Source organism: Notolabrus celidotus, chromosome 22, assembly GCF_009762535.1.
Source record: "Notolabrus celidotus isolate fNotCel1 chromosome 22, fNotCel1.pri, whole genome shotgun sequence".
Taxonomy (NCBI): Eukaryota; Metazoa; Chordata; class Actinopteri; order Labriformes; family Labridae; genus Notolabrus; species Notolabrus celidotus.
The window spans coordinates 18,010,153-18,154,331 of NC_048293.1; the positions used below are offsets into that span (position 1 = coordinate 18,010,153).

The following is a 144,179-nucleotide window of genomic DNA, read 5'->3' on the forward strand; positions in this document are numbered from 1 at the left end:
ATTTTTGAAATGAAATGAAATGTAAGAAAAAGGGTTGAAAATCATCCCACAGAGCATGCAGTCAGGTTGTTTTGAACTTCAGCGGCCTCAGTTCAAATTACTTATAATTATAATTATGACATTGACCTTCTGGATTCAGGCTATCTACTGCTGACGAGGCTGAATAAACTATCTAGTAATGTTTTTAGGGTTTAACTAGTAAGCCAATGTAACATTCTAAAAAAAAAAAAGAAGGGCCTTATATTTGTTTAACACTTAACAATCAAGCAGTAAATGTTTTTTGTAAACTTTTTATTTTACTGTTAGCATTCTGTTTTGTAGTCTAACGTGAACACAATTTATCGAAATTACCACCGCTTATGAATGCACATTTAATCAAAACAATAAGCATTTTATTTAAGTGACACTGAAAGCAAATAAACTAAATTTATTTACTTTGAGAACAATGTCAATGTAAGGTGACAGTGTATACAGATGATCCTTACTGCAAACAGCTTGGTTGTTGCTGTAAGAATTAAAAAAAGACTACAGATCCATTTTGTGCACAACCAGCTATAAGCATTTGATGACACTCACTATCAGATATAAACCGATCTGTTTGGTCCTGAGGGATGTGATTTGATTAACATTGCTTTTCCCTTTTTTTTTCTAAATTGAAAGAAACCTTGTGCTTCAGAACTCACAACCTTGTAAAATCAATCAGTATACATGATTAAAATTCAGCAAACAGATTCAGTAAATTATAATTTTATTGAAAAACAGGCAGTGAATTTATTAATGCTATTTTTTTTAATAAATATGATTCGTAACTGCACTGAGTGTGCAAACCAGTCAACTTTAGCATCAGAAATGAATACATACTCTCTACAGAAGGTGTGGAATAGATACATAATCTATCCCACAGTGAATATGAGTACAAATGATCATTGGACTCACTTAATGCCAACAGTTGATCAAGGCATCTGTCGGTGTTGTATTGTAAACTTAAATTCTAGCGGCTCATAACAGCAATAATCATTAGTCCTGCCTCGTAATGATCAAGACTCTTTTTTTTTCATTTCAGCAAGATAAAAACAAATAATGAGGCGACAGGCAGTCCTCTCTCCAGAGTACTAGTGCATGCATTTATGAAATAAATGGACAAAAAGGAAAGCAGCCAAATGACTGTTCTCATCAACTGTTCATAAAATAAAGTGCAGGCAAAGAATTTAGTCAAAAGCTCATGAGAACATCTCGTTCCTGCATGCTGGTGAAGAATGGCTTCCCAAAAACAAAGGAGTGCAGTCCTGCCCTCAGCTTCTCAGCGAAGGCCATGACAATGTTTAGATCTCCTTCCACGGTCAGATCCAGGTCCGTCTTTAAATTGCGCAGAGATCGAAATGGCTTCTTCCCTTTTTGCCTGTAACATGAGAAGGGGAGACATTGTAGTGCCAATGTTCACAGCCTAGAAAACTTAGGGTCTGAGGGCTTTGAATTAACATCGAGTTGGTTTGCAGCTGTGAGCAGAAACGCCACGCCACAATGAATTATGTATGCTGCTACAGGATGGCAACTGAGCATAAACAATCTTGTCGAGGCACCTGTAAAATAGTATGCCCTTAGACCTCAGGCAGTTAGCACCACCATAAACAAGCCCGCTTTTATGCTTCCACATGAGAACACAAATAATGCTTTTGCTGGTGTAGTTAGTGTTGATTCTGGAGTAAGATAGATTTGCAGTCATTAACTATGTATGAGAACAAATTGTAGTCAGCATTCTGGAAACAGATTAAATGTTTTGGAACATGTTAACATGTCAACATTCTCCTTAATATTTAATATATTATACCCATGTGTAAGAGGAAATCCTTGCACACTTTGGAGCTCCACTTTTACCTCTACCTGAGGAGTGTGATAAAAGCAAATCTGACAAATCCCAGCACACTTTGTTTTTTCTAACACAACAAGTCAGAGTTACTTACAACTGCATGATAAGTACTAGGACTTCCCAGTTTTAGTATCTGTCTTCTAATAGCTGCATTACCAGAAGCATAACAAAGAGACTGGATGACAACTAGAACAAGGAATAAAACAATCCACAATGATCTGTGGGAGCTGGGACATCCTATTTTTTTTAAGTAAGCATCCTTTATTCCTTTAAGTTAATAATGTGAATATTTTTTCACATCATCAACTGAATGCATGTGGAGACTGATCTGATATATATATTCATAGAGTTTGTGCATCTGCAACTGCATAGACATGTTTGGCTTTACTGATGTAACTGTGAAGATCAACAAGTTTGCGTATATATTTTCTATACTTTGAATATGTCTGTCATTAAGAAAGTGTAATTATTACAAAAAGATGATCCAGTTTTCTGTTGATAGAAATCAGAATTCTGACAATAACCTCCTCTTGAGCTGTTCAGGTATGTAGCACGTTAGCTGGGGATCCAGCCAGATCAAAAGAGAGCCAGCTTTGTGGCTTTTGTTGAAAACTCTGGACTCCCATTGATCTTGCTTTGTAGTTCACACCACCTACCTATTACTTAGAGGGACTCCAGTTACTAGATTAGTGCTGTGCAGTTAGTGCAATGAGGATTTCTGTATGTTTTTCACTGAAATAAGCTGGAAAGATCCCAGAACGGGAGCTAATCTATGTTTATCATCAATTAAACTAAATCACAAGTCTGAAATTGATCAATCATAACATCAAACTGCATTCGCTTTAGTCCACAGATGTATTCTATGCGCAAGACAAAAGCTTTATTATAAACAGAAAAAAGGGAGTGACTAGAGTCCAGAAAGAAGTGGGAAGGTCAGTGGGAGTGGAAGGCCAGTCTGTTGGGAATCACAGAAGGAGATGAGTCAAGCCCAGATGGAGCAATGACCAGGTCACCACATGGACTGTGCATGAAAAAAAGAAATTGGGAACGCTTGACACGTGTTGAGTTTAAGTCACAGATTAGTTGACGGAGCTGAAGAATGTGGTTCTGAATCTAAGGCAGAGGGTGGGGCCAATAACACAGACAGGAATCTATTCTCCGTTGATTGAACTCTATTGATGTAGCAGGGTTAAGTCATATCAACAGTTCTTTAACTTCATTTCTATTTTTCCTTTTTTGATAGTTTAACACGAGAGGCTTAAATGCAAAGACTGTTGTGAGGTTATGAAAAGTTTCAATTCATACAGCCTCAAACTAAAATGAATTAAAATGATCCTCTGCATTCACATTTTGCAAAAGAGACATCTATTAATCAGAGTATGCTTTGTCCTAAAGTTAAAACATTCACTTAAAGGCAATCCAGAGTTCCCTTTGCAGAATCCATCAGAGCCATAGAGAACAGTTCTTAAAGAAATGCTCACCCATTTGTTTTGTTTGCTCTTCAGTTTATCTGCATACGTTTCGTAGAACTTAGCAATAAGTGGCTGCTATGATGTAAACTACTCTTCACCTCGGTTTAGGTGCCCTAAAAACCAAAAGACCAGGGATAGCCAAAATGAAATCCCTGGTCTCACACACAGAGTTAGAAATGCTGGTTCATGCTTTTATTTCCTCACGGCTCGACTATTGCAACTCTCTCTTCACCAGCCTCAATAAATCTTCTCTTAACCGACTACAATTAATTCAAAACGTTGCCGCTAGACTGTTAACCAGGTCCAGTAAAACAACCCACATCACCCCCATCCTATTCTCCTTACATTGGCTGCCAATCAAATTCATAATACAGTTTAAGATCCTCATATTAACACATAAAGCTCTCCATGATCAAGCACCCTCATATATGTCCGACCTGCTCCATCCTTACATCCCCAGTAGACCCCTCAGATCCTCAGATCAGGGTCTGCTTGCAAAAACTAGAGGTGACCGTGCCTTTGAGCATGTGGCGCCAACTCTTTGGAACAATCGTCCTCCCCATGTGTGCTGTGCTATTTCCATCGAGACTTTTAAAAAGCATCTTAAGATACACTTGTTTGTCATTGCTTTTGACCATCTTATGTAATTTGTTGTTATTCTGTCTGCTTTCATTATCGTCTTATTTATTGCACATTGTATTTGTCATGTCGATATTGAAACTCTGTGAAGCACTTTGTGACTATGCTCTAAATAAAGTTTACTTACTTACTTACAAAAAGAAATGTTGTGGTTTAGAACTCAAAATGTGTGGGCTGTCTCTGCACTTGTATGATCTTACCCTGCTGCCCCATCGTCTTTCCACCCCATGTTGTTTTGGTTTCCTCTGAGCCACAGCCTCACCCAGTTCTGACAGATATTTCTCAACTGGAGATTTTGTAATCCCTTGTGAGCATGCAGCACTTTCAAACCCATACAAAACTCTAGGGAGGATATCAAACTAGAGTGATTCTGGCTGAGAGCCCTATGCCAGCCAATGTAGGCTGTATACATAAAGTGACCACATGATGATCGGCAGTGATGTCACCATCAGAGCAACAACAGTGGCTGCATAACAAGTGAATCATAAGCCCTGTTATTAACATATCTTGGAGTTATTCTGTGGAAGAAGGCGTGTGAGTGCTGCCAAACAATAATCTTTTCTGTTGTTTGGATTAAAGTCGTATTAGTCACAGCTCTTACGTTTCGTCCTCAATGTACTTGAGCAGTGTGAGGGCCTTCCTGTGGAGCAGCAGCAGGAACTGGGCCAGATAGGTGCTCCGCAGGGACAGGCCTGGCTTCAGCATGAACACCTGGGTACAACACAGGATGTCAATTAGTAGTCCGGGCTACGGCTGTGCCACAAAAGATTGGGATATAACACAACCCCTCCTTAGTGCTGACCTTGAGAAAGAAACATATTGCTTTTGTCATGAGAGAAACTTGTAACCCCAACTATGGGAGCACTTCTAGCGCAAAAAATAATTGTTTGTGTCCCCTAACAATAATAATATTAAAATAACTAACACAGTTTTTGGGGTGCCTTTATTGAGACTCAAATATGACAGGAAGTGTTGCTTGTTGCTTACCTCATCTATAAATGACTTCACCAAAGTGTCTTTATGCATGACGTCTTGAAATATATTCCTAAAGAAGAATGCAAAGGGATCATAGAGGCATTTTTGTATGGAGGAAGACTTTGTGAAATCACATCTTTAAAAAGTAATAATATGCAGCACTATGTAAATGAATACAACGTGTGTCTATGACTTACAGGTCAGGTGTAAAGGTCTCATCGGTGTGGATGACCGTGTCGGGGGCTATGTCGTCCTCACTGTCCGTCTTCCAAAGTGCACTGAGCTCAGACCGCATGTAGCGTCGCTGGTTGTACGAGTGCTCATGGCACGGTGGCATCTGCTTGACCGTGTTGATGTCAACATCGATGTGAGTGGTCGGGTACGGTGAGTAGAGGACTTGGCGGAACGGCAGGACGAAGCTGCCTGTGGAGTCCTGGGGATTACATTTTTTATGTTAGAGCATGTTTGTATTTTTCTCTTTGCCACATTCAGTCCTAATTTAAAGAGCAGACAGGAGAGATCATACTATGTTTCTATAAGAAGAAGCATAATAGGGGGAAGTTCCTTGTTAGCAGAAAGTAAAAATACTTATTAGAATTTCAGATGCTTCAGATATAAGGTCACTAAAATACAACATAAGAACAAAGAATGTTAGCAGAGCTCTACCAATCTTGCTTTTTGTTGTTTCTCCTAAGGCCAGTTTCCTTTCCACTCTATACATTTTATGTTGATATCTAAAAGTAACTCCTGCAGGACTTCCACAACATAGCAATGTTTTTATGATCAAGGTAATAAGCTTTGCTGGGGTTCTGCTGCTTTTGTTGACATACAGTATTATCTGCCTATTTGGCATTAAATCCTCTTGCACTGAAAAACCCAGCTGTAAACAGTCCATCATCTGCTCTTAAAGCTATAACTTAATCATCCCCAAATCATGTACAGTGTACAGATAGCAATATCTTGTAGCAACACATTTCAGGTCAGAGAAAGAGATAAGCTCAGAACAACACATAAGGAAAAAAACAAACAAGCAGGACCATACAGAACAATAACCACTGCCAATGCTCTGATTCTAAATGTATTGTACTTTATAGTAAACCGGTACCTTAAGCAAACCCTGTACAAACAGGCCGGTGTCATATTTAAAGGAGGAGTCAGCCTTGCAGAGGCGAGAGCACTTCCTCTCAGCTGGGGTGAGGAAGAGACAGAGGGTCCGCACGATCTGCAGAACGAAGGTCACATTTCAACACTTTGACAGAACAAGCCTTCAAAAAGGGGAACAGGTTTTGACATATTTTGACAGAAAAAGCAACAATGCTGCTTAAATGCAATTTATGCAACAGAAAAACATGTGCAAATGTATTCCATCAGATTCCCATTAAGAGCGGAATTGGAAACAAGATGGATTTTGATTTTGCGAGTGGTTAGATTAAAGGAGAGTGGATTCCTGCACAGTGTCAGCTAAAAAAAGCTCTCCAAAAAGTGACATTTCAGCACAAAAAGTACAAAATAAGGCCTGTGTTGCTCTAAAGGCCAGCGTCAGTCTGAAGGCTACATGTTGTAACAAATAAAAGTCTAGATTTAATTGGTGCTTAGCTCAGGCCTGAAGCCAATACAATTCTTAATATAGGCTGTTTACCTCTTTGATATGTACCATGCAAAATATTGTTAGTAGATTTATGTTGGATATTTTATGGAATCCATGATTTCCTCCTTCTCATTGTGAGTCCACCTTTCTTATTAATGCAAAACATGTAAGTTGTAAAATGAAATAGTACCTAAGGGGCTCATTAAACTCTAAAACACAGCACAACAGACTTCAAACATTTTAAATTATGTAGATGAATTACAAATGTAACTGAGTGCAGCCACTAATATTGTAAAATTACCTTATTAACTTTCTCTGGGTTGCTTCCAACCACAATTGAACAGCCGCAAGTCTGCAGATGAGAGCTGATGGCCCTGAACCACAGAGACAGAGGCATGCAAATTAGAGGCAATTAGCTTCATTAACATTGCTACAATTATTAATCACAGTTTTGAGGAATAGTGATGAGGCCAAAAGAAGTGGGACCAACAAACAGTTATGAAGCTTTAAACACAGAAGGAATAAAGGTGGATTTAACTGGCAATGGTCTGGAGTAGAGCTACAGTGCCTCAGAGCCTAAAATGTACTTTGTATTCAAGCAGTTTAGTTCATATTCTGTCCGTCTGAGTATATCATTGGACATTTAATAATCCTTTTCACATCTCAGGTTGGTCTTTCATTAGCAGAGCATAACTTGTGAGCAACAGTACAATAATTCTTTGGATAAAAAGTCTCCTTTAGCTACAATCATCCTTAAATTAATAAACTCCTGTTAACAGGTGCTTCTTAGTGTCCACAGGATGCTGGACTAATCTCCTACACCTCCGAGCAATTGGAAGCTTCATCGCCGGAATGGACTTTGCAGACTCTCAACACTAACAGTGATTTAACTTTCGACCCTTCTCTGGAGGATACTTCGCCTAAGTGGACAGCCATTACTCATCATTGGAAGGTTGATGGGTGTTAAATGGGCATTGTTCATCATCTGTCTCCATTCGCCATGTACCGGAGTGCTTACTTGTGGAGGAAATCCTCGTGGCAGCTGTCCCCGATGTCATCATCATTTAGCACCGAGTCTTTTATCTACATGGTGGGAGAGCCAAACAAATTAGTCACTTTCCAAACTTCTCCAAACAAAGAGAAGAGTGCTGATGGGCATTTTTTCTAACACTGCTGTGATAAAAACAAGATGCAGAAAAACGAGCGTGTTATGGTGGAGGAAAAAGGAATAAGAAGTCGAGGGGCCTTCTTTGTGCTGCTTTTTGTTTTTGGTTACATTTGCATATTAAAAGGAGGAAATGTATTGGATCACACTGGGCGATTATCAACACAAGACCCTGAAAAATATAAACCTTTATAAAATAATAGATAACCGAAATGTGTTCCATTCCAAGAGTGAAATCTGATTGTGTTACAATAAAGAAATAAACTTATTTCAGTCAGTCACTATCCTTGATGTGGAGTTCAGCGATTAATGCTGCCATTACAAGAAATATATTCACGTCTTCAATTTCATCTTGATATTCCAGTTAAAAACATGTAGTAAGGTTTCTAGCTCTTCTTTTTGTTACTCTTCAGTTTTGAACTCTAAAAGTCACGTGTGTTCGTGTGTGTGTGTGTGTGTGTGTGCCACTTACATCTATTTCTTCAGGCACGCTGTGTGTCTTCATGGAGGCCAACAGCTCCATGATCGGAACAATCTCCAAGCTCAGAACCGAGATGATGTTGTAGCCCTAATGTTGAAAGAAAGAGGGAACAGTTGATTCAAAGACTATGGAATGCTGGAGTCATTTTAATAGGCACACAAGTCATAGGAGGAGGTGGTGTTATAAGCTGTTGTCTCAAAGAAACAAGCCAAGAAAGCTCAATCTTGACTAAAAACAAGTAAACAAATAACCATTTATTAACTCCCTGAGAGTTTCTACATGGCAGTATAAAGGGGACAGGAAAACTGAGACCCATTAAGACTGGACAGATTGGACACAATTTTAAGGGCTCATGCCAAAAACGCTTGCTTATGTGAAGTGCACTTCTGGAAGAGGCTACAACCTATTGTTTTACTTGATTTATGACGGACTATAAAATGCATTATGAGAAAGAACTCAAAGTGGATTAGTTAATCTGATCCAAACCACTTTATTTTAAGTTAAATTTAAAGTTTACTAAAGTGCTGCACAATGGAATAATAGATATTAGAACACACAGAACATAAAACACTGTAAAAAATAAAATAAAAAAAATAATAAAAATAATTGAAACACACTAAAAAACATACTTTGGATAATAATTAAAAACATAAAAACACTATAAAAATAAAATAAAAGCAAAAAAAAGAACAGACAAAGACACAGATCACAACTTTCTTACTGGATTAAAAGCCAAGAAGTAAACATTAGTTTTAAGACGTGATTTAAAAGTTGGTAATGTTGGGGACAATCTAACATGAATGGGTAGCTCCTTCCAAAGAATTAAAACATTTGATCCCTTGTGAATAGAACGACTATTTTTTGTCCAATATCTCACTTTTGGAAGCATTGACTTGTTTTTCTTTGAAATGTTTTTTTTTGTCTTTGAACATATTAAGTCAATTTTATCAAATTTCTAAAAAACCTAAATTGTTGGTGTGAGGGTTCCGCATTTCTAAGCACATTGGTAAATACACAAATAGATGTATCTGTTCCAAAAAAATCTTAGGTTTGCTAATTGTCCCTGAAGCCATCACACAGCCATCACACAGTACATCACACATCTTTTAAAAGTTTTTTTTTTTTTTTTTAAACAAGGGCTGTGATTTTTATAAAAGATTTCAAAGATAAGAACACCTCCATTGAAAAGGTAAAACCAAGAGATATAAAAAGTCAAAATGTTCAAAACATATACAATTTTTACAATTAATTCTACTTAACAAACTGACATTCAGCTAAACACAACCTCTTCCACAGCAGTCTCCACATTATTAATGTATTTTTCAGCAGATTCTTATAGTGTTGACTGTCCTATTATTTAGTCCGCCCCTGTTATTACCTGCTCGCTGGCTTTCTCTGTGGGAGTACTCAGACCTAATTAGCTAACTTACTCCTTTGTGTTGGGAGACTGCAACTTTATTATTCTGCCAATGTTGCTACAATCCCAAATGGGTAAAGCAGAGGTGATGGATTACTTAATACCCTTTAAAGATCAAGAACTAAAGCTGAATGAGGTTTTTAAGTGCATTTAATGAGTATAAAGGGTAATAATTTGCCTGTTCTTGTGTGAATAATAAGTGCATATCTAAAAGTCAGAAGTCAAGAGATCAGCAAGAAAAGGAAAATACCTTCTGCATCCAAATGCGTCCCCTGCGGATAACATGCTTTAGCCTCTCCACGCAGATCATGTGCAGAGGCAGGTAGAAGGCCAGCTCTGTTTGAGGCAGGATAATAGACAAGGCACACGTGTTCTTGTCCCCCTTCAGCTCACCGTCAAAGATAAGAGACACGATGATGACACCCTTTTCTGCCAAGACAAAGAACTTCACATCCACAGCGCCGCACTCGGCACTGCGCAGGATCTCTCCATTAAGTGTATGATTGGCCAGAAATGTGACCTCTCCATCACTGAGGAACATCAGTTGGTCACCCTTAGGTGTCCAGATGTGGCGCACTCGGGGACCCAGGATGTTGTCCCAGTAGGCAAAGGTGGCGGCTAGGAGAGGGCATTCTCCCTCTATGGCAACCTCGGACTTAGCCACGGCAGGCGACTGGGGTGGACAGCCAGAGGACATGGGAGAGACTTGGCAATGTTGATGTCTTCCAAAGAATAAGATGCTAAACCTAGAAAGAAGAAGAAAAAATATATATTCTTGTATATTTCAGGTCTCGTTTATCTAGAAGCCAAAGATCTTTGGTTGTGCAGTTAAGATCTGGTATTCTTCCTCTGGCCATTGAGGTCGGTCGATTTAAAAGTATCCCTAAAGAAAACAGACTCTGTGAGATGTGAGATGTGTGATTTCAATGAAGTGGAAACAGGGTCCCATTTTCTTTTGTACTGTACAAATTATGATGACCTCAGAGACAGATTGTTTCAAGAAATTGCCTGTAAAAAGCCTGAAATATTGTGGTGGACTGATGTGCAAAAACTAAATTGGTTGATTAATTTTTACATGTTCAAACTAGCTAAATCTCTATCAAAAGCCTGGACAAGAAGACAAATAGTCTTTTTAAGTAGTGTGCTTTTTTATTTGTATTATTTTCTTTTTATTCTGTTACAATTTTCTCCCTCAGTTTCCTTACAATGAATGATCGTGCTGTGCGCTCTGACCCTGGACTGCACAAATTGATGGTGTCTTGTAACCCCACTTGGGCTGGGCATATGATTGTATGCATGACACAATAATAAAATAAAAACTTCAAACTTCTTCTTAATAAATGATCCAAACTATTCAAACTGCAAATACCACTAAAGCTCCCTCCGGATTTGCTTCTCATTACAGCGGGTACAAAGAGTCTTTATGAGGCTTTATGTCTGAATGAGAATAATTTGTTGCATGTTGTTTGGGTCAGCTGATTCTTATTACTACAGCCACCAAACAGCAGCTCCTTTTTCTCTGAAAAATTGATGAAAATCACTGAAATGATAATGTTTTCATACATTCTTTGGTATTTTCTAAAATATTAAAAAATGAATCGCTTAGTCTTATGCATATCAATTGATACCACCACCACTTGATTGTTATATATATGCATAATTAACCAGTAAGCTTTGTAAAGGCTAGTTTCAGACCTGGAGCAGTATATTTAGGAAAAACAATCACTGCTGCATTGACAATTTTCTCAAGTCTACTTTGGGGTTACCTTAGTTCACATTATTTCAGGCTTAATGCAACATTACCGTGAGTATTGAGGAGTTAAATACGAAAACAGACAGGGTTTCTCATCACGTAATAATCTGCAGCAAGGAAAAAATACTAAATATTTTGCAACTCTTGAAACGGATATGTCATAGCATTAGCAAAACTAACACAAGCAAATGGTGACACCGCAGTCACTTACTTGGTCTCTCTTTTTCGGACTGAATCGCCACAAGCAGTGTTTCTAAAGGAAGAGTTTAAGGTACTGTTCACATGTCATTATTTCTTATTTTCAAAAGCCACAGCATTCAACATCTGAACGTCAACAGCCTCCTGCTAGTCAGCTGCGATTTGTCTTCAAGATACTTCCTAATACGTCAGAGCTGCGTCAGCCAGTAACAGAGCTGCACGGCGTCCTCTAGTGAGCAAGGCAGGGAAATAAGACAGGGAGTGAATGATGTCATCACTTTTTCAAGAAGCCACCTGCAGAAAATGGGTTTATTAAATTCATAATAATAATAATACATTTATTTATTCATGCCAATTACCTTTCAAAACACAGTTACAAAGTGCTTCACACCCAAGGGTAAAAATACACTGGGAGATTAAAATAGCATGAAAAGCAAGGAAAAACATCAGGGGGGGAAATACAGTGAGGTTGTGCTGAAATTACAGTGAATAAAACAATTGAGCCACTAAAACAGTAAAACTGGATACAGAATAAAACAAATTAAAAACAAAACAAAAATGAAAATCAGCTAATTTATTCTAAAAATGCCTTTCTATAAAAGTACGTTTTTAAGAGTGATTTAAAAGCAGGTGCTGTTTGAGCCGACCTCACTTCCTCAGCTGGTGGAACTGAAATAAAGTCTGGTCGTTTAAATCAAACAGTCACAACCGTTTTTTAAAATTACATTTTGATTTTGAATGTTGCACACTTCTTTACTTGATAACTATGCTGTTATTTCCCTTTTATTCCAATGCAGCTTGCTTTCAAAAACTCCCAAGAGTTTGTGGAGATAACGTCAAAATTAGAAGGGGTAAAGTGTCTGGGCCCACAAAGAAATTATCCATTGAGCACCTCCCATCAAAAGAATTTGACTGAAATTACATAGAACCCCAATTAGCCTACATGAACATTAACTAACCGATTCTTCGTCCTTTATTCACTTCAGCTCACACATTACTCACAATATTTACAGTTATTCAGGAGAGCTGCAGGAGAGCCTGGGTTTCTAGTGAGCTTGTCTCTTTAAATGTTTTTAATAGCAGACAGAAGGCTTTTGAGGAAGATGCATCAGCTTGTAGATGCTTTGACTGATGATTTTTGTTCTGAAATTCATGATATGTTGTCATCTTTTAGAATTCTGTGTTGTTTGTCTGTAACTTTGTTGGAATGTGCTGCTACCAATCTTGGCAAGGTCACACTTGTAAAATAGACTCTTAGTCTCAATGTGGTTTTCCTGGTTAAATAAAATAAAATAAAAATTCAGATGCACAATCGATGCAACACAATCACACAGAGATTAGATAAACTGTAAACCTAGTTTTGCATCTTTTAGGGTGGCTGGGGGTGTTGTCTGTTTTATGTTATTTTACATATAATGAGTATAGCTTGACAGCCTCACAACAAATACACTACATGTAGAGGGTCTCATTTGCTGGCCTGGAATGTTCTCTGGCCTGTGGTTTTTTAGCCACAAAAGCACAAATTTCCATTTTTATCTATACTTAAGTCTATGCACAAATAAATTAAAAGAGATGCAGTATAATATTTTGTGAGCTCTGGTGATAGTGAAAGACACATTTTGTTACCTTCAGTTCATAGCCTGAATAAAGGAAGACATAACCTTGTGGTTTCAAAAGTGAAGCCAATGTTAAATGGATTAAATTCACAATTGTCCTATTACTGAAAGAAGTCTGACTGTGATGAACCAAGTGAGTACCTGCTTTTCAGTTAATGTTAACCTTGTTGAAATTTTTTTTGAATTAGCTAATCATCTCAGCCCTTATGCTGAGGTCAGACTACACGTTATGAGCATGATTATAGCCCCATCCAGCAGGCGTAGAGTTTCAGTACCCATCAGCCTGAAAATCAATAATCTTGTCCTGTGTAATGTGTCACACTGAAAAACAATCAAGCCTCAAGACCTTCTGACAGAAAGTGAAGCATGTTTGATTTTTCTTTCTACCAACTATGATGTGTTCCATTGTGTAAGTGACACCAGTGAGAGCAGTGAGCGCTCTGCATGTGCAAAAGTCACAAGCGTGAACAAACAAAATGATGAAGTGAAAGAAGAATGAAGAAGTTGGTGCTTCTGGATGGAACTATGTGACGGAGGAAAACCGTGACAGACTAAAAAGAAGAGAAATACTGGCAAGAAACAGCAGACGCACTTCAGCAACTTGGTAACTGCCATTGGCGTTATCAGAAAGGTAGCATATCATTCATAACCACATTTGGATAGCCTTTTAAAAAACACTCAGTTGGCAGTTTATTAAGTACACCTAGCTAAAACAAATGCTGTTTCCTGCATCAGTCTCATAAATCCGGCCTTCGTGATTGTTATAATTAGTTTATGTTGAAACAGTGGGGAGGTGGGGATTCAACTGCATAATCGTTTTGGAGGTTTTAATATGTGGTGCTGTTAAAGATGAATTGATTGCTGTTAAGGACAGACTGAAATGGTGTGAAATGAGGTGGTCAGGATGATAGAAACACTTGTCAGTACTTTGTTGTTTACAGTCTTCATTCCAGGTGTTGTCTTGCCCAGCCTCTCTTCCCTCCAATATCTGTCGGTCAAATCATGAAACGGATGGCTCTGTGATCGCCTATTTTAGCACAGTGAAAAACTATCATTTAGTCCGACCTCAGCTTTAGTCTTAAGTCTCCCTTAGTGCAGCGTTGGATTCATTTCGGTAATTAAAGTCCATTTTATAGTACTTAATGATGACGCAGGCTATGCTTCACGGAGTGGCTAAGATTGATAAGTTCCTGCTAGGGTCCCGGTGGACATCCCGCCCTCTTTCAAGGTTATGTTTGACTCCAAAAATCAAGATGGCAACAACTTCAAGGCTTAGGGTAGTTCACAAAAACAGTCTTCATGAGACTGCAGCAAGGTCAACTTTTGTAATGCAGTCTATGCTTTGGTCAAAGTCAGGTTGGCTGTTTCCCACCATTTCTCTTGTTTTTGTTGGCCACCCTTATGGTAAACAGACATGATGGTGGTTTGGGTGGTGTCATACAACTCTCTGAATGTGCATGTCTTGAAAATGTTAATGTATTTGATCAATAAAATTAGGAGTCAATTCAGATTGGTGGAGTATTAACATGTTTTTATATACAACACATCTGTTTTTAAGCTGCTACAGTTGCTTCCAGAATGAATTGTTGGATTGCTGAAGTCTCTGATTATGTAAAATATGAGAATTTACAATTTTCTTATTGAATACTTTTCAATATTCATATTCATTGCATCATATCTCCTACCATTTATTTTTAGTTTGTGGATTTCTTTATCTTCTTTTGTCCATGACTTAGGACAAAGTGAGAAAAGTCACCCTGCAACTCAGCTGCAAAAAGTTGTCTGGAGTTGAATTTCTCAAGGTCACTGTCCATTACCAGTCACCCTAAATTGTGTACCTCCTGGCTGCCCTGCTGATGAGGTTGTACTCAGTGAACAGCACTGCAGCTTTTCAATTACAATAAGGGTGACACGGTTCCCACCTTTGGACCTTTCAGTGACTAAACAGTAAAACCACCCACCTATATATTTCTATTACCATTGTTTATAGTGTTTTTTATGGGTGGAACACCCATATTTTTATTCAGCAACAGAGTGAAATTGTGAGAAGTAAGCTCTTCACATCAGGTTTTCTGTTTAGGTACTTTGAGGCTGCAGACTATCACAAAAATGCAATCAGACCTTCAAACCAACCCTATACAGAACAGACCCATCATAACCAACTTACGGGCAGTGTCAGCTCTGTAATAGCATTACTTATTCCTTGAAGGATTTCTTGTACCAGGACAAAGACTTGGATAACTTTGTATATTGCCCTCAAGAACCACTTTTTGGGACACTTCTAATTTAGGCAGCTATTAGCAAGCTATTTTAGATTTAGTCTTAGTCTTTAGATGAAAATGATTTTTAGTTTTAGTCACATTTTGGTCATTTTTGCTCTCAGAAATTTAGTCTATAGGTTCACTAGACAGAAAGTCAAAAAATGTCAGTCTAATTTTAGTCAATAAAAAGTAATTACATTAGCCAATTAGCCAATCAGAATTTGATATCAAGATTTGTTTTGAGTGTTTTAATCTGCAGAAGAGCATTTCAATCTCTTAATACTCTAACTTGTGAAATAATCAGATCCCTCATCAGTTGGTTAATTTAGTCTTCACCCTCCCACAATGCAACGCAGTGGAGCTGTCCCTGCTGATCTGCTAAGGTACGGGAAATGTATTACTCATGGACACAAGTGGTAGCCGAATGTACAGGAATGACCTTTACTCTAAGTCAAGAATGCATAAACCAAATGATTGACATCCAAGTTGTCAATTTTCAATCAGTGCAGAAAAGCAAAAAAGGAGTCTTTCTCCTCTCCTTCTTTGCATATTTTACCACAAGAGACCACCGTTTTTTCTCTTGCTCTTTCATTCTGCAGAGACATTGCTGGTTGAGACTCAGTGTGTCATTCTTAAGAAACTTGCAGCCTTTGGCGCTTTTCCACTATATGCTGAGTGGAGACGGCAGAGTGCCAACAGGGTGATAATAGATCTGGTGAATCAATCCTTTTTCCTTGGGACAAGGCAGGAGGCAATGTCAACACCCTCCTCTGGATATTCAAGAAGCCAGAAGCTCCTTTCCAATGACCTGAATCACAACTTTTCACGTCTGTATGGTCCTTCTATATCAGTCTGTGCAATTTCAAAGCTCACACCTGTAAATCTGCACCAAAAAACATTTAACCCCAAAGTCCATTTGACTTTTTCCAGACCTCTAATCTCTGGGTGAGCTTCAGATGCATGCCAATTTTGTCAGTTTGAAAATTTCATCCTTAGATTATCACAAATCCTCCAACTTTTCTGAAAAATAAACTCCCACCTGTTTCCCTAGACCACTGTAATCTTGAAACTTAAGAATGGCAAGTGTTAAAGCTAACAAATGAGTCCAAAAGTGGAACGACTTCATCAACAATTAAGTGTTTTTAATTGACATTTTACATATTACTCTTACTGTGAATAAAATAGCTCTGTTGCTCTAGTAGTTTGTATAAATATCATTTATTTCACCATCTTTGTAAGATAGTGGCTGATACATCAAAGCTGAACAGCCGCCTAAGAACTCCACAACTCTACAGTCTCAACTAGCTGATTTACTCTCATGCGTTTCAATAACCTCTTCACCTTTTCATCCCTTCAGACGCCGTCAAATGTAGACTCTGTTCTCTTTGACAGTCAGAAGTGTTGACGTCTCCAGCTGTCGGTTTATCTTTATATGTGCTCTGATGTCTGAATGGCAAACCTGTCTGTGCAACCTATTTTCACATTTACAACCTATTTATAATGAGTGTGAAAAATAGCCGGGGTTCGAAAATCATTCACTAAATAAAACCTTCTGTTTCACAGTTTTACTCATAATCATCTCTTTAGCTGTGAAGCTATCAGCTGCAAACACTCTGACCTGTCTGCTGATGATTAAGCTGTATTCAGCCAGCAGTACATTTGAAATAGTACTGACTGCATATGCCTGAAGTTGACCTATTACATTAGTGAAATGGTTTGTGGGTTGTTATATAAAGCAGACCACTTTTCTTGGGCATACGAGTATTGAATGATAGTCTATAGGAGGGTTTGTAAAGGCTAAAATATCTCAACATCTACAGGATTAATTCCCCTGAACGTTATATATTCATCCTTTATCCCTGGAGGGTAAAGTGCGCATAGTTCTGAGCAGGCATTGTGCGATTGTATGTTGGGAGCACCGGGACATTTCCTGGTGGCCTTAGGGTCTATTATGCCGTGAGCAGCCGGTGTGAACATCATGTACCTCTCTGAATGCACTTATCATCATATGTGAGTGCGACTCTCACGCTTGGCTTATTGCGATCCACCAGTTGCCGTAGTGTCCTGGCTACTGTCTGCAAAATATAATGTCATAGTGTCCCTCGTGACGCACATAGCAACTGTCTACTCGCTGCCTCTCAATTGGCATTAGGCAAGGATTATCTCCAGGTGAAATAGAAAGGAAGAAAAGGAGAGGTGGAGCAAAGAGGGTGAGAATTAAAAAGAGGAAGGCCCTTGCTGCAGACACAGCAAAGTGCAACAAAATAGGTGGCATGTTCGTCATTAAGGGACTCAGGTTACTGCACAGATATAAAGTGTAGCTATCTAAGTAGCTGGGCTAATAACAGTGTGACAGAACAGCCCCTAGGCTACACAGTGTGCACTTCTCTCTGTGGAGGAATTAAATCATAATGAGTACAACAGAGTGATCATATAGCATTGAAGGTAGCGTGTTTCAATTAGTCCAACATAACAAAAGCTGATGAGAGTGCATGCATACTTGCAGAACCAGGGATGCAGTTTGCCTACACAATAAGTGGATGATGCAGACAGGGTGGCCTGGGGTGGAGTCTAACTCCCAGCCTGAATTATCATCCCAGTCCACCCTTGGTTCTGAAGTTCCTAGTTTCCCTTCAGTGGTGTCAGAAGGTCCCCAGCCTCTACCTCAGGATGCACTTTAATAACTTTATTGAGTCTTCAACTTTGCCTGTGGAGTGATCATCAGCTCAAATTATGTTTGTAATATAAGAAAACAATTGCAAAAATGAATGATATTCCCAATATTAGGAATACCTTGTTCATTCTTTCAGAATAAATACACTACTGAACTAAAATGAGAAAGCATGCCCTTGGGAAAAAAGAAGAGAGCAAGCCACCATTGTGTTTGTTGTCAGTGCTGTTCCTAAATGCAAGTATGCTATCATGTTAAACATACCTGCTATTCTTGTCTTTGGACAAAAGTTAACACACAGTTAATTAATCAAATACTCTAATGACATGTTAGATAAGGCTGTAAGTATGCATTTTAAGTCTGTTTAAGCCTGGACGACTATTTTCTCATACAGTTGCCTTCTGATAACAGGACAGCATTTTGAGATAAATTTCATGAGTCATTTTAAATACATTTGAATACATCTCATAAATGATGGATAGCTTTAAGATAGAATGTTTTTATGTCTTGACGAAGACAGTAAAGACACTCAGTAGCATCCCGAAAAGTCATTTTTAATCCATTTACAGTGTGTATGGCATGGCAAATAACGCATAAATAGCTAATTTTATTTGGATTTAACTCAGTTTCATTTTAAATTCAGAGTACAAAGGGCTTAATTGGATGACTGAGCCGTCATCTATGCTTGAGGTGATGGAGCCTGTGGCTGTGTCTCTGTATCTCTGGTTCACTTCATTAGTGTCAGTGTTTTTGCTCAGGGAGACGTGATTGAGCAGAGTGACAGCACAGCATCTCTTTTCATCTGACATTAAACAGACAGTCAGGCGCCTGCATCCGCCAATGCCGGCAGCTCGATGCCCACCACCAACATCCATTAGGGTTGGTTTAACATCGGTTTATTCTCCACTAACCCACATGACCACGAGAAATGGGGCAAAACTGCCCTCAGAGCAGCCTCTGGGGCCTCCATGAATCCTACTTTCCCTCATTCTACCACCCCAATCCTCTCAAACTCCTATTTCTCTTCCTTCTTTAGATCTGGAAACATCACACATATTGAACACTGAGGGTACATGCTGAGTACATGCTGTGAAGGTCACAATGACATATAAAATCAGACAATGTAACACACCGACATAATAACTGACTTCAAATAGGCAGGGGAGAAGAACAAAAAAATAATACAGATGAATCATCATGAAGATACAAAGTCTGTCACGCTCACGATCATGCTGAGTAAAGGCTGATCTGACCAATTCCAATTACTTCTCAGTTTTTAAAAAGGGCAAAGTATGGACAGGCTACAAGGCTTCAATAAGCCCTGTTCTTTTGTGTGGTTTCAAAGCAGACTCCAGGTTTAAAACAAGGCACAACAACAACGATCATTCAAAAGAGGGAACTTCAAAGAACCTCATTTTCTCCTGCCCAGCTGCACTGTGGCTCCCTGCCACAGACCAATCATTATAATGAGAACACAAAAAGGACTCTGGAACAGACAGATACACAGACCAACGCTGCAAGCTAATGTAGAAACTGTTTTAACAACTGATCGTGAGGTGTTAGCATGATCGGAACATGAGGTTTCATGGGACTGTATGTACCAGCTCTCTGATGGATCTTAAAGGGCTGCATATGACTCCATTCAACTATATTAAACCATTTTATTAACACAAAAGAACCACATTTCTTTGAACACTTCAATATCACCCAAAGTTAATCCATACAGACTGGATAAAGGAGGAGGAATAACACAATGCATTAGTGCCTATAATGTTAACAACATAAAACATATTTAAGTTTATATGCTTGTGTGTATATGATGTATTAACCCTTGGATTGTTTTTCATCTGTGATTTCCCCTCTTCTATTAGAGTCATTGTGGTCAATGCACTTTGAGCAGAGAGGATGAAGAGGGTCTCTCTCTCTCTCTCTCTCTCTCTCTCTCTCTCTCTCACACACACACACACACACACTCTCTCTCTCTTTTGCTTGTGTTAGCAAACAATGCTGGCTAGGTAAATGGAGCACTAATTTATCCCCGGGTAGTAGCTTATCATTGTATCTTTGAGGACTTGCTTTGTCAGGTTACCTCAACCCCTGCAGCAGATGAGTTCACCTGTGATTGGCCCGGGGGGTATATAGTGCTACAAAGGCACTTTTTTTCTTTCATACTAATCAGTCATAAAGCCACTGTCTATTGTATGCAAATTCCTGCCTTCTGAGTCATTGTTCAAATCATCATATTTCAGTCTCAGCAGATGTGTGTCCAACATGAGTCTGGTCCTGCTGGAGGTTTCTGCCTGTTAAAGGAAGTTTGTCCTTGCCGCTGTAACTTGCTAAATACTGCAAAGTGCTCTGCTCATGGTGGATTAAGATGAGATCAGACTGAGTCCTGTCTGTAAAATGGGACTAGATTTTATCCTGTCTTGATGTTGGGTCTTCGTTAATAATATCACATAGAGTACGGTTTAGACCTGCTCTGTTTGTAAAGCGTCTCTAACATCTGTTGTCATTTGGCACTATATAAATAAAGATTGAGTGATTGATTGACCTTTAAGCTCATCTCCAGAAAACAGACACCCTAAAATCCCTACATATTTCTTACCACTAATACTAACATAGTACACTTTATCAATATTTCAAACTTTTTCATCTTAACTTCTGTGTCATCCTTCACTAACTTCACAGCACCGAATCCACTTCAAGATCCTGCTAGTCACCTACAAAGCCCTCAATGACCTCGCCCCCTCATACCTGACCGACCTTCTCAAACGCCACTCCGCATCTCGCCACCTCAGATGCCAACCTCCTGTCCCCTATCACCAAGACTCAGCACTGCACCTTTTGGGGGGACGGGGCTTTTGCCATCGCTGCTCTAACTCTCTTGAAATCTCTCCCTCAAACATCTGCAACTCTGACTCACTTCTCTCATTTAAAATCAACGCGAGACCTACCTCTTCAAAAAAGCCAGTGACCTCTTCTTTCTCTCTAATGCTGATATGTCTTTCTTTTCTCTTATCTGTTTTGTGCACAATGTCAAGCATCTTTGAGTATCTTGAAAATTGTTATATAAGTCCTTTCAATTCTTATTGTTATTAAAATATGTTAGAACTCCCAAAACTGTGTCTGGCAACAAAATGATATACAAGAGCATGTTGTAAAGATTTCAGAGCATCAGCAAAGACTGTTATTAGCAGAGAGTAATCATTGTTCCACTCATGGTGACAACCAGAATGAAATAAAAACTCAAGAACATCCCAGGCTATGCAAATTAAGTCATTTTCATTGTAATGCTTATCCAATTAGTTCAAACCTAGTGACTTACTTTACCAACTAAGCTATAAATCTATCATTATCTTTGAAGCGTCTATGTCTTTTAAACGACAATGTGTTTGCAGAACTGTTCCTCCATGGCCCAAAGGCACCAGTTATCATCCAGCTCAGACCCACTGTCTGTGTTTATATTTGGATTTAACGCCTCATATGTGGTCATCATGCTTTATTTGTCATGGCATATGCTTTAAGCCCTTTGAACACCTGCCTCAGCACTACCCTTGTGCAGCGATTACATAATATGTTTACACTACTGTGTTCAGATCACTCACATATGCAAGTATGCATTTGTATGCAACGTTGACTTGTGCAGATAACACTTGTTTACTCTATCTTACTGGATTGTGATAGTGCATGATGAAGAGGCTTTAACGTGTTTTTTTCCCAGCTGATTTTAAAGCTGCTTCCTCTGGGTGTGGATGCCAATTTCTGCACTGACTCAATAGTAAAATGAATAAAGCTTCAAATTTATAATACAGACATCTTTACGGGGCATATCTTATTCCAGCAACAGTATAGTGAACTATATGAGCGTAATTCCTATGGCACACATAACTAGACAACAAAGCTCTAGTTTTTGCAGTCTGTCTCCTCTCTGCTTGAGAATGTATTTTAACACAACTTGCCGTATCCCTTTTGCAATAAAACATCACTGAAGGCAGCGTGCTACTTTCTAAGGGTGTTGCTCGGTCCCTCTCAGGTTTTCTTGGGTCAAGACCAAAGCTTCCACAATCCCTTTGAACTTGTTTTCCAATTCCCTGTGTCTAAGTGCTGGTGGCCCTTGGTGGGACAGCTGCAGTCAGAAGCCAGACTGAAGGAGTCAGGCGCTCAGTCCACTCAATATTCTGTCAACATTTCTTCATCCTTTTTTCAATCACTTAAAAAGTTTGCTATTGTTGCACACAGCAGCACTGTGAAGTCTTTATCACACATCATAGGAATTGCATTCATACTGGCAGTTTCACACATAACCCAGTATGTGTTTTGTGCTAATATTATACTGATTAGCAGTGTCAGTAAGCATAGGGGTAAGTGTTCATTTAATGGAGGAGATTGTTCCGTTGCATTCAGCATTTATAGTCTCTAAGCCTGATCTGTTCCCAACACTAACCAAGTGTTAAGTTGCCTAGCTTTGGCTCCTTACTTGCTATCCATTAACCCTCCTGTTATGTTGCGGGTCGAACTGATGCTTTTTAAAGTCTATTTTAGGCAATTTATGCCTTCCAAACCGGCTAAATGCAGCATAAAAATCTGGGCAGCATGTGACAGAAGAGGATTCGTGTTCATTTATCGACATCACTTCATAAAAAAAATAATAATTCAAAATGTAAAATAAAATAAACAAAAATCGATGTCATGTAAAACTGTTGTATTGATATTTAGGGCTTTCCAATGTACATTTAAAAAAGTTTTAACATGAATTTTAATGAAAAACAAGTGATTTATCCTCATTGAAGCATGATCTGTGAGAATTAAAGAACACCAATGGAACAAATATTGATTTTAAATGGTTAGTAATGGAGTTAAAAATAAGATTTTAAAAAATGGTTTCTTGGGATTTTTTGGAGTTCTGACACTTTTGGAGAATTGAATATGCCCCGGGTCAAATTGACCCAGGAACATTATTTCTGTTCCAGAGAAACGAACATAACAGGACGGTTAAGTTACAATGTGAAGGTTTTTTTAAAGCAAGATTTTAAAACATTTGTGGCATTCAACAGTTTATTGTATGATATTCCAGAGATTTGCAGAACCTTTGAGTATCCATGCTCCTCTAAGGGAAATGCTTTGTTTTCATAGCAGTTTTGTTATTTTAAATGATACATCATGAATGACAAACGTATCAGTCTGATAGTCTGACTTGTAATGTTCTTGCTCACAATCTGATTTACGTGTTGTGATTTATCGGCCTTGGTTTATTCCTGCCCTGTTGATCCTATTATAATTGAACCCACAGATGTTATTAGCTGTCATTCCCTGTCTTCTGCTGAATGAAATTTCTTCAGATATCCTTCCTATACTGCTAAGACATTAAGGGACTCCCAGTCGTTTCCAAGCAGTGACAGTCTTTGGAGAGAAGCCAAGCGGAGACAGCCGTCCGGGTTTCCTGTGTGTCTTTAATCCTGGATCAAACAATCAAACAGACTGCATGAAACATGCAGCGCCAGTGCCTCTTCTGCTTATGGCTGCCTTTTTAGGAGAGAGCTGAACAAGCTATAATGATATTCAGGCTGTTTTTCTCTCCAGACATGCTTGAAGTGACATTCTCCGGTCTGCAGACTCAGTCCAACTCATCTGGCAGCTCATGCTGAGACAGGGATGTATATATACTCAGGAGCAGCTGATTCTTGTCACCCCAGTGCTCTTCAGCTTTTCAGCTGATGGTGTGATTTGGAAAGCAGGACATTTTTAATATAGTCATCATCATGGTTGTAACAATGTCCATAGATCGTGACAGAAGGGAGGCATATTCAGCCGTCCAACTAGCTGGGATGCATAATCATCAGTTTGAGTTCTGTGTGATGATGTGGTAAGAGTTGTTTGTGCAGCAGGCTGTCTGCTATCTCAAAGCTTAACCCACCCAACAACTCTGCATACTTGATTTCAACTTTAGGTATTTCAGGGCTAAGGGAAAAAATTGCAGTCTCATCAGCATATATCTCATGGATTTATCTCCTCTTTCTATGCCTTTCATTCTGTTGGTAATTGCATTTACCCCCTCAGGTCCCTGTCATTCATTCTGTCTAATTAGCTCTCCTGACCCTCTAAGCACATCTCTGACCTCTTCATAGTAAAGACACTGACTCCCACCTCATTACTTTGACTGCTAGATGGCATATAGAATCTGTGCTTAATCAAAGATATATTTTTGGGTCAACAGGTGCGGTTAGGACTAAGTTTTTAAAAATAAAGAAAGAGCATAGATCACATGTGTCATAGATGTCCACAAAACCTGAATGCATGTCCATTCTCTTTGTTTTATAAGACTTGTAATACAAGTTAGGAGTGTTTAACTGCTTCGAGCCTGCTCTCCAGAATGGGCCACATTTATTGGTGACTCACTGAAAAGAAAACTGTAATGGGAAGACGAGTGTGTCTTGTGAAAGTGAATTTCAGTTAAACAATGGGTCTATTTAAAGCTGACTGGGAGGCTTGTTGTACAGAGAATGAATGTTTGAATTAATCAGCACCTAGCTTTGCTTTCTTCCTCAGTGATTTAGTATCTGCAGGAGGAAAAGGGGCAGGGAGTCATAACTCACAAATTAATTTATTTATAATCGCTCATCTCACTTGCTAGCCAGCTGCAGTGCAACAGTAAAAAAAGATGCACAGATGAGAAACACCGAAATGTAAAAAGCATGTTTCTCTCCTCACTACACCCTTCTAAACAAAGTTATTGCTCTGTGGTTTTTTAAGAGCAAGCCACAGTGTTACTATATATAAGGCAGCTCCAACACCAAGCTGCCTACAGGGCTGGTGTTCATACGGGTTGATAGTTAGGCCCAGAGGACATCTCTAATATGATTGTAATTCTCCATAGCCTCAGCAAATCATACTGCATGCCTCCAAGAACCCAGCTGTAATTTTTCATACACATGTAACACCCCACAAAGAGGGAGGGGGATCTTTGTGAGCTCCCATAAGGCCGAGGCTAATCCCACTCAGGGGAGAAGTCTGTAAAATGACGTCACAGTGAACCTTTTCTACCCCTGAGGTTTCTCTGTATAAATTCAATCCACACCCCCGGGGTCGACCACTGATGCAATGTGATGTGCTTCTTTTCTGTTATTGCTCTCATCTTTCACACTGCACCTCTCACTGACACTTGCCACAAGCTGTGTTTTAATGGGGCAGTTCCACTGAGATGAGATGAGTGGTGCTCAGATCTGACCACAGCAGGGTTAAATGGGTATTTAATGGTAAGAGAGAATTTACCATCCCTGACAATGAGCAAAGTAGTCACTGCAGTGCAGCATGAAGTGGTAAAACTGCATTTTCATGGAACGATGCACTTTCAATGAACGGTATCCAGAAGGTATTTCCATTCTCTGGTTTTATATGAAAATGTAACATCACAATTCCTTCAGTGGCAAAACTTGGATTATACAAAAAAACATTTGAATCTGTAATTAGCTTACCAAGTGCAAACATTAGACAGCATCATTTAGGTAGAATAATCAACCCATATATGTGGTAGAATTAATAAAGCACAGTAATCGATATATCTCAGCATTGGGTCTCTCTGCATTAAATTAACCCAGCAATTGTTTGGTCCAATATTTTCTCAGCAGCATTTCTTAGTGTGCAGTGTTTGTGTCAGAGTTTCTCAAAATTAGCAGCATTGTGTGGTAGAGCTGGTCCCGTCTGCAGCAGTTGATAGCCTCACTTTCCATTCCAGTTCTCCAGCTGCTTTCTCAACAAAGGGGCCTAGCCGGGGATTCCCTATGGCTAATACACTTACTATTGACAAATACCTCATACAACCCCACTTAGAAAAAAAACTGAGCTGACATGCATCCTTAGGATACATTTTCTTTACTCAATTTTCTGTGAGGACTTTGACATATTTTTACTCAAGATTACGATACTGGGTTTCCCATGACAAGGGAATCCCATATGTCAGGATTACAAGCATGGTATGTTAAGATAATAAGATAAACGTATCTAATTCAGTGGCAAGACCAGCTGTTATTTAATATGACAAGGAAAAAAACAGTGAGATTATGAGATACATTATTTGAGATCTTGAGAGAACAACATGAATTATTTGTTATTTTTGGAAAACCAGATAAATAATACAACTGTATATAGTTGCATTTTCACTTACAGCTTTCATACTCCCTGTGTCTGTATATGGAGTGATTACTGGTCAATTACTGGAGTACATAAAGACTTGTATCACGCATTATGACAAGAATGATGACTCTACCCACTGTATCTGTTGTAATGTACTGGAAGTTACTTAATAGGAGCCTGTGCTCAGGTTTGATGGATAGTCTTCAGCAGAACAAGTTAATCTTCTTAATCGCCTAATGTAAAACAAAATGTTGAAACCTGGATGTTACCTTCACAGCTCGGTATCCTCACTTTTGAGACATACACACACAGTCATTTAGTAATTCTACTACCAGCTCAGTTGCAGGTATACGATCAATACTGACTTTTGATGGCACAGAAACTGTTTCATATATTTATCTCCTTACAACTGGAACTACTGTAAGAGTCTTTTAAAAGGAAAAATCAGAATTTAGTCAGAAGAAAAAAAAAAAAAGAGAGAGCACTTGACATCTGTTTTAAAACACTTAACACTAAAGGAGGCAAAGTGTCTACTGTTGGGGTCCTCGGCTGCGGAGGAACCTGCCTGAAGGAACTTCGACTTACACAAGTATCTCCTTTTAAAGCTCTCTGGTAAGAAAACAGACAGAAATCAATACTGATGCCTGTATTTGACCTGCAAAAGTAAACAAGACCATCAGAGACAGGCCTGGAAATTTCTTTATAGCTATTTTTAATGCTCGTAGTCACTGCTGCCGGGTAGGTGTCAAACAAAGTGAGTAACTGCACGGCTGAATCAGCCTTTTTTTTTCACTTTCCACAACACAGATTCATAGTAAGTGATTTGTTTGACCTATGAAGACTGTAAAATGATATTTTCCATCAGAAAACAGAACTTACACATGGGCACTGTTCCGCATCTCCGATAAGCTCCTCCTCCTCACTTACAAATCCCTGCATGCCCTTGCCCGCCAATACCTGGCTGACCTCCTCCACCAACACACTCCATCTCGGAACTTACAGTCTTCAGACCTGGGTCTCCTCTCCGTCTCCTGGAGCTGCAGACTTTTGGAGACAGAGCCTTCAGTGTGGCAGCCCCTACTCTGGGGAACTCTCTCCCTCCCGACATTCGCAGCACCCCAAATCTCGACAGTTTTAAAAGAGCAGTCAAAACGCAGCTTTTCCTCAAGGCCTTTCCTCATTAGCTAGTGATGTCCCCACCTACCCCCCAGACCCCCTATCTGACCCTGTGAAGCGACCTTGGGTTTCTTGAAAGGCTCTATATAAATCCAAGTTATTATTATTATTCTATCAGTGCCCCATAAAACCAATGCACACTGACAGTACCTCAGCAGCTTTAAATCACTTTTGTAGAGATGTTATTTTTTTTAAATACTTTCTTGTAATTTTCATATTTTATCCATCATGTCCTTTTTTTAATTATGTCTATTGCCTATTTTTTTCTGCATTTCTTCCCATTTGAATTAATTGTTGGACTCTTATGTTTTACAAAGCACTTAATGACATTAGTTTTTCTAAATGCTTTACAATTTTCTTTTCTTGGCTAAAGGGTATCAGCTTCTAGTTCAACATTACAACAGCAAAAAAAAAGGCTATAACAATATGCTTCAAGGCTCCTTTCAGAGGTTCCTTGGTGGCATGAAACTGCGATCTCTGCAGGGCAGCTCGGTTAGCCACTGACCTTTCATTATTGTCTGTACATTTTAAGTGAGTCCCAGGGCACGGGGAAGAGCGACTGCACCGAATCCAATATCTTTTATTGATCCATGTTATGAGGCAGAAATCAAAACAGCACAGATGTCTGGAGCAAACAGAGTGAAATGTAGCAAATGTAATGACTGGATACACAAAGGCTGGGGTATTTTGTCGCCTTTCTGTTTTTTTTTAACAAGTTTGCTGATAAGAATTGAATTATTGTTGAACATTTGAAGTAACCTGTCTAAAGTTTTGTGTTTAGAAATAATCTGCTTAATGAAGACTCAGGTGAGAATTGATGACACTGAAATAATGAAGGGAAACTTTCTCTAAACTAGGGGTGTCCAGACTTTTTTCAAAGAGGGCCACATATGATGTTGTCAGAATACCTCAGGGCCAGTGGCTCCTACTGAGACTTAGGAATCCTAAAAGTTATACATGAAATATTTATTTAATATTTAGTATCATTATTTTCCTATGGCAGGATCACGATCTAGATTTCATCACACTTCTTTTTCATGTTTTTTTAAGACCTTTCTGTCTAGCAGACAACATTTTAAGAACTATATAATTACTTTCCTGAGTTCTGAACATTTTTGATGCACCAAATTTTGCCTTTTCTGCACAATTTTATAATTTGATCTTGTCTTGTGTTCTCTTTTGTGTCTTCTGAAGTTTTAGTGTTCATCAAGAACATTTTCACATCATGATAAAAACATGAATTTGAAAACTTGTCAACTTTAAGAGTCCTTGTGGTTCTTCTTTATTGCCGTCTTGCAGAATTCCCAGAGCTTTGGTTTTAAACAGGTAGTCCATATGAAGCTTTTTGAGACGTTTCTGGATTGACTTTAGTTTTGTTTGTAGAAAGAAACTGTGATTAATTTCTTTGCTATAAATAACACAATTTAAGATGGAAGCTTGGGGCCACAAATAAATGGACCTTGGGCCGCAATTGGCCCCCGGGCCGTACTTTGGACACCCCTGCTCTAAACTATGCAACAACACACCTTAAACCAGAGAGAAGAGTTTATAAAATAATGGAAAGCTCTCACTAATCATAAAAGAAGCTTTTAGGGAAAAAAGTTGTTTGCAGGACTTTAAAAATGTTGAAGAATGATTATTTCTTCCCCTTAGAATACTAACTGTCCATCCTCTTCTTGTAGCTCTAAGTGATCTCACAGAAACCAAAGACAGCACGTCATTTATTGTATTTTGTGAGCTCAGTGTTTGGAGGTAGAAAGTAGAGAAGAAAAATTTGATGTGGGAGAAAGACGACCCCACAAGAAAGGATGAACTTATAACCCCACTCACAGAACTACAGCAAGGGACGGATTCTTTTCATTTCAATCTCTGGCTCCAGGGTCAAAGACCTCACTCTGAGATGGCTTATTAGCCCTGGAAACCTGGATCTATAGCTCCTTTTTGACAACCAAGCTTACTCTCACTGATGCAACACCCAGGTGCATGGAGTCTCTTTCACTTTGATTCATGCTCTTTGATGAGACAGCAAGGCAGTGACAGGTTCTTCATGAAGATCCATTATGATGTGTGAAATTATTAATTTAGGGGTGGATGGCCCTGAGACTGAACACCTCTATTTGAGTGCCATTAAACACTCTTTAGGTCTTTAACATCCCTTTAAACACTGACACCCAGTGTGCATCCTCCACCTATCAGAGATATGCGAGAGAACAAGACACTAATAGAATCATTACATTTCCTCTCCATTGTTTACATCACTCTCTTGGTTAAAGGGAACTGCATTGGAAATAATAAAAGCCTATTGGAGGAACTTTGATCTTGACTTCATAACGCCACAGCAGCAGCCTGAATATTCCCTATGAGCTTTCACACTCAAAAGGCAAAAAGATCTTTTTATCATTGCCATGATAGCATCAAGTGCTGCCAGAAAAAGACACTTTCAGCTGGAGCAAGATGCCAAATTAGCATTTTCTTTTATCTGATTGTCAGGTGAGGCAGCGTAGAAAGCAGCTGTTTTAGGGAAGCATTTGACCTGGATGAGATTATGCCGATAACACCATAGACAAGTCATGCTGGTTAGCACATAAAATAGGTGTCAGGCTGTGTAAAGTGGCAGGTTTTTGCTTCCTCACAGGCTATGTAGGCTGCATACATTCTGTCATCTTAAGTGCCCCAATTCTGATGTTTTCCTTCATGTGTCCCAGTTTGGATGTTTCCTGATTATTGTGAACAGCAAAAAGATGCACTTCATGCAGTTTTCCAAATTCCATCTGGATCACACGGATGTGTGGTGCACTGTTAGATCCCAGGGTGTGCAACCTCCAACAGCTTGAATATGAATACCCCAAACAGAATTTGTCAGCACTGCCATCACTGTGTTATTGTGAGAAGATGAACAAAATAAATCTTTACTAGAACACACGCACTATAGTGAGCTTTGGGAAAAAGAAAGACGAGACGCAGTCGACAGTAGAAAAGACATTCTGTGCCACCATTGCATATAAATGTGCTGATGTAGAGCTGGATGCTCATGTATGCATGCGAACATGCTTAAAATGATATGGTGTGCATGCTAATGTTAAGCAATTACAATGTTTCCAATTTCAATAACTGTCTGTAGTTTGAAATAAAACTAAAAATCGCTATTTAGAAGCTGACAGAAAGTACTACAGGGAGATTTTTCTTTTGCAGGTTTAAGGTCATAAATAGAAGTTGAAATGAATAACTGAAAGCCTCTTTGGAGAGAATTTGGTTTGTGCATTAGTACCTTCTTTAAAAATATGGCATTGCAACATGCTTGGCCCATTACACAGGGCACGTTCTCTCTGCAGAAGCCCTTTACAAGACAAAGAAAAAACTGTTTTTAATTTTAACTGAATAAAAAACAATGAAAACACATTTAGTACATACAGTATTTTTTTCTATTATGTGGTAATCTATAGTAATAGTAATTTTGTCATTTTAATTAAAAATACTAAAATTGATTGTATTGTCTTGTCCATTTTGTCTCTTGTGGTGTGAATGAGTGTGATTGAATTAGTTGTTTAAGTTGGGAAGTTGTTTACTGTTGTGCATCTAAAATGTCCTTTTCTTTTTTCTGTACCCTCCTCATAAATGGAAAAATTCAATAAAAATATTTGACAAAAAAATATATACTAGAACTAAAAATTTTTGCTTGTACACCAAAGTCTTTTTGGTGTCCTTATCAGATAAATCCTCATTAGATGTGCTCATTGTATAAATATTATTCCATCATTTCACAACAAACCAATGCAAAGAAAGTGGTAGATCAGCTCTAAACATAACTGAGGTTAAAGATGCATCAAAGATGTTTAATTTTATAGGTGATATTATAATTTAAATAAAAAACAAACATATAGGAAAGACTAATTAGATTTATGTCACCATCAGTGGAAATTCACTCACCAAAATGTAAACATCTTACTTCATTTTTTGGGGTATGACTATGATTTATTTCCTTTTGAAAATATACCCATAAATTTGTCATATGAAAACAATTTTACAACCTTAAACATTTTTATCACAACAGGATCACACAAGTTACAACCCACGCCCTGCTTTACAAAGAGTTGCCCTTAATTGTTTTTCATTTTTTCTAAACATTTAAACATTTTAAACAAAAAAAAAAAAACCTAAACAATACAAGATTCCACTACATCTTTCAAATTGCCATTTATTAAATACCCAGTGCTCAAGGGAAGAATACGGACACACTAGCTTTGAAGTGAAAGATCGAAGAAAAATGAGAGAGGGGGAAATTCAACCCATAAATCTGTGAAGCTCAACTTTGTCTCATCCCAAAGAGAGCACCGGCCAGTAAATCTTTGCCAATTCCTCTGGCCACAGGCTCTTTTATCATATCAGGGGATTTGTCTAGCAGGAAAATCTACCCATGATTTATTGTGTTATAGAACAGGTTCAACATGCCATTTCTATAGCTAACAGCTTTTCCAGAGTAATAACACAGCTGACAACTGCTTTTCAGGAAAGTGTTGACGGAAATTTAGGATGGTAAGCTCTTTGGTAAAGACAAAGCTCATAATTGACATTGTAACCACGGCATGTGTATTAATATCCCCTTGAGTAAAATAAATCCCATATAATGCTGGGATAACTCTAATGGGGATAATGATGTATTTCAAAATGTATGCAGCATTTCTCTAGAATATACTAATTGTGATTTTGAATACAAACATAGATAATCCTCTTTTTTTCACAACAGGAACATCACTGTTGTAACAATGACGGAACAAAGGCCTGAAAAAAATGCTTTGGACCCTTTCATTCATTTCATTTGTTCTGTCCAACAAGAAAGGCAATGCGTGCACATGCTCAAAGAAACGCACAAATGCAACATGCGCACACTGATGCACGCACACAAACACACACACACACACGCCCGCACACATGGACATAACACACACCTTTCGTACTGCAGCTAATATGGGTATTAGACAATTTAGTCCTGACAGGTTGCAGCGATGATAGCTCTACTGCCACGCAGAGATGTCCCGGGTCACTCCCAGCGGCTCCCTCCTTCACCTTGATGTTACGGTGAGTCGACAACATCATTACTCATCACATCACCACTGAAACACATGCCTAGTGTAGCACTATATCACTCCCATATTGATATGTTGGTTATAGTTTTATATTCAATGTACTGTATGAGAACATTATTTCATATAAACACGTCCACGGTTTCATATATCACTTTATATTCACATGCCCACTTTATCACTAGGTCACTGTCATATTGACACCCACTATATTAATACAGAACTTTCGTTTGTCACAAATCCACTGAGTCATAGAAAAAAAACATTTTCAGCTGATATGTGGACATTTTGTTGTTGACTTGCTTTCATATGTTACAGTCTCTGACATTTCAAATCATTTTCATGTTGACCCGTCGTGGGCCACTTGATTCAGACACCTCTGCTGCTGCCCCATTGGATTTGCGAGGGACATACTCAATATCAAAGTTGCTCTTATGGCGTCCTTTCCCTCGACTCCAGATAAACAGAAGCAGGAAACAAAAGATGACCACACCTAGGAAAGACAGGCAGCCCATGGCTGTAGATATAATGATAGTTTTAATGTCTATAGGGACTGTCATGTTGTACAGTACTGTCCCATTCCCCCATGTGTTGTTAGAGTCTGTCAGATAGTTCGAGCTCCTGTTGCTATAGTGAGATCTGTCCCCAATGCCCAGACTCTTCACAGCTAAAGAGGCTGACAGGCTTGCATTACCAGCAGGGTTACTGGCAATACACAGATACACCCCGCTGTCATGCAGCTCCGCTGTCTTGATCTCTAGGGTACCATCTGACTGAACTTCCACCCTACCACTGCTTTTGGTTGTGACGTAGCGTCTGTGAGGTGTAATCCAGACCACTGAAGGCCGAGGTGCTCCCTCTGCCAAGCAGATCAGGCGGGCAGGTTGACCCTCATCAGTCATCAGCAGCTGAGTCGTGTTGGGTCCAATCCGTGGTTTGGTGCAGGTCATATAACGGGAGACCAGAGGCTCTTTAAGGTCACGGAGGGGTTTTCCTTGGAGGTGGTCAGGGCCGCTGCACTCAGGCTGGACATCCAAAATCTGCAGAGAGGGGGGCTTGTGGCTATTGAGTAGCCAAAGCAACCTGCAGTCACACACTAATGGGTTTCCACCCAGACACAGCCTCTGGAGGTTGTCTGGTGAGGCAAACACTCCCCTCTCCAGGGAGTCCAGGTGGTTCTCTGACACATCCAGTAGTTGCAAAGATTTGAGGCCCACAAATGCTAAAGGCTCGATAGCAATCAGATGAGCCCCTTGAAGCCGAAGCTCCACCAGGTGTGGGAGTTGACCTAGCTCTCCTTGATGAATATGCTTGATGCGGCAGTAGGACAAGTTGAGATGTGTGAGGTAGTGCAGGTTGTGTAGTGCTGCTCCGGGGAAGGCAGACAGGTTAGTGTTCGTTATGAACAATGTTGTAAGGTTGAGCCCATGCAGAGAGAGGGGAGGCAGTGCATCCAGCCATGGCCAGTAATCAATCTCTAGTCGGCGGAGTCGTGATAGCCTCTTGAAGGAGAAAGGTTTTAGAAAACCAATGCTAAGGTAGCGTAAGTGAAGCTCAACCAGGCTGTGGAGATGTCCCAGAGCATCAGTTGGAACTACTGTGAGATTGGATCGTTCCAGGGTCAGACTTTGAAGTCCAAGTAATCCAGTAAAGGCCCGCTGGGAAACAAAGACTAACTCATTGTCACCGACCTCCAGGGACGTCAACCTGCGCAGGTCTTGGAAGGCGTGATCCAAGAGAACCACCAGTCGGTTGTGGCTGAGGTCAAGGCGGGAGAGATTGGTCAAGCCCGACAGCACACCAGCGGGAACAAGCTGAAGCAGGTTACTGCGAAAGTTGAGCGAGCGCAGAGCGAGCTGAGACCGAAATGATCCAGGCTCGACCACACTGATGAGGTTGTCGCTTAGGTCCAGGTCCTCCAGCTGAAGGAATGAAGAGAAGTTGTCTGGTGTAATGATGCGAAGCTTGTTCTTGCTAAGGTCCAGGACGCGTGTCTCGATGGGGATTCCTTCAGGGATGGCAGGCAGGCGCTTGCGGTGGCAACTTACTGACTTGGTTTGGGCTGAGCACTCACATCGGGCAGGGCAGCTCTGAGCCAGGCTGGCCAGGAGAAGCAGCAAGGCCCCACCCAGGAAGAGATGGCAGTGGTGCCGGGCTGGGTGCCGCATGTCTCTTTTACCCACGATGCCCCCTGTCATGGCACAGCTTACTGTCCATACAGAGCACCATCACGAACAAGCCCTGCAAAACATAAAATAAGAACAAGAAATATGAATATACTGCATAATCAACCAAAGGCCTATTCCCCTCTGCTCACCACTTGCCTTTTTAAATTTCAACCTTTCACACTTTAAGTCTATAACAACTGCCATGTTCTTTCTTCTCCTAATGAACCGTCCTTTAAAATGTTCAAACTCACCAAGGCAAGACACAGCTGCAGAAAAATGTAAACCTTCATCACTTTATCAGAGGTTGCAGGGTAACATGAAAAACTCAAGGCAATAAAAGATGTTTCAGCCCAATGGCGAGAAATGACCGGCTCAAGAGTGCAGTGAAACTAAAAGCCCATGTGGATTTGTTGTTGCTGCATGTGTGTGACTTGGTACAGTGCATCAGCGATAATGGTGTTTATATGTCTGAATCTGGAGGAGGGGCGGTGTGATGACTGTACTCAGTGGTAAGTGTGCAGATGGAAATACAAACTAAACAGAAAATGCAATGTTGGTTTGTGCAAAAGAATCCACATTTGAGGCAAACAACTCCAGCAGGATGAATGAAAAAAATATACGACTGCTTAACAAGTAATCAACATACTAAATCATCTCAGGGGCTTATGTTTTATTGTTTCATTTTACACTGATTACACTGAGATAATAACTGAAGTGTCATGTTTGAACAGACAGTATTTTTTTTAATACTGGGAGTGTGTTATCTCATATCTTTTAAAGACAGCAATGAGCACAAGCCCTTTAAAAAAACACACAAAAAGAGATGCATACATTTACATAATCCTCACAACATTTCCTCTTTGCTTCATTGCTTTATGCCTCTGTTAGTTTCTGTTTACTGCATGTAACAACCCATTACTTCTTTCCCATTTTCAATATACTTTGTATTTTGCTGCATTATTTTTCTTATGAAATGTCCACCACAACCACTTTCCATTCTTTTTTATGCAGTGATATTTATTCTAGTACATATTTAAATATCTGGTCTTTAGTATGATTTCTTCTGCGTTCTTTTCTCTCTTTGTATTTTAAATTCACTCACATAAACATGGCTTTACTTCACAGTAAAATACACTGTTACACAAAGGACAACACCACAGTTGTGAGGGTAAGGATGCAGAGCTCACTTGTTACACATCATGTTATCTTGAAGCTGTAGATTGTGAAGACAGCCCTCTACAGAAAAAAAAGACTCCTTCTGGTATCCACAGGTTGTTGAATTGAAAGATGGCTCAGTAGACAGAGATGCTGGCCGTAATAGCCCTCACACCACAAGTGCAAATCTGCATTCTGCTCATGGCTATCTTTGCAAATTAGACGAGCAGAACATAAAACACATCTATGAGCAGTGAGAATCTGAATCCATCATATAACCAAAGAGAATGATAGAAATATGAGAGAAGCCTTTTAGAAGCGAAGGACTGCTCGCACAGCTCCTGTCAATCACTGCAAAGCAAAATCCTGCCAAGGTAAGCGATTGATGAGCACACAGGCAGACACATACCTTACTTTGATAGTGAAAAGAGTGACATTCAGAAAATAGCAGAGATGAGGCAGACAGAGCCAGAGAGCACACACTACACTCTTTCTCTTTCAGCACTCACCCCTCCGCTCGGCTCAACAGCTGCACTGCTCCCATCTCCATATCTCGGCTCTTTCCCTCTTCTTTCTAGCACTGTTTTTTTAATCTATCTATTTATCTATCTCCTCGTTCACACATCTTCCACCTAACTCCTGTTCTCTCTTCCCGGTCCTGGCTGGCCTGGCAAAACCCCTGTCTGTTCATCGGTCTCTGCAGGCTGGGTTTTTATCGATTGCAGCGCAGAAACATCAGATGCCAGGAATGTAGCCTTTAACAAAGAGCAGGCCGTTGCCACAGCAACTACAAACCCCGACTCCCATTCGCCCTATGTAGTCTGCCAATCAAATTAATGAAAAATAAAATAAAAGTAAGGGGGATGGTGTTTTTTTCATTTTCCTTCATTTTCCTTCATTTTCAGATAATTCAAATTGAATATATTCCTAAAAAAAATTGGTTCCAATGGTATAGCAAGCTTTAAGGTGTTTCCAATCTGTCACTCTGGCTGCCTCACTATTTGTCGACCTGTCCTGTTGCCCATCCATCTGGAGCTCTGGTAACTATCTCTGTCTATCTGCCTTATTATCCATCCACAAGCACCCTCCTGTCTTTGCGTATTTATCAGTCTTCCTTTACTTGTCAGCCACCATCTCTCTCTCCCTCTCTCTCTATCTCTCGCTCCCTCTGTGTTTAATAATTACAGTCCAGTTGTCTGTTGCTGCAGCAAGGAGCAGGTCTAGTAATCTGTTGGTGAGTTGAGTGTCAGGCAGCACACAGTCTGACCATGACTCTGATCTGAGAGATGGCATGCACACGAAAACAAGACAGCCTTGTAATTTATTTAAATTCCTTTGAGAAAAAGCGCATGATGGAGGAGAAGCTTCATGCCAGACCACTTTACCTGTCTCTGTAGTTACACTGTAAAAGAAAAAACGAGTTCAGCTTCTCTGAAAGGACACTAAAAATACGGTTAACATATTGATTTGAATGAAGGATTGGCTGCATTTTAAATTTGTAATCCTACAAAATACAAATGATTTACAGAACATAAATAACAAATAAGCACAATGAGGCTTCACATTCAGACGATGATAAACTGGAGAAGACACTCAGAAAAAAACATGAAACCATGTCCTTGGATTTGAATACTATTTGACTGCTTTTACAATTTATAACCTTAAAAATGATGAAGCTTAGATTCTGTGAAGACCGGCAGTCTGTTTGATGTCCCAATCCATACCTGGTACAAAGAGGCCTCTGTCCTGAAGCTGCTTCTGTTTTAAAGTGTAGTTATCTGCCTTACAGACACATCTCACTCTCTGCAGTATCAATAAATGGAATATCTGGCAGTAAGTCATAATATAAGTGAGCCTAAATTGTGGAACAAATGTATCTGTCAACTTCTTCACTATTTAATCAGAAGCATTTAGTGAGAGTCTGCATCGTTTTTTTTGCACTGTGTGACACCTCGCTCCATATGAACCAATGATTTGAGCCTTGCAATGATGAGGTCACTCATGTTGCAGCAAAATGACAATCAAGCTTTCCTGCTATCTTTGTAAAATGAACATAAAGCAGATGGGGAAAAATCTCTTCCAACATTTGTATTAAGTTAGATCAGGAAGCTGCTTTGTTTATGGGAAATGTGGTCTCAAATTAAAGTATTAAAGAACTGATATAACAATGACTTTAATGTTGCATCAATATTTGATTCGCTAATTTATGTATTTTTATTTCCCCGCTTTCTTACTGGTGTTCCGGCTGTGTAAGATGCTTGATTCTGATTGGTCAAAACACCTTGACAAGGGTTATTAACTTTCACTAACATGAGCAACGGAGGCAAACTGATCACACGTCATGTCAAATCAATCCGCGGAAAAGAGTTCAGGTACATTTTGCTTCTGCTTGTTGACACCATAGACCGTTAGGCGAGGTAAAACCGCTAGCTTCTGTTGGCATCATATTGGTAAACAATGTGGCTAAAATGCTACACATTTGCCTCAGTTATTTTAAAGGTGTGTGAACCGCAGAGCTCAGAGAAGAAGGAGAGCTGAATGAGGACAGTTTCATGTTCAATCGACCGTAACAAGCAGATAAGAATCCCTCACCATGGGACGCTAACTGCCGTGAAATCACTGGGACTATTTTTAAAAAACTGTGCACATAGATCATTTTAATCAATGAATTCATCTTATAATCAATGTTTGTTGCAAACGTGTTTATATCGATATGGGAAACAGAATCCTGAAAGGGTGAAGCAAGACCTCTCCGGTTCACGTCGGGGTCTTGTCTCACCCTGTCGGGATTCTGTTTCCCATAGTCAGAATCAGAATCAAAATCAGAAATACTTTATTTATCGCTGGGATGGAAATTCAGTCATTACAGAGCTCTTATAAACAGTATGGAAGAAAGTCAGAATATTAATGGAAGAAGGAATAAAATAAAATAAAATAAAGATCAAATAAAATAGAATCAAATAAAATAAAGTATATACAGAAGCGCAGAATAGTTATTGTTAGCTATGTACAAAAGCTGGGAATTACGGTATTATACACAAAGATGTTAAACTGTCAGGGATATTGCACAGTGTATAGCATGGTTATTGTACGGTTATTGCACAGAGTACAGGATATTGTTCAATGAGAGGGAGGAGTTGTATAACTACCTGCTAATCATACATTATCCCTACTTATTTTATAAGGATGGTGCATATAAATCAACATTTCAGAAAATATGCCACAGTATGCCACAAATGGCTAGTTTCCCTCTGTGGTCTCTAACCAGATGTTAGAATAAACTTCCTAAGAATAACACAATTTTAAAAAATATGCGGGGTAAAACACAATAATTAAGGTAAATCTGATATAAGGTAATATCTAACATGATTTCTCAATATTTTTCGTGGAAGTTCTAATAATATTTTGACATATTTTAAATGTCCTATTGCACCATTGGCCTGTTTGTGTACAGCGATGCCTCTAACCTGACCCCGGCTGACCTTAGTGGCACACGACACACTGCACCGTAAGGGCAAGTTATTGACTCTCTTTAAACCCAGCCATATTTTTAGAAATGCTCGGAGCAAACTGTATCATTGGCAGGATTGAAAACCTACAAGATCCCACAGAATACTGAGCAAATGGTAATGGTGAATAGGGTCATTGAGAAGGGCAGCCTGCAGGGTCGACCGTTTTGGGATTCGGTCCTGCATTGGATTAGAGTCAGTAAAACTGTAGAAAATTTGACAGCCGAAAAAGAGCTGTAGGGTGATGCATGAGTCACTGTGAGAGTGAGAAGGAAAAGGAGATGAAGGAAAAATATAGAGCAGAGTCGAGATAAAACAGAAATACAGGAAGAATGATGAAAGACACACTTAAGAGATTTCATAAAATCCTTGTTTGCATGAGTTGACAGTGATTTCTAACATGACTTCAATCTAGTTAAGCTTGAGAAACAAATTACAGTTCTTTGAGGAGATCTCTGTAACACTGTAGCAACGCTCACAACACATGTTCATTTTAATCTGTGGGCCTATCTGTCAAGATGAGCACCGTTAAATCCCTGTTCATTACCACACTGTTTTTAAAATCTAAAGCCACTAACAGGAGCAGAGCAACAGAATGGCTTGGTTGGACTGAACGGATGAATCTTCAGAACTGTTCTAAACTGCAGTATAGATAGCAATAAAATCGTGAATGAATAAGTAATGAATTTGTTTGGCAGAATGTGTGCATAAGACTTTTCCTCTTGCCTCGAGGTGCTCATTAACTAAATGCTTTCTGTTGTGTCTTTGTTTTGAGTACCTTCTGCAGTGATTCATCTGTAAGTGAACGTACAGTGTCCCTAATATGTGTGGTGTACAGTGCTTTGTTGGCATGCCCAGCTTTTGCGGTAATTGTGCATAAAGTCCTCTACTATAAATCCTCTGCCCACAGACTTGCAAACACGAGACTTTGAATTCATTAACATGGCTATAATTATTCTACACCCAGCACCTTGGAGAGCAGCCATTATCATTTTTTCCACATAAATCTTATTCTGTTCACTCCCACTTTAAACTTTCGGTTTAACCGTGTCTTTCTGCTTTAAAAAAAAAAGGAGGTTCTGTATTTCCTTTAAGCTTTCATTTGTCACGATAGATCAGTTGAGTAGTAAAAAAAATGCACAATGTTAATTCATTCTGTTGTTTTCCATGAAACATTAAACACTCCCTGTGTCTCACTGCCATGCTTTGCTTATCTCCAGATATAATATTGGCATGAATAATGGAATTAGTTCACATGGAAGAGTTCACATGTAGACGATTATTGCCGCACTGTGAGCATATAGCGTAACATACTCTGCATGATAATTGACCTGAAAGGACAGATCTTTAAACACTCCATCCTTTTTTCATCATCCTGTTGATGCACAAACATGCCTCGTTCATTACCTGAGCTTTACAAGAGCTATGATGTACAGTGATCTTGTTGTAATGCTTTAATAATGCAAAACATGAGAGACCCATACTGCATTCATCAAGTTTTCTTTAGAGGAAATTCTCTGTTGTTTGGTCTTTTAACGTCCTACCCTTTGACACAAAACACACAGAAGAGCGTCGGAACATTGAGCAAATTGAGGTGTGGATCGAGCAACAGCACAGGCAACCCTCCCTACTCTCAGTCTAGCCACAGCTCAGTTTAATGATAATTCTCTGTGTATTCAACACAAATACTAACAAGCAAAATATGCATTTGCTATTCTAGGAATTGTGGCGCTCTGCACACCCACCGACCACCCTACAGAGAGCAAAATGTCAGCAGGGTTTTCAGGATGCTGGTGGGATTCGGAAGTTGAACCGTGTTCTTTGTGGCTAATTAGTGCTTGTGCATCCAAACTCTGCCAATTAAACAGGTCCTTTCTGCACCACTGGTCATGTTTCCTCTGAAGCAATGCCTTGTTGAGCCATCAACAGCGTATCCTGTCTTCCACCATGTTGGTTGTTGTATGCCTGCTCTGCTGCAGGATCACAGGGTTATTACTTTACCCTTGCAGTGTCTGGATTTAGAAAAACCCACTTAATACTTAGTATTGCTCAAAGTGATAGACAGAAGAAGGGACGACGTAGTAGTTCTAAAGCGCAGCCCCCAGAACAGAGATAAAGAAGCACAAACTCTCATACTTACAAAGCCTTCATGCTGTAGACATGAATAATGTGAACAATGCTCTCCTCCACCAGAGTATTTATGTCACAAGAACATGCTCTGTGGTTGTGGATTTAAATTTTAGCATCAAATTGTGAAGCAGCTTTTAGAGTTCACCTTTCAGACAGGTAATAATGACAAATGCACGAGGACATCATAACATTTCTGACATGTTCAACCCAACATAAGTTTGTATTAAAACACTTAGATTAACATTAAGACTGAAAGGTTAAGTATGAAAGAGTTTAAATGTACAATCTTTTTGAGCCAAATCGATATTAGAGGTAAAAACTAGGGATGCACCGATCCTACTTTTTAGGTCCTGATACCGATATCCATACCTTGGCTTTGGTATCTGCCAATACCGATACTAGCCGATAGGGTCCTGGTATTGATTTAACAATCTCTATTCCTTAATGTGAGGATAGAATCATGTTTTGCCAACTTCAGGCTTTTCTGACTTGATGGTGAACTGTACCTGGGTTGCAAGTGCTAAACCAGAGGCTGGAATCCCTTCATTTCAAGGATCCTGAACAATTGAATAGAATAACCTGTCAGTTTTTTCACACTTTGAATCCATTAATAGAAGGTTTCCTGCTTCTTTGCAGTCGGCTATAACTGACGTAAACTTCTTCCTTTGGGCACCCATTATATTTTTCAGCCTGACTGCCATCCGTTGAAACATTACGGCTGCACATGTTGCAAGTTTCCGGCGAGTTGTTAGCAAAAGAAGCATGCACCTAAACTGCAGAGCCACTGTAGTTATCCTCCATCATGCTCTGCTGGGTAAAAATCCACAGATCCACAGACAATCCGGCGCTGATGACACAGGAGACGCACATGACTGTTGTAAACACAGAAAAGCATAGAACTGAGATGAATAGATCTGCCATATGGATCGGCTCTATATATCGGCCCCTTGTCACCGATATCCAATCTAGTGCTTTGAGTCCAATCTAGCCGATACCCGATAGCAGGATCGGATCTGTGTATCCCTAATAAAAATACACCTCACAACAACAACAACAGCAACAACAAATTAATCTTTTGAGTTTTAAGGCATACCATCTGTATGGATTAAACTGATCCGCAAGTGATATTAGTGATGGGGCCAGTGGAACACCAGAAAACATGATTATACCAAATATAGTCATTTAAAAAGAAATACAATTAAACATTATTCGGCAGCATTTCCATACAGCAGCATTACAATCTGGTAAAAAACGAGACTTAATATATTATAAACATATAAAAATATGAATATATTTGTCACTATTTAAATAAACCGACAGTTATTGTACAGAGTGTACTAGTTATAAAGTGCCTGGGGTTGAATGACATTTATGAATAATAATAATAATAGAATAAATGTCATATTCAGACAAAGCCCTTATATGTAAAGGATGCAAGTCCTTAGATGACGAAACACCCTTTAAAAAAACAGAAGCAAGACTTTGGAGAAACTCAGGATTGTTTTGTGTGAAAAATGTAAATGAATGTAAGTGCTTGAAATGAAAAGGTGATAAGACACAAATCCTCTCTCTTATAGGTTTGTTTGTTACTTTGCTACCAAAAGAATCCACCATTCATTAATTAATGAACACATTCAAACTAATCTATTAGCATTTTGACTTTTCTCCTCACCCAACATGCTTAATTCTGCAGTAAATAAATAAAAAGTGTCAATATCCATTTAACATTGTAAAAACAGCCCTTATGCTACTTTATATTCTTCCTTAGCACCATTGTCACTGAAGGACAGCCACACAGTAATCATATTTTGTGAAATGATTGCTTGAAAAGACACTATTGCCTCATTTCAATGGCTTCTTAGGTTTCCTGCAAAATGAATAATCAGATTTTCCACGGTTTGTTGACTAGCTTTTCTGGCAACTGTTTTGTGGGATAGAAGGTTTTTTTACGCGCCCTGCCTCTTTTTGTTGCTTATAAATCCGAGTGTTACTTGAAGGACACTCACCATATAAGGTTTCTGTCTAATTTTAGTCTCGGGAGGTAGAACTCATCCATTTTTCATGGTATATGCATACCCGCACTGACTCATAGGCCCCTTCCTCATTCGCCGAAACACAATTTGTCTTAGCCTATTACACTAGATTTTCCTGCATCCACTCTTGTAATGCTATCTCCTGCAAACAAGTTTCATGTAATTTGTTTCAGAACCGCACCACAGCTCAGTTCCAATTTTTAGGGCTTTTTGTGGGATTGCTTCTCAGGGCTTACTCCGGTTGGGGAAGAGGTCATGTTTATGTTCTGTTTAGCTTGTGTGAAATCTTAACAACCACATTAAAACACCAAAACGCTCCACAAGGTCGCAGAAATTCATCCCACAGTGGGTTAAAGATACTTCTGTTCCCTCCTTCAAAACTTTTCCTCTCTCGAGTACAGATGATGCCAAACCACAGCTGCAAAGAGGCCACTTAATAAAGGTCAAGTGTTAACTTACATCCATTCCTTGCATTAAAAATAAAAAGGGGGTGAAAATGCTACTGATGTTTGACGGTCTCTCGTTGTAAACATTTTTATGTACGCCACAAAACTCAGGGGAGGCATTTGTACTGTCCTAGTAGGGCCCTGTTGCAATTATATGGTGCCCGTATCGATCCCGCGTATTGATTAGAGTCTGTCCTTGATTTTAAGATTCAACAGACACTTCTCTGGATTTGTGAGGAAATAGGAACAATTGAAGGAACTCTCATTTGAAAACAGCTGTAAACCTCATGAATGAAGCATTTTTATTTGCTTTCGGAAACAGAAGGCAGCAGAAATGACTAACTTGTGTCTGCGTTGTATTCATAAGAATTAAATCTTTGATATGAGTCATTAAGAACAGCTGGATCCAACTGATGGGGGAGATATAAATATGTATCTAATACGTATAAGATAGAAATATGTTGATTTGGTTGGGGCTCACTCTCTCAAGTCGCTGGTGTAAAATATGGAGCTATTTCATGTGATCTGTTCTGTTGTGATGCAGATAGAAAGTTGAAACAAATCAAACTAAGTCAATCAAAGCAAGAACACATGAGTACAGGCACCAACAAATGAAGTTTGATTTTTATGTCCCAAATCGTTATGTTCACAGTGACTAAAGGAGTAGTACATGTATCTTTCTGTTCTAAATAAATAAATAAAGCTAGAGTAAGGAGAAAATATGATAGTGGGAACCTCTTATGTCCACTACCTTTGGGACACTGCATCATATGAATCATTGCCTTTTCATGGAGAGAAAACATATTGATCTGAACTGATACTAAATATCTGCAGTGAAGGTTGGTACCTAAAGCTAGGGCAAGTTTATTTCAACGCCTCATACATTTTTCTAAAAATCACATATTTCCCAGAAGCTGCATGCACAGAATTTGTGTCTATATGCTCCAATGCATATTGATTTTCCTCAAACTCCCTGGAAAGTCTGCTCCACTGAAGAACTTTGTCAGTATGGGTCCTAATATTTTTCTCTTTATAGCCCAATATTTCTATGGGGTCATTTTCACATATTTAAAATGAGCAATAATAACAAACGTGATAAAACTGTGAAAGTTGAGAGAGCCTTGTTTTCTTCAGATGGATGTTTTCACTTTGATACAGGATTTACGAAGCAGCGATATTTTAACACTGTCAACTGGTCCTTTTTTATTTAGATAAGCTTTATTTTTAATAAGCTGCAGCAGCTTCACTTGGATTAAAAACTTGGTCACTACATTTCAAAATAACCAATTATGCTTTTCATGATGTAACGTGAGGGTTCGATGGGTGGTAGTTGGATCACTCTATTAATAAGAAACAGCAGGATGGAGACAGATAACTTTCTCGAAGCACTTTACTTTAGGCACACTGGATCGGCATAACAACACTTCCTTGTCACTCAATCACATGTCACAGAACCAACCAATGAGAGGCCAGGATGACCGAGCTCCAGGTAAATGTAATTAGAACCACAGAAGTAAATTCAACATGTTTTGGTCCCAACTAGATGACCCTGTAGAAATAATTATAACAACGTACAAACACCAATAATAACTTACATAAACTTGTATGTAAATAGTTACCATATAGATAATATAAACATATTTTAATCTTAACTCAAATTCCAAACTGTCTTTCCTATTAAAACTAACATTGAGTTAAAAAACCTATATCTATTTTAGGCCATTTTTTATGTTTCATATATTAACTGAACCTTCACATTATAGTTTGAAGTCTGAAGTTTTTATTTTATTATTGTGTCATATAAATAACCATACGCCCGGCCTGCAAGGGTTTACAAGACACCATGAATTCACGCAATCCAGGGTCTGAGCGCACAGCATGATCGTTCTTGTAAAGAAACAGAGGAAGACAATTTTAACAGAATACATTTTAAAAAAGATAATGATAAATATAAAATTATAAAAAATACAATAAGAAAATAAAAATGCACATTACTTAAAGACAAAATTAGCAAGTATTAAATGAGAATACTGAGTCGTGGTACCGACTGAAAAAACAGGAGTAAGAAACCTCCTCTTACTGGTTTAAATGTATTAAAAGCCCATTTTTAGTAGTAGTCATGATTTCTATTTGCCTGTGCTATAAAACAGATTTTCACTCTCCTGTCACTCATCATATGAATATGTTTTTGGCTTAGATTTAAAATATATGAATAGCAAAGACCACAGAGCGGCTGCAAATATTTCCTGTTCTAATTTCAGTGTGAACTGGAAGTTTGAACTTTCTTTAAGACCCTCCTATCATTTCCCTGGAGAGCTGTTTAGTTAGCGTCATCTCTTTTTAAATCAGACCTTCAGCAAAGGATTAAGCAGCCCTCACCGGCACTGAATGATATGTGAGGATTAGCACTTCCGCCTGTCATCAAATCATTCTGACGGATTACCAATTTCTACCTTCATTCCCAAGAATTCAGTCTAGCTGTGGAAGCATTGAAGTCTGTGTGACAGTCAAGGTGACATTGGAATGAAAGGAGAATGTCATTTTTCTATCAACCCTTTGTAGCAGTGTGAGGCTCGCCGCGCAGCCAGAACAGCCTCAGCTTGATGGACACTAAGTAGGGGTTGGAAATTGACAGCATGAGTATAAGAAGTCAGCAGGTCTATGTTCTGGTGAATGAGTAAATCAGTATCAGGTCAAAGGTCAGGGGCCCAACACTGTATCCACACCCTGAGGGGCCTCCTGACTGGTTAATCACATCATGGCTCTACACACGTCACTTCACTCCACAGGCTGAAATCTCCTCTCTCTTAAACTGACTGACGGAAGCAAAACAGTTTCGATACCCGAGTGCTATATAAAACACTACCTCTCAGGTTACTGCTGAAGACATTACAGCTCATCTTGACTCCTCATTTCATTTTTAAATCAGTTTTCTTAAATATCGTGTCTTTAAGGACATAGGCAGCCTGTGTGAAAGTTTGAAGCTTACAGAGTGGATATTTATTGTTGGAACGCCCCTCGAGAGTGTCAGTTCGGTCTCCCCTAAAGTTTTCATGACCAGACTTTTGCTATTTGACTTTTTCATGTATTTATTTTATTCAAGGTACTTTCCAGAGCAGGGGTAAATCTGACAGACTGATGTTTCAACCTGCAGAGTTTAGTCTGGGTGCTTGCTGTAGAAGTGCTCCGCCTGTGAGCAACATAAAACTTTGTAATGGGATTTTTTTCTTCTGAAACCAGACTCATCAGACTCCTCCCTGTAAAAGCAACGGCTGATATTTGGGTTTATTTAAAATATATTTCATGTTAAGAATGGGTGTGCATTTTCTAAAAATCTTCAAATACTGTGGTTGCTGATCAGTGAAAATGTGGCACTGTTTAGATTAGATTTTTGTACTGAACATATTTGGAAATATGAGAAAATCAACAAAAAGTTGGAGCTGCTGTTGATCACAACAACTCAACTTCTACTTTTATACCCTAACAGGATACAAAGTCCAGCTTCCTAGATGGAAGTTTGAGTTAGGTTTGACTACCTTGTTCCTTTATTTCGCTGTCTTCATAAATAAAACAGTCACAAGGCATTGCTATGGTCATGTAAGAATGGGTGGTATCACTACCCAACCTCATAAGAATGGCCCAACATGTCAAGCAGGAGGTAGAGTCCGGTCCTTCGATCTTATTTCTCTCTCTAAGGGATAATGGATTGTTCCAGACGTGGCAGGACATCTGTGTACGTTTGGTGAAGCTGCTTCATTGTTCCTTCAGTCCACATTTCAGATGCAGCGTCCAACAGTTACTGTAAATCTTGTTGTTAAGAGGTCAAACAAACCAGCTGCTCCTGGATGTGCCAAACACTCGCCTAATAACAAGAGGTGATTGAGCCTTTACAGCAGCTGGCCCCAATCTCTGGAATAGCTTACCACTTCAAAAATGATTGAAGGTTTAAAATCATCATTGAAGACTCATCTGACCTTCTCCTCGAAATGAGAACATTAATATCCTGACAGATTTGACTATTTTATATAAATATGTTGTGTTGTTTATTGTTGTCTTCTTGTACTTTTTACCTTGTGAATCACTTTGGCCAACATTAGTAGTTGTTTTAAACGTGGTATATAAATAAAGTTGACTTGACTTGACTGGACAATGAAAATGTAATCATCTAAGACATTAATATCCTAGTGACCAGTGGAAAAAATTCAAATAGCTTTATTTATTTGACTGTTCAAATTTAACAGGACTTTATCTATAATGAAGCAACAGTGAATGGATGGAGTGCTTAACATTCTTGCTTGATGCAGGAAATTTCACTCTCAGTCAACTGTTGGATCAAATAAAAAAAGCCTGAGCACCATTTTCAAAAAGCTAAAAAATACTTTAGAATAAGTTTAAAAGAAAAGCCTCCATAATCAGACCTCCTGCAATCAGACTGTCTAACTCCAACACTAAATTCTAACCAATTCACAAGTAGCTGTGCAGATACTCTAAACATCTCTTATCAATGCTGTGCAATAACTCAGTAAGAGTGTTTTTTTCACAGGCTTTGCTCACTGCATCATTCACTGCATATCATTATGGTACATACTGTGCGTGTTTAACAACCTGGTGCATTTTTCCCTGTGCAACAACTAAACTACTTACAAGTAAGTTTACCTTGAATTACTCTATTTTGCCCCAATGGGGATCAATAAAGTCTATCTTATCTTATCTAATCTTTTAAGTTCCATCAGTGTTGCACTATAGTCACCAGGAAAGATCAAACGTATCTTTAACTCTACATTTACCTCTTCTTTGTTCGGAAGTGCTGCTGCAACAGAAGCAGTGACTGCAGCATCCTGTTTGTGGATTTCTAACTACAGTTGTGACAAAAGCCCGAGGCTCACTGTGACTGAGACAGCAAGTCTGTCCTGTGATTTGTTAAAGCCAGAATTCCGCACCACACTCTTAATGTGACAGTAGAAAATTGATGTGTGTGTGTGTGTGTGTGTGTGTGTGTGTGTGTGTGTGTGTGTGTGTGTGTGTGTGTGTGTGTGAAAACTGGATGCTTTCACAAAATAATACCTGCCTCTTACACCTACTGCATAATTGGCTGTCTGCAAACATACCTGGAAATTGGCAAAGTGAAGCCTCTTGAGAAGAGTGCGGGTTTGGATCAGTTCAATGTTCTTCAGATTTAATCCCAGGCTAGCTCATATTCACATGCATGAATATTCCATAACATTATGCAGTATTATATCCACTTGAAAGCCTTAAGCCAAAATGAGAAGGAACATTTCCACCAATGCACAAGTTTAAAACGTCTGCTGGAACCAAGAGGGGTTTGGATCGAGCTTTAACTTTAACAGTGTAGTACGTGTAGTCATTTAACTGACTGGTATCCTAAAAAGCAAATCCCCCTGGTGAAACCTAGTTCAAAGACCCACTGGTCAAAAAGCAGCAGAAAATAATAATTCAGCTTAACTCCTTAAGGACAAACTCATGCCAGGAATTTTTTTTCATCCTTCTTCAAAGTGTTTCTCTGAGCAACAGCTAAGCTATCCTATTATTATGATTCTTACAAACTGTAACCTTCAAGGAAACCAAGCATTTACCAGAAATTCAATACAGCTGAGGACAAAAGGGCCTCTGTGGCAGTGTCTGTGTCTAACAGGATGGAGGACTATGGGTGGCTCACAACCATTAGCACCTCATCTATTTTCTATCATTGGAACACAGAGGGGCTGAGTAAATAGTCACGGCTGCTCCGACTACCGACTTTCTGAGCAATGGATATTCCCCTTTACAGGTAGTATTTCAAATCTGGATTGAATTATATTTGTAATCCAGTTTTTTTTTTTTTTTACATTAAACACAATTCATAGATCTGTACAGGTGATGCTGGGCACTAGAACTTGTAAAATGGTTGTGAAAAAGCCCACCTAGAGTAATTCTGGAAAGACATTTTCCTTTTCAAGTTGAGGATTTATTTTTGTCCTTTGCATTAATATTTTAAAGAATCTGATCTGAACATTTGTTTTTTTTCCTCTTTGTGAAGAGTACTTGTTGAATATCCATCATTAACTGTTACCATGTTGTTGTTTTTTTATGTTTTGTGGCAAATGATCAGACTTTCAGATAACAGGATTTTTGGATGAAGAAAACATCTAAGCAGCTTTTTTTTTGGAACATAAAATGTGAAAATAACACATGCAGAGATATCCACTTCTGAGATATGAGTTGTTTTGCAAACTATGATCGAGTACAGCAGAGACCCAGTGATTGAGGTCCTATCCATGAGGAAATGCTGAGTGCACTTAGCACATGTCGTAGCAACCTGAGTGCACCCAGCTCCTGCCCTCTTTTTAATGATCCATTGAAAGTGATGAATGGCCGGAAACAATGCAGCCACTTAGTGGCTTGTAGAAATAGTGTTCTTACTTTTCAGAGAACAATTAGAAACAAATTGCTTGATTAATTCCCTTCAATGGTTTGTAGTTCCAAAGCTGCTTGGTGGGAGCAGAATTAACTGTAGTTATTTTTTCTTTTCCATTTAAAAACTGATCCACCACAAACTGTAGCCTCGAGAGGTTACATTGCAATGCAGCAACAAGATATTTTTAAAGATGTGATTCTGTATGCTGTAGGAATCATGCCCGAGTCATTCTGTGCAATTAGCTTAGAATTTACAGTTCGGAGAAGAACAAGGCGAACAAGCCATCTCAAGGGAAAATGGGTGCAACAAAAAAAGGTCAATTACAACAGTGCCTCACTACAAAGATCCCTTAAAGCACCAAAGGATAACAGTCATACATACTATGGAACAGTGGGAATCTCTGAGGGTGGTATCAGAGACAATTCTCCTGTGAACTGGGACCTTTGAAAAAGGTTTAGTGAGGCAGCAGAGTTATGACTTCAGTGCAGTGATCAAGCAGTCATTCTTTCTCTGATGAATCAAAGTGTGAGCCTCAACAATTAAGCATCAAAAATACAGGACAGAAGAGGCTGTTACTCACAACATCTATGTAAGCTTCCAAGTTTATAAAGGTGTTTTATTAAGTTTATTCTTAGAACAGAAAAGGTGATACAAGCTAATGAAGAGAAGATTAAAAAACAGCAGGGCGTGTGGAGGAGGGTTATCTCACCAGTGTTGAGAAAGTTCACACTAAGAAGAGCTAATTCAATGTTCAGCTCACACAAACTTAACTTAACAAGTTCACATTCAGTCCATTGTTTAAATATGAACTAAGCTCATGGTCCAAAAAAATGAACGGGTTCAGGTTTTTATTTTAGGTGCGCCTACATTCTCTTTTAGAAGAGCCTCCTATTCTTCAGCCCCCAGTCAATGACATTCCCTAAACTAAATAATAATTTTATTCTACCACGGAATCACAGAAAGATATTAAGTTTAAAAAGCAAGGAAATCCAAATTAAACATAAGGAAAAAAGCAGCAACTTTGAACACTCAAAAACACAAATATACCTATAATTCTAATTCTGGAAATGTAGCTAAAGTTTCCGGCTTTAACCTCTAAATGGGAAAAATCTGCTTCATAATAGATGATGTTGGTGAGATGTTTTTTAAGTAAAAGGGCTAAGGGTAAAGAAACACTGAACATGCAAACAGGAGTAGTGAATTATCCTACTTTCTCATAAAGCTACACCTCTCTAAAAACATCCAAGTTTTGGCTCATCTGGATCAGTCCTGATTTGTTCATAAAACTCTTTTAAATGTTCACAAGTGTTTGATTCATCTTCAAACTATATCTGAAGTGCTAGCAGCATAAGCCATGCCTTCAAATACAGTGTTGGAATAAACCAAAAAAGATTGGTTTAATAATTCTCAGTTATTTCAAAAACAGGGAAATGTCCTGACATAAGGTGTCCTTCAGTTGGGTAAATGTTAAGAACATTTCTAAAAGTTTCTAATATGGATGGGCAATGATTATCGAATATTCAAAATCGTTCACATAGTAAAAATCGTAGAGTTCCTTTGAATATTTTCTCATTTTAAAAGTAAAAATTGTCATCGTTTTCTCAGGTGCCTGGTTATAATACGGTATTATTTGAATAATCTTTGAATAGAAGCCAATGATTATTGAATTGTCACAGTTATCACCTGCCACACCTGCTCAGCCTCTCAGCCCACTACATTTCCACTCCCCTTCGTTTACCTGAACCACACTCTCCTCATTAAGCCAACACAAATCACCTGTTTCTCATTACCTGCTGCCAGTATTTAAGTCCCGGTTTCAGCTCACTCAGTGCCAGATTGTTCTCACTGCAAATGCAAGACTCTCCAGCACTTTTCCTCGGACTGATCTCCCGGTTTCGACCCTGCCTGTCCCCGACCTTCCTTCCTCGTTTCTGCCCTGGTAACTACCTCAGCCTTCTGTCCCCGACCAAGAGATTTGCCTGCTCCTCGTCTGTTTCCAGCCTGATCCTCCACACAGCGAAACCAGCTTCAAGACTGTTACCTGCTGTTTCCTCTGGGCTCCAGTGTGCTGCTTTTGGGTTCACCCTCACACCCGTAACATGAATAGTATTTTGGCTTGAAATGCCCATCCCTTGTTTCCAGTTAGTTTGTGATAAAAGTTGAATGAATAAAATTATTTTTAAAAATGAGCGGAGGGAGAACTATTTTCTCTTATGAATTAGAGTAATGTACTTGCAAACACAGTTCTTCGTCATCGTACATAACATCAAAGCAAAACCAAGTCCATCATTGAACTGTTCAGATCACAGTCAGGTGGGCGGCCTACACTTCATCTTGGCATCAGAATTTAGCAGATGGCTCTTTGACTGCATTAATAAAGTCTGTTTTCCACTTTATTTACTGCTAAAACACCAACGTAGGTTTTAAATGACAAAGTTTGGCCCTGTTTACACCTCACCAGTAGCACTTGTACTGCTGGCATTAAATGTGGTCCACTAATCTGCAGGGGATCTCTTGAAATTGCTTTTCACTTCCCCACTCAACATGCAAACAAACATTTACATCATTTTTCATCATAAAAGATCAGCTAATAACAAAAGTGTGATGCAGCTAGCATCAGAGGGAGAGAGAGGGAAGTTTGATAGCTGTGCCAACATGATGTGAAGACTTTCTTTGATTGTGTGAAGCCTGGTGTTACTCTTCAGTTGTGTGTGTTAGCAGTAAAGAGCAGAAACAATACTACATTTTGAGTCTCAGAAAAAAAAGACAGAAAAATACTGTACATCTGGATTCCATTTTATGTTTGCCTTTTTTATGGAGGACCGTGTTATTATAAACAATGATAAACACTTTATAGGCAACATCTTGCAACAGCATTGCTCTGGTTGTGAAGACTAGAGAGACACTGCAAGTGTGCCTGAATATTCCCAAAAATAAGGTCTTCCACTTAAGGTCAGAAATGCAGAGCAGCTCAGAAATATCTTGTAAATCCATCCATGACCTTGCAGGTATATATATATATATATATATATATATTGTAGTAACATCAGGTAACAAGTAAGGAGCAATATAACCCTAAAATGTCCTAGTGATGATTCTATATTCAGATTAAACTATGATTAATAACCTGTCCACCATATTGGACATCATGCATAGTGCACAAATTGTGATTATATTTATGCTACTCTTGAAACTTTGCTGTTTTTGAAGTTACTTAATTTGGATTCCTGTAAATTATTAAACTGGAAGTCGCAGAGTTCAATATCTTTTTGCAAATCATCAGGCCAGTTTCATTCAATTTGTTTGTATGAGCAGAGCTTAAGTCCAAATTCAAATAGATGCTCTCTAATGAATATTCGCTGTCTCATGAAATGTCTGCTGTTGTGCTGTTCTTGACGCCTCCAGGCAAAAACAGTTGAGGTGGTTTGATCTCCTCCTCTAGATTATTTCTTCAAGACAGAAAACTTTCAAAATTAAATTTAAGAACTCAAATTCATTCTCTCCATCCCTGCAGACATGACAAACAAATATGGATTTGCTAAAGGAAATATATTTGAATTATGCTGTTCATGCATAAAGGTAAAATGAAATATTGCATAAGGATTTGAATAATGTTCACTCAAGTGGCCACTTCTATAACTTTATCAAAATTGTTAATAAATGAAAAAATATGAATTTCACGTTATTTTGCATTTCCTTAAAAGTAAGAAACAACTTTTAAATAATGTATTTCATAATTCATATGTTAGAGTTGTAAATTGGGGATTTGAATGACAGTATAAACTGTTTATGTTAAGTCAGAAATAGTCTAAATTTGTTTTTTGATCCCATCAAGTTTTGAAGATTAGCACAATTTTGGAGAAAACTGCATAAGCAAGTAATAATCCACAATTGAGGAAATAAAATAACCCCAAACTTTAAAACTTGTGTTGAGAGGATACTCTAAGGACAAGGGAGTCTCTTAGCTCTTGTTAGCAGAACCACTTCATCTCATAAAACCAATCTATAACACAGCCTTTATTAAATAATTGCATCTACAATTACAAAGCCAAGAGTAGTAACAAAAGAATAATGAGTAAGTAATAGTCAGAAGCAATATTTACTGTATCTATACAGGAGAATTTAAATATACAACTATAGTGATTGTAAAAAAAAGTTACTGTCACTGCTAACACTCTGCCTGACATTTACACACAGATGGCCAAACTACACAGATGTTATTGCCTTTTTATTTCTGTGGAACAGAAAACTGTATTTTAAGAAGTTAAAGGCAAAGGAGAGGTCCCTGTAACATTTTACAGAAAAGTGTTTTTAATATTACCATTGACATTTACATTTACCTCACCCTGCGGAGAGCAAAGTATACTCGTCTCTACAGCTCACAGTTTTGTGTGAAAGCACGATGCAGTGTGCAAAATAAGGGACAGCCTTCTCCTGCAGTGGATCTGTTTTTTTGTGGATCTGCACTGCTGTGCTAATTAATCCCCAAAGCAGCTGACAAAAACAGTGAGAAGGACTTCTTGCACATTTTGCCAGATTAGGGAAATGCAACACATTCAGGATGTTCTCTCTTCAAATTGTGACTGTCCCAACAGCACTTCTCTGTTAGCTTAGCGTGCCATTCAGATTGCTCTGCAGAAACATCTCTCTCAAAACACTTTGTGATTTAAGTGCATTAATGCAAGAATCTTAGCGCGTTAAGGTGAATGCACTGGCTTTGACAAACAAGCATAAACATCAAATAACTTAAAATGCACAAAGTTTGCATTAATGCAGCGCTCAGCAAGTTCATGTTGAGTTCAACTTCAGCCTTCAAATCCCTGTAAACATCAGGGTAGGCACCATCCTATTTTTAAAACTTGGGTACTTTTCAGTGACTCTGAAGTTCTGCTGAATGTTTAGAGATGTGAAATTTCCTCAGAATAGAATATTGTTTTCGTATTTTTGGTTCTGTTCATTCTTTTATGTTGGGGAGACTTTGTTTCATTTTGGGTCTGACAAGAAATGTTCCAAGAACAAAAAAAAAACAAGAAATAATTGGGTTTATCTTTATTTTGGTTTGACTGGAGCATCCATTGCTCAGTGACAGAATTAACATCTTTACAACCATCACTCTATGTTTGCAAAACATAGTTTGCAGCTCAAATAACACATGATGGGATGTGGATAACTCTAGACACAGCCCAGGGAACTTTTCAATTATGTCTCCATGTGACATTCTTGGTAATTAGAATTTTACACCAATTTAGTTTTCTAACACGTCTTAAAGAATCATATTTTTATGACTTCCAGCAGTTTAACTTTTCTTCTTACCGCAGAAAAGTTGAAGTGTATTCTTTGCTGTTGTCAGTTCACAATTACTAACAGATATGGGACACGGAGCCCTCAACTAGGGATGCTATATAGCAAAGTTTCAGGAGCAGGACCACACCTCAACCGCGTCTCTTCTGGCACTCTTATAAATTCAAACCTATCCTTCTCCTCCCCTGTCGTTCTCAGTTTCCTCACCACCACTTTTCTTGCTATTTCTTTCTTTCCCTCTAAAAGGGAGCTAATTGTGCCGAGGAGCTTCAGTGGATCAACTAATAGGCTTCCCCAAACCAGCAACAACGAGAAGTTAAACATCAAATCCAGAATCACTATTCCAATAAAATAAATAAAATCAACAAAACATGGTATACCAAGAAGCTAAGTGTCAATCTGTGATAGCCCCAGCAGTATTACAGCCTGGATGAAGAGGTACAACCAATTCTTCCACTAAGAATCATTATTGGCTTTAAAAACCAAGATGGTAACAGACACAAACAAACAGGCATTGATATTTTCAGCCTGGTGGTAACTGCCTTTGCAGAACATTGGAAGTTAAGTGAATTTACTTTTTTGCAATTTTCTTCATCTCACTGTCTCATCTTGAAAATACACTTCTGCACAGTGAGATGAAGTGAAAATTATCATTGATCAATAGTCATTTGTGAACTTTATATTTTGCTCCCATGATGCCAGGACCCTGTACTCAATGTTGAAAGATCCGGGATAAAAAGTCAACAACTGCTGATCAGTGGAGCTTCCTTTGACTGCTGCTTGGTTCCAAACCTCTATCAATGCATTAAACGTGTAGTGGATATCTGCTGTCTTCTTTGCTACTGCTAGGCATCTGCTTACTTATTTTCATAACCCTTCTTAAGTAGGGATGCACCGACCCAACTTTTTAGATCCCGATATCCATACCTGGGCTTTGGTATCTGCCGATACCGATACTAGCCGATCTGATCCCGGTATTGATTTAACAATCTCTATTCCTTAATGTGAGGATAGAATCATGTTTTGGCAACTTCAGGCTTTTCTGACTTGATGGTGAACTGTACCTTTGTTTCCAAGTGCAAAACCAGAGGCTGGAATCCCTTAATTTCAAGGATCCAGAAAAATTAGATCCAATAACCTGTCAGTTTTTTCACACTTTAAATCCATTAATAGAAGGTTTCCTGCTTCTTTGCAGTCGGCTACAGCTGACGTAAACTTCTTCCTTTGGGCTCCCATTATATTTTTCAGCCTGACTGCCATCTGTTGAAACATTAGCGCTTCACATGTTGCGAGTTTCCGGCGGAGTTGTTAGCAAAAGAAGCGTGCACCTAGACCGCAGAGCATCTGTAGTTATCCTCCATCATGCTCCACCGGGCAAAAATGAACAGACAGACCGGCGCTGATGATGTAGGAGACGCACATGGCTGTTGTAAACACAGAAAAGCATAGAACTGAGATGAATAGATCTGCCATATGGATCGGCACTATATATCAGCCCTTTGTCACAGATATATGATCTAGATTTTTGAGTCCCGTCAAGCCGATATCCGATAGCAGGATCGGATCGGTGCATCCCTATTCTTAAGTAACGACACAACAAAGTTTTACGTGTGGAGTCGGCTCAATGACCTAAATGCACACGGTAAAACAACCGTGAGAACAGAACACTTCTTACTTAAAATACTTCACTTCCTGTTTCTTAGTCACATGACTACTGGAGCCTTGTAAGACTGCAAAACTAACAGGTTTTAAATACAGGAAATAAAACAGCGAATATTTCACAATACTTTCCAAAACTAATCAAAATGTTCATTTCCCTGTAAACAAACAAATTATATAATTAAAATAGTATTTTTTATTTATCATTTTTTAACATTTTTAATAAAAAAATTATAAGTTGGAGGGGGGTATTTCCTATTTTTGTTTAATTCTATTTTTGTCTGTCTTTTTCTTTTTTCCAGAAAAGATTCTTTCACCCAAAAAATGGCTTTATTGTCTATCAACAGTACACACTTCATTATGTTTGTATCATTTATATTGTTTGCCTTTTATTTAAAAATGTAAATAACAAAAACATTTTAGAATATAAACAAACGTGTCATTGTAAAATGGCGCTCACAAAATGCATAATTCAACTAATACGTAATATTTAAACCAAACAACTTACAGAAGTACATACATTTACAAACAAATCAAATGCTAGAGTTCTTAATTGAGAGGCAGCTGTGCACACTACCATCAACTCAGATGCTCAGTGTGGCAGCTGCACAGTATGTCTCTCCAATACTGTCATCCTAAAAGCCACTAAAGCTGTGGCTCTGGCCCTCAACCAGCCACATGGCCCCGCGGCAAGGAGTGTGCTCTCAGACTGAGGATCAGCTAGAGAGCTGGCGTCTGCACAACAAGACAGCTGAGAGGCCAGAGGCTTCACAACTGGAAACATGCAGGCCTGACGCTCCACTGTTGGTTTAATGGTGTTCGTGTTCTTTGAAGTGCTTTATGATGATAACTGCTTGAGTGCATTAAAAGCAGCTCACTTGGCCGCTCGTTCTGACAGGGTAGTTACAGCAGTATAGCAGGTGTTCCCTGGGAGCAAAGCTTTGTTCCCTGCCTGGACAAACAACCTGTTTCTATCTGTGCTCACTGTTTTATTTGTGTTATTACTAAGCACTCCTGCAAAGCCATCCTGCATCCTGTCACAGAGGTGAACAAAGCCATATTGACCATCCAAGATTGAAACAATATTTGTTCAGAAATGAGCAACAGCAACCGGTGTGGCTCCCTCCATCATACATGACAGGCAATCAGCGTTTGTTTTTATTACCGCGCATATGATGTGGGGATATCAGTATGATTTGTTTTTGTCTATCACCTGGTGGCATTTATTACACCCTGGTTGGGCCAACAGATCTAACATGTAAAGTGTCAATTTAAACTAGAGTGTTTTATTGCCCCAGTCATAGAATTTTGATGTTGCACCATAAAAACATTTTATAGATGTTGCCTTGTCTTTGCTTTGCAAGGCTGTGGATAGTTTTGGAGTACCTAGTGATGTTAAATGTACATTATATATAACTGATCCGAATGCATCATAAATAAACAAACCATATCCAAGAAACATAATAACATTAAAGTCAAAGGCAGGAGAAAATCTGACTAGCTCTCACTTATGCACTATAAAGAACATCCAAAATGCTCTTTTGTTGACTTTTGAGCTTCATCCTGCTCTGTAATCCTATTCAGCAAAATATTTGTAATCTTATCTTTCCTATTTCTCCTTCCCTTTGTGTTTATTTCATCAACCCCTCTGGGTTCTAATGTCAACCTCTTACCTGCCAAACATGTCACCTTTTTTCTTACACACCTGTTTCTATAACATATATATATATATATATATATATACACGGTATGTGACGGTATGTGACTGCAGTGCATTAGAGATGGTGGGAGGCTGAGCAGGAGAGGTCGGAGGAGCTAATGATAGAATATGGGCCAGATGCAGGCAGAACTCCTAGTGATGCCGGGTCTCACTGTTAAAATAAGCAACAACATGGGGAGAGAGCAGGGGGAGGGGAGGAAGGTGTCAGGTACTCTGGTATTGTCTAATCAAATCTTTGCTTTTGGCTTGTGCCTATATTATATCGTAATTGGCTTTGTATTTAATTCCTCTTTCTTATTTTAGTGTTAACTATAAAATAAGAATATAGGATTAATTATGGTTTTCTAAGCTATTGGAAATCATCAAGTCACAAAAATGTCATGCATAATATTTATTTTTTTCCAACAAAGTAAAATGTTTTGCGTTTTTTGTAAAAAAAAATAAAAAAAAATGCATGCAACCCTTAATAAAGGTCCAAACAGGGTTGGTCTTAATATTTATTAAGTGCTGTCTTCAGTTTCAAAGCTTGGGCATTATTATACATAAGAAATGTCTTATTCAGCCATGAGGTCTATGGGTCTTTATTGCTATTATGAAGAGGATTGTCTTGAAAGAGAGAGTGCAACATAGCATGTTGTTATTGGGTTGTCTTCGCTGACTTAAATTTGTTTGTGTTTAAGTGCACTGTGGTGCTAAATAACAAATGATTTAGTTATATATATGGATAATGTATGGTTAGCAGGTCGTTATCATGTCAGGGCCTTGTTTCGCCCTGTTGGCATTCTATTTCCCATAACCACCTGCTCACCATACATTATTCCTCGTATTACCCGGCTACTAACTTAAAATACAAACGTGTTGGCAAAAAACATTGATTCAAAGATTATTGTACTGATTTTAAAGGATTGATGTATACAGATTAAAGAAATAGTCCCAGTGATGCGTTAGCGTTCATGGCGTTCGTGATTCATGGCGGTCGATGCCATAACTCTTTTCCATGGATTGATTTGACATGACTTGTGATCAGTTTGCCTCTGGCGTTGCTTATGTTAGTGAAAACTAACAACCATCAACAAGAGGTTGTCAAGGGATTTTGACCAATCAGAATCAAGCATCTTACGCAGAAAGAAAGCCTGGTAATAACATGCTAACAAGGTTAATTGTTAAAAGGTGACAGTGTTTTGGATATTCTAGCTGCCTGTGAGAAACAATCAGCATGCTATAAGTCCTTGTTAGCTAACACACAGGCTGACTGAGCTTGAATAAAACACTATAAAGAAAAAAGATCCAGAGCTGAAAAACATCTTCCAGAGACACACACAGTACTGTAATGTGTTAATTAATTCACCGCTTAAAAGAGGGAACCTGGCTCCTCTTTCACACTGTGCTCTTAAATAATGAAGAAACAGGCTTCTGAGGAACAACTAATGTTATACTTCCTCTGGGTGTTGATGACAGAGGACTGCAGGCGCACGCTGACCTGAGGACACCATTGTGCTCAAAGACGGTTTCCCTTTTATTGGTATCTCTTACAGGAGTGTGTCCTCCAGAGACCTGCCTGTTGCTTCATTTTCCCATTTCTGAATGGAGAGGATGTGTGCTTTTATGCGCTCTTGACATTGCTTAGAGTTGAGATGTTTTATATATAGCAGCAGGAGTGACAAGCTCTTACAAACATTTTGACTTTAAGCACCTCAAAGATGTTTTCAGCGAATTGTCGGAGGAACCAGGAGCTGTTTCCTCCTGCATGTGCGATGTTGCAACAGAAAATACAGATCCTTACAACCACTTACATTAGAGCAACAAATAACCTCATAAGTTATTAATGCAATAACTGCAGTGGTGCTCTCCAAGGCACCATTGTGTATCGTGAATACAGCAGTTAAAATGAAATATACGAGAGAGTACTGACAACATATCACATGTCTAAATCCCAGTTATCAAAGTGTATTTGATAAAAAAACACACTGATCTTTTCAATACAACCTGTGCTGTAGGTCACCTATAAAAAGACACAATGTAAATCAGCATAGCGTCTGTTCTTATCCTTCTATCTCCAACTCTGATCTGGATTGATGCTCAGAGGTGTTCAATTATTGTGTGTGAGCATTCATAGAAGGTTATAGTACATAAAATACAAGTTATTGATTTCCTGATGAAAGGCCTGCGATACTATTGGCTCTTATTGCCGTCTGCAGTCATGGTTGTGATGCAGTTTGACTGATTACATATTAACTTACTATAAATCAATACTACGCTTGTTGTTTCAAGGGGATTTACCACTTAATCTGACATGACTTTACTGTGTTTTTTGCACATTAGCATTAATATATATATTTTCTTTTTATTACCATAATTCTGATATTTATGATGATGGTAATGTATATGTTCGAGACCACGACTTTGTATGATTATGACTTGTTAAAAATGTTATTTATGGTGTTTGCCCTCTTGTTTTATTAACATGCATTAAGCACAATCTTGTTCACATCCACACACAAATGTTGGATATTAATCATCTGTAGAAAATAATGCATTTTTGGCAGCTTTGATCCAGTTTTGGCTTCACCCTCGGTAAAAAACAAAAAGACAGAAGCAGAGTGACGTGTGCATTTATGCTGAGAAGAAAGCTCAATAGAGCATGTGCAGAAGAAGGTGCAACATACCTGAACAAAAAGTAGGCCATCCGAGCGCTGAAACATAATTCTGCTCTAGTGAATTTCCCACGCACAACTGTTACATTTTAATCATGCACTAGAGACAGGGAAACCTTGAGTTTGTTGAAACTGACGCCTACAGATACCTGCATCTGCAATTCTAATCACACTTGCAAAGGGCTTTACAGACTATCCTTGTCTTTCCTGTCAAAATAAAATTTGTCTCCGCTGACAACCAAGCGCTCCATATTTTGCTGCATGGCTAATATGTTGTATGGCTACATCTGAAGAGAGCCTTCACTATCCTATTACTTTGAAAAGTCTGTATCAGAATAAAGGCCCCAAGAGTCGACTACTGTTCTACTGTGGTATCTGTTTTCTTCCATGATTGTTTGTTTGCACTGTTGGATGTACTCTGTACGTTCTTAGTTATTCTATTTCACTAAAGGGATTTGTTAAACCCTTTATCCGACAAATTATTTACATTTCAATCCAGATAAATGAAACATAGATCAAAGATGGTAAATACCTGATATACACTTGGTTGTAAACCATTGGTTTCAAGTTTGGCATTTGACTGCCTACATTTTGGTTTTCTGGAGCCAGAAGCAATCATACAATCTAAGGAAGGGGGCACTGATGCAGGTGAGGAGCAACAGGTTGATAAATAGCAAGTAATCACAACTAAACCAGTCGATAACAGTCCTGTCAATGGATATTGACCTATAAAAAATATGGCATTTCTGAAATTGATTTATATCTTTTCATCACATCAACTAAATTATGGCATCCTCGCCTGCTTCGTGTTTTTGCCTCGACTTAAATTCTTTAAGAATTATGGAAGAAAAGGTTCTGTATGAAACAAACACTAGAGCTGAATGATACACCTATTTAATTTTGTAGTTATGATTTTTTGTATTTAATATTTTTCTTTGTTTAACTGCTTTCTTGTCCATTCAATTTAATTATAAGGTAACAGTAGTTATGTTATGAACAATGGATGTTTTTGTTGGGCTTTACAACTGACAAATGGACTCTTAACACTTTGGGATTCTAAAGCAGCTAATGAAGCAGGTATATTTTCAAAACGAAGAATTTTCACGTAAAAGAAAGTTAAATTTCCGGTTGTTTTGTACATTTTATTCTGTGCTCACTGTAAGATAGTGTGATGGAGTCCTGAATGCCTTCAAGTAATCTGTATTTTTTAAATAAATAATAAAGACAGAATAAGATAATGGATATTTGATGTTATATAATTAGAAATGTGTTGCAAAGAATTAGCCTACCCTCCTTGAAGTTATCATGAATAGATAAATCAACTACAGTAACAGAAAATGTGGCATTTCCATATAAAGCATGTTGGTTTATTTTTCCTCTGCCTGTACCCTCAAGTGCAGTCTTTGCACTTTCACATCTTCTTTGTTTTCTGCACCAAAAGTTACTGCTTGGCAAAACACTCAGTGTTCCATTCATCCTTGATCTTAAGAATCAATTTTTGGAGAGTTGCCTTTCAGCTTTTTTAGCTATTTCAACTTGACACCTGGTTTAAACTGTTGGCACATTCTGTTTGGAGACTATTTTAAGGAAACATTTGGAAAGCTTTGACATCACTGAAAAAGTGTTTACAGTTAGGCAGAGATTTCAGTCCAGCAATGTCAGACACCTTCATAGTAAATGGTACTTATATAGCACTTGTAAAGACCTTTACGGTTGTCTGGCCACTTGAAGCAGTTTTCCCACCTCGTCATATTCCCCCATTCACACCTTCTTCATACACTGATGGCACAGGGTGCTTTGTGAAGTGTCTGTAAGTATTAACTCGTTTCATTCACACACCAATGGCTATGCCACCGGAAGCTATTATGGGTTCAGTGTTTTGCTCAAAGACTTTGGCATGTGGACTGCAGGAGCTTAGAATGAACCGCCAAACTTCCATTTGGGAGATGCCCAATTCTACCACTGAGCCACACTCTATCACATCTTTGTTGTTCATCATTTGGAGGTCTTTTTTTCTCATATTCAACTGATGCACTTCATCCACAAAGCGATTTATCTTTGAGAGTTTTTTTTTTTCAGAGCACATCCTTTGCAACAAGAGTGAACCTTTTTTCCAAATGCTCACGGTTGAGCAGTACATCACTGTTGAGTTCTTTAACACTGTCTATTAACCATAGAGAGAGAAAAGCTTTCTGGGCTGATATGTGTGACAAAGAGCATGGATTCTTGGCTGTGAAAGACCTGATGACTCAAGGCCTAGTTATGCAATCCACACAGCAACCTGAGGGGAAATCAAAGTTCACAAAAATACTCCTTAGAAATGGTACTAAACCTGGATCTGTCATACTGCACAGCATAAAGATACATTTTCTTGATTAATTTTAGGTTTAAAAAAAAAAAGCCTTCAGGTGAAAATTAAAAATTGCTTTATTCTCCAAATAACCACAGAACATTTTCCTAAAGCACAGGTATCCGCTTCAATCTGTTAAATGCATTTTACTCTGATCATAACAAAACACACCCAGGTAATTTCAGTTCACTATTAAAATGTCACTTATATTTTCAAGTCTGTTCCATGTTAATGCAATTTAAAAAGTTCATATTTTAATCTCATCCTGGACTACAATATGGCGCACTAGGCCTGGTGGGAAGCTCCAACATCTGTGATACTAAAAGTGGTTTGCTGGATGGCTTTGTACTCATTAATTATCTAGAAACATCTTAGTCAGGAGATAATTATTAAAGCAATTACATTTACTGCGTTAATTTTCCAAGTTCTTGAATTAATTACTGGTACACTCTCCAGCAAGCTGTTGTAGATGTGAGCTGCTGTAAAATGGTAACAAAGGAAAGAAAAATTACAAACTAAGACCCCCAAAATTAGAAGATAATACATAAAACACAAGCAGCTCTGATTTGCCTGACTTTAAATCATTTAATGTCTAATTTAGATGAATGAAACAGGCACAGATCGACTTATAACGGATCATTAACAACTACTAAATCTTGCAACAGCATTTAAATAAAATGGACTCCTGCTCTGTTAGCCTCAGTGATCTGTCAGTGCAACACACACCTTGTGTTTTTCAGCCCTCCATACCTCCAGTGTGCCGCCTTATTTTGCATAAACCAGAAGGACAACAGACCCAGCTTGACTCCATTTGTGTCTCATTTCTGGTTGTTACGTTTTCACTTATGCATAAAGTGCATGAGAAAGCTTTGAAAGTATCAAGCGATGGCCCTATAATTTCACAGAGACATGTGCTTGACTTCTTTGTAAGTCGCCAAAAGAATAATCGCTTTCCCAACTTGGCACAGCAGGTTTTACAGATAAGTCTGAATTTCTGTTGCTTTTAAAAGTAAGCGTTACCACCAACACACTAAATACCTGTCGTCTAGAGAAGTGGTTCCCAAAGTGGATTTTGGGACCCACTGAGGGGTCGCGGTACACTGATGGGAGGTGTTGTGAGATGCCTTCCAAACATCAATAACATTTAGAATGATTTGAAATTGTCTATTTCATCAATTTTTGCAAAAAAAACAAAAACAAAATTGTTTAGAAATTTGAGTTAAACCATGTAAATGAAAGACATGTAGACACATTCATAATCTTAATTTGTTGCTACATTACCCCAGAGGAAATGATGCTCCTTCTAGCCTTTTTAAATATATGTTGGTAATCCGTAGGTTTATGGATTGATCTATTAGTTCTTGCACGGGGTTGTGAGCAACATTTAACCACCTCAGGACAATCAGGATCTCCAGTCTCTAGCACGGTCACATTTGAGGTCCTGGACTAAAAGTTTGGGGACCCCTGGTCTAGAAAAGGGAGTTATAGTTACCAATCTCTCTGTATTATCTTAAACCTGTAATATCTTAATTTCCAGCTTGCTAACTAAAAACATTACAGAATTCAAACATACAAGAAATATTTATCCCACTTGTTGCTGTAGTTGTTGGTATTTTTGTCTTGTTACAATAAAGATAAATGTTCAGGAAATATTTTGATTTGAGAGATTCTGTGATAATACCTATTCTAAAAGGATTTTCTTGGATTTCTTGACGTTATAGAAATTGTTAGATAATAATCTTGTTCATAGTTTGCTCCAGGTGTGCCATATTGATCTGACTGAAGAAGTTGCTTTGCAGCTGTGTATTTCTGTACTTTAAGCTTACAGCTAAAAAAAAAAGACTAGAAGTCTGTGAGTAGAATTAAAAACTCCAGGGACTGAACTTTAATACTGTCGTTCTTTTACTCTGATTATTATCACCGCTGGAGGGGAATGAATGGGACAAGGATGTGGGAGCGGCTGTGGCTCAGTGGTAGAGTTGGTCGTCTCTCATTCTGAAGGTTGGCGCCTCTGTCATCACTGTATGTGGTGTGAATGGGTGAAAATGACATGTAATATAAAAATGTTTTGAGTGGTGTGAAGACTGAAGAAAGCAGTCCATTTACCAAGGTGTCGACTCAGTTTGCTCCTCGAAAAGTTGACAAATGCAGGGGATTGAATTTGATCATGGATGTCAAAAAACTGTGGTCTGTTATTCTATCCCTACAGACAGAGTGAAGGAGTGCTATAAGAGTGGGCAGAAAATGTTCACACATGTCACACCTGTTATTCACAAGGTAATAACCATGAAAGCCTCCCACATGACACGAACAAAGCCATGACAAACCCAGCCTGTTACTTCCAAATGAGGAAACAAGGTGGCGTGAGAAGAGGGGAGGAAGCCTGGGAGCAGAGACACAGCACGGGGAAAGAGAAAACAAACAATGGTGGTAGTGGTTGCGGAGAAGGGGGAGTGCAGGCGGGGGGGGGCATCCAACCTTTCCCTCTTCCCTCCATTATCTCCTTTCCCCATCCCCCTCTCACCCTTAACGAGGGATAGTTTTCTCTTCCCCTCTCATCTCTCTCCTTTTCTCCGTTCCTCACCATCTCCGGGGACCAAACACACCCCTGACAGGTTTCCATGGAAACGCCTCACACAGTCTTCACATCGCAGACACACGCTCTCTTTTTCTCCCTCTCTCCATCTCTCTCTCTCTATCTTGCAGCGGTAACGCCTGTATCCTCTCTCTCCTCCATTAGCATCCCTCTTGGTTGAAGACAGCAGTGGCGGTAGTTGTTAAAAACCCTGACATCCCTTTTTCCTGAATCTTTCCCTTTTTTTTTTTTTTTTTTACAGGAAAACTTGTAAAAATCAGTCTCTATATTCTAGATTTATGGCCACAAGGTGGAGAAATTGTAGGAGTTGGATGAGTGTGATAAATCATTTGATGTTTTCCACCAAACTGTTGTTCCTGAATGCTCACATTTATTTTGTAGATACAGATCACAAATACATTACTGCCTGTTCCCCTTAACTTTGCTCTCTGTTATAAAGATAAGAACAAGCAAATTAAATTAGCACACAGTTACTGTTTCCATGCCATACTCAATTAATGCTCATGGAAGTCAGACAATAGACAGTAGCTGGGTCCCTTTGCTGGAGCATAACTCATTTATAATTCAGTTCTATTTCTCATACTTAAGCTCAGGATAGAAGTGTGTAAAGTGAGGCTTTTTTGCAATCACTCATCCGCATGAAAGGATATATCTACACTATATCTCACCCCAACATGCTTTTAGAGATCCTGGTCCACTCTTGAGGGGGAGGGTTGGGGGATACAACAAAAAAAAGAGGACTCTGTTCCTCTGCTGCAGGGCCACTTTGACTCACAGCAGAGCACCAGCCGCCAACTTCATACAGAGCATGTGTCATCCCCGCTGAGCATCTCAGTGAGGTTTTTTTTTATCTACCTTGTGAAGTGTGTTGGTGTCATCATGTCACCCAGATGTAATCTCTTTGATGCACTTTATCCACTGGAAAAATGAAAACTACAGTCACAGCCAAACCCTTTCACCACAGTGGAAGACACTTTTGGTATAATTTTGAGATCCCTTAATTGATTCCTTTGTGCTAGGTGGGGGAAGTGAAAGTGTCGTCATCCACCCAAACTCACACAGTGAATGCAATGCACCACATTTTCTTTTCTCTCTACACTTACATCATATCCCAAACTGAGGCAGAGCTTTTATCTCCATTCATCACCACGAACGTCACGGAAACCTCACTGCTGTTCAATACATTGCATCCTTCCCAAATTCCCCACACCTCCTCCTGCCCATATACAGACTACGCCTATACACTGCTGATGAAACCAGGTGTCAATATCGTTTTCCTGCGAGTTAACACTCAGTTAGCTGACAGTGAGTCATGCAATGAAAGATTTTCATTCATCTTGGCAACAGAATGAAGCAACCGGAGCTCCGATGTGGAGTGTCCAAGCAGCTCAATCAGAAACTAAGTGTCACGAGTCTTACCTTTTACCTGCTCCTCCACATGCCAAAATCCACCTTCACGTTTTCACATCACTGAGTGGGTGAGCCCGAGGCGCACACTCTGACACACACTCACACTTGAACTGATGTGATCGCAATCTTCTCACGGAGTTGGTCTCCCCCACACTCTATATCAAAAAATCCCCCTTTCTCTCTAAACGAGTTTTTAAAGCTGCTTTGCTCTGCGGTGACCAGGTAGATCTTTCTCCCTGACAGCGGCTCCAGGTTTCACGAAGCGTCGGTACCGCGCGGGGTGACGACGGGGAGAGAGAGGCTGAGAGGAGGAGAGGAGAGAGAGAGAGAGATGCGTCAAGCGCGCAGATGAAGACACTGAGGGACTGAGGAGCTTTTGCCTTCAGAGTAAGAGCCTCCAGATTAAATCTTGTTATTTATTGAGGTTGCCTAAAACTCATCTCATGATGGGCTGTTAAAAATATTGGCATAAATATTACCACACCAAAGCAGACATTTCAGCCCCGATCACAGATTAAGCTGTCCTTCAAATCTGCTTGACTGAGTTTCAGCTCCCCCCTGAAGCTTAACTCAGAAACTGTTAAAAACGAAGAGTAGTGAGCTTTATGAGAGTCCATGACTTAGGAAACAGGTATTTTGCCCATTAGTACTGAAACAAACCTGATACAAGACAGCTCAATTTTCACCATCTCAACTCAACTCAACTTTATTTATATAGCACCTTTCATACATAAAAACATGCAGCCCAAAGTGATTCACAGAATAACAGAGAGACAGAAAACATCAGCAATGGTAAAAAAAATAAAAATAAAAATAAAAATAAAAATAATAATAATAATAATACATTTTATTTAGAAGCTCTTTTGAAAACACTCAAGGTCACTTTACAGACAGAATAACACATAATAAATAAAAACAACGTGATAAAATAAATAAAAACAAGCAGAGTTACACCAAGTCAAGTCAAGTCAAGTTTATTTATATAGCACATTTAAAAACAACCAGTGTTCGCCAAAGTGCTTTACAAGGTAAAAAGTAAAAATTACATGAAGACAACAATAAACAACACAACATAACAGGATATTAATGTCCTCTTCACGAGTAGAAGGCCAAAGAGAAGAGATGGGTCTTCAACAAAGATTTAAAACATTCAACAGTGGGGTCCGATCTTAATTGGAGTGGCAAGCCATTCCAGAGCTTGGGGGCCGCTGCTGCAAAGGCTCGGTCTCCCCGGGTTTTAAGGCGACTTTTAGGCACATCCAGGAGCAGCTGGTTTGTTGACCTCAGTGCTCGGGTTGGGTTGTGAGCATGGAGAAGATCAGCCAAGTAGGATGGTGCCAATCCATTTAGGGCCTTGTAAGTTAAAAGTGCAACTTTAAAATCAATCCTGTGACGGACTGGGAGCCAGTGGAGAGCACGCAGCACAGGTGTGATGTGCTCCCTCTTTTTCCTGCCAGTCAGGAGGCGAGCTGCCGCATTCTGTGGTCGACAGTGTCAAATGCAGCAGATAGGTCCAAAAGCACCAAAATGACAGTCACCCGAGTCAACAGTTAAAATCACATCATTAAAAACTCTTAAAAGTGCAGTTTCTGTGCTGTGACGTGCTTTAAAACCAGACTGAAACTTTTCATAAATGTCATGATCTGCTAAAAAAGACTGCAGCTGGGTAAAAAACACTTTCTCCAGGACTTTAGATAAAAAGGGGAGTTTAGAAATGGGCCTGAAGTTTGTAAGAGCAGAGGGATAAAGATTTTTGTTTTTTATCAGGGGCTGCACTACAGCATGTTTAAAGGCAGCCGGGAAGCAGCCTGTTAAAATGAGGCAGTGAAATCAGACAGGGAATGCAGTTTGAAACAGGTGAGTTTTAAGTTTGGATTTGAACAGGGGTAGTGAGTCAGAGTCATTACAGAAGGCATGATTATAAATAAAATAATTAAAAATAAAATAAAAACAATAAAGTAAAATTAATAAAATAAGTAACAGTGGAAAGAAAAGTTAAAAATAAGGTAGCGTTAACAAGATCAGATGAATACAAGAAACAAATAGATAAATAAATAATTAAATAAGATAAATAAATGTTAAAGTAATTATTAAAATAATAATGATTAAAATAATAATTAAAATAATAATGCAGTCCAGGGATACAGATAAATTACTCCAAATTAAAAGCTAGATTAAAAAAGTAAGTCTTAAGTTTACTTTTAAACCATCACACCAATAAATGCAGACCAATTCAAGAATTCTTCTATCAGGTAATAAGGAGGTTATTTCTGTCTAATTCATGAATGCATTTTGATATTTTAGACTTAACTTCACCAAAATTAGAATCATGGATGAATTTTAGTCAGGCAGCTCAGAGTCTGCATTCCTGAAGCTGGTGAAACAAGGCGCAACCTCAGGCCGCGAGAGTTGAAGCCAATGTGGAAATGTTAAAATGTTCTGGAAGTACCGGAAACCACATACACACCAATTCAAAAAAGACGATCTTTAAAGCACAAATAAACATGTTTACAGCCTGGTACAAAAGACAAGTGTAGTCTGGATAGCTCATTTCTCAATCTGCTCACAATGTAGGGGGGGTGAATTTTTTTCACAACGCGGCAATTTCGAAGATATTAAGGTTATGAGTTTTCCATTACGAGAGGCACAGCTGACTTGATTGACAGGCAGGAACACTGTAGCTGTTGGCTAGGAGGCTCAAAGCCCGCCTCTTTACGTCACAATCGCTCGACAGCAGTCATGTTGAGTTCAACATTTCCAATATGGCTGTTGCCGATGATTGGTCTCAAAACAGCGCTTCAGAAACAGATGGGTGACGTCACGGATACTACGTCCATTATTTATACAGTCTATGGTTGAAACATAGCAATGCAAGATGGCAACCCCTCCTTTATAGATATTACAGGCTCATTTTGAGTTCACAAAAAAAAACATTCAGGTGATTATACACTATTTTATTTAAACATACATACCAATATTGTATTCCATTTCTGTTCTGCTAATGCTGCTAACTTACACATTGCACCTTTAATTGGGTCGGCTGTGGCTCAGTGGTAGAGTTAGTCCGCTCAATCGGAAAGTCCAAGGTTTGTTCCCAGGTCCTGCTGTCCACTTTTTCCTTGGGCAAGACACTTAACCCCGAACTGCCCCCGGTGCTGTGCCATCAGTGTGTGAATGAGATTACTTAATACTGATGGGCTCTACACAAAGCAGCCTCTGCCATTAGTGTATGAATGTATGGTGAATGGGTGAATGTGACATGTAATGTAAAAGCGCTTTGAGTGGTCCGAAGACAAAAGAAAGCGCTTTATAAAACACAGTCCATTTACCATTTCATTGTCTGGGTTTAAGAAAAAACTTCAGCAAAATAAGTTTGCTCCTAAACTGACTGAGGATGAGTGAGGTTAACCGTTTTATGAATAATTTAATCATCAATAAAGGAAAAAAAGGAAAACAAAAAAAGTACAGAGAGAGCGGAACCTGGCAGAGAAAGGACTTGTCACCAGTGCCAAGGTTACCCAAAACACTCGGCAGGAATTCAGCAGTTACAGGATGGAGTTAATGAGAAGTTGCTAAGTGTCGACAAAATGTCTGCAAATGACATTACCAAGCTAAGGAGACGAGAGCTGCAGATGGAAACAGAGACAACTACCAGTGTTTCAATGGATGCTCTGCTTTGTTTGTTCAGAATAGAAACTGACTCAAGCCAAAGTAACAGACTTAAAAACATCTGCATGAATATAACCAAAAGAATTAAGGGATGCTAACAATCCTTGTCATCTTTTTTTAGACCTACTGATTTGAAAGTTCAACAAACCAAACTCATAATGAGTCAGTCTCAAGATCAATTCCAGTTCATTTAAGACACTGGATACCAGTGACAAAATAATCAATCAAAACAGCTTCAGCACAGGAAGTGGTCTATAAGCAGCTCATGTTAGCACACAATAGAAATGTCGGACACTAATTATGGACAGAGACACAATGAAGACCAACTGAAGACTATATGAGAGGTTAAAACATTTCCCACACTACTGTATTGTTAGGAAACTGGGCCAGAATTTGAGTCTAGTGCAAGGGACAACTAACAAACAATGATCAGAGGACCTCAGAGTCCTGCTGGAGTTATATGGCTCTTTTGACTTGTCTCCCAAAGAAGAGCCGACTCTTTCGATTCCGGAACGACTCTTAATTTAGGATCTTCTGTAGCCGTATATTTTACCTTGACTTTGCAAAAAATAATAGTTTGTGTTAAAAACCCTTTTACTTACAGTGTTATTATGAGAAGCCTTATAATTGCCCAATTGTGTGCATTTATTCTGTTACAAAACCATTCTTACTTTTGTTTAGTATTTTAATCAAAATGTTTTATTGTACAAATGAACAAAAAACTGTAAAAAAAATACACAGAACAGAACCAGAACCAAACTTAAGCAAACAAAACCAGAACCAAGTCAAGCAAACAGAACCAGAACCAAACTCAAGCAAACAGAACCAGAACCAACTCAACCAAACATACCAAGACCAGACTCAAGCAAACAGAACCAGAACCAAACTCAAGCAAACAAAACCAGAACCAACTCAAGCAAACAAAACCAGAACCAACTTAGGCAAACAGAACCAGAACCAAACTCAAGCAAACAGAACCAGAACCAAACTCAACCAAACATACCAAGACCAGACTCAAGCAAACAAAACCAGAACCAACTCAAGCAACCAGAACCAGAACCAGAACCAAACTCAAGCAAACAGAACCAGAACCAAGTCAAGCAAACAGAATCAGAACCAAACTCCAGCAAACAGAACAAGAACCAAACTCAAGCAAACAGAACCAGAACCAACTTAAGCAAACAGAACCAGAACCAACTCAACCAAACAAAACCAGAACCAAATCAAGCAACCAGAACCAGAACCAGAACCAAACTCAAGCAAACAGAACCAGAACCAAACTCAATCAAACATTATTAATGTCCTCAGGTTGGCATTGAGAAAAATCAGATGCCTCAGCTTGGATGGACTGATCCGATTTCTCCTCTCAGCTAGTATTTGCCCTGTCTTCAAGAAGACTCTCTCGGAAGGAACAGATGTAGCCACGGGTTAGGGTTATGTATAGGGTTAGGGTTAGGACTAGGGTTAAGGTGATGATAAGGGTTAGGGTTATGATTAGGGTTCGGGTTATGATTAGGGTTTGGATAAGTCGACAAGCCTCGTTTGCATTTTGTTCTCAGCAGAGGTTTAGGGTCCTCGATATTTTGGTGGGGCAGTTCGAGAATCGAGAAATGGCCAAACTTTTCACAGTACTGAGCACCCTGATGCGGTAAAAAAAATGCTGGAGCTTGCATGTTTCTATTTAGAAGACATCTTCAAGCCAGAAAGGAGTTCCACTCTTCTTGAGACATTGTATTCATTGTGTCAGCCATGGATCCTAACACTGATGTTTAACGTGTTTAAAGGATATCAGCACCTATGTGTCATCTCCTGAAGTATTGTAGACTTCCTTTGAAATCGCGTTTAAACTGCTGTGTCTATTTTATGTTTAAATACACTTTACTGTGTTGTAGGCCACTGTGTCTATTTTATGTTTAAATACACTTTACTGTGTTGTAGGACGCTGTGTCTATTTTATGTTTAAATACACTTTACTGTGTTGTCGGACGCTGTGTCTATTTTATGTTTGTTATTCCTGAGAAAGACAGTAATGGGCAATGCACCTGCCTGTCGCTGTCCATCAGCGTCGGTGCTGAACCATTCATTAATCAATGCAGTAGAGTGCTGTGTGCTGTCCTCAGTGCAGCTGAAAATTTTGAACTCGACAAGCAACCTGTTGCCTTTTATGGACTGTCTTGGATCAATATGTGAGAATTTGTGTTTTTTATTGATAAGCAGGGGAGAAAATATATCAGCTGTTAGAGTTGTGAATTTGACTATCAGAAGGGCCCCTTGAGGATGCTCCGCCTCCTTTGCACTGAGAGTCTAGCTCCGCCCCTGATGACTAGAGTTTAAAACTGGATTCTGAATTTAATCAAAAGCAAAGACCTGAGGACGGGAATGATTTGACACCTTCTGGATGATTTTGTTTGGACCGCTTGTAGTTAAAGGACTTGTTGCTGAGACAGATGAAGAGAGAATTACTACAGCCTAGGCGAGATGAAACAAAAGCTTGAACAATCATCTGCAGCTCAACTCTGGACACAACAGTTCTGTGTTCCTCAAGTAGTAAAATGAGGAGCAAACCAAGGTATTAGCATGTTGATCCAGACGTGTTTGGACATCATGATTCCCAGGAAAGATTGAACAGCAGGAGAAAAAAAATGTTGACTACAGTCAGAACTGGACCACAGAGCAATGGAAGAAGGTGGCATGGGGGAAAACAATAGTGTTGATTCTGCCCTTAAATTCCCCAGATCTCAATCCAATCCCGAATATGTGGAATGTGCCAAACAAGAACAGTCCATGGAGGCCCCACCATGCAACGTGCAGTATTTAAAGGATCTGCTGCTGACATATTGGTGCCAGATCCCACAGTACACCTCCAGTACACCTCCATGTCTCCTCAGGTCAGAACTGTTTGCTGATGAGTGTATTTACACCATGGCTTTATCTATTATTAGATTATATGTAATATTTTAGGTTAAATCAAGATGTTTATGATTGCCAGTGATAGTTCAGTGTCTAAAAGTTAATTTACAACCGTATACCCTGCAATAGAGCGTTGTTATAATAAGATTGCTTCAAGCGGATACTAGTTAAATATTTCTGCATAAACAGCAGAAATATTTTGTGGTTTATAACTCATGTAACTTAGTATTATTGTTGTTGATAAGTTTTTGTTCAGGGCTGAAGGATTGAATACTTGCAAGGGACTCTACATGTCACAAACTCTTAAGGGGCTAATCTTAAAATCGCCCCTCTTGTGAACACAGCATCCAATCAATATCAGTAGCATTGTGATATCCTTGATCATATCACAAGTGAAGAGTAAGGGTTCATAACACTGCTGGACGGGGGATCTTGCGTTTCCATGCACCAATTATTATGAGCTTGGCTGGGGTCAGTATCTAGGGCTGTTAACCCAGTCTGTCCCTGTTTGGAAACACTAGGTCTGTGGCAAGGTGCCAAAACTGGAGCAATATTGTTTCAAAACTTAATTAATTTCAAATCACTAAGGGAGATCGGAAATGTAAGGGCAAAAATAACAGATAAGTGCAAGGATGAGTGGAAACAGATTGACCACACTTCCTGTTTATCTTCCCCCAGAAAGCAATCAAAGTGTTCTTGAAATGATTTCCTTTGAATCACGATGCACATTAATTATGTGCATGAGAATACAATAGAGTAACAAACGCCGTATGGGAGACATCAAATCATCAGAGGAGTGTATTTTGATCAAGAAATGGTCAAAATCAAAATGAGTTTATTGGCTGTTTGGTGAATGTTGGAACAAGTATAATATTACTCTGTCCACTTGGCCTCATCTTATATTTTCAGAAATAGACTGTTTCCAAATGGTAGGCAGGATTCTTAACGGCAGCATTGAAACCAGAGATGATCCAGACGGCTCCCTTGTCTATTTGATGTATCATTGGGTAAATTTTTCTCAAGAGAACCAATAAACTGGGAATAGTGTATTAACAGTTTTCAATTCTCTGAATCTGCATCTCATCATTTGGGGAACATCAAAATGAGACACTAACAAATAGATCAGGAAGAAGGGACTGGCTGCAATGCAAAACTGAAAAGACAATAAAACACCAGAAAGTAATGTCTACCAGCTCAGTGCTATTGCTTCAACTGTTTTTTTTCCCCCTTTAATTGGACTCTAGGGAAAATCTCAACTGCAAATATATATAAAGAAAAGGTAAATTCAAATCATCCAGAAAGACGGCGAGAACAAAATCCCATGCTGCTCATATAGTTAGTTTCAACTTTTTTAAATAGGAATATAACAACACAAAACTGTATGTTTTCATCATATCCAAGCATTTGAATCCCTTTATTCCTGAGCTAATTGGAAGCACTGACAACTCTTCTGTCTGTCTAGACCAGAGGCACTTTTGGCGGGGAAAAAACACTTCAGGAACAAACATTTTCCAGAATAAGGAGGCTACCCCTGTGTTTAAAAAAAGGGGCTTCCTGCTGATGGGAATGAGAGAAGAGGTCCACCTGTAAATGATGCAGCGTCTCCCCTTTCACCCTAAATTTAAGATGATCACAAACACAAGGAGCATAAGAGACAACATGACAGCCATGATGAATAATCCATCTTTTATGTTTGGAATCAGATCATATGTCACATTAGTCTTAAATCGAAGGGTCTCTCACAGGCATCAAGGAATGATCAATACAAATGAATCAATCATTGTTTGATTGAAACAGACACAACAGACAACCGACAGCCGACTTCAAGATAAGCTCATCTGGATATCAGAGTCAGATCAATATCTGGTTCACATATCGCTTTAACCCTGATCACATCTTCAAAGCAGGTTGTGATTTCAGCCTGTCATGAATGCATCATGACACATCAGCAGCATCACTCGTCACCTTAATCTTTTTTAACAGGTAGAGTGTTAGTCAGAGAAAAATACAACTAAAAACAAAACTGGCCTGATATGATTCTGATTTCAGTTTCAGTTTCCATAAAGGTTTGGAATGAGATCGTAGCTGGAACTTGTGTTAGCTTTTTTATTTTGAAAGCTTTCATGTGAAGTGCTCTTCATATTCATGCTAGCTTGCTGTCGTGTGGAGAATCCAGCCTTCAAAATTAATCAGTCCGCAACCAGTGAGCAGAATATCTCAGCGTGGGGTGAGAAAGGAGAGGGGAGTGCCTGTGGGATCTATTTTGTGTCTTCCTCCACTATCTTTATTTTTCTCTTTTTCTGTGTGGAATATAATTAAAGATCAGCTTTAATGTATTCTCACCCTTTCCTTGCTTCCATACACTCCACACTGCCCCTTTTCTTTCCTCTTATTTAAATATAGTGACATACTCTACCCTGTAACTAAGTCACAGGGGACCCTGTGACTTAGTTACCAGAGCCAACTGTATGTGGCATAATGAAGATGTGAAATGTGTGTCAGATTTTCTTTTTCCATTATATATCTATCCTTATGAGGACCAAATATCCTCACTGAGAAAGCAAGAGAAAAATCCTCTGAAGAGAAGAGGACAGTTTTAACTTTATTAGTTTAGAGTGTGATTCAGGTTGTTAGAATATCTGATCAAGGTTCAGATCAAAATCAGAGAGTTTGATTTGGAAAGTCATATTTTGGATTAAGTAGATTAGTAAATGTCAAGAAAGGGTCCTTCAATTTCTAATGTAACTTAAGAACATTCAAAGAGATAAAAAGGGGCAGCAGAAATGAACAAAAAAGAAAATCTCTATATTCTCATTTTAAAGCTACTTCTCATGTGTCATATTTTGTGTCTTGACACTGATTGAAGGATTTTCTCACTGGTTTTGGTTATCCAAAACATCAAAGGTGAAACTGAGGCTCTGCGTGAAGGACTTGTGTCGCTTAAGATGTTTTAAGATCAATGCTCAATGCTAAATTGATGCAATGAAATTCAAAGGAAAATCTCAAACCTGACTTTTTCTTCATATCATACATTTTACTGAGAAGTGAAATAGAAGAAGTTCCTGTGTTAAATGTGAAGCTGAGCCAGGAGACCAAGCTCAGCTTGCCATAGAGACAAATCCATGAATGAAATGATGCCACTCCTTTAAGTTACTGTTAGGAGCCTCTCATACTGTATTTATTTTGCACGTAATTTCTTTGCACAAATAAAAGACAGAATAACACGACAATCCTGAAAATGAAATCTTAGATGTGATCCAGAAACATCATTATAAAAATGTAACTGTAAATGTAACTTATTAGCCAATAATATAAGGGAAATATTGGCCTATTTAACAAACACACGCACACACGCACACACACACACAAATAAAATACAAATTTGGGTTAGTCATTAATATCAGGTGATACTAAATATAGAACCTTTGTGGGGCCACCTGAGCCTCTTATTCCTGAGCCAAACCAAAAGATCTGTCTCACCAAAAAGAGCCAGAATTCCAGTTTCTATGAAATCTAATTATGGCTCCATTAAAACAGAGAGCGAGGGGTATCAATCTTCTCTGAAACTCCTGGAAAGAAAGCAAAAAGTGTGTTGCCTGAGTATGAAGAAATGAGATGTGCTCATTTCCCATAGTTATGAAAATCGCTCTCGGGGAAAAATATGGAGAGGAAAGTAATTAAAATATGGAAGGAAACTGAGAATATTACACTGACTAAAATAACTGAACAGGAATAAGGGTGGACAATAATAATAATAATAATAATAATAATAATAATAATAATAATAATAATAATAATAATAATACATTTTATTTAGAAGTGCCTTTCAAAGCACTCAAGGTCACTTTACAGACAGATTAAAACACAATAAATAAAAACAACGTGATGAAATAAATAAAAACAAGCAGTTACACCAAGTTAAAATGAGACAGTGCAATTAGACAGGGAATGCAATTTGAAACAGATGAGTTTTAAGTTTGGATTTGAACCGGGGTAGTGAGTCGGAGTTACGGATGTCTGGTGGGAGTGAGTTCCAGAGTTGGGGAGCAGAGCGACTGAAAGCTCTGCTCCCCATGGTGCTGAGACGGGCAGGGGTCACAGAGAGGTGGAGGGAGGAGGAAGACCTGGGGGAGCGAGAGGGGGTGACAATGTGGAGGAGATCAGAGAGATACGGAGGGGAGAGGTTGTGAATGGCCTTGAATGTGTACAGGAGGATTTTGAAATTAATTCTGAGTTTGACCGGGAGCCAATGAAGCTGCTGGAGGACGGGGGTGATGTGGTGAAAGGAGGGGGTTCTAGTGATGATGCAGGCCGCAGAGTTCTGGACCAGTTGAAGTTTATGTAGGGATTTGTGAGGGACACCGAAGAGGAGTGAGTTAGAATAATCAATACGGGATGTGACAAGACTTTGGACCAGGATAGCAGTGGTGTGAGGGGTGAGAGAGGGGCGGAGACGGTTGATGTTGCGGAGATGGAAGTATGCAGACCGGGTTATGTTATTGATGTTAGAGTTGAAAGAAAGTGAGCTGTCGAGGATGACACCCAGACTCTTTACCTGAGGGGAGGGGGACACTGTTGAACTGTCTATGGTGAGGGAAAAACTGTCGGCTTTGGACAGGGTGGATTTAGTGCCTATAAGGAGGAGTTCTGTTTTATTGCTGTTGAGTTGAAGGAAGTTGGAGGTGAACCAGGATTTGATCTTGGAGAGGCAGAGGGTAAGGGAGGAGGGTGGGAGATTGGAGTCGGGTTTGCTGGAGATGTAGAGCTGGGTGTCATCCACGAAGCAGTGAAAGTGAATGCCAAATTTGCGGAAGATATTGCCGAGTGGGAGAAGGTAGGTGATGAAGAGGAGAGGCCCCAGGACAGAGCCCTGGGGCACACCTGAAGTGACGGGGCAGGGTTGTGAAGTGATAGATTTGAGTCGGATGAACTGACAAGACCTCTTTGCTTTGCATTGGGGTCTTGCACCCTGTCTGGATTCTATTTTGCATAATCACCTGCTACCTATATATTATCCTGCTTATTACTTGGCTACCAAACAAAGACTACGTTAAGTATTGGTTTAAAGATGATTGTACTGATATTGAAATTATTTATTCATGCAGCTAAAAAAATAGACCCTCAGATTCCACAGTTGAAAGTGCTTCCACATGCAGGTTGAGTTAACATTAAAGATCCTTTTCCATTAACCTTTTCTATTGGCATTTTCCTCTAACTTAACCAGTCCTGTAACTGGTCAGTCATTCATCACGGATCTAAAGTCTTGTGCACTCCAAATAAATTGAGATCAATATTAGAAATCCCCCATGTTTTATTTTTTTAACCAACGCTATCACAAACTCACATTTTTGCCACATTGTCAACAGGAAGAGGTTGACATCATAGACTTTATACATTTTCCAGACTCCTTTCTGCAGATTGATTTTCCCTGGTGTCTTGGGTTTTTGATCAGTCAGAATAAAGTTTTAACTACAGCTAGATGATTTTTAAGAAAGCTTGGTAATAATGTAGACTAGCCGTATTATAGAGATCCAACTTTTAAGAGGGGGCTTTGAGGACTTAGAGTAGCAGCTGAAAGGTCCTCACTAGTACAGAAATATCAAGGAGTGTGTGCGTCTCTCTCTCTGTGAGTGTGTGTGTCCACATGCATGTGCGTGTTGCTGTGGGGAGGATGGCTGGAATATTGATTTCACCGTCTTCATTAGCATGTACCTGTGGGGCTAATGTCTCTATGGGGTTCTGGCTAGACAACCTAACACTCGTTTCTCTCCCTGTGGTGAAAGACTGGTTTGCCACTCCCCCACCCCCTGAGCCGCCTGACACTTTGGACTGAGAGGGAGACTAAAATAGAAGCAGTAAAGACAGAACCAGAGACCAAAGAGGAACAGACACAGGCATCTATGACAACCATGGGAGAAAAAAGCTTAACCCAAAACGTCTGTAGCTGTTTCCACTTTTTATCGCTCCATTACTCATTACGCTGCCATTACTCATGATGTTAATGTCAAATCTTCCCTTCCATGTTTGATGCATTGCACTTGAGGCAGCTTCTTTGTTGTGAAATTACTTTAATTACATAGACCTTCAATTTGCCATGCTCCATTAAAACACTTAATTTGATGCACTGTGTAATGCTGGAAACCCCAAATTAAGAAAACAAAATAGAAACGTTACAGAGAAATGAAATGCTTTATTTTATTTATTTAATGACAACCTTTGATTAAGGTTACAGATCTTAAATAATAATAATAATACTTATAATAATAATAATAATAATAATAATAATAATAATAATTTAACTTTAGCATTTTACAGTATAGTAGACACTGAGTATAGTAACCAGGCAGTAAAGATTATAAATGTTTTTAATAATAGTCCGACTTTGTTTTCACAAATGCAGACTCCTCCCTGAGAATGTTTTTTTTCCCTGACCTATAGAAAAAAGACTGAGGCTTTAAACATAATCAACCTGCATTCTGACATTTATGATGGATAAACAGGATATATTATTCCACTGTAGCTATACCCCCCAAGTGATTTAAACGAAGAGTACATGACATTTAATTTTCCTTTTTCCAATCTAGCCAGAAAGGTCAGATGAGGACACTGTAGGCTTAATCAGAGACCGACAGCCCTTTCATTTACGAGGAGCAGCCACAGCCAAATCGGGACAATAGTAATTATGCTTTATGAAATAGAAGTCACACTTACAATCAACTTTTATTGATATTAATTTGTCCTGAATTAATATCATTTATAAGTAATCTCTGTTTGCTTCTTCCACTCTTTCCAGCTGACTCATTATGAGGGACGAAAAAAATGAAGATGTTAAAAAGACTTCAAAACATACTCGATATTCATTGTAATATCTTGGTTTAAGCTGTCAAAACGAATGTGATCATGTTCTGACATTTTGATTTTGATTTTTGACCTTGTGAATTGTGTGATTTTATCATCATATGTTTGATATTTCCCTCCAAAAAACCCAGATCCAACAGAAGATAATCCTTGAAAAGATTCTAATTTCTACTGGATGAGTACCTCAACTGAACAAATGCTTGTTGTTCCACAGATTAAAACAAAAAGCACCTATTTTAGGGTTATTAACTGTTTTGTATTATAGAGAAATTATGGAAATATGTTGAAAAATCCTGTAACTAAAAAGCAAAGGAAGAAAAAAAATGTAAAAGATCTCAAGGCAAAGTTATAGACTGTAGGTCAGTATCTTTCCCCAATGGCACCGTTTCCAATCGTCCCTTAGCCTCAATGCTATAACGCTTCATGCTCACAAGCATATGCCCACAATAAATGTCGCCTGGACTCATGGGCTGTGCAGAAAGGCAGAAACAACTACGACAGAAAGCACATCTCTAAAGCCTCCAAGAACACAACCATGCCATCTTGACTTGGAGATGTTCTGAGCCAGTTTGAGCCTTTAAATGGCACTGGGTGGCCAGTGTTGGTATCATAATGCAGTACTAAGTACATGGTTTTCCACTGGTATTAACAGGGCTACTTTTGGGCACACCACTGGAGAGGACAGATCCTGTGTAGCTCATAGTTCCATTTCCTGGATACATCTCTTGGAAACTGTCAATATGCATCACTGACTGTTAGCACTGAGGCCAAAACAAGGAAAGTTACACAAACTGAACCTCCATCCATAAGTGAATCCTCCCCCCCACTCATGAAGTGAAGTGTCCCGAGCTGATGCCTGGCTGCCCTCCTGGTGGTCTTGAAAACGCCAGGAGGGTTTTGTGCTAGGTTGTGTGACAGCTTGACCTTACTGTAAACACGCTGCAGCTCCTGTGTGTGCTCTGTGGGGTTACTGCTGCTGTCCAGTGGTTGAGTCAGGTTGTATATTGCCACTCTGAGTGGTCAGAGATCTGATTAAAGGTCATGTTCCAAGGTAATTACACAACAGAGATGTTCTGGTCTGGTCTGATCTGATTTGCTCAATTCTTGGTAATGTGTTAAAAGCTATTTGACAACTAGTAGTTACTGTAGTCAGCTTCTTCTTAATTAAAGGAATAATTTGATATTTTGGGAATTACTGTATGTGCATATATTGTCTTGGTTTGAGTTAGATGTGAACTTTTATATCTATATATACGAGGTCACTTTTGCCCGATGGTCATTTTCTTTTGACGATGGGCATAGAATGGGAAGCTCAAATATTGGTGATGTTGTATTGTTGTGTTACAGGTTAGTCGCATAGGTTTAGGGTTTCAAACAATAATCATTACCCAACTTCCTTACCAATTTCCGTGCCGTGTTAAATACTTGATTGTGATTGGTCAAACCCCCTAACAAATGTGATTTATTCCCAGTGGTAAAAGCAACGCCTGAGACAACCTGATCACACACATCATATCAAATTTAAGTTGCTGATCTCTAAAAAGTAATTTAATCCATGCACTAGAGTGATAATAGCAACAATTTGTAAAGTTGTGACATTTGCCTCAAGATGTGTCAACTAAATGAGGACATAAATGTCAACACAAACGTTCCTGCCAAAGTCCCACTCACCATGTCTACAGTTACTTTTAGGGGAAACGTTCAGTTTGATGTAATAAAACTTGACCCTGGATTTAAATGTTTAGTTTAACGTTAGTTTGTCCCACAAGCAGGCTGATAAGAATCTATTGCCATGGAAGCGTTTTGAACCATTGAATAGGGAGGACTATTATTTTAAGCTGGGTAGATGGGTAATAAGTGAGATGACGTGTAGTGAATGGATGGTTATGCAAATTAGAATCCCTTCAGAGTGAGACTTAGGATAGCTGTGTTTTACAGGTAGCTATTGAGTCATTGATTATGATGCTATATTTTTAAATATGGCCTGACTTCGCCCCAGTTAATTTTCTTCACTTTAGATTATTAACATGACTTAAAGGTGCAATATGTAGTAATTAGTGCCATTAAGCAGAAAAAAACTTTGTAGAAATGGAACATAGTATTTATAAGTATGCTTAAATTATATCTGAATATATTTTTTCCTTTTGAGACTCAAGAAAATAAACATTAAAAAAGGTTCTGAGTGTTATTTTTTTGATGGTAGAATTTTAATTGGCTGTTAACCTTTACATATTTCTGCTCTGCTTGCTGTGGTTATGACTACTTCATCTACCACACGATTTTAAGACTTGCCTTTGGGGGAAAGAGATGCAGGATGCTGGAAGGAAGAGGATAAAGTGCTTGGTTGTCATAGGAGGCATGAGTATTAACCGATTCATCACTGGTAAAGCACATTGTGAGTAAACCTCAGCTGCAAGTAAAACTGCAACATTCATTCCTTTTTACTGTGTTGTTGGAGGTGAATTGGTCAGGAGAGAGCAGCAAAACCTGGAAAATGCCTCCAATAACAAGCTGTTGGGTGTTCAGCACAAGTAATAAAATCATTTTACCACCAGAGCCCAGTGAATGAGAACACGGCTCCACGGTCAGTGTTGAGATTGAAACCGCAGAGAAATACAAAGGTCATAATGAAATTACAATGGAGCAGATAGACTGAACTTACTGTTAACAAGAAATCATACATAATGTGATAATTTCACAATAACTGGCAAATTTTAAAGCATTGGAACTTTTTTTCTGCCTGTTCAGAAATGTGTTAAAAGAAAAAGACAATAAGATGAAGTGAAAAAATGATTCATGCTGCATTGTTTTCCTTCTCTATTGAAGAAGCAGTGTTTATACTTATCTGTTATACAGAGGAATGCTCTAATCTCCGCTGTACAGGCTGTTTATTGTGAACATTCATTTAAAGAACCTAGTCCTTTATACAGTCTTGCAAAAATACACGTGTTTGGGAATAAATAAGAACCATGAAAAAAGTGACAGGAGGCTAAGTGGGTGTTAAATAGTGGGAGGCTGCATCAGTTGGAGGCTGCATCACAGACCAAGTGCACAATGGCAACAGCTGACTGCAAAGCACCAGACGCATTAAAACCCTGCAGTAACATATATTTCATAGTTTAGCAATAGATTATTAGAAAACATATTAAAGTCATCATCAGCAACAACTCTTTGGGTAATAGGCTTTATTGATGGCAGTGGTTAGAGGAACACTGCTAAATAACTAGTCCTTAAAACGAAGGTATGAAGAAGAGTGTCTCTAAATGCACAATGCACACCTTGAAGCAGATGACCTCAGCTGGTGCCATCTTCCTGGGATAAGAACTGGAAAATGCAGCTTTATTTTTAATGGGCTGACCAAAACAGGACAGTGTTTTGGTGGAAAGCTTTAAACCTGCAAGCAACCGGATGTTTTCCAATTAAACCTAAAATAAATCTGAGCTTTTTCAAAAGTGTCTCCATAAAGCAATTTTTTAAAAAGGAAATTGCTTATTTGAGGATTTCAGTCTAGGTTAGGGTCCACCATAGCACTGAGATTGCACTGCTGAAAGTTGATGATGATCTGCTTAACAGTTCAGAGGAGGCTTCTCTCTGTACTTGACATTTATGGTGCGTTCAAGCAATTGACCATCACCTCCTGTTACAGAGACTAGAACGATTAATTGGCATTACAGGAACCGCTTTAGCTTAATTTAAATCATATTTGTCAGATCAATCTCAGTTTGTAGATGTTAACGAAAAGTCTTCCAAGCACACTAAGGTCAGTCATGGAGTTCCACAAGGTTCAGTGCTTGGACGGGTTCCTTTCTCTTTATATATGCTTCCTCCAGATGCTATCATGACGAAATACTCACTGTGATGACACTCAATTATACTCATCGATGAAGCCAGAAGAAATCAGTCAGCTAACTAAATTAGAAGCATGTTTGAAAGACATTAGACCTTGCTTCCCACCTCAGACAAAACTGAAGTAATAGTTCTTGGCCTCAAGCACCTTAGAGAGACTCTTTCTAATGATATAAATGCCTTAGATGGCATCAGTCTAGTATTCAGCGCCACTATGCTACAAAGGACTCTGAGTTCTATTTGATCAGGGTTTTTCCTTCAACTCCCACATTCAACAGATGTCAAGAACGCCTTTTTTCACCTGTAATGGGAAAATACAAAGACGATCTTATTGTGTTATTCACTTGTATTTTGTATTCAGTATGTTTCTAGTAACTATACTCACAAAATTACCTTCTGTGATTTTGATATAATCATCTGCAAACATTGCTGAAGCAGTATAGGGAGTGAAGGGAACGGACAAGAATGAGCTCAACTATAGGTAGCTTCAAAGAACACCCTGTTATCTTTAACACTGTGCAGGCACAATATGATGCTGAATCTTTGTTCTGTGTTAGATGTGCAGACTCTGTCTGGGTTGTCAGATCACTCAATCAGCTGAGCGCTTTGCAAAGCTCACTGAAGGCCTGAATAATACTCAAAAAGACAAAATGTTGTCGCTGAATCTTTTATTTTCAGATTCCCACCACACATTTTCAGACTGCAAAAACTAGTCCATGCATTCATTATCTTTAGTTTGGATAATTGAAATCCCTTTTATCAGGCTGTCCTAGTAAGTCTTTAAATACTCTTCAGCTGAAGACGCTGTGGCTTGAGTACTGACTAAAACTAGAAAAAGAGCTCATCTCTCCTGCATTAGCTTCTCTACACTGACTCCTCATAAAATCTAGATAGAATGTAAAACTCTTCCCATCAACCTACAAAGCTCTTAACAGTCAGGCATCATCATACCTTAAAAGCTCACAGTGCCCTTCTGCCCCTAGGGAGCACAACGCTCCAAGACTGCAGGCCTGCTTGTCGTACCCAAGTCTCTAAAAGTAGTATCGCAGGTAAACCTTCAGTTATCAGGTCCCTTTCCTTTGGAATCATCTACCAGTCAGGGTCTGGAAGGTAGACTGCCACTTTACTTTTAGGACTTAAAACTTTCCTTTATGATTGAGCTTGTAGTTAGGGATTGCTCAAGCTTGGACTGTCGGGGGAACTGACACACTCCCCCCCCCCCCCTCTCTCTCTCTCTCTCTCTCTCTCCTCTATCTGTCTGCTTTTCACTGACTTCAAGTCTTCATGTCCCATTAGTGTTACTAACCGCAGATCTTTCTTGGAGTCGGCCTGCTGCTGTGGACCTGCCAGACTCTGGCTGCTATAACTCTTAATATCAGTCTCACCATTATCATTACTGTCTCCATGCTGATGTTCATTTGACTGCAACTGCTATAATTGATACTTTCATTCCTACCCCTATTATTAACATCATTGTAGTAAATGATAATATGAGACCTGCTGACTTTAACTGCCATAGTTATTAAGATCAGTCCATTATCATTAATTTGCAGTTCCTGCTATAACACACCTACTTTTACTATTATTATTGGCTGTAACTATACATCTGAATGAGCTGGTTTCAATGTTGTCTCTATCCAACTCTCCTTTTCTGCATCTCCCTTTATCCCCGTTCCAATACCAACATGGTCGCAGCAGATATCTGTCCAACATGAGTCTGGTTCTGCTCATGGTTTCTGCCTGAAGGAAGATATGGAGCTCAGATACACTATTTTGCTATGTAAAAAAGTAAAATGACAAGTCTCATGGATCTTCAGTCTTCATATATGTTTACAATCAATCTAAAATGTTGATACCCTTCACACACAAAGAGAGTAAGACAAGGAAAATATGCCCACAAAGGAAAGGGAAGGACAAGAGGAAAGGCAAACATTTCCTGAAGAATGAAAATCCAGATTTAAAACGTCTGGAATGAGAAGACGCAGATCCCAGGACAACTGATTATCTATCAAGAAGAATGAGCCTGATTGAACACAGGGGTAAAAAATCAGCAAAGAAGGGAGAGAGAAATAGAAGCAGTTGGTTGAAAGATACAGTATCTTTCAAAAAGATTACCAGAGATTGGGAATCTGGCTATTTTAAGTGAGTCAGATTGTTTGGCTGAGCTCAGCATCAGAGCTGGCACTAAGTCTTAATTTAATAGAATCATCCTACTATTCAGTAAAGTGAGAACGGAAATAAGAAAATGTAGCTCCTGGCTCTTCCATCGATGCCAAATCATTCACATCCATCAAATCTTGAAGGCTTCCAGACAGTGTTCTTGGCAACAGGACAAACACAGACTTTAAGTACTGAACCTAACTGTTTGATTAAACTAAACAGTATCCCTCCTTTCTTAAGTTTCCTCTTCTTTTTCAGTAAAAGCAATGAGTTGATGAGTTGTCTGGATGGATGCGCTATAGTGTAGAAATTGTAAAACAACACATGAGGCGGAGCTATGAATTTGGATGTTGAGCTGTACACCAAAGCCTTCTTCTACTTGTCTGGGGAATGTTTTTTTTTTTTAAAACTGCTCTTGATTTGCAGCTCCATCCAACCATCCATCCATCCATCCATCCATCCATCCATCAGTGCATTTTCTTCCACTTATCCGGGGTCTGGTCGCGGAGGCAACAGTCCAAGCAGATCGACCCAGACATCCTTCTCACCAGCAACACTTTCCAGCTCCTCCTGGGGAATCCCAAACAATCCCAGACCAGGTGGGATATATAATCCCTCCAACGAGTTCTGGGTCTTCCATGGGGCCTTCTCCCAGATGGACGTGCCCAGAACGCCTTCCTTATCAAACACCCGAACCACATCAGCTGACTCCTTACGACGCGAAGGAGCCGCAGCTCTACTACGAGCTCCCTCCTGATGTCCGAGCTCCTGACCCTCTTTCTAAGGCTAAGCCCAAACACCCTTCGGAGGAAACTCATTTCAGCTGCTTGTATCCGAGATCTTATCCTTTCGGTCAAGACCCACAGCTCATGACCATGATAGGGGAGGGTTGGACGTAGAACGACTGGTAAATTGAAAGCTTTACCTTCCGGCTCAGCTCCCTCTTTACCACAACGGTCCGATACAACGCCCGCATCACTATCGGCGTGGCAACAATCTGCCTGTCGATCTCACGCTCCATTTAACCCCATTTTTGCAGTTCTTAAGTGGCGAATATGAAATATCCTTTTCTAATGATAAAAATCTGCAGGCACAGAAAAAATGGTGAAGTAATTATGTAATGCAATTATATCAACGTTTGTTTGTATTTTTTACAGTAAAATGTATTTATCATGTTCACATTAAAAAAAGCACAACATATTTTAACGTTAAATATTTACACTTGTTTTTAACCAGCAAGTTATATGTTTTTCTTCTTATATTGCCATTAATATCAGCAACAAAATCCTGTATACTTTGTGGATTTGGCTTTATTTATTCTGCCAGTGGATTGTGTAGCAAACATAACAAAACGCTGGGAAATCTTATGTCAGGGAATTATTCACCTCACTGAACAAACAAAGGGAGCTAATTTAATATGACTACTGAATGTCCCAGGCTCATTTGTCACGGATGAAAGGTATGGGGATTGCACAGGGGGCTTCTTTACCAGCCAATTTAACATAACTTCACATGCAGACACAATCAAACGTCACACAAGGACATGCTAGTTAACTCTAATTTGTGTAGACCCTAACAGTTGTAACCTCACAGTGCTCAGAAATAAATACACAGCCAGATTAATGAGAAGCTAATTCCTCATGTTTGATGTGGCATTGATTAAAAATCTTCAAGCTGTTTGGAGAGTGCTCAGACTCATTGACTGACCCAGTTTGTTCGCAGAAATAACCTTTGGAGATTATTTCTTCACTTTGGTTTCCATGCTGTGATTCTACAGACCTGCTGGTTTTTATTCAGCAGCCATTTAAAAGAGGACAAACTGAAACCTGCAATGCGGGGTAAATGTAATTAACCACAATTAACTACCTGGTAAGATAGATAACCTGCAGCACTGTGTGTCCTCAGATCTGGATTGAGAGCCACTGAATTAAAGAAACAAATCACTGTGTCAATTAGCAATGCATAGTTGATGTCAAATTTTCAATTAGGAAAGAAGAAAAGGCTAAATAAAATGAGAAAAATCAGATTCTTAAAGGCACAAATGGGACGGCTGTGGCTCAGTGATGGAGTCGGTCGTCTCTCAATCGGAAGGTTCGATCCCAGGTCCTGCTTTCCACTTGCCAAATTGTCCTTGGGCAAGACACCTGACCCCAAACTGCCCCTGGTGGCTTTACCATCGATGTGAATGGGACTAGTAAACACTGATCGGCTCTTTACATAGCAGCCTCTTCTATCAGTGTATGAATATGGGTGTGAACGTTTGAATGTGACATGTAATGTAAAGCACTTTGAGGGTCAGAGGACTAGAAAAAGTACTTTATAAACACAATCCATTTACCGTTTACAATTGGACAAATGACCACACACCAAAGCAGATAGGTGGGAAATTGCACTAATTATGATAGTCTTGTTTTGGGTTTGATGAGAAGATAGTTTCCCTCATATCTGTCCATATGAAGCAACTGAATTAAGTAAACGAATCAGTGTCAATCAACAATGTATACTTGATGTCAAGTTTTCAATAAGTTAAGGAAAGAATAGGCATTAGAAGAATAGGCCTGTGCAATCATTCGATTAGAAAATGATACTTCTTGGCCGCTGTTGGCCTAGCGGTTTAAGCGTGCGGGTGATATACAGAGGCTATAGTCCTTGTGTCAGCAGTCATTGGTTCGACTCCCAGCCCGGACCATTTGCTGCATGTCGTTCCCCCGCTCTCTACTCCCCATCAGCTGTCCTATCAATACGAAGAATTATACAGTTTGGTTTTTAAAGTCACAACTGGGGCGACTTGCTAGCTTAAAAGAAAGGCTGGAATCAGGATCCTTTTAAGACAACAAGGACTAGATGGCATGTTTTTAGCTTTGTAGCTTTGAAATCCATCAGGGTTATTTGAATTCCACTGCTGCATCTTTGCGTTAATTAGCTAACTTAACCTGCCTGTATTTTCATAAAGGCAACAAAGCTACTGATATGCTTGTATGATTTTTTTCACCTAACTTCAAGCAACAAAGCAATATTGTGTATTGTTCAGTTATCAAGATCTCATAAAGTCATACTCTCAACTACTTGTATTGACTTTTGAAACATGACACTGAGGTGTGAACCAACTCAAGGGACCAGAAAGACAAATTAGCTTTAAGGGCCTCACTGACAGAGGGATGAAAGTTTAAGGCTCAAAGTTGATCAGTAAAATGTTAAAATCAATTCTCCACTGCACAGGGAAGCCAGCGCTGTGAGGCTCACATGGGAATGTGCTGCGTTTCCTTAGTTGGCTCTGTCAAACAAGGAAATGTAGCGTTACTGTTGAAGTCCACACTCCCTCAGACAGGTGAGCTTTGATCAATACTAAAAACTCTACTGTGTGTACGATATCTGCTCTGGGTTCTGCAGTGATAGTGTCTCCTGGGTCTGGATATATGTGTTTCGGTTTTAAATGTAATCCCACAAAGTAGCCTAACTGCCTCTCTGATTACACTCTTCATTTATTTAATCTGAGCAAACAAATCCCATCATTGATTCTGATTCTATTGAAGGAAAAATGAGCCAGAATGGACCCTGGGGAAATTGATTGGCTATCTATAGAGAGCCGAGTTTATAAAGCATCCAGCTTCACAAATGGCCTGACTTAGATCCCTCAGCTGCACTGGTGTCACATGATGTAATGTCCTAATTGGAGCTACTGGCAACATACTCAATATGCAATGTACATTTCTTTGATGTAAAATGTGTAATCTCACTCCCAGTATAAGCTGTTTCCAGACGTTGCTATTCTCTCACCACACTGGCTGTTAACAACACAAAGGCTCCCTATGTGATGTTTTATGTTTTTCTTGATTGTCTGAAATTCCCCCTTCACCTTCACACACAAACAATATATTTCTGAGGCGGTGTTTTTGCCAAAGTTAATTTTGTTTCCTCTGAATTGTAAGCTGCCACCATCTAAGCCTCAGATATAAGAAAACCCAGACAGACAGACAAGACCACAGTGTAATCCACACAACGCTGAGCCCCTAAATCACTGCCTTTAAAAATGAAAGCCGGCAGGAAGCAGACTTAGGGCTGTAAACAAATCCATTCCTGTACTGCCTACTGGCCTTACAAACACCAGTTTTAAGCTAAATAGGGTTGCAGCTCCCTCCAGTGTAAAGTGATGGACAGCAGTGAAATTATTACCTATTAGAACCACCCTGGGGGCAAGGTGTCAATACGAATACCCAGTGCAGCCCTAAAACAAGTCTGGATTGAAATCTCACAGTAATGATATTTTATGTTTTGAGCTTTGTGCTTTTCTGCCTGATCCCAGCAGTTATAGATTTGAAACAGATTACTTCAGCAATATTTTTTCTTTGGGAAGTCCATCCTGGTTTAGGCCTTCATTTCATATTTCCCCTGCCGGATTATGTCCTTCTGTCCGATTGATTTGACCTGAAGTCTCGCATTAGAGAGTTTGGGATTTTGATAAGTGCCTGTGATTGAAAAACAAGGAGGCTTTGCGGTTTCTCGTGCTGACTGGAGACCGAGAAACAGAGCTCAATTCAATTTACCACATTGATTACATTCATTGCTGCCAAGGTTAGTTTGTAACCCCATTTCATAAAGTGACCGTGTCAGTGGCCAGGAGTATACCTGTCAGCACAGACTGGGGCATTCAAGTTGAATACTACTTGCAATTTAAAGACTAAAATGATCTTATTTTTTTAAACTAAGATGTGTGGAAGACACTTCTCTATAAATACAAGATAACAACTGCTGAAAAGCACATAACTTTCTGCACCTTTGTATATCTCTTCTGGGACAACAGAAAGAGTGTAAAGGAGTACAATTTGACAATTAAGCTTAATAGATTTATCTCTAATACACTTTCAAACCTTTGTATTAACCTGCATGTATTTCAGATAGTTGTACAATCTTGCAGCTTACTGTACAACACAGTAGATGTGCTTTACAGCAACGCACCCTTAACAGATGACCTTACTGTTTGATATTTTTCGTGTATACCATTAGTTTATCCATAGTTATCCAAGTATTAAACAACAGATAGATATTACTCTGAGTTTTGATATGAACACAGAGTACAATGTACAATATGCATTCTGAGAAACCAGACCAACTATCTAAAGTGTCATTTATACGTTTATAAGTTTGAGTTTTGAACATTATTTTCAAAAAGCTTGTTATTGTTATTGTCTGTTTACTGCTGTATTGTCTTCAGAACACTGGGTGCATCCTTTTATCCTTCCCTTGGTATTCATCTTGGTTACAGCTCACATGCATAAATTATAGTTGTCAGCAGTCCATTCTTGTGGAATGAACACCATGAAATTTTAATCTAGTATTTGATATGGTAGGTGTGTTTAAAACTCCTTACCTAAGCTTAGGTTATATCTTGTGCTCTTTCATATAGCTTCAGTTTTTGCTGGTTGTCTTTAAATGCGTTGTGTTTTGTGTTGTCTGCTTGCAATGCGTGTTACATGATAGATGTGTTGTCCTTTAAAGGTGACCGTGATGATGCTCCGACAGTCACTTTATGTTCCATCAGGTCAAGAGGGATCTAATTGTGGATGCTTTGCCTGCTGGCTGGAACGATGTCAATCACAGAGATAATGATGACATTGATCATGTTGAGGTGTCATTTCTAAAGTTAGCAGTGAGCAGAAATGGAAGCCATGTTGTTCAAAGTAACCTTTTTGTTTAAAGTTCTTGTACCAACATTTTAAAGAATCTGGATTTTGGGATCGTTGGGTTTAATTTGGGATTTTTTTGGGTAAACCCTCTCTGCTTCGGAGCTGAGGGATTTTCCTGTTTCTCGTTAATGTGTCTATCCTATTCGCTCTTTTGTACGGTGGAAATGTCCATCATCCATAGAAAATTGAATGTTCTATCAAAGCATCTTGAACAAGCCTGTGTTTCAAAGTAGAAGCCCCACTGCAGCTCATTAAGAAAACCATGTATAACAGATGTGCCAACCACAGTGTGAAGAACTGTTAGATATTCAAAGTTTGACCACTTATAATTGCAAAACCAATGTTTTAATTATATTAACACTCAAATGAATATGAGTCATGAAATACTTTAAAAAGTTTGATTTACGTGCAACAGTTCAAGGCAAAAAAGCATAAAACAAAAGTCTAACAATCTAATTATATGCAGAAAAATTAATAATAAATTAAAAGGGTTAAGTGTTATTAAAGATTACAGCAAACCAACGATGCTGAAGAACACGGGGAAGTGTACATTTTTTCGCATTTCAGGATTCCCTGAATTAAAAAATAAAAGATCAATATATATTTCTTTTTGTAGAGTATTCATCACCCTAAATCTCATCCACCATTAATACCATTCATTGTTAGTGTTTTGGAAGATTCATGTTCATCTGTTTTCCATGGAGTTTTTTCCTGTGGTTCAAGTCCTGGGGACTTAATGGAAACATTTGGCATGTAGGCTGGGGTTGTTATTTTTCTTCCAGATTGTGTTCCGCAGAGTCTTTGCAGCAGAGTAAACATATGCACCAACAACAAATAAGACAAGAAAAATGAAAAAGGCACTTGAGTATTTCTCAAACAACAAATTTGTTCTTGGTGGTTGAACCGCTCTTGGTAGCCGTGTCTGTGTGAGATTGGTAGCCAATAGTCATCTTCTGAGGGAGCCCCAAGCGCTCTTTGTAAACTCGCCTGTTGACGGGACAACAACAATGTAAGAAGATGCAAAAGATGTCTTCCTAAATATCTATGAATGTAAAGATGTATACAGAAACCCGCCTCACCCTATGTGTGTCACGGATTCCCGGTTGTCAAAGTCTGATGTCCAGACTGCTATTTTATCTCCTTTTGTGCGGATGTTGACCACAGCTCCGCAAACCTGATCACTGTGGTCATCAAATGCCTCTCCAACTAGGCACAGAAGCTGGTGAAGGGATAGAGAAGAAAAGACGGTGCTGTTATACCATTTAAATTCTATTTGAAGGTATTTTGTTTGTAAATCTTCTAAACAAACTAAAACCTGTAAACCGTTCAACGGTGATTGCTTACATTTGAATAAAATCATTTGCATGAGTGAATAACAAGTAAAGTCAACGCAAAGACGTGAGTAGCTGTGAGTTCTTGTCAGGCAGCGGCAATGATGCAAATTGTGCGGCGTGAATTGCATTTCATCCAGGCAAATGAAGCAAATGTTACGCACTTCATTTGCAATGCAAAGGGCCCCTCGCTTCATTCACGAGAGTTGAAAAATCTGAACTTCAGCAAATCCATTGAGTTAATCAGCGTGCAGATCCTCCGGTGACTTGTGATGTGATGAACAGACCCGTGGAGGTCCATTCATCTAGAAAATATTGGAAAAATTGCTTGTATGTTTTTATGGGAACAGGAATAAACAGGAGCTCACTTTCAGAAAGTTAGTGAGGAGGTCAATTTATCTGGTAAGTTGTGAAAACCTTTGCCGTCACTTGATTCCAGATAACGGTTTTACTCGCAAGTAAGCTCTGCCCCATTTAGCATAACTGGCTTCACCATTTCATGTAGTCAAGGTCAAGCTTAACCTAGTTTGACAACAGACTGGGGTGGTGTTTGAAGGAACCCATCCCCTCTCATAAGATTCACCTCTATGGGTACACGCAAATGGAATGAAAGGTATTTGCATGAATCAAGCAAGTGAACACAAAACATTCTTACGTTCGTATATGCGCACTTCAGGGAGTGTTTGTGTTTGGAGTGAACGCAACATAAGGTGTAGCTGAGTTTTGGGGTGCTCAGTGCTGCCACTTGTGGTCAGTAGGAGTATTACAACACAGTTTATATTAACCAGGGGTCCTGCCACTGTATTATTATATATATTCTATCCGTTAAAACATTATTGATGGAATTGGTAACCTAAATGTCCAAATCAGCAAAAAAAATCTACACAGGTCCTGGAGCAGAGCTACATGTTACCCCCAGAAAAAACAACTGTCTTTAAAATTGTTGACTTTAGTGTGAGTTCTAGTGAAGAAAGAGAGGAGTCAACCAACTGCAGTAGATACAGTGGTGACAAAGAAGTCAGGACTGTTTACTAGCTGAACAGCCTTAGCTTGCTGGATCTCTATGTTCCTGTGAGTGACCTTTAGAGAAACTCACAACAACACTTTGTGGGCTGCAGACTTTACAGACAGGAAGTCAGTTTTCAGATGCTCTCATTTAAAGGTCTCATGATGGCTCCCTGTCAGCTCAGCATTTATTTGCGTGCAGATTTATATTTATGTTTTAGATATCACATTAGATTTCGTTGTGCAAATGATGGAAATGATAGAACAAAAAAATAGTGGTGCTCCTCAGTTTTAAAAACCATGAAACTGTTCATATCAGCTGTGTGACCTGTGTGATGAGAGAGTGGTACGAATAATTATGGCTGCCAGCAGGTAATAAATGTCCTGCTTTAGGAAACGGCAGAAGAAATGGTTGATAGCATCAGTGACAACATATAATGAAACACAGAGCACAGAGGCCAAACCTACAGTTTCCAGCCAGAATCGGTCCAGGTCTGATCTCCTCTGCTGCTTGTTGAGTGTGAGCAGCCAGCGGCCGCCACGCTTGTTTCTCTCGTCCTCCCACATGGGTTCAATGCCATCCTGAAGCCACGGTACAAATTGTCAATACACAACCCAAAATACAGCAGTAAAACTTCAAAACACTTTTTAGTAGTGAGGTTTGAGCACGATTTAACATCACCTTCAAGAAACATATATTTTATTTTCGACTTTGCAATGATAAGAGCAGAAGAGCTTTTGATTTGATTGAAAGGTTTGAAGCTGAAATATTTATGAGGTAGTAAGAACTCAGCCTGTGCCTGGTCATGGTTAAATATTAGGTTCACATTTTTCTCTCAAGTTGTATTTCTGCTCTTCTACACAAGCTCTGCCTCAACAGTCAGACTCACAGAGCAGTGTTGTTAAAGACTGGACAGAATATAGACACGTCAATAAACTATAATTGCACAAGTGCTGATAAACTAAGAACCTTTCAATGAATACATGTTTACTGGTCATTTACAGTACAGCTGTAAAAGTCTTTTCATATTTACATGAATGATGACTTAAACGTACCTTAAATAGGGAGTAATCACAGCCTGACATGAGGTTGCTTGACAGCTGGATGTGGTTGTAGAGACTGAAATGAGGAGATGAAAGCATCATCAAAACATGCTACATACACAATCCTGACATTTTAGGGTTTTTGTGGAAGTACAGAAAAAACATTCAACACTCAGAGAGATGTATTGCTCTTACGCCCAGAAATCTTCAACTGTGTCAAATTTAGAGATGAGTCGCAGGTTGGCCTGCCATGTTTTGCTCTTATCATTTTTGAAGAACCACAGGGACCATCTGTCGGGTGAAAAAAAACAGAACAAGGAATTAGAACAAGGGTAATAATCACCTGATAAAACACAAGGTAAACAGAAGTGATTGAGCACATGAGCGATGTAAGGATGTACCAGGATGCTGGAATCTGCTTTATTACAACGAGCCGACACTCTCATGGTCAAAGTCTTTTTTTCACACCCAAATATCTCATTACTCAGCAACTATCTTAAGCTCTTTAGAGCAGGTAGTAATAAAAATCTGTTGACTCAATCATGAGGGGCTTTAAAGCAGCTAATCGATCAGTGGGTCAGGAAGGTATAATTTATTTGAAGCGCAGCCAAAAAAAGTAAATGCACTGCAGAATGTCTGATGAGTCTATTTGATAATGCTATTGTAGGAAGGCTTAAGTTTAGTCCTTGTGTGAATATATTTGAATGGGTGATTTAAGGCCATAATTGACGCAGCACATATTCTGAAGTCCAATTTCATCAAAAGCTGTCCAGTTAAGACTAAAGACTTCAGATGAAAATGTTTAAAATGTGTAACATACCAGTTTATAGTACACTCAGTCTGTCTCCTTTCCTTGAAACTGCCTCCTTGCTGGGTTTTTTTGCAGCTCAGAATAAAATGCATATGAATATGAATGAGGAACATGAGTTTCTTGCTACGGTTGGATTTTAAAACTGAAAAAAGAAGGAGAAAAAAAAGAAACCAGCCCTCATTTTTCAAAAAGAATAAGTAAATAAGAAAAAGTAACTGTGGTGGCAGCGTTTCAACAAAATAAATGGCTTATGATAATGCTGCACTGACAAAAACACTCCTTCTAAAACACCTTTCTTTATGATATCCACACACACACAGGGGCTGGGGATTCGTGGTCAGCATTTCTGGCCTGCTGACAGTTTGTAACTGACTTTACCAGCTGGCTGACAGGCTGCTGAAACAGGTGATGTGCCTTATTTTCTAAAACTAGCCCGTGCAGACTTTACAAGCTGACCCCATCAGTCGGCATGAGTAGAATTGAGATGAACTACTAACCAGTGCTGCATTTCCCTCTGCCATGTGTCCTGTGCTGTTGCTTGTCTTGGTTTGAACTGGCTTTAGACCCACCTTGATGTGTTTATTTGCTTTCTCATGCAATCTCACACACCAGATTACCCTGCATGGAACCAGGCAGCTCTTGTAAACTAATGCACCACTTTGTCCGTCTCTGCAAATAGCTCAACGTTTGACTTGAATTTATGTGTCGTAAACTTCACAACAGAGCTGTGAAGCAGCATTTAGGTGTTGAAGGTCAAACTTCTCCCTGAGCTTGCTGGCATTTTGTTTGGATTTAATATTTGACCCTTGTGGAGACAAATATCCTTGAGGAAATTAAATATACATAAAATATTCAATTGGTGCATGTTTGTATTCAGCTCTGAAGGGAGTTGGAAGCTATCGGAGTATGGACTGGGAGAAAACATGGAGACACTCTGGACAGGTCACAGACGATCATAGTCATACTGTGGGGAAATAAAATCTTTAATCTATTATTGTTTGTTTGGATAATGAAAGAAAATCCACTTTAATACTTTAAGAAAGTGAAAACAAACAGAGAGGATCAGAAACAAGCAACACTACCGACCACAGAGTCATCATCGACGGAAATATGGATATAAATGATCATTTTTTTCAAACCACAGTTTCAAACACTGTTAACTTTGTTTGAAGAGGCCCATAACTTCAGAGATTATCAATGTGTCTGTCACACTGATTTTCAGATATCTATGTCACAAAGGATCCCTTTTCTTAAGTGAAGACTTTATCTTGAGAGCATGTTGATAACTGGAGTAAAGGCTGTTTATGAGCTGTGTCTGTTATGAACATGCCTTTACTGTGTACCATGCACCAACAACTTGGCTGATTGCTCTGCTTCCTCTTGTAGAACAAAGCACTCATTGTTTTTGTTGAACAGTCTTGGCTTTCACAATTATTTGTGCCATCATTCATAAATTAGGAGGAAGGGTCATTCAGTTTTTGAACTGTGACCACAGATCAGACAACAGTGCGACACGCAAGTCTGTAAACCTTTCTTTGAAGTTGTTACCAAGAACATATGATCGTTTTCTTAATGACATGTGAACCACGACGACTTTCATTTAAAACTCTGTTGATTAAACCGGCAAACCAAAGCAATACCTGACTAATGGAAGTTCATGAAAGAGAAAGCAAAAATCTGTTTTTACTAAAATGATACTGAAGTAAGACTGGCAAATCATTAGGAAAGCTAGAACAGATTATTTTTCATTCGTTTTATTTATCGTTAATTCATGTAATCTTCATGATTGTGTGGCTCAGTGGGTAGAGTCGGTCCTCTTACAATCGGAAGGTTGGCGGTTCGATCCCAGCTCTGGCAGTCACATGTCGAAGTGTCCTTGAGCAACACACTAAACCCCAAATTGCTCCCGCTGTTGTTCAGCGGTGTGTGAATGTGTACGAATGAGATCAGCTAATACTGATGGTCCCTTACATTAGCAGCCTCTAGCATCAGTGAGTGAATGGGTATGAACGGGTGAATGTAAAAGCGCTTTGGTCAGACAGACTAGAAAAGCGCTATATAAGTACAAGTCCATTTACCATTTATGAAAAATTTAAATATGTATTAAAAAATATGCATATGTGTTTTGAATGCACTTAGGTTTTATTTCTCAAACCAATAATAAAAAAGTCAAAACTATTAAATCTAAAATTATTTTATATGTTGTACAATACTGGGAAAAGCAGCCAATGCTCACATCAAAGAAGGTTACACATTTATTTTTATTTTTTTTAAATCTACTTAAATTTAGTTAAATAATATTTGCATATTAATAATAGTATTAACACAACTGCAAAAAAAAATAATAGTTGCATGAAGGGTATGGTGCAAATGATTAAAACCATCTTATTACTTTACCACTTTTCAGAGCCTTACTTGTTCTGCAGGGGGTGCTTGATGTATGCCTCGGGGCTTACGATCTCCTGTCCAGACTCCTCAGCTCCATCTTCATCAGTCTGGGTTGGACTTGGGGTGCTTTCCTAAAAGGAGTCATTTAAGGTGAAATACACTGGTGAGAAAGGGAGTTTCTTATCCCTATATCCAACTAATAACACTTCATAGAAAAAATTCATGATGAAATTATAAAAAATCCTCCTTTGACAATAATAAGACGTGTATAATGTACGATGGCCCTGAAGTGCAAATCACAACGGCAATTCAGATAACACAATGGCAAATGAGAAAACACTACAGCCATCCAATCAAGTCCAATCAGCAACATGTCATGTCCCCCGAGGGTACCTACTTCTTCTGGTTTGGTTAATGTTGTGTTTCCTAAATTGCCATAGTGTTTCCTGAATTGCCATAGTGTTTCCTAAAATGCCGTAGTGTTTCCTGAATTGCCACAGTGTTTCCTAAATTGCTGTAGTGTTTCCTGAATTGCCATAGTGTTTTCTTTTTGCCATAGTTTTTCCTGAATTGCCATAGTGTTTCCTAAATTGCTGTAGTGTTTCCTGAGTTGCCATAGTGTTTCCTGAATTGCTGTAGTGTTTGCTGAATTGCCGTAGTGTTTCCTGAATTGCCATAGTGTTTCCTAAATTGCTGTAGTGTTTCCTGAATTGCTGTAGTGTTTCCTAAATTGCCATAGTGTTTTCTTTTTGCCATAGTTTTTCCTAAATTGCCATAGTGTTTCCTGAATTGCCATAGTGTTTCCTAAATTGCCGTAGTGTTTCCTGAAATGCCATAGTGTTTCCTAAATTGCTGTAGTGTTTCCTGAATTGCCATAGTGTTTCCTAAAATGCCGTAGTGTTTCCTGAATTGCCACAGTGTTTCCTAAATTGCTGTAGTGTTTCCTGAATTGCCATAGTGTTTTCTTTTTGCCATAGTTTTTCCTGAATTGCCATAGTGTTTCCTAAATTGCTGTAGTGTTTCCTGAGTTGCCATAGTGTTTCCTGAATTGCTGTAGTGTTTGCTGAATTGCCGTAGTGTTTCCTGAATTGCCATAGTGTTTCCTAAATTGCTGTAGTGTTTCCTGAATTGCTGTAGTGTTTCCTAAATTGCCATAGTGTTTTCTTTTTGCCATAGTTTTTCCTAAATTGCCATAGTGTTTCCTGAATTGCCATAGTGTTTCCTAAATTGCCGTAGTGTTTCCTGAAATGCCATAGTGTTTCCTAAATTGCTGTAGTGCTTCCTAATTTGCCATAGTGTTTCCTGAATTGCCATAATGTTTCCTAAATTGCTGTAGTGTTTCCTGAGTTGCCATAGTGTTTCCTAAATTGCCGTAGTGTTTCCTGAATTGCCATAATGTTTCCTAAATTGCTGTAGTGTTTCCTGAGTTGCCATAGTGTTTCCTAAATTGCCATAATGTTTCCTAAATTGCTGTAGTGTTTCCTGAGTTGCCATAGTGTTTCCTAAATTGCCATAGTGTTTCCTGAATTGCCATAATGTTTCCTAAATTGCTGTAGTGTTTCCTGAGTTGCCATAGTGTTTCCTAAATTGCCATAGTGTTTCCTAAATTGCCATAGTGTTTCCTGAATTGCCATAATGTTTCCTAAATTGCTGTAGTGTTTCCTGAGTTGCCATATTGTTTCCTAAATTGCTGTAGTGTTTCCTGAGTTGCCATAATGTTTCCTAAATTGCTGTAGTGTTTCCTGAGTTGCCATAGTGTTTCCTAAATTGCCATAGTGTTTCCTGAATTGCCGTAATGTTTCCTAAATTGCTGTAGTGTTTCCTGAGTTGCCATAGTGTTTGCTGAATTGCCATAGTGTTTTCTGAATTGCCATAGTGTTTCCTAAATTGCTGTAGTGTTTCCTGAATTGCCATAGTGTTTGCTGAATTGCCATAGTGTTTTCTGAATTGCCATAGTGTTTCCTAAATTGCTGTAGTGTTTCCTGAGTTGCCATAGTGTTTCCTAAATTGCCATAGTGTTTTCTAATTTGCCGTAGTGTTTTCTAATTTGCCGTAGTGTTTTCTAATTTGCCGTAGTGTTTCCTGAATTGCCATAGTGTTTTCTAATTTGCCGTAGTGTTTCCTGATTTGCTGCAGTGTTTTCTAAATTGCCATAGTGTTTCCTAAATTGCCGTAGTGTTTCCTGAATTGCCATAGTGTTTTCTAATAGGCATCATAGCATTTCATGAGTAATGTCCCACTCATGCGTGTGGATCCATGACGATGAGTCAGCAGTGATAACTGGAAAGTGGTGTCAGTAGATACCAATGTATGTCGACATAGATAACAGTAGGGAAAATACAGCGTTGCTTCTATGCTTAACAGAATGATAAACCAACTTAATAAATTGGATTGTCTTCAAATAATTATTACTTCATGTACTTTAGAGCCTCCACTTGTGAAACCTCATAGAAACATCTGGTACACATTTCACTGTTCACTAACTGCTAACATGACCATCCACTGTTAGCTAGCTTCAAAACTCTACACTTCTAAGTTGTATATGTGCCTTGTGTGTTTATTACTGGACGATATAATTCTTCTGGTTATTATTAATTTATTACTTGGTATAACTTTCGAAAAAAAAATGACATGCACCAGAAAGTTTTTACCATTGTAGTTTAAAAGCTGACCTTCTAGCTTTCTTCTCATTTAGCTTCATTGACTGAAACATTAACCTGTACAGTAGTCGTTATCGTGGAGGCCGGTAGGGAACAACTGTTGATAGTTCCAAAGCGGTTATTTATTTATTTATTTATTTATTAGATCATTTACACGCAGTATTTAAACATAACTATCACATTTATCCTGAATAACAGTCACTAACGGTTTGCAGTTAACTAACTAATTAATGTAGTAATAGAACTCAGAGAGGTTTCCTCCAAAAGGTGAATGGCACGTCGGTTAGCCATCACGTCAGCCTTAAAGTTGGGAGCACATTCCTTTTTTACGCCTAGGTCGTGGCACAGAAGGCGAACTTGAAACTACACGAGACAGCACACGTGGTTGTAACAACGATCAATTTACTTCCATGGACAATCATTAAAAGTTGTACTCATACTTTAAATGACATCTAGACCCATATTAAAAGTAAATTAGCCTCACAATTGTTTTGATATGTTCTTCAGAGAAAGTGCTCACCGGTTCGGCAGTCGCCATCTTACAAATCTGTGTATGGAAACTTTGTGCTGATTGGTCGGAGCTGTCCCACGTGACGCACCCGCTGCGGACATGCGCAGTGGTTTTTTTATGTGTGTTTTTTTCTTCAACTTTATTATAGATGTACATGACAAACAATGGGAACATTCAGAAGGAGCATCATACATAAACAATTATTAAGAACACAAAAACAAAACAGCTGCAGTTAGTAATTGATGGTAAATTATACATACATACAAAATAAATAATAAAATGAGTTGAGTAAGGAGAGGGACTAATTTTACAATTCAGTGAGGAATTCTTTTAGGGAATCGTATATCTTTAGTGTTCTTACTCCATTCACTATTTTCAAGATTCAGGATTCAAGATTCAAGAAAGCTTTATTGCCAAGTGAGCTCACACACACGAGGAATTTGATGTGGTGAATGGAACACTGGTACTTAACAACAAGACAGTAAGGACACAACCAGACAGTAAGGGCAATAGATATATAAACCTAAACACAAATCCAAAAATTCTTAATAAAAATAAAAATACTATCTGTACAAAGAAAGGTAAAGAAGTACTTTTAAAGACGTGATATAAGTTAAATTAGAATAAGCCAGAGTGCACATTTAGTAGATGAATGTGATAACAAAATAAAATATGGTAGTGGATTTATTTTCAATGATTTTAGGTATAATTGAAATTAATTTAGAAAAACAACAAATTTGGTGGGAGATTTCATAGTCCTGTTTTTTAATATTAAACCGAAAGTTATGTCATTTATTGAAAAGGAAATTGGAATGGATTTAATTTTTACTTTTAACCATTTATGGATATCAGTCCAGAAGGTTTTCACAGTGGCATGAGAGGATAATATGGTTCGTCGACTCAAGTTCATTTTCACAAAGGGGGCATAAATTGTCTTTTAAAGTGTGCAGAGTAATTCTTTAGAAGGATAAATACTGTTGATAAAATTAAAGTGTGTGTCATTTGCTTTGGGTGGTATAGGGAATGTGAGATACATCGTTCTTAATTTTGCCGTTGATTTTTTGTCAAATTTGTGTAAAATATCATTTCTGTTCTGTCTACCTGGGAATAGAACTTCATTAAGATTATTTCTTATCAATTTATTATTACATTTTTTTTTATTTAGGACTAACAATCATTGAATGGACAATGAAGGTAGTTGTGGACAGTAACAAAGTAAATTTACTTGAGTACAGTACTTAAGTACATTTTTTGAGTATCTGTACTTTACTTGAGCATTCTTATTACTTTTACTCCACTACATTTAGAAGACAATTGTTGTACTTTTTACTCCACTACATTTCTATCAGTGCTCTAGTTAATCACTACTTTTGCTTTCAAGTCAGCTCACGAATTTCCTTCTCTTTTCTGAAATCTGATCCCTAAGACAGTACAATGTGTTTGTGTAGTTCTGTTTGTCTCAGTGGTTTAGCCGTACCTGTATATTGTGCGTCTCCACAGTTTAAGAAGGAGCAAACACAGAGCAAATTTCACTCAGATCAGGCAGTCATTTGGAGGTGTAATGATGGCTATAATTCTCCACCTAAGCACCCATGGCCATATCTTCAGCCTGTGTTAGAGGTTTTTGAAATGAAGAATCATGAAATGTTCTCCCTGTTTCCCACTCTGCCCAAACATACAAACATTCACTGTCCAACCTGAGAAAGTGTGTTGAGCTAAGTAACATTTGTTTAATTCCAGATGAACATTCCAAACTAAGTTGTCTGTGCTTGGAGTAACTTAGTTGCTGTTTTCATTTCATGCTATAGTTTTTAGAGATTTCAAGTAATGGTTTTCTAAATAAACATATTGTAACCAAATGTACTCCTATGTATTCTTGACTGCACTCATGCTCTGTAAAAACACAACGTTTTGAGATATTCTAAGAAGTACTTTGAATACTTAAGTATTTTAAAAGCAAGTCCTTCAGTACTTTAACTCAAGTAATAATCTGACACAACTTTCACTTGTATTGGAGTAATATTTGACCAGCAGTATCTATACTTTGACTTAAGTAATGAAGCTGTGTACTTTGTCTACGACTGATAAAATCAGATTCTGGAGGGGGTTGAAATTATGCTTGCCATAGATTGTTCATAATTGAGAAGAGTACCTTCTGCGGACATGCGCAGTGTGCTGTCGCTGGCAGCCTGCTTCTCTGCGACTCCACCCCTCTCCTGCAGACGAAGGCATGGCGAGCACCGAGGCTAGAAGGGAGTGTGAGACAGAGGGCTGCAGCAAGGACGCCAAACTCCAATGCCCCACATGTATCAAGCTTGGTATTCAAGGCTCATATTTCTGTTCCCAGGTACTGTTGCTTTATAGTCCTGTCGCATGTAAAAATCGTCTCTAGCCACACACAAGGGCCCGGTGTTCCATCACGAGGCTGCTAGCTGTCAAGCTAGGTGGACATGTGTAGGTGCCTGGTCACCCGATAAAACGCAATTACTCTGCAGTAACTAATGCCCTCTGGCTTTGAACGTGTATACAGATTGATGAAGATGCATAATGCAGTAGGTGATGATAACAATTGTTGTCTTCGTGACAAGGCTTCGGGGGAAATGATAGGCTAGCGTTAGCAGGCTGTTGGCAGGTTTGCTAAAGTGAGACATACAGCGTCCGGCGTCCGCAGTCAGTCAAGAAGTCAGTATGAAGTTATTTCGCAGACAGTGTTAGCCTGTCCTTGAAATACTGAACTTACTGTGGGAAACTGGTCATCACAAGTGATGGCAACTGAGTGGCAAAGTCTTTGTGGAATCCCATTTCGTGAATGTGATTCCACGATTTTCATTCTAATGTTGGTCTTTATTCCCACATGTTCTCACCTCAGGCTGACAGTTTAGGATGCATGACAGAAAGACCTCATACTTGGCTTAATGCATCTCTCAAGAGCTTCCACTGAATTGACGCCAAGCTGAGCAGGATTTATGATCAGTATGACAGCTCTATGTCCTGACAGATGCTTGATGAATGTAATTGTATCCCTCTAGAAATAGTTAAAGGTTTGTATCAAGTCACATGAGTCAAACTAGAGTTCATGTTGCAGATCTGGTTTGTTTTCTTTGGAAAGTTTGTCTGCAAATTTGGCACTTAGACTTGATCTACAGAGGAGCTGTGTCTTAAGAGAACCATACATTTTTGCTAGGGGTGTAACGATCCTGTTTAACCATGATTCGATTCGTATTAGATTCGTGGTTGCCGATATAATTAAAGGATGATATTGGTTCATTTAGAACGATATGATCTGAAACAATTCAGTGGCTGGTTCTGAAACGCCCTGCTGCATACTTCTTACTAATGTAGTAGGCAGTAGGTATTGCCTACTTCATACTGTGTTTGAATTTAGTATAATGACTGTTCTGTTGGATCTGTGTTGCAGTACGCTGAGCCAGACGTCACTGGATTTCCAGTTTTGGAATGCGGAAACAAACAACGGCCAAGCTGATAGAGAAACTGATTCTTAAGCATCCATTTATAATTTAAAAAGTTAAGAAGTGGTTTATATGTAATTCAATAACTTTCACAGCACCCAAAAATGTATTTCCTCCCGTCAAAAAAGAAGGAAAAAGAAAAAGTGGAACGAGTGCTGTGCATTGTGGGAAACAGTACGCGAGGCAGACTGGTCCGATGCATGCTGTGAATTTTTCCTGAATCAGTAGACATCCAGGGAGTTTTGTCATACTCCAGATTTTGCTCTTGTTCACATACTACATACTGAATTTTGGACAAATCAGCACGCATTTCTAGTATAGTAGGCGGTTTCGGAAACAGCCAGTGATTTGAAATCTGTTCGAAAAATCAACCAGTATGACTGTGAAATAAACACCTTGACACTGGACAGTCCTGGTTTCCTGTTGTTTCTTGTAAGGGAATCAGGTATGCAATGAGGCTTCTGCAGAGCTGATGTTACCTTGTGCTGCTGCAGCAAGAGGTGCCTGGACTGCAGGCGTTGTGTGAAATCCCATGACGCCTTAATAGGTGGTTGGATAGATTTGTGGTGTTGCCGTGGTACTTTACTTGACCTTTACATATCCTACAAACAGCGAGCGTCTTATTTAGAACATCTCCGTCTTTGCAATAGCCAAAGTGTTTCCACACGCTGGACTGCAATGGTGGCTTGATCATTTCTCGTTGCTGCCATGCTATGTTTAGTTGTCTGTTGGCGCGTGGCGATGACGTCACAGACAGGCAGCCTGAATTGAGTAACGTTTAACGTCTTTATCATTAAAAGTGCAAAAAAAACACATCCATAGAAAGTCTGCCGTGCTTAAATCCAATTTGTTATTTCCTAGTATGGATACAATCGATTTATTACCTTTTAAAACGATGTTAGATCGATATATGTCGTCCCGAAGGCCAACTTGCCGAGCACAGATCGATGTAGTCAGATCATAGGAATATAAATTGATACATCGATGTAGTTGATGAATCGTTACACCCCTAATTTTTGCCTGTGTAAAAAGATTCACAAGTACTCCATATAAGGCGTTGTCTGCCTTATATGAACTACTTGTGAATCTTTTTACACAGGCCTACTGAATTCTGATTGGTTAATATTCAGTGGCAATGGTCTGCTATTTCTTAATAGCACACCGTTGCGTAGGATGCAGACTCTGGTGGACTAACAAAGCTGGAGTTGGCATCTGGTTTGCAGATTCTGTTTTGGTTGTTAAGGGAAGGGTTAAGGAAACCAGGCAGGTCCTGATCCAAAACCACAATAAGTAGACTTGTCAGATTAGGACTGGATCATCCTAGAGAAGTTACACACTTCTAAAATCACAGTTACAGATTTGTGAAACAGTCATTTTATTAAACAAAAAGCAACAAAGGGAAGACTTTACCTTGTAGGGCTAGGTCCTGATCCAGAACTATGACACCTGAACTTGCACCTTATCATCTAAGAGGGTCCACTGATGTTTTTAAATGCAGTTTGAGATTTGTCAAACATTTCTTCTATTTCAGAGAATGCAAAAAAAATGAAAGACCTGGTTTCCTAAACCCTTCCCCCAACAGCTGAATTAGAAGCTGAAGATGGACTGTGTTTATACAGGGCCATGCTTTCTCTAGTCTTCCACTCGAAGCGCGTTACATTACATGTCACATTCACCCATTCACACCATGGGAACAGCAGTAGTCCAACTGGACACCGGTGCTGTCATGCACTGCAAGCTGCAATGCACAGAAGATGTTTTTCTCGTTAACATTAACGTCATCATCACCCCGTCGACAGCACCAACATCAATCATCATCCAGAATCCCACTTAACCTCAAAATCATCATCATCAACTTCATCACTGGCATCAAAATTAAAGTACGAAGGTGTTCACAAAAGTGCCAGATCTATAACTTTCTCATTTGTAGAATGGGACTCTGTGGATCCAATATAGTTGGGTAACTCATTTAAGACCTATTATAACTGGCCTGGATGATGACTGACAGACTCCAGGCCAGCTGATTGCACATTTCACCAGCTTGTTCAGGCCAGTTCTAATGCTGAGTACAAGTCAACACACCAAAGGAAATCAACCAGAAGAGTCGAGGGAGAGTCGAGGGAAGTATGAGAGCAGAAGGGAGAGAAAGTTTCAGCCACAGTGGCGAAGAATGCTGGAGTTGGCTGGAATATGATTTGGCCAAAAATGTAGTCTTTTGCCAAATTTGGTGATCAAGACTGGAATTTGCAGACAAGTTGAGTATGGAAGAGATAATGTAGTTGACTCTCCTCTGACGTGTACATTAATCAGGAGGACTTATCTCAGCTAACAGGGTAATTGCAAGCGGCAACCTCCGGTCTAAAAATATGAGGCCAATGCAGAAGTGCTAGAACCTGCAGTTCATGGAGGATCCACTTGAGGCTGGCTCCGGAAGTACCAGAAACCACATACACCCAAATAAATAAAAAAAAGATCTTTACAGCAGAAATAAACATGTTTACAGCCTGGTACAAAAAACGGCTTGGCTCTATGTAGCTAATTTCTCTATCGGCACACACTTTACGGGGGTTGAATTTTTTTCTAACGCGATGGTTCAGAAGATATTAAGATTACAAGTTTTTGCCCAATAAGGACATGACTGACTTGAGGCACTGAGGCGCTGAACTGTTAATACTGAGTAGAAAAAGGCGTGGCATACCTGACCACTTTGAGATCTCACTCAAACTTTAACTGTAACAGACTATTTTTAATGGAAGAATCGTGACCATTTCTAAACCAATACTTTATTTAGAATAAGTCTGAGCTGTGCAGTCAGACCCTGCTCTTTACATTCACTGTCTCTCGCTCTAGCTGTCCAATCAATGCAACTGCACAACGTGAATGATCCACCGCAGCTTTCAGACAAAACGTGAATTGTATTTTGATTTAATTTCATTATGCTTATCTGAGACATGGCTCTCTTTGTGTCCATCTCAACTTATCGTCTTTGTGTTTTTGTTTTTTTTATTACAGGAATGTTTCAAAGGAAGCTGGGTGTCTCACAAGCTGCTGCACAAAAAAGCAAGTATGTATGACTCATCACTTCTAGTTCTTTGCTTTGTTATCGTTGAATTCTGTGGTGATAGTTTGAAAATATGTTTGAATGTGACATTTGAAGTACTTAGAAGAATTTGTCCCTTTTAGAAACTCAACAACTAAAACATGTACAGAGTGCTAGCTTGTTTGTAGAGTTTGATAACAGATGATACCCTTTAAGCCTGGTTTATACTTCTGCGTTGACGATACACGGTGGTTGACGTCAGCGTGAGTACTACATACCTGTGTGTTGGAGCGGCTGCGTAACTTTGCCATAAAACTTTTAAATGTTAGTTAACAGTGAGATTACTATTCTAGTCATATCCCCAGAGATACACATTCGGCTATATGTGTAAGCCATGTGCGTAAACTCAGGGCTACGCGAACCCAACCCACGGCTTGTGCTACGGCATAGGTTGGACACAGGAGTATAAACCAGGCTTTACTCTTTACCAACACAGTGGTGATACATGCTTCAAATACTTTGTGTGTGTTTGTTTTTTTTAAGAGGAGGACAAGAACCAGAATGACTCAAAGAACTGTGTGGAGAAAGACATCAACACAGATCCATGGCCAGGCTACCGCTTCACAGGAAAACTACGCCCTTACTACCCACTGGTGAGTTCTTGCAGGAACCGTAGAGCACATCCACAACCGTCTCTTAGTGTCACTTGAAAGAGCAGGGATTAAAATAACACTGTTTAGTGTTTCCCACACGTAAACGATACTGTGGCCGCCCAAGTAAAGTCAGCTCAAATTAAATGCTTACATTGTAATCTCATTTGCAGTAGCAAGTAGGTACAATGGCTAAGCAGCCGCACACAAATTTAGGTTAGGATATTAATACATAAATGTACACACACATGAAATAAAATAATACATAAATAAATGAAATAAAATTGAAATAAATAAAAACCCACCCAGAACAAAGTGAGACCACCAGCTGCATCAGACCACAACACAGATCCTAAGAGAGGCCAGATCTGTTCTTTCAGTTTTTCAGCAAATGGAGCCCACATTTGAATATTACCCTCTTTAACCGTGATCATCTGAGCAGTGGAAAGCTCTAAGTAAACTATATCTAGGAAAGTGAGGATCCAGCTGTGTCTGTCTTATTTTTTATCCATTTATGTTCAACATTTACTATCATGTATCTGATGATTTTTCAATTCTCTCTGCATCTTGCATCTGAAATTTGCAGAGCCTGACACATGCTCTACAGGTGATCAAACGAAGAAAGGGTCCTTCAGTATGTCCCTTTTGCTAAAAAGCCTGATCCATACATGGATCACTCTTGATGACAATATATTTAAATTAAATTTAAAAACACGAGTTGTGTTATTTGGACGTCTTAAGGCTGATTTATACTTCTGCGTCGAATCGACGGCGTAGCCTACGCCGTAGGTCCGTGTAGCTCCCGTACCTACGCAGAGGCCTACGCACGTAGCTGACGTGCACCTCCTCCAAAATGTAACTACGCGTAGAGCCAACGCGGACCGCAAGCTCTGTGATTGGTCCGCTCGACGGCTTTGTCTTTCCCGCATTCACAGCACTTCCGGGATCCCGGACATCGGCCACACATCGGCCGTGTATTTCATCTCCTCCTCTCTATTCTTCATGTAATCATGTCTGTATGATAAACAGCAACATGTATCAGCTGTAGATTAACATAACACGCTCTGAATCGATGTGGAAAAGTAAACAGAGATCGTAGCAGGACTGGAAGCAGGCGACCGGCTATTAGAGAGACCACACTGCCCTCAAGCGTTTCGGAGGAGAATTGCTGCGCGACACGGACACACCGACGCACAAGTATGTGGGGCTCATGTCCGCGTCAGCCCCTGCTGCGTAGGGGCTACGCAGAAGTATAAATCAGCCTTTAATGAAATGTCCTTCTGATGAATATCGAGGAAACGGACACATACAGAAAAAGGGAAATAGAAGGAGGAGAGAGTGTGCTTTGATTGCCTCCAAACAAAATCTGGAACCTTACTGAGGGGATGTGAGGAGGCATGTGTGAGTGTGTTTATTTGTGCTTTAGAACATAACAGTAAATAAACAGAAAGTGAAGTCCTATGGCCTATTTATAAAAAAACCTTTTGGAACATCAATACTTTAATATGTGATATGAGTGGGGATTGTATCAATTTGAAGAAGGGTTATAGAAAAAAAACCATATAAATACGCTGGTTCTCATCGTTTTTTAATAGACTTGGATGTTTTGAGGGAAAAAACAGTGATTAAAAAAACAGTTGGAGAGCGTATTGCTGCTGAGGAAACTCTAAACAGCATAAAGACAGTGGCATTACCCAGCTAACAAGCATGGTGCTATATCATCAAACTGAATGATGATAACACTGTTACTCGTGGGTCTATATGTGCAGAAAATGTATTAAAACACAACATGAATTCCATAAGAGATGGGACGCTGTGAAAAGTATTAATAATAACAGATTTTGATGGTTTGCAAATTATTTATATAAGAAGTATAATAATACTCTTTTAAAATTGATGTTAACACATTTCAAAACAGTTGGGACAGGGACATGTTGATTAAATAAAGGGTTTAAATGATTTCCAAACCATCCAAATCTGCTTGTTTCATTTCACACTCAGTCCCATCTCTTGTGGAATTGGGGTTGTAGAACTAGAACACTGAAATGCTTTCATAATAGAGAAGAGGTTATCACAAAAATATGAGAAAGCTCGTACAAAACAACCCCAGGACATTTAAACACATTTTTATTTTCAGACATGACGGAAATTCTGTGATATCATACTCTGTCCTCTTCTTTACCTCTCCTGTAGACTCCAATGAGGCCTGTACCGGGTGACATCCAAAGACCTGACTACTCTGATCATCCCAGAGGTAATGATGCTACTCACTATAAGATTAGGTGTTTAAGATGAACCTTGAAACCTATTTCCATCATCTAAGGAGTGAGATGTGTCCTACACCCTGGAGCGACAATTATACCAGTATGAAATTTAGAGAGAGGTACTTCTATTGTGTTCTGGTATTTTACCCTGAAGATAGTGGCACCACTTTTTAACGTCTGTGTGTCGTGTTTTGCCTGTCTTACACATGCACACAACTTTTGAGCTATGTGTAGGAACCAAGGGTCATTTTCATAAAGCTTGCTAGAACAAAGAGTTACTCCTCGAAATGGAATTCTTAGAATGATGTTTTTTAAGAACTTCCACTTAAAGCTGAGACCAGATCCCAGTAAAGATAAGTTATTCACAAAGCAGCGTAGCCCCTGGAGAGCTTCTAAGGTGAACAACTGTTAGAATAAGTGAGAGAGTTATATCCATTTTAAAAGATTTTTCCAAAAGACGGTAAGAGGAGAAATATACTCCAAACACTGAATGACCACGAGTTGTTGAAACGCTACAGACTGGATCATGTAGTGATCATGTTTGTGGAAGGTGTCTTTAGAGATGCCCTCACATTTCCCACCCAATGCAACAAAAACAGAAATGATCACAACAATAATATATGAATATATTTGGCAACAGGAAAAATGCAAGTGTCCCTGCACTTCCATTCACACTGCAGGTGAGTCTCGTGTAGAGAGGCTTGTTATTAATGACTTAGCCAAACTAAGAGTGCAGAATAAGATCTGCAGCAACAAGCTGCACAAGATGATTAAAACGGCATCAGAAGCTTCACAAAACATAGAAATGTTGCACTGCAATCAATGCATTAGAGAGAGATGCAGACTTCTCTCTCTTTCTCTCTGATCATCTAATAAAGTGATGCATCTGCACCTCCCCCACCCCAGTGTGTGTTTTCAAATATGTTGTTGGCTTTATACTTGGGAAAAAAAAGGCTTAACTTTTATTGAAAAGAGAATAAAGAGCATGTATTTATTTATTTTTTTGGATCAACCAGTCATAGCTTTTGATAGAATGTGTCATACTTACCAACAAGATCAACATCTCATCCTCAAAAAGTGCCCACCTTTCCTACCTTAGATTCCTCTGAGATTGTTCCTAAATCACCCCAAAGCTAGGACTCCTGGATAGAAAATATTCAAACTCAGAGAGAATTCTCAGTGTATGAGAATACAATCCGTTCTAACACTGAGCTGCAGCCACCCCAGAGTAGAAGCAATCAAATTTCCTGCCTTTTAGCAGAGGGAAGTCTGCACATTTACAGGTGTGATGTGGGTAACGTGAGCAGACACTGAGTTCTGATCTGAGGATGCACAAAGCAGGCGTAAATAAACAAAGCTGCTGATTTCTCTCAGGTTGCTGGCTTAAAGCTTAAACATACTGAGATTAATAGTCTTGAATGTCATCACCCTGGAGAATTAACCTAATAATCCCTTGTTATGATTGCAAACATTGATTCAGATCTATTGCATGGATGTAAATCCTCTGTCACTCAAGCGTGTTTATGACCAGCTGGCTTCTTCCTGATAATTGTCACACCCCTGTAATTGTTACCTGGCTTATTTACGTCTATATCTCTGGGCAAGCTACTCGAGGTGCAACCATGGCAACCTCTACATCCCTGTCATCTGACTGCATAGATCCATGCTCAGGTAGTCATGGTTACAGTCTCCCTTTATTCTCCAGTGATGCATCTCAGGCCCTGAAGCACGAACGTAGCAGGCTAGTGTGATGTAGCAGCGTAGACAAATGCAGATCTTTCTCTGCAGAACATATTACACGCTGATAATCATCTTTAATAAGCCAGCAGGAAGAGGAGCGTATAATCACTGAGGTATTTAATGTACATGCTCTGATTTTCAAACATAGCTTCTTTCTGAGCAGCTGTGTCAGAGCATATGTAAGCGATATTGATCACACTGTAGGCTCCTCTGGTCTAAAGGAGGGCCGCCTTTGACGTGTACACAATCCTGACCAAAGTCTGTGTTGCTAGGAAACTGTCTGTGTTCATCCAGCAGTCATCTCCTCGGGATGATAAATAATATATCAGCAAATTGTTGATGACTCAGGTGTTCTGGCCGACATGCATTAAAACAGTTTGGTTTTCAGTCCAGGAATAATTCCCTGATCTCATCGAATCTCAAGTTGAACTGCAGAATAAAATGCAACAACACCTCTGCCTCTGTTCTTCACATAACACTAACAGGCCTCCTTAGTTCCTCTGAGTCCATAGTCAGTGTCACTAGAGTCTGCCTCCGCTCAGATGCTGATGCAGTAAATTATTCTACACAGGAGCAGCTAGCATCCCAAAATAACAGCACTCCAAGATCTGTTCATGTGTTTCAGAAACTTGAGCTTTAAATCAAAGAATGTTAAAACAGAAGAAGAAACTATCAAAATTAGGGATGTAAATTTCAAGTATTTCTGTGATCAATCTTTGGATATGTTAACGATCGATTAATCATTAAAAAAAACGTAAAAGTTTTCCATGTCATAAACGATGCCAAATGCGTTTCAATCAAATTTTCCTTCACTACACAATGTATATAACTGACAGTATTGAATATCTACAGATCGTATTGAGGTGTTCAAAACATTAAACAGGCTGAATATCAACGTGTGGAGCAGGCTCTTAATCTCAGCGCACATACAGTCATAAAAGTGAAGGCTCAGACTTCAACAAGGGAACAGAACAGAAACATATTTCAGACTCACAGTGCCCAGTTTTCTGTCTACTCGTTCTTATTGAGAATAATAAGCATGTGAACGCGGTCAGGTGTCAGCCGGGAGCACAACTGGGTCATAATCAGTCCAGCGGCTAATGAAAAAACCTGAGACCTGTAGGAATGGGTACCGAATTCGGTACTTTTATAGGTACCGACCGAATTCCATCGGTACTACCGAGTACCGACTCACGTATAATCAAACGGTACCATGTTTCGGTACCTGAACGCATCCCTGTGACTGTGAGGGAGTGGAAGAGTAGGTGATTTTCCATACTTTCGCCCTGTAATAAAGTCAGAGACTGACCGAGTAGACTTCTCTGCTCTCTGCATCTGCGCGGGAGCACGCAAAAACAGAGCCTGCAGCTGACGGGCGCGCGCACTCACCTGGAGGCAGAACTTCATGAAGATTAAGTTTATTTTCTACAGTCAATGGTTTAGACTGACCCTCTCGCTCCAACTACCTAACCCCGTTTATAACCGTTCCTGTGTGTGTGAATGCCCAACAAGTAAGTTTTGTGTCCTGTTATTATATAGAGAGGGAGAACTGACTTTTTCCTGTCTGCAGGCATTCACATGTGTTCATTGATAAACTCCCGAAAGAGCAATTAGACACCACGAGCACGTGTCAGCTAATATATCTAATCACCTATATAATCCTGTTTCTGTTCATTTCATGTTAAATTGAATAAATATGTTAAATTAAACAAATTTGAGATTTTTTTTTAAAATTAATATTTATACTACATAAAAACACAAAAGTACCGAAAATTGGTACCGTTGAGTACCGGTACCAATTCCCAGGTACCGGGTATCGGTACTGTATCGGTTCAAATGTGAAAGGTACTCATCCCTAGAGACCTGTCACTCAGCTGCAGCCCCCAGCTGAGCATCTCCGCTGTGCGCAACACCTTTAGTCAGCTGATTCACATGAAACATGCTTTAAACTTAAAACACCTCCCTGATAGCTGAACAAATATAAGACCACATGATGTTTGTTCCACTTGATAAAAAATCTAAATAAAAAAAAATGTGTCTGAGTAAGTTCTTAACAATCAATTAACCGATACTTGATTAATTGTTGACATCCCTAATTAAAATGTTACCTATGGTTGAGCAGTATTAACAAAACAGACTAATTCCACTAAGTATGATCATTTCTGTACTTTCATAGCTCAATTAAGTCATAGAAATTACAGATTATCTTATCTCTTATCTCTTGCATTCATACTTCTGGGTGGAATGAAATCTACTCTGTAGGTTCAGACGTCACATAAGATAAAAAGTCAATAAAAGGAGTAGGTTCAACTGCCTCGTCCTCCTCCATGCAGAGTCTAAAATGAGCTCTCTGGTTCATCCTCCTATGGCCTGTAAACTGAAATAATATACCAGCAAATGTTTGTTTACATTAGAAACTATTATTATTGTCCTTATTTTACTATAATTCTCTCAGCAGTTATAGTTCATGGTTACTGGGAATAAATTAGGATCCAACATAATACAAATAATTATATGTAATTCATATTGCACTTTTCAATACAGGTAACAAAGTGCTTCACAGTGGGCAATAAAAACAAAAAGAAGTGCAAAGCAAAATGAAGCGATACAATTAAAATGAAATAAAAACATACAAACTTATAAAACAGACACTTAAAATCGGAGCTAAAATTAAATAAAATCACACAATAAAAGCTTTCCTGTAAAAATGTGTCTCGAGTAATGACATAAAACAAGGGACTGGCTCTGCAACAGGATAAGATCCAGTCTCATCTTACAGACAGGACCCTGTCTGATCTCATCTTAATCCACCATGAGCAGAGCACTTTGCAGCATTTAGAAAGTCACAGTGGCAAGGACAAACTTCCTCTAACAGGCAGAAACCTCCAGCAGGACCAGACTCATGTTAAACAGACATCTACCTGAGATGACATCTGAGGGATAGAGGGAGATGGACTTCGACAAATATCAATAACAACAATCATAACTGTAGCATCGGTTTACAGCCAGATTTATTGTAAATAGTGATACCATTGCTGATTGTTGCAGGTTGCATGCCACCACCAATGTGTTCAGTTAATGCATGCCAAAGTTGTTCAACCAGCTTTTGATGTGTTTCAGAAATCAGGGTCAGTAGCAAAGCCGGCAAGCTTCAGCTTTTTTCGGGACTGACGTGATCTTGTCAATTTACTCGCTTACTCAGATTTTTACACACATTCGGTGACTAGCAAAAGCTAATTGAGGACCCTACCTTAATGGAATACTAGAACAGATGTTATCAAGCAAGTATTGGTTATAAGAACTGCTTCAGTGAGTGCAGTGGTCAAGATGATTAAATCGTGTGCCCTCTTACTTCAACTGAAATGCCACTTGTCATTAAAGGTGACATATCACGCAATATATTGGTCTAAGAGGTCCCCAAAACATGTCTTTAAAGTTTATGCTCAAAAAAACACTTTGAAATCAGATTTTGGCATGCCTGAAAAGCCCTCTTCTTCAGCAGTCCTCAGAACACTCGGTTTTCTCTCTGACCACGCCCCCTCAGGAAGTGGATGTGCCTCGGCACTCCAGCACGTTGATCTAATGTTTACATGTTGGCTGAATATACACGGCTGCTCAGAGATCACGTTACTTCAACCCTCTGAATCTGATCCAGAATCTGATCCTGACGGAGAGGCGCCTGCAGCAGGACCTTTCTGAACGATTGGTCACAGATTTAGTGTTTCTTGTTGTTTTATTTATCAGTATGTCGACATGTGTCTTGGTACACAGCTACGAACATGTAGCTATGTGGCTATGCTAATTAGCACTAGCACTTATCCATGATAAATAAAGATCATCCACTATGTCTTCAAATCTGCAGACGTGGGGAGTAAAACCGACGTCTGCCAGAAAGGCAGCGGGACCATTTCTGAAGGATTGGTCACAGATTTAGTGTTTCTTGTTGTTTTATTTGTCAGTATGTACACGTGTGTCTTGCTACACAGCTACAGCTACGACTTGTAGCTATGTAGCTATGCTAACTAGCGCTAGCACTTATCCATGATAAATAAAAATCATCCACTAGATCTTCAAATCTGCAGACGTGGGGAGTAAAACCGACCTTTGTGTTTATTAAGACAGCCTACAACTAGCATGCCTCCCTCCTAAGCTCCTTGTTAGCACACATTTGTGCAGGTAATGAAAAACGGGGGAGGGATTCAGTATTATTTTGTACAGTCTATGGGCTGAACAAGCTCCGAGTTCTGACTCCGTGACAGACCGGATATTGTTGTTACGTAACAAAAACACGGAAGTCTGAAACGGCTCGTTTCACACACATTTACAGAAAGGTGTAGAAATCAAAACAGGGGCAGAATGGATTTTTTTCATTCTCGGGGGGTTTGTAGACATGCCAGGGACACATATTTCAGGTAGAGAACCATTAAAAAGTCCATTTTGCATGATATGTCACCTTTACAGCTAAACTGGTTAAGGGTATATAAATCCGTCTAAAATGGTCAAGCCTGATGTGGAGTCAAAAAGTGGATAGTCAGCTGATTTGCAGGTTCCCTTTCAAGTCACTATCTTTATTTTCCTCGTGTAAATGATGATAATTGTCTTTCCTTGTTTCCTTCCCTCAGGAATATCTGAGTCTGAGCAGTTTCTGAAGGGTACATCACAAATCAAAACCCTCTCTCCGGAGGACATTGAAGGAATGAGAGTGGTGTCCAAGGTAACTGCTTTTGACGGTTGTTGCTGTTTTACTGTTACCTTAGTTTAATCCCCGTTTAATGCATTTCCCTTTGGACATGTGTTGTTTACAGTTGGCACGAGAAGTCCTGGACATCGCATCATTGATGGTGAAACCTGGCGTCACGACGGAAGAGATCGATCACGCTGTGCATTTGGTAAATATTTACACAAACAAGTTATGACGGCTGGTGTGATTTCATCCCATCTTGCACAAAGTCACCCTCACATTTACACAATGTAATTACATGTTTTTAACTTTTTTAAGAGCTGTCCTCTGCTCATCATCAGGAGCGTGTAGTTCAAAGCAAACCTGGCTGTCAGCTTGGCCTTGTTAAAATCTGCTGTGTAAATGTGGAGCAGACACATGCAATTATTATACTCCTGAGGTGTATGGTGGGTTTGAGGCTCACAACATCCAAAACCTAACAGTCTAAATACAACATCTGGTAGTTAAAGATATTGTTGTGATTGAATTACATCACTGTTTGATTTTATGGAAGTCAAGATGATAAAAAGATTGACCTTACACTAAATCATTGAGATGATGGGGATGTGGAGCAACTTAAGCAGAACTCTAATGATCTCTGACGATAGGAAATTAAATGCAATAGCTCACAAAGTTAGTTTGTGCAAAGCCAGCTTCTATCTGTATTAATCAATCAATCAATCTTTATTTATATAGCACCAAATCACAACTAACGTTATTTGAAGACTCTACAAACAGAGCAGGACTCTATGTTCTATCAACAAAGACCCAACATCAAGAAAGGATAAGATCCAGTCCCATCTTACAGACAGGACTCAGTCTGATCTCATGTCAATCCACCATGAGCTGAGCACTTTGCAGCATTTAGCAAGTTACAGTGGCAAGGACAAACTTCCTCTAACAGGCAGAAACCTCCAGCAGGACCAGACTCATGTTAGACACACATCTGCTGAGACCGTGTTGGGGTTGGAAAGAGGGATAGAGAGAGATAAAGAGAGAGAGACAATGCTTGAGGAATAAATATCTGAGCGTTTAAACTCCACCACCTGCATTAAACAGTAAGGCAGGTATATGATGAGAGGGTCAACTATGCACAGCCATGTTTTGTCTTCCTCACTTGGTGCTTCACTGCTATGTGTTTGACCAATACGCTTTGTCTTTTCAGGCCTGTTCAGCAAGGAAGTGCTACCCCTCACCCCTCAACTACTACAACTTCCCCAAATCCTGCTGCACGTCTGTCAATGAAGTCATCTGCCATGGCATCCCAGACAGAAGAGAACTACAAGAAGGGGATATCCTTAACGGTATGCTTTTAAGTTTTTGACCAAGACAATTAAAGTGTGCAGTTATGGTACCAGGATCATTTCAGCTTCTTCTACATGATATAAAGTTTCCTTAAAACACGTCTTCTGTCTGTCAAACCGACCTCCAGGAACGTTTCAATTTGGATGTAAGGAAATGTTTTATTAAAGAGCGGAGGCCAGAGAAGATTCCTTCTCCTCCATGATAAATAGTTCTACCAGCATCTTCAAATGGCATCAGCAGGAGTTTGGCCAATTTTAGCCTCTTTATGAATATTTCTGCTACGGCGATGTTTTCCATCCAACACTCCCCTCAGAGCGTCTGATAGAGTACTTGCCAACAACTCATCTCGCGCTGCATGGACCCGACAAGACAAATAGTTTCATTAGCCTTTAACAGCAGGGACTTGTTAGGCAAAGTCCTCTCTTTCTGTATCTCTCTGTAAGTTGGAAAAGTCCTCGTTTGCACAAAATGAATTCAGATTTTATCAACAACAAATCAAAAACACTTAGTTTGACTTTGCAGTTTTTTGAATGTTTCACAGAAATCCATGCACACTCAGTACACCACTATCTTGTATTACTAATGAACGTTACTTTAATTGTGTTGTATATAAGAGTAGTATGCGATACAATGGCTCTGACACTCTCATCTTCTCATCGTTTCAAAGTGGACATCACTGTGTACCACAACGGTTTCCATGGTGACCTCAATGAAACCTTCTATGTTGGTGACGTTGATGAAGAAGCAAAGAAACTGGTTCAGACCACATATGAATGCCTTATGCAAGCCATCGACTCTGGTAAGGCTCCTCTTTCTTTCCTTTCTTTCCTAACAGATGATGTGTGAATACAGAATACTGCACTGCCAGGGAGACAGTTATACAACTTCATTCCTCTTTATTTAGACTTTAGTCCTGTTGTTCAGAATGTGGCTGATAGACTACGAGAGAATATCAGATATAAATGTCAACATATGGTATATTCACTCTGATTACACCTCTTCACTGCACTGTATCTGATCCTGTAAATGTATTTATTATTCACTCTGTATAATGTCTTGTTGGTCTATTCAGACACATTTTTATATTGTTGTTTTATATTGTTAAAACTCTGCCTTGTGTACTTTTAACTATAAATAAAAAGTATTAATAGTAGTAGTAGTAGTAGTAGTAGTAGTAGTAGTAGTAGTAGTAGTAGTAGTAGTAGTAGTAGTAGTAGTAGTAGTAGTAGTAGTAGTAGTAGTAGTAGCCGAGCATTCAGCCGCTCTGCTCCCCGTCTCTGGAACTCATTGCCACCTCAACTCAGAAACACAGATTCTTTCCCCCATTTCAAATCAGAACTCAAAACATATCTGTTCAAAACCGCTTACTCCGTCTGACTCCAATTGCACTGTCATTTTGTTATTGTTTCTATTTTTTTCTCACCCCTTGTTAGTTTATATTGTTTTCATTTCTGACTCTGATTTTGTTTCCTTTAATGTGAATTCGTGTATGTATATATTTCTATCTGTGCGGTGTCCTTGAGTGCAGAGAAAGGCGCCTTTAAATAAAATTATTATTAGTAGTAGTAGTAGTGGTTGCTTATTGTTATATTTTTATCATTATAAATAGTAGTGTTTTGTATTATTATAAATAGTAGTAGTAGCAGTAATATTTATTATTATTATGATTATTATTAGTAGTAGTAGTAGTACTAGTAGCATTTATTACTATTATTATTATTAGTAGTAGTAGTAGTAGAATTTATTACTATTATTATTAGTAGTAGTAGTAATAGTATTTATTACTATTATTATTATTATTATTATTATTATTTGTAGTATTATTATTTATTATATTTATTATTTCTTCTTCTTCTTCTTCTTAGTAGTAGTAGTAGTGGTGGTTGCTTATTGTTATATCATCATTATTAGTAGTAGTATTTTGTATTATTGTAAATAGTAGTAGTACAAGAATTAGTATTAGTAGTATTTATTATTACTAGTAGTAGTAGTATTTATTTTTATTACTAGCAGTAGTAGTAGTATTCTTTATTAGTAGTAGTAGCACTAATATTTATTATTATTATTAGTAGTAGTATTTATTTATTATTATTATTATTAGTAGTAATATTTTTTTTATTAGTAGTAGTAGTATTTATTATTTTATTATTATTATTATACATTTTGTCCCCCTAAATCTGAAAAAATAATGTTTCTTTTTTAATCTTGAAATCTGTACTTATTTCAACTTCTAACAACACACATAGTTCTCGAGGAGACCTCTAGTTGCTCAGAAACATAGATTTTAAAGTAACATACACGCATATATATTTCCAAGACAGCTTCTTCCACTGAGGACAGCTGTGGGAATTCTACTAAAATCTCCAAAGCTGCAACCTCAAAAAGAGTTTACTGTACAGTGTCGCTCTAAAGTAAACACAGTGTGCCAATGTCCTCAAAGCCAAGGTTAAAAAGTCCTGAAGGAACTGTTTCATGTGTTAGTGAAAAGCTACCAGAAAGACACTGTAAACACTATTTTGAACTCTCAGAAACTTTCAGCCTCAAACTTCTGGTACAAGTACAATCATTGCTCCATACCCTCATACTTATCTCTGTTTGCTTTTCTTTTCTTTTCTTTTCACAGTCAAGCCTGGAATTCGATACAGAGAGTTGGGAAACATCATCCAAAAGCATGCTCAAGCTAACGGCTTCTCTGTGGTGAGGAGCTACTGCGGCCACGGCATCCACAAACTTTTCCACACTGCTCCCAATGTGCCACATTATGCCAGTGAGTTCCCATTGAGTCAAATCTTTCAAAATCTTGATTTGGTCTCGTGCACCAGGGTGATTTTAATATGCATTTATTTCCCAGAAAACAAAGCAGTTGGAGTTATGAAGCCTGGCCATGTATTCACCATTGAGCCCATGATATGTGAAGGTGAGTGAAGCTGCTGTTAATAGTGTGATAAACAGACAGGATATATGTTGATTTAGTGTTTAGTTGTATGAGTGAAAGCTAACAGGATTGGGGTTGAAACACTTCGAAGATGCCGACTATTCATTCAAACACTCAAGAATCTTTTAATTCAGTTTCCCCACAATGCATTTCAATTCTTTCAGTGTTATGAAAGGCGACTTGGCATTGAGAGCTGGTTCTTTTTACAGTCTGTTAAAGATCTCTTTAAATTGTCAGTTTCTGGAGACCGAAAAAAAAAAGACATCCCTTTATTGAGCTTGTCAAATTATGACTGGCCATGGGAGCTCCACTCACAGCTTCTGGAAATGTTCAGTTGAATGCCCCATAATGTGTTAAATGGCGAGTTATACAGCAGACACTCATTCAGACTTTAAAACAGATCATTAGGATCACAAACCCAGAGTGAAATACAGCCAGACTCTTTTCTTTTTTTAACTGTCTTTGATGGTGTGAGACAAAACCTTCACGTCTTTGTGCTTCAGGTGGCTGGCAAGACGAGACGTGGCCCGACGGCTGGACAGCGGTGACCAGAGACGGGAAGCGCTCGGCTCAGTTCGAACACACCCTGCTGGTGACGGAGACCGGTTGCGAGATCCTCACCCGCCGTCTGGAGGACAACGGCCGCGCTCACTTTCTCAGCCAAATGTAGGCTGGAGCTGCACCAATGACTGGACTTTCCAGACATACACAACCCAGCACCTCTGGGTCACACACACACAAGTACACAAACACAAAGACACACACACACACACACACACACACACACACACACACACACACACACACACACACACACACACACACACACACACACATCTCAAACAAGAGGCACCACTCCCAGAGCTCAGTTGAACAGTGGCTCTTATTGTTTTTGAATTAAATATCGGTTCCTCAATAATGGAAGTACTTGAACGTGTCTGAAACAAAACATTGGTCACTTTTTTAGTGATGGCTGTATCCTCTATCGGAAAAATGAAAGTATTTATTAGGTTTTGGTTTTGCTTTGTGGTTGAGCTTGAAATTAGGTCTGTTATGACCTCTGGGTGATGTCATCCAGAGTTTTTACCAGCTGGCTAGTTGTTGTCTGTGGTGTGTGGAGCTCAGGGCAAATCCAACTAGTAGAATCCCATGCTTTGCTTCTTTTCTCTCTGCTTCTGCTAACCTCATCAGGCTACATCTAAATATCCCAGTGAGGGAATGAAAAGAGTTAGCAATACTGGAGACCAAGGGGGCGTTCCAAGAAACTGGGTCAGCTAGTCTTAGAACCGTGACAACCAGCAACTCAAACGTTATTTAAGATGAGGAGTCGAACAGAAAAGTAGACATTGAATGGAGTAGTTTGACATTTTTGGAATAAACTTAGATGAAAGGTTAATGAAAAGATCAATAACACTCCCATATCTCTCCCATTAATTTGTAGCTTCATTTATTAGACAGCTTAGCTTAGCCCAAAGTTAAAGGAATCCTTGTAGCAGGAGCCAAAATGTTACTTATAATGTATCAAAAAAATATCATAACCTGTTCCTTCAATGGGTTAGTGTGCATGCCAAGAGATTTGGGATATTTTACACATTTTGAAAACGGTTAAAAAAACAATAACATGGATAAATGCTAAATTAAAGCTGCAGTAAGAGATTTCGGACGGTGCTGCTAGTTTGCTTCTGTTACTTTAGGACAGAGCCAGTTTAGCTGTTTTCTTCTCGTCTTTGCTCTTACCTTAGCTAAGCTAGCTAAGATCTCCACCTCCCTGCTGTAGCTTCATATTTAAAGATCCAGTAGTTAAGATCTGATGATTCATGAGATGTAGAAGCTGAAATGGTATTTATATTCACAAGAATGTTATTAGTGTATCGAATTAAATCTTAAAACAGATCACTGAGTTTACACGAGCTCACTTTATCTCCACAGTCTGCTTTATTGCATGTCATGTGGTCCTTAACATCTTACTAGATTTGCAACCACGATAGGTTCCCCTCCAGGCTTAGGAGGGGAGAGTAGGGAATGGTTATCAGCAGGTTGCAAACTAGAGCCTCACCACTAGATGCCTCTAAATCCTGCACTGCTCCTCCAAAGGACAGATATGGGAGTTTTATCAACCTTTTTACTTAAGTCTCGACTTGAGAGCAAAATTAATGATATTCCTCAAAGTGTTGAACTAATATCTACACTGGTTCTTAAAGAAGAAAAAGATCATTGATGAGTTCACATGTAACTTCATGTACGCCTGTTGGCTAAGCTCAAGTAGTATCATGTCAAGTATTGCTGTCTCGTCGTTCATCTGTTGACGTGTGCAGCAGGAGCGCTCATACTTAATTGTAATATCCTGAATGTGGCTATTAATAGTACAGTTACATGGTAGTGGATGTCAGACACGGTTGCTGGGAAACAGACACAACCACGATGTCTACATAGGTATCCAGAGTGAGAATAACAATATTGAACACAAAGTTGTGCAAGTGCTGAGCTTGGTAATCCTACTATGAGGAAACTTTTGAAGTGTCTTCTGTTTCCGATAGCTCTGGTGTAGCAAATCGAGCCTTAATGTGTGAATCTAGAAAATACAAACTTGCCAGGTAATTAAAGGCATGTGAAGTGATGTTTACCCTTAACTCAACACTCACCATTACCATTGATGTCCGGATTTTACTGGTGCGAGAATCATTCATTTCGACATTTTCTGAGAACTTATTTGATTGCAGTTTCTCTGCCATCTTTGTATTTCTTCTAATGGAGTAATAAATGACTCTTCTGTAGCCCTGTGTGAGTGACTTTGTCCTTTCAATCTGTTTCCCAAAAGAGATCAGTTCACAAGCCTTTTGTCCAGAGAACTTTGAAATCTTTGGGCCTTGAAGCCTTTAAGATTTCAACATCACTGTTTTTATTTTCAAGCCGTAGCTATGTGATAACTGCAGTAAACATTCACCCTGATAAAGTTAAATGTCATTCTTTTGCTTTTAAAAATAATTCTGTGAACATGACTTCATTCAGAACTATGTTTTCAGAACCCTTCATAACACCAGTTAACTGTGGTATAATGAGAGTTTGTAGTAGAATGGCTGCAAGTTATAGCGTTCAAAACTATGTAATGAAAAGAGATGAACTGACTTGTTAAATGCATATTTTGACAGCATGTGTGTGTAAAGTGAACATGCAGAACAAATTGAAGTCCTCAGTACAGACACTTCAGTCGCACACATTTTAAAGAACACTTTTGAACAATCAAATTTGATTGGATAACCAACACGTGTCTGCAAGCATTACTCCTAATTTTAACATTGCCCCATTAAACAGCTCTACAACAATTACTATTACAACACTAGTTAAATTCATTTTATGTGTGTTTTGGAGGGAAACAACAACAGAGGCATCTTTCCTTTCAACTGCTGTCAAAATATAATTTTCAGTGTTTGTTACAGTGCTTAAAAATACGTTTGATGTTGAATGTTTTTGGGATTACAATGCAGCCTTTACCTTACACTTATTTGTATGACTCAAGAAATAAATTGCCAATTTGTGAATGATCTTTTTTGCTTTCTAATGGCAAGCTATAGGAGCACTTTTGTCTGTATGTTCAGTATGAAGCCCCAGTTGGTTCACTTAGTTTTTGTGAAAGCTAGATTTTGAGTGGTAAGACTATTTTTCATGTGCTAATGAACTTAAACTAAGATGATGGTGATGATACCTTTATCTAATTTCATGTGGCCAAAGCTGTTGTAAGTTACTGTTATAACTTCTGTCACGGCTGCAGCAGAGTTATACTAGTTGTCGAGGCCCAGCGGTAGTGCATGCTGCTCATATCCTCCTTGTCCTCGCACGGAAATTAAAAGGAATGCATTCTTTCTTGTTACTTATTTTGACTGTGCTCTTCCTGGGATAAAAAACACAAAAAGTGTGATCATCCAAATTAGAAAACATCATTAAATATATAGAACGTTGTTTTGAAACAGGATATTAACACCAGTAGTGCTTAACTCCTGCAGGGAAAGTAATATGTTTTGCAAAACTGCTGGTTTTACTTCTCTCTGCATTTCTTCTACACACTTTACTTCACCAGGCTTCCATGTCCATGTTGCTAATAAAAGAACCACACATTTTAATAACCTTACACTGATGCTGTTTGGTTGTTCATGGATGCTCTTATTATTATTCATGCAGTCTAGATCAAAGATGTTTCAGAATAATTCTGTTTTGGTTCCCCTGTTTTTCCTTCGCACAATGCCTCTCTGTGTTTGGGTATTCCTTCAGGGGGGAAAGGCTGATCAAAGACTTGTTTGACTCTGCATTGTTCAAATAAAACAGACCTGAGCAGTGACTTGCAAAAGTTATTTATTACAGTGAGCGGTGTAAACATTGAGTGAAGCCATGGATTTTCTGTGCCCTTCTAGAACTGAAGGACGACCCGGATGCTGAAAGATAAAAATGGGATTAGATTATACATTACACAGACTATAAATAGACACAGACTAAGCTATAGTCTATAATACTATAGTTATTGTTGGGTGACTGAACTGCTACTCATAAATGAAAAAAAGCCACTCATGGTACAAATTATATTAAAATCCTGCCCCATAGATCTGAACGCATCTTTCCTCAACAGAGGGCAGCAGTGATGCAGAAGGCAAACACCAGATAAAACCCAGAGGGACACTCAGCCCTGTACACACATTAACATAACAAACAACTTAAAAAAAAGTGACTTAAATCAGAGCTTACCATTTCCCAGCATGCATTAGATCAAAACCGTCAGAGATTTTCTCAAAGGGCAGAGTGTGAGTCACAAACTCATCAACTTTGAGCTTCTTGTTCATGTAATCCTCCACCAGTTTTGGAACACTTTCGACGCTCTTGTAGCCTGGAAAATATAAATGAGTCATTGAATATGTAGACGTAATGTGAGGTCCATGTGAGTATGTGCCAAATCAATAGAGTTTAGTTTTCTCGAAAGGAAGAAATATTAAGCATTGAAAAAAAAATGTGACATCCAATTTTTCTACTAAGCCCTCCACAAAAGTGTACAAGCAGGATGTCCTGTAACAGCTTGGCTTCATTCTAAAGTAACAACATTTATTGCAGAATCACATAATTAGTTTGCATGGTGTTTTTTCAGTGTGTGCCCCTGTATGACGGATTGGCTCTGTTTAGTTTTTTTCTTTGCTGTTTGATTATTTATTAATTTGTGTTCAATTGGAATTCCATTTTGTCAGATTCGTTTTTTAAAGAAAAAGCCAATAACATATTGAAACATGCCAAAGGTTCTGGAGCAACACTGGCAGCTTTGTGAGGCTGCTTTTCAACACTCATGAGCTTTAAACAAATTGCTTTTTTCAAGCATCCTAACACACTCATATTAAAATGCTACCATGGGAGCACTTGGCAGGTTTAATGTTTACCTTTGCACCTTTTTAGTTAGACTTGTAAGAATTCTTGTATTGGCCAATAACTGCCAAAAAACTCTGTGGAGATTCTCAGTCATTCAGGTCATGTTAATTGAAGGCTTGAACTTACATCTCAAGAAAAAGAAACACTCCTTAGAGGACAATAAGGTTTGGATTCTGCCATCTATTCTAAGCCTGAACAACCTTCACTTAACAGAGGATGTGGCCTAAGACACCACTTATCCCCAACATACAATGCTGTTTTGTATTCTCTATCAGAACAGGTAAGGCCACACTCACACAAGCGATTATGTGACCCCAACAACCCACAGATGACTGATGACCTTGACAACTATCAGGAACTATGCTAATGACTGTCAGGAACTATACTAACGACTGTCAGCAGACACAATCATCCTTCAACCCATAACTCTATCATAGCTGCGCTTAAGATACCTTCACTTTATCTTCCCTTCATCATTTTTATGTCAGAACCCTGAGCAGGAAATGTACGCCCTCAAAAACTTGGCTCATGTGGCATTACACCTGTCAGTAATGACACAACATAATCATTGGTAATGAATGTTCAGTTTTCAATTTTCTGCCGCAGGGTGTTTTTTGTATTTTGAATGGTGAATGATTGAATTACAGAGTAATTTCAGACACAGTTGTTAGCAATAATGCTGATGATTGATTGTTATTTTGCCTTGCTTGTCAGACTAAGTTGAATTAGGAACCCCCTGACATCATCATCTCAAATTAACTGGCTTGTTACCTCCAAAAGCAGTGCCTTTCCAGGTACGACCAGTCACCAGCTGGAAGGGCAGGGTGGATATCTCTTTTCCGGCTGCTGCCACCCCTATGATGATGCTGGTGCCCCATCCTTTATGGCAGGCCTCCAGGGCTGCCCTCTGCACGCAAGAAACTCTATTAGGAAAGAATCACAGCACCTGGGGACCACCACAACGTCACCCAGAATATATTTCAACATTGTTCAATAGTTGTTGAGCTATCTTAAATGTAGTCTTCTATAAAAACCTGATGCATTGGGTGCAGGCTTGGTCTAATGGTTAAGTCACGCGCCGGCTTCGATTTCAGCCTGCAGCCCCTTTCCCCGCATGTCATTACCCCGCCCTCTTCCCAGCTTCTGTCCTGTCCTCTCCAAATAAAGTTGCAAAAGCCCAAAAAGTATAACTTAAAAAAAACCATGATGCATCTTTAATTGCAGGTAGGGATGTGTCCTGATGCCTTCAGTCATGCAAGAAGGTTTTTCCAATCCATAAATATGTACAACCAGTGACAGATTATCACAACTCATTCTGTCATTCTGCAGGAAGAGATGAATTGTTTATGCGAGATGGACAACAACATTGTTATTGTCATGAATTAATATAACCCCACTCACCATGATTGCTACATTGCCCACGCACTCAAAGGAGTAGTCCACACCTCCATCCGTCATCTCTACCAGGACCTCTTGAATTGGCTTGCTGTGGTCCTTCGGGTTCAGAACATCTGTGGCACCAAACTCTCGAGCCACTTTGAACTTATCGGGGTTGAGATCAACTCCAATAATCCTGGCTGCTCCGGCTGCTTTACAGCCCATGATTGCTGCAAGACCCAATGCCCCCAGGCCAAACACAGCACAGGTTGAGCCGGCCTCTACCTGCAGATGGGGGACGGCAGAGGCAGGGACAGGTGACTTTACTGCAGCTATTAATCACTGCAGGCAAAACAAGAGTGATATTGAAAAGAATAGAAGAAAACTATTGCATTGACACATATTTATTCATTTTTGAAATCAGGTATACTCTGTAGGTTCAGTAACAGAAAGTAGTTATATTTGCTCCATGTGCTAAATGCTAAAGTCATGATAACAAAGTCAAACTGATGATGTAAAATGCAAATATGAAGCAGGTAATAATCTCTTATTATCTCTGGTATTGATGACATAACTCCAACATTTTAAACAGGAGCACATTTGAGGATAATTCGATTTTTTTCGATTCAATTTTTTCTGCAAGAATAAATTAATGAAACAGAATGCTGGACTAAATTAAAAGGTTAACAGATCACCAAAGTCATTAAAACCATTAATAATAAGTTCATAGCAATCATTCAAAAGGTCAAATTGTCATTTGATTTTTTACTGCAAAGCCGATTGTAATGACAACATAAAATGGTATCCATCTTTTGAAAATTCCCTGCGCCAATTTGTCCAATAGTTGCAGAGATACTTCACTTGATAAGTCGACCTGTAACCTGCTGGTGGTAAAATAGACTAAGTCAAATAATCCCCAGTAGTTAGTTAACTTCATCCCCTGGGTGCCATTAACATCTGCTTAGATTTCCATGACTAAGCATTGATAGAGACAAAAAACGTGATTGATTTTTTTCTTCTTCCCTCCATAATCCTTATATTCTTACCCACAGTGGAGGGCCTGAATGGATTGTGAATGTGACGGTGGGTTCAGAGACACCACAGAGTATATATGTTTTCTTCTTTTTCCATCAAAGTCTCACCGCTTAGGGAATGACAGAGAATGACGAAAGACGGTTTAAAAATAGCCCTGTGACATCAGGGAAGGGAGGCTGACTCACCTTGCCTGTGTTAAGAGCAGCTCCATAACCAGTGGTGATGCCACAGCCCAGCAGGCACACCTTGTCAAGAGGGGCTCTATGATCCACTTTGGCCAGGGAGATCTCAGCCACCACAGTGTACTCAGAGAAAGTGCTACAGCCCATGAAGTGGAAAAGGCTTTTGCCTTTGCAGGAGAAACGGGTTGTCCCATCTGGCATCAAACCTCTGCCCTGAGTGAGCCTGGAGGACAAGATGTCAGCATGTTCTTAGATGAATCAGCTACACGTTAGAGCTGGTCGGCACAGTCGCAAAGTACTTTGACTGATAACATTTACCTGATTTTTTGACACAAGTTTGTTTTGGGATTCTTGCAGAACTTACACTCTCCACACTGAGGGATGTACAGTGGTATGACTGTGTCCCCTGAAACACAACACATATGGTATGTTAGAGCATCCATATTGCCTGCAGCAATCAGTCATGTCAAGAGAAGAGAGGGAGGACCTGGTTTAAACTTGGTGACCCCCTCTCCAACACTCTCCACGATGCCAGCTCCTTCGTGTCCCAGAACAACAGGAAAAACTCCCTCAGGGTCAGAGCCGCTTAGTGTATAGGAGTCAGTGTGACAAATCCCTGTGGCCACAATCTGGAATGAAGGATGAATGCAAATCAGTCAGTTCGTGGATCTGATGTTCTATGTACTCGAATACTCCAATTAAATTACGATTATCACAAGTAACACAAGATTGTCTTAAAGCTGAAATGATTTATTTTCACACCAGAAATTTTGACACAAACTGATTTCTTACCTTGATGCGAACTTCCCCTCCTCTAGGAGGCGCCACTTCCACCTCCTCCATCATAAGAGGTTCCCCAGCCTTCCATGCTACAGCAGCTTTGCAATTGATCACCTTCAACACAAGAAGAAAAGAACACAAGAGCTTCAGCAGGACTGGTATCACTCATGATAACAGGACATTTAACCAAATCCGCGATGTAGTGGAGGCAGCCTAGATAATGAGGATGCAGGGGAATATTCTATCTCTTCTTGACAAGTGTGGACTGTAAAACACACAATCGGGTCTCTTACAGTTCTCTACACAGTTTCTCAATAGGCTTAAATCAACACACCCATAAAACTGTCTTCAGGACAAACTTTGCACTGTTTCTAATCTTGTGAAGATATTTTGCAACATCAGGAAGTCTCAACCAGAGAAGTACTATAAGAGACACAAAACTCTAATAGAGTTCTTTTTTCAATCTGTTACAGATTGTGAAATAAAAAGCAACAGCAGGACTGCTTCTTGTTGACAGATTGTTAAATAACTAACATTCCAACTGATAGCAGATTCAAACGCAGCCTTATTTACTCAAACTTTCCCTCCATGCGTACAAACATGGAACAGAGGAAAAGTCATGGTATCTGAGCTAGTTTTTCATGTGTGTGTGTGTTTGTGTGTGTGTGTGTGTGTGTGTGTGTGTGTGTGTGTGTGTGTGTGTGTGTGAGTACAATTCATACCATTAAATATTAACACAGCTAAATCATTCTGATACATCTTCATGTAAGGCATGCTTACCCTCCCTGCTGTTTCCATGTTGTTTCCCTGCTGAACTGCCTCTCATGGAGGTTAGGTAACAGTGCAAGTTGATTATAGAAATCCAGACCAATCACAAAGGACGGGTCTGCCCCTGTTGACTGTGGGCCTATCAAAACACAGTATTTTTCCACTTTCCAATGAGTCTGACTTCCTCTCTGCTTTGTAAAGGAAGAAAAGAGAAAACTGAGAAACACCGACGAGTTTACATAAGAGCGAGTGTTGTAGGACATTTATCGTAAGGGTGTTGTTTCAGCAATACTATAGATATAGATATAAGGGTCGGGAAATATTGTTTATTTTTTTATTGATTATCCATTCTCTTTTTATTTTTCACATTTTTACCACTTGCCTGTCTGTGTGTCTGTCTGTGTCTATCCGTCCCTCCCTCCCTCCCTCCCTCCCTCCCTCCCTCCCTCCCACTCACCTACCTACCGACCTACCGACCAACTGACCAACCGACCGACCGACCGACCGACCTACCTACCTACCTACCTACCTACATACCTACCTACCTACCTACCTACCTACCTACCTACCTACCTAAACGACTGAGGAAAAACTGTCATTTTTACACAATTTATTTTTTATTTAAGCTTATTTATGGATGCTTATAAGGCCAAATTGAAATCATCTAAATGTCCTGTTAACAAGTGAGATATTTCATTACTAGCTGGTTTGTGTGCAGTACATGAAGGGGTTGCATGGAAACAAGCATTGGAAGATGGATTAATGTAATGCTATACATTGAGTAATCACAGCTCCCTTAGAGATCATAGCAAACTACCTTAGCTCCTCTGACTGTCTCAAATGCTATTTCCACCAATGCACAATGACTGTTTCCAGAAGCTGAGAGTTAAGATGAGTAACTTTCTCTTATATTGGAGTAATATTTAACCAGGAGTATCTACACTTTAACCAAAGGAATGGAGTTGTGTACTTTGTCCACCAATGGGAATAACTGTGATCCAAATTGTCCACATGCAACAAGTTGATCATTTTCAGAAAGAAAATAAATCAAAGGGTGTTGTATGAACTATCATGAAGTGTTCAGTGAGGCTTATCAGCCTACTGTTGTAGATGATAATCCTATTCAAACAAATACAGTTTTTCTCACATCAATTGTAGTAGATAAGCTATCTTGAACTATAATTTCTTAAGCCATAAATTGCAACAGTGGCAAATCTCTGCTCTCATTTTATGGTTTTGTAACATTTACTTAATGTACCTGTTGCGTAAATGCAATATCCTGTCTGTTATTAAAGAGGCTTTAAAAATAGACAGAGTAGTGCTCCTGGACAGATTCTGTAACCCATCCCAGTAGAATAAATTCAATGCTGTCTGCCAAGATACAGAAACACGGATATAATTAGGCATGATTGGAAGAAAAAGAAGCTTTACCATTTACAAGATGCTTTAAAAGTAGTTTAAAAGAAGTACTGAGAGAGGATAGAAAATGCTGTAGACATGTTAATGCTGGACTGGACACAACAGAATAAAAAGCAGACCACAAACAAGGAAGCCACTGACCATCTGTTTAGATAATTTATTTTCTTCTGTAAACATTTTGACATGTTTATCTTTGGCTTAATGTCAACAATGCAGAACGTTCCCACAAACATGGTTTACACATGATTCATGAAGCAGTGCTGATTTTTTCAGATCAAGGACATATCAGGTACACATTCGATGGATCTCCTTGGCATGGCAGTGTATTATGAGCGAAATATAAATCTGAGACAGTTATCAATAACTGTTTTACTATGTGGTCTTCAAATACAAAAACTGATCTCATTCTGTGGAAAGATTCAGGACCGTCCGGATGCTGTGAACAAAAGTGAAAGAGACATAAGTATAGATTGTTTAATCTGTAATGCTTTTTTCCTCATGAATGGTATAAAATGTAAGTAAGTATAACTCACCATTTGCCATTCTTCATCATGTCAAATGCCTCATTGATTTTTTCCAAAGGTAAGTTATGAGTGATGAACTCATCAACCTTCAGCTTCTTGTCCATGTAGGCTTTAACCATCTTAGGGACGTCAACCCGACCCTTGAAGCCTAGCCAAGAAATTGTAGAAAAAGTGACTAAATAATAACATACCCACGTAACAAGCTGGGAAATGCAGGGTGTTAGCCTGAAGCCTTTTTGTTTTAAGATTTATTTGGTGTTGATGATGGGGATAGTTGTGTTACCTCCAAACACGGATCCCTTCCATGTGCGTCCAGCAATCATCATAAGTGGTTTAGCAGCAACGTCTTCCAGCTCAGTCCAGCCGACAATCACGCTGACACCCCAGCCCTGAATACAAGACTCTAAGGCGCTGCGCTGTGAGGAGAGACAGCTCAAGGTCAGTCGACTTGTAACCAGAAGGGTGCTGGTAAACGTCACTGGAAATAGGGGCTGGTGTTACTTCCATAACTACTATTAGAGAAAAGCAATGAAGCTCAGCTGACATGGATTTGGATAGAGGTTCAAACAATCTGTTTTTTTTTAATCCTCAATTCTGGATTAAAAGTTTAAGTCAACAACATTTTAAAAGCATATGGCTACATTTTTTATTTATAGTGCAAAAGTGAAGAAATGCATTCTTCTCTGCCAAGATCTGAGAAAATCTGTAAGTGAAAGCTCTCCCTACCATCACTCCCACATTCCCGACACATTCCAGGGAGAAGTCCACTCCTCCGTTAGTCATCTCAGACAGCACTTCGCTGATGGGTTTACTGTGATCCTTTGGATTCACAAAGTCTGTCGCACCTAACACCTTGGCCTTCTCAAATTTATCTGGGTTGATGTCAACAGCGATGATCCTCTTGGCTCCTGCAGCATGGCAGCCCATGACTGCAGCTAAACCAATAGCTCCCAGGCCAAACACAGCACATGTGGAGCCCGGTTCAACCTGAAATCAAACAGTTTGTGGTCAACATGGTACTTGATGTTGGACGTCTTTGTGGTGTATACTGAAAAAATCTGTGGCGATATTTCCTTATTTACGAGTGATCACTTTTTCAATCTGGACAAGACGAGTCTTATTTTAATAAAAATGGAAGAATCTATAAGAACTTTACAAAAAATGCCAAGACCCATTGTTTCTATCCAGGTTATCTGCAAAAGTTGAACATTTGCACCTTGGCAGTATTAACTGCTGCTCCGTATCCTGTGCAGATCCCACAGCCAATGAGACAGACTTTGTCCAGAGGGGCAGCTGGGTCGATCTTTGCCACAGCCAGTTCATTGACCACAGTGTACTCAGAGAAAGTACCGGTACCTGTAAACCGTTGCAAGCTCTTCCCCTTACAGGTAATTGGGGAGTCCTCTGGTGGCACTTTCTTAAGGATAGCCCCTTCCCTGAGGAGAAAATACAATCAGAAAGAGTCTGAAATGATATTAGTGTTTTGTCCTGAAAAAATAAAGCCTAACTAAATAATCACAGGGTACCAGCGTTGAAAGAAAATAATCTGAATTTTCTTTCCTATATCTTCTAACAGTATCTAAATGCACCACATGAATAACAAGAAAATGCAATGGATAGTAAAAGATGTGTTCTTATGTGCTCACCATGCAACCACACACTGGTTGGTCTTCGGGCTCTTACAGAAGCGACATTCCTTGCACTGGCGGAGGAACAAAGGAATGACCTTGTCACCTGAAAGAGAAGAAAAAAAGTTGCCATGTGACAGTAAAATGAATTCAAAATTCCAATGCCCACAAATGCTCTGGGTAAGGCTATATATAAATTCAGTAAAATAGCAATCGATGTTGGTGTTGACTCCTGGCTACGCTCCCAGTATGCAGGTCTGCTCATGGTACTAAGTCTCTAAAAGTAGCATGGGAGGTAGAGCCTTCAGTTCTTAGGCACCTCTCTTATGGAATCATTTAGCAGTCAGCACCCTCTCTGCTTTTAAGAGCAGGCTTCAAACTTTCCTTTTTGATAAAGCTTGAAGTTAGGGCTGGCTCCGGCTTGGACTGGTTCTTAGTTATGCTGCTATAGGCAAAGACTAAGGGGGGAACTGACACACTGACCTCCTGGCTTTTACTCTCTCCTCTTTCAGTCTGCTTGTATTTTTGTATTTGTTTGTTTGTTTGTTTATATGTTTACCTGCTTTTAATTCCGTGACTCCAGTCCCAACACTCTCGACAATCCCTGCTCCTTCGTGGCCAAGGATGGTTGGAAAAGCGGCTTCAACTCCATTCTCATAGAGCCGGTATAAGTCTGTATGGCACACTGCAGTTGCCACAATCTGTACCAAAGACAGAAACCAAACAGTTCACACACTAATATAGTTTCAGTGTTTGCTCCCAGTGGTTCAGCATTGCTAGCAACACATTTACTTTATCTTGACACTTTTATCTTAAATTCAAACCTAGCACATACATCTTTGTAACAGGATTTATGTGCAAGAATCATAGACTGATAAAAGAAGTGGATGACATTCATTGGTTGTTAAACCCCATCTTTAAAGTCTCCAGTTTTGCAATTTGATTTTGCCATCTTTGTACTTGTGCTCAGAAGTAATCATGCTGTCGTAGCCTGACTGACAGGCCACCATGGCAGCAACTGTTGGTTCACAGTTGAACAGTTGGAGGACAAAGGAGAAGTTGGGTTTGGTTCCCAGCTACCTTTAGCAAATTTGACTTTTTTTGCAACCACCCTCTATTTGTAAGTAGAAATAAATCTGGAGCACAATACATCAACATTGTATTACTTCAATAACAATCTGAATGCTATGTTTATTTGTTTATATGTTCCAATGTCTCACACCACCCTTTAGACTTTTAAATTGAGACCTAGTCAGACTGCTACAGGAGGACTCATAAAAAACAGTGCAGTAACATATTGCAACATAATGTGTGAACTTTGCAGAAATGAACATCCCTCACCTTTATGCGGACTTCATTGGGCCCAGGGGGGGCTACCTCGACCTCTTCGATCACCAAAGGCTTGTTTGGCTCCCAGGCCACAGCTGCCTTGCACTTGATAACCTAAGGGCAAAGAGACATCATTTAAGAAAAGTAATGCATAAAGTTTGGGTTTAGGACTGGTACTGTTTAACCATGATGGGGAGAGTTGCCAAAAACTGTGAAAAGTTTTAAACATTAACATTAAAGATGGTGATAAATCGTGAACTGAAAATTGCTGTATCATCCATCCATTGTCTGTACTCCTTTTCCCATTTGGTCACGGGGGGGGGTGGGAAAAAGCTGAGTACACCCTGGACAAGACACCAGTCTATTAAAGGCTAACATGTAGAGGCAAACAACAGTCCACACACACAGACACACACACATCCTTCTCACACACACACACATACACACACACACACACACACACCTATGAAAAATTTAGAGTGACTGATTAACCGCAAAGAAACGTTTTTGGACTGTGGGAGGGAGCTGGATTACCACACAGGAAAGTCTCCTGCCTAACGGGGACTTGCGATATCAACAAGATGCATTTCTGCATTTCAAGGTCAGTTTGGCAGAAATGCCACTTCACGTAAAAGGGGGAAAAATACTCAAAAATGTGTTTCATATTTGTCACAGTCCCTTATTTAATATGTCAAGTTTCAATGACTCATTTAAAGCTGCTCCCTGGAAAACCCAACATTACATTATAACGATCATGTGACTCATTTAACAAGTTATATGATTAAACGCATGTATTTAAGACATGTTCTAACAAATGCAGGGTTACTCCCTTCTACATCTGAGGCAATATAAATGATGCTGAAGTAAACGGATGATTTTCAAGCCCCCATAATGTCAGGGTAGGATGTACAGCGAGATATATCATTGAGGCAGAATGGACAGAGACAGAGAAAGAAGGTAAAAGACAGGGACACATCATACTCTAACACATATTTAAAGATCTCTAACTTTGTTTTTGTTTCATACTTAATGCCCCAACCAGTTTCAGAGTGAAGTATTTCACAGAGGAGCAATAGCGTTACTTTCCTGCATAGCACCAGTGTCTGTACTGTGTTTAACCTCACAATGAGTCCAGTGACAATGTAAATACTAAACGCTGAGAAGAACTATGAAACATAAACAATGATTCCGACATGGTGAATTCTTCTTACCTTACCAACTGTGGCCATTATATCTGCAAGGTAAGCCAAGTAGTGCTGTAGAGTAAACAGGAAGTGCTGGGGGAGGAGTGCAGAGTGGAATAGAGAAGACAAGGAGAGATGTCATGGACTTTATACGGAGCAAACAGTTGGCTCAGATTCAAACAGGCAGGGACTTGTTATCATTTGATTGAGCACACGGAGATCAGAAATCTAGGTAACAGGTCTGGAGCTTGTGGGAGATCAACAAGCAGTGGCCATCATGACTGGGAGTAAATGTCTTTTTACAACCAAATGAGTTTATAGTACAAGTTTTATCAAATCTTCGCAATACTTTTACTAGCTTTGAATTCCTTCAGAGAGGACTTGGAGAGCTGACTTTACAGGAAAAGTGTTTGCATAGGCTCCTGTGAAATTTGTGGTTATGCTGTCTTGCTAAGTAGGATGAGGAGATTGATACTGCTGTTAGGTCTGTGTAACAAATTAGAAGATGCTTGAAGACTGCAAAGATTGGGGAATAGCAAGCCGGCTCTTGGCTCAGGGAAGAACTTTAAATCCACCCACCACAGCGAGTTGATTGACTGGTCTGGCACAAAGGCAAAAACAGGGAATTATCTGTCAAGCTGTTATCAATTGTTGCCAAGCTTTGCTAACTGGGACCTCAGAGAAGTCATTTAGTAAAGAAGCATATTTACATGGCATGTCTTCTCAGTTCTGGCTGGCATTTTTTCCTTATTTTTGCGTTGCTTTCTCGACTTACAGAACCTCAGCGAAACATATACAATAATTAAATACATGTCGTTACCATACATGTTTACAGAGATTACTTTACAGGTTAGTATATCTTGTTTTCGTCCTGCACTGACCTTTCTCCGATCACCTGACCCCACCCGATCACCTGTTCCCACATTCCCCTTCATCATAACTGCGTCATGTACTGGCCCATTTAAAGATGCTTTATTGTTTTATTAGTGTTTTTATTGCTTAACTTGATAAAGGGTAAATTAAATGCTTTTGAAGGCACTGTTTAGATGAACGTGTTTTGTCATTGCTGATATTATGAATATTGTTTATTTAGGTCCTGGGGTCCATCTTTTGGCTCTGCTCACCAAACATAGCCTGCATTATCACCTACCTGACCCTTGTACTTCTGCTGTTAATGGTTATATATGAGCTAAAACATGACTTGTTGCCTCTGTGTCTAGCATCTGAGTTCACAGATGATTGCCAGTTATAGCTATGTGGAGGAAGGATCAACGGACCCTTCAATTTAAATGCAAGTTACGAGGAAAGTAAAAGACATATAGTTCACGACTTTAAATGACCTGTTATAGATTGAAATGGAAGAATTTCAACCACATACATTCATAGATTTATTTTAAAGTAATATACAAGTGATCAGTTTCACAAAAACATTGTGTTGTTGCTTGCCAAAACGTTTTCATGGCATTTTTGCTGCCATAACTTATGCTTTAACTTCTGTTATATTGACTAACTGTTGATATATAAGATGTGACCAATTCTGCCTTGCCCACACTGCCTCAACCTCCAAGAACTGTTGTGGCTCGCACCTTGTGGGGTCCACAGAGACATGTTTTAAGCATTTTATTGATTTAAAATGATTTATGCATACAGTTTTAAAATATAGTCCCAGTGATTCCATGGCATGGCGATGGATGATTCTCAAAGTGCGTCTCCATCTCTGATCTGAGCTCATTGTAACGCTTTAATGCAAATTGACAATCCCTGTCATTCACCTTCATTAGACTTCATTATGATGTCAAATTGAGACCTAGTCAGACTGCTACAGGAGGACTCATAAAAAACAGTGCAGTAACATATTGCAACATAATGTGTGAACTTTGCAGAAATGAACATCCCTCACCTTTATGCGGACTTCATTGGGCCCAGGGGGGGCTACCTCGACCTCTTCGATCACCAAAGGCTTGTTTGGCTCCCAGGCCACAGCTGCCTTGCACTTGATAACCTAAAGGCAAAGAGACATCATTTAAGAAAAGTAATGCATAAAGTTTGGGTTTAGGACTGGTACTGTTTAACCATGATGGGGAGAGTTGCCAAAAACTGTGAAAAGTTCACAACCTCTTGTTGAACTCTGAACATTAAAAGCTAACTTGAGTTTACTGCTCTGCTTATGGTGCACGATAGAAAAAGCTACACATAGGGTAAAAATGGGGAACTACAAATTGCTTTATAATCCATCCATTATCTGTACCCCTTTTCCCATTTGGGGCTGAGTACACCCTGGACAGGACACCAGTCTATCAAAGGCTAACATGTAGAGGCAAACAACCATCCACACACACACACACACACACACACACACACACACACACACACACACACACACACACACACACACACACTCACACCTATGAAACATTTAGAGTGACTGATTAACCGCAAAGAAACGTTTTTGGACTGTGGGAGGAAGCCGGATTACCTCACAGGAAAGGCTCCTGCCTAACGGGGACTTGCGATATCAACAAGAAGATATCTGCATTTCAAGGTCAGTTTGGCAGAAATGCCACTTCACGTAAAAGGGGGAAAAATACTCAAAAATGTGTTTCATGTTTGTCATAGTCCCTTATTTAAAATATCACATTTTCAATGACTCATTTAAAGCTGCTCCCTGGAAAACCCAACATTACATTATAACACTGTGTTGTTGCTTGCCAAAACGTTTTCATGGCTTTTTTGCTGCCATAACTTATGCTTTAACTTCTGTTATATTGACTAACTGTTGATATATAAGATGTGACCAATTCTGCCTTGCCCACACTGCCTCAACCTGTGCATATCATCCTCCAAGAACTGTTGTGGCTCGCACCTTGTGGGGTCCACATAGACATGTGTTAAACATTTTATTGATTTAAAATGATTTATGCATACAGTTTTAAAATATAGTCCCAATGATTCCATGGCATAGCGATGGATGATTCTCAAAGTGCATCTCCATCTCTGATCTGAGCTCATTGTAACGCTTTAATGCAAATTGACAATCCCTGTCATTCACCTTCATTAGACTTCATTATGATGTCAAGTGACCTTGATGCAGACTAGAAGCAAGATGCAGAGCTACACTTGTGCAAGAGTGGCAGAGAGTAGTAAAGAGATGATACACCATTCATAGTGATACAGAGAGCAGGTTCATGGAAAGAGTGCTGTTTAAACTGTACTTTCCTACTTTTGGCAGACTGAACGAAACATGTGACTCTCTGCGATACCTGGTAAGGTGTGAGTACTTCCTGGCACTCGAATGAGAAGCTCATTGCCAATGTGCAAAATGTGCTTCACGGAACTGCCAAAGATTGGTGGGATGTGCCCCAGCATAACTTAGAAGGAATTTAATGTCTGGTTCTGTGCTGGCTTCCTGTCGCAGAATTCTGAGGATGAGCTGGCAGAGAGGATGTGTAGTCGAGCCCAGGGAGAGGTTGAAAGTGTTGGAGACTTTGCCTACATGTTTCAGTTACTGTGCAGGCAATGGAAACCTAACATTGAAGAGGATTGAGGATTGAGGATTAAGATCGTTAAGTTGATTTTGAAAAACATAAACCCTCAACTGCCCAGGAACAAAGCTACTCTAGAGGATGGACTTGTCTACCGTCCTTAGTCAGCAATTGCAAAATGAAGTGGGAGAACCAGCTACAGTATTAGCTGAGAAATGATGTGCTTGAAAAACATTCAAGCCTGCTTCCTCCGAATCAGCTTCTCTGTCTTCCACCCAAGAAAAACCTGTCAGACCAAACCAACCCAACCATACTCAAAATCCCCAAGTGCACAACAAAGGAAGCCATGCGCCCGCTTCCTGTCCACAGTGGAACTCTATTAAGGCTTCTTCCTCTCCAGGACCCCAATAACAGCCACCTGCCAATACTTTTGGCAGTACCCTCTCTCACATTTGAGAGGGTACTGCTTCCTGTTTTACTCACACACCCAAGTTACCACCACTATAAAACTGTTCTCCGTTAGCACCTGTAAACCTGATTGTACCCCTGGACAATGGACCATGGCAGGGATTGGCCAAGACTGACACTGGATCATCTGACACTGATAAATAAAACAGTGTGAACTGGAATGAAGGGACCACATGATGTGCTAAAGCCTTGGACAAGTGCAGCCTTTTACCTTGCAGAAGGAACCTTTTGGGGAGTTTTATTTCAGTTCCAATGAGGGCCCCTTCCCCCAAATGCACTTGACTCTGATAGAATAGGAAAAAAATGCCCTTAGCTGTTTTGTGCTGTTGTGTAGGTTTTGGGGTTACTTGTGTAGCATTAACATATTTTGGTGGTCATAATCAAAATAAACACCCTGTTATTGGATCTTTGCTGAATCCATTTCACCTCTGAAACACACATTTTGCAAGGGGCAATAGATGAGTAATTTAAAGCGCATAATCTCTTGCTTATAAAAATCTGTGTTCAAGTTGAAAGGCAAGCCTTCCTCAACATACAAATGGAAATATTTCACTGGGAATACTGGTGCAAAGTACATGATATGACTGTAAATATGCTATTTGAGGAAAGAGGTCACAGATAAGGTGTTTATATTGACTGCGATTTGAATGATGTAGCTGACTGACTCAGGTGTAGTTCAAAGTTTGTGTGTGTGGCCAGCTGTTGTCAGTCTTAAAGTGACTGTCTGGTTGGCAAAGGGCAGAGAGTATTGCTTATGTAAGAGTTGATTTGCTGTATTGAAATAAATGGACATGTCTTGATGTCAAATGAACACACAACTGGACTTAGAGGCTCGATCATTCATGAAAAAAGATGTACAATTGTTCTTTGTTTGTTGTCAGGGTGTACAAAGTTAGTTACAGTGCACACATTTATGCTATCATAATATCATAAAGTTTATTTTCAGTTTCATTTTTTTAATTATTTCCACATTCCACATATCAGGTTGAGCAAACATTGATATAACAAAGCTGGTGTGAGTACATGAGAGTTTGTGGACGCTTGAGCACATCACAAATAAGGAAGTCATGAATCCCATCTGTTCGTATCAAACCACAGTGTCAGTACATAATCCTCAATATCACATTTTTGCATCGTTCACTGGATATTGTTTGTTCTTCAAGGTCAGGAATTTACCATGCTCATAGTTTGAAAGACTTCATTAATAAGTGTGTTGTGCTGCTGGTGTATTATAGTGAAACATAGCTGCGGGTCATAAAAAGGTTTTAGCATCATTAAAATGAGCACAATCTTCTCATTGTGGGGAAACCTTCAGGACTGTCCGAATGCTGTGGAAACAAAAGCAGAAGAGAATTTAGAGAGCTCTTTATGTGTAGCTGGTTGTAAATCTTAAATAATGAACTTCAGGTAGGATTGTAAGTATACCATTTGCCATGCTTCATCAGTTCAATTGCATCATTGACCTGAGCCAACGCCATGTTGTGAGTGATGAACTCATCCAGCTTCACCTTCTTGTCCATGTAGGCTTTAACCATCTGAGGTACGCCATCCTTACTCTTAAACCCT

General features: G+C 39.2%; 7 protein-coding genes across 10 annotated transcripts in view; 1 reads left to right on the forward strand and 6 right to left on the reverse strand.

Annotated features, from left to right (window-relative positions):
• Nucleotides 1–731: 731 nt before the first annotated feature.
• c9orf72 (C9orf72-SMCR8 complex subunit) lies at nt 732–11,800 on the reverse strand. Its single transcript, XM_034675719.1, has 10 exons — nt 11,569–11,800; nt 9,855–10,350; nt 8,179–8,274; nt 7,560–7,624; nt 6,843–6,915; nt 6,059–6,175; nt 5,151–5,386; nt 4,966–5,023; nt 4,580–4,689; nt 732–1,399 (listed from the first exon to the last, which is right to left on the reverse strand). Exons 2-10 carry the CDS (start codon nt 10,299–10,301, stop codon nt 1,213–1,215), a joined length of 1,389 nt encoding a protein of 462 aa, XP_034531610.1. The 5' UTR covers nt 10,302–10,350; nt 11,569–11,800; the 3' UTR covers nt 732–1,212.
• Nucleotides 11,801–31,365: 19,565 nt separating this feature from the next.
• Nucleotides 31,366–61,750, reverse strand: lingo2b (leucine rich repeat and Ig domain containing 2b). 2 transcript variants are annotated; one of them, XM_034675326.1, is made up of 2 exons: nt 36,323–36,561; nt 31,366–34,731 (listed from the first exon to the last, which is right to left on the reverse strand). In XM_034675326.1, the coding sequence occupies exon 2, from the start codon at nt 34,686–34,688 to the stop codon at nt 32,820–32,822; it is 1,869 nt and encodes a 622-aa protein (XP_034531217.1). In that variant the 5' UTR covers nt 34,689–34,731; nt 36,323–36,561; the 3' UTR covers nt 31,366–32,819. The 2 variants fall into 2 exon arrangements, with proteins under 2 accessions (XP_034531217.1, XP_034531218.1); XM_034675327.1 differs by lacking the exon at nt 36,323–36,561 and adding an exon at nt 61,693–61,750 and having other exon boundaries at nt 31,575–34,731.
• Nucleotides 61,751–94,012: 32,262 nt separating this feature from the next.
• eif4eb (eukaryotic translation initiation factor 4eb) lies at nt 94,013–103,011 on the reverse strand. Of its 3 annotated transcripts, none has more exons than XM_034675808.1 (7): nt 102,923–103,011; nt 99,770–99,873; nt 96,739–96,834; nt 96,556–96,619; nt 95,968–96,081; nt 94,243–94,382; nt 94,013–94,150 (listed from the first exon to the last, which is right to left on the reverse strand). In XM_034675808.1, the coding sequence occupies exons 1-7, from the start codon at nt 102,938–102,940 to the stop codon at nt 94,036–94,038; spliced, it is 651 nt and encodes a 216-aa protein (XP_034531699.1). In that variant the 5' UTR covers nt 102,941–103,011; the 3' UTR covers nt 94,013–94,035. The 3 variants fall into 3 exon arrangements, with proteins under 3 accessions (XP_034531699.1, XP_034531698.1, XP_034531700.1); XM_034675807.1 differs by having other exon boundaries at nt 102,887–103,009; XM_034675809.1 differs by lacking the exon at nt 102,923–103,011 and adding an exon at nt 102,394–102,485.
• Nucleotides 103,012–105,083: 2,072 nt separating this feature from the next.
• On the forward strand, nt 105,084–126,579 carry metap1 (methionyl aminopeptidase 1). The gene is made up of 11 exons (XM_034674613.1): nt 105,084–105,260; nt 109,396–109,447; nt 109,967–110,076; nt 112,267–112,327; nt 118,700–118,791; nt 118,883–118,966; nt 119,963–120,101; nt 120,770–120,901; nt 122,726–122,869; nt 122,954–123,019; nt 123,541–126,579. The coding sequence occupies exons 1-11, from the start codon at nt 105,144–105,146 to the stop codon at nt 123,705–123,707; spliced, it is 1,164 nt and encodes a 387-aa protein (XP_034530504.1). The 5' UTR covers nt 105,084–105,143; the 3' UTR covers nt 123,708–126,579.
• Nucleotides 126,580–127,367: 788 nt separating this feature from the next.
• Nucleotides 127,368–132,695, reverse strand: LOC117805967 (alcohol dehydrogenase class-3 chain L). Its single transcript, XM_034674614.1, has 9 exons — nt 132,592–132,695; nt 131,824–131,925; nt 131,519–131,660; nt 131,350–131,437; nt 131,035–131,254; nt 129,839–130,099; nt 129,209–129,344; nt 127,772–127,910; nt 127,368–127,464 (listed from the first exon to the last, which is right to left on the reverse strand). The coding sequence occupies exons 1-9, from the start codon at nt 132,607–132,609 to the stop codon at nt 127,440–127,442; spliced, it is 1,131 nt and encodes a 376-aa protein (XP_034530505.1). The 5' UTR covers nt 132,610–132,695; the 3' UTR covers nt 127,368–127,439.
• A 1,440-nt stretch (nt 132,696–134,135) lies between these two features.
• LOC117806293 (alcohol dehydrogenase 1-like) lies at nt 134,136–140,456 on the reverse strand. The gene is made up of 10 exons (XM_034675165.1): nt 140,436–140,456; nt 138,691–138,756; nt 137,492–137,593; nt 136,710–136,851; nt 136,169–136,256; nt 135,739–135,958; nt 135,249–135,509; nt 134,806–134,938; nt 134,532–134,670; nt 134,136–134,434 (listed from the first exon to the last, which is right to left on the reverse strand). Exons 1-10 carry the CDS (start codon nt 140,439–140,441, stop codon nt 134,401–134,403), a joined length of 1,191 nt encoding a protein of 396 aa, XP_034531056.1. The 5' UTR covers nt 140,442–140,456; the 3' UTR covers nt 134,136–134,400.
• Nucleotides 140,457–143,523: 3,067 nt separating this feature from the next.
• Nucleotides 143,524–144,179, reverse strand: part of LOC117806294 (alcohol dehydrogenase 1-like) — a 5,852-nt gene continuing 5,196 nt past the window's right edge. Inside the window, exons 8-9 of the mRNA XM_034675166.1 lie at nt 144,039–144,177; nt 143,524–143,941 (exon numbers count right to left, since the gene is read on the reverse strand). Coding sequence (XP_034531057.1) covers nt 143,908–143,941; nt 144,039–144,177 — 173 coding nt within the window. The 3' untranslated portion in view covers nt 143,524–143,907. The remainder of the gene's footprint in view (nt 143,942–144,038; nt 144,178–144,179) is intronic.

What these genes read in the sequence shown, in the direction of transcription:
- lingo2b (XM_034675326.1), bottom strand. Translation starts at nt 34,688, where the DNA reads ATGACAGGGGGCATCGTGGGTAAAAGAGACATGCGGCACCCAGCCCGG.
- c9orf72 (XM_034675719.1), bottom strand. Translation starts at nt 10,301, where the DNA reads ATGTCCTCTGGCTGTCCACCCCAGTCGCCTGCCGTGGCTAAGTCCGAG. An exon ending in CACGAGGATTTCCTCCACAA is followed by an intron (nt 6,916 to 7,559) that starts GTAAGCACTCCG and finishes TCTGTGGTTCAG; the next exon opens with GGCCATCAGCTCTCATCTGC. An exon ending in TGAAGTCATTTATAGATGAG is followed by an intron (nt 4,690 to 4,965) that starts GTAAGCAACAAG and finishes TGTTGTACCCAG; the next exon opens with GTGTTCATGCTGAAGCCAGG.
- LOC117806293 (XM_034675165.1), bottom strand. An exon ending in TAATGGCCACAGTTGGTAAG is followed by an intron (nt 137,594 to 138,690) that starts GTAAGAAGAATT and finishes CTTTGCCCTTAG; the next exon opens with GTTATCAAGTGCAAGGCAGC. An exon ending in GAAGGGATCCGTGTTTGGAG is followed by an intron (nt 134,671 to 134,805) that starts GTAACACAACTA and finishes TTTCTTGGCTAG; the next exon opens with GCTTCAAGGGTCGGGTTGAC.
- eif4eb (XM_034675807.1), bottom strand. Translation starts at nt 102,940, where the DNA reads ATGGCGACTGCCGAACCGGTGAGCACTTTCTCTGAAGAACATATCAAA. An exon ending in AAGCACCCCCTGCAGAACAA is followed by an intron (nt 96,835 to 99,769) that starts GTAAGGCTCTGA and finishes TTCACCCGACAG; the next exon opens with ATGGTCCCTGTGGTTCTTCA. An exon ending in GTGATTACTCCCTATTTAAG is followed by an intron (nt 96,082 to 96,555) that starts GTACGTTTAAGT and finishes CCGTGGCTTCAG; the next exon opens with GATGGCATTGAACCCATGTG.
- LOC117805967 (XM_034674614.1), bottom strand. An exon ending in GGTCACCAAGTTTAAACCAG is followed by an intron (nt 131,438 to 131,518) that starts GTCCTCCCTCTC and finishes GTTGTGTTTCAG; the next exon opens with GGGACACAGTCATACCACTG. An exon ending in AACTTGTGTCAAAAAATCAG is followed by an intron (nt 131,255 to 131,349) that starts GTAAATGTTATC and finishes CTTGTCCTCCAG; the next exon opens with GCTCACTCAGGGCAGAGGTT.
- metap1 (XM_034674613.1), top strand. Translation starts at nt 105,144, where the DNA reads ATGGCGAGCACCGAGGCTAGAAGGGAGTGTGAGACAGAGGGCTGCAGC. An exon ending in GCTCATATTTCTGTTCCCAG is followed by an intron (nt 105,261 to 109,395) that starts GTACTGTTGCTT and finishes TTTTTATTACAG; the next exon opens with GAATGTTTCAAAGGAAGCTG. An exon ending in TCGATCACGCTGTGCATTTG is followed by an intron (nt 118,967 to 119,962) that starts GTAAATATTTAC and finishes TTGTCTTTTCAG; the next exon opens with GCCTGTTCAGCAAGGAAGTG.